The 144179-nt window shown below is 43.9% G+C and overlaps 2 protein-coding genes across 2 annotated transcripts; one reads left to right on the forward strand and one right to left on the reverse strand.

Moving 5' to 3' along the window:
* Nucleotides 1–24880: 24880 nt before the first annotated feature.
* On the reverse strand, nucleotides 24881–36146 carry HINT3 (histidine triad nucleotide binding protein 3). The gene is made up of 5 exons (XM_073676029.1): nucleotides 35948–36146; nucleotides 33286–33400; nucleotides 32328–32397; nucleotides 27391–27517; nucleotides 24881–26455 (listed from the first exon to the last, which is right to left on the reverse strand). The coding sequence occupies exons 1-5, from the start codon at nucleotides 36107–36109 to the stop codon at nucleotides 26408–26410; spliced, it is 522 nt and encodes a 173-aa protein (XP_073532130.1). The 5' UTR covers nucleotides 36110–36146; the 3' UTR covers nucleotides 24881–26407.
* TRMT11 (tRNA methyltransferase 11 homolog) lies at nucleotides 36093–107025 on the forward strand. The gene is made up of 13 exons (XM_073676028.1): nucleotides 36093–36240; nucleotides 37952–38017; nucleotides 39295–39368; nucleotides 42023–42104; nucleotides 42607–42699; nucleotides 43384–43518; nucleotides 45898–46054; nucleotides 58366–58446; nucleotides 60080–60244; nucleotides 62126–62195; nucleotides 62816–62947; nucleotides 84115–84235; nucleotides 103847–107025. The coding sequence occupies exons 1-13, from the start codon at nucleotides 36157–36159 to the stop codon at nucleotides 104024–104026; spliced, it is 1440 nt and encodes a 479-aa protein (XP_073532129.1). The 5' UTR covers nucleotides 36093–36156; the 3' UTR covers nucleotides 104027–107025.
* The last annotated feature ends 37154 nt before the right edge of the window (nucleotides 107026–144179 follow it).

The following is a 144179-nucleotide window of genomic DNA, read 5'->3' on the forward strand; positions in this document are numbered from 1 at the left end:
ATGAGCCCTATATAGTGCTCTATACAGTATAATGGGCCCGACATATTGCTCCATACAGTATAATAGGCCCCATATATTGCTTCATACAGAATAAAGGGCCTCACATAGTGCTCCATACAGTATAATAGGCCCCATATATTGCTCCATACAGTATAATAAGCCTGACATAGTGTTCCATACAGTATAATAGGCCACATATATTGCTCCATACAGTATCATGGGCCCCATGTAGTGCTCCATACAGTATAATAGGCCCCAAATATTGTTTCATTCAGTATAATGGGCCCTATAAAGTGATCCATACAGTATAATAGGCCCTATATATTGCTCCATACAGTATAATGGGTCCGACATAGTGCTCCATACAGTATAATAGGCCACATATATTGCTCCATACAGTATACTGGGTCCCATATAGTGCTCCATACAGAATAATGGGCCTCACATAGTGCTCCATACAGTATAATGGCCCCATATATTGCTTCATACAGTATAATGGGCCCCATATAGTGCTCCATACAGAATAATGGGCCTCACATAGTGCTCCATACAGTATAATGGGCCCCAAATATTGTTTCACTCATTATAATGGGCCCGACATAGTGCTCCATACAGTATAATAGGCCCCATATATTGCGCCATACAGTATAATGGGCCTCACATAGTGCTCCATACAGTATAATAGGCCCCATATATTGCTCCATTTAGTATAATGGGCCCTATATAGTGCTCTATACAGTATAATGGGCCCGACATAGTGCTCCATACAGTATAACAGGCCCCATATATTGCACCATACAGTATACTGGGCCCCATATAGTGCTCCATACAGAATAATGGGCCTCACATAGTGCTCCATACAGTATAATGGCCCCATATATTGCTCCATACAGTATAATAGGCCCAAAATAGTGCTCCATACAGTATAATGGGCCCCATGTAGTGCTCCATACAGTATAATAAGCCTTAAATATTGTTTCATTCATTATAATGGGCCTGACATAGTGCTCCATACAGTATAATAGGCCCCATATATTGCGCCATACAGTATAATGGGCCTCACATAGTGCTCCATACAGTATAATAGGCCCCATAAATTGTTCCATTCAGTATAATGGGCCCTATATAGTGCTCTATACAGTATAATGGGCCCGACATATTGCTCCATACAGTATAATAGGCCCCCTATATTGTTCCATTCAGTATAGAGGGCCCTATATAGTGCTCTATACAGTATAATGGACCCGACATATTGCTCCATACAGTATAATAGGCCCCATATATTGCTTTATACAGAATAATGGGCCTCATATAGTGCTCCATACAGTATAATAGGCCCCATATATTGCTCCATACAGTATAATAGGTCCCATGCAGTGCTCCATACAGTATAATAGGCCCCAAATAGTTGCATTCAGTATAATGGGCCCTATAAAGTGATCCATACAGTATAATAGGCCCTATATATTGTTCCATACAGTATAATGGGTCCGACATAGTGCTCCATACAGTATAATAGGCCACATATATTGCTCCATACAGTATAATGGGCCCCATGTAGTGCTCCATACAGTATAATAGGCCCCAAGTATTGTTTTATTCAGTATAATGGGCCCTATAAAGTGATCCATACAGTATAATAGGCCCTATATATTGCTCCATACAGTATAATGGGTGCGACATAGTGCTTCATACAGTATAATAGGCCACATACATTGCTCCATACAGTATAATGGGCCCCATGTAGTGCTCCATACAGTATAATAGGCCCCAAATATTGTTTTATTCAGTATAATGGGCCCTATAAAGTGATCCATACAGTATAATAGGCCCTATATATTGCTCTATATAGTATAATGGGTCCGACATAGTGCTTTATACAGTATAATAGGCCCCAAATATTGTTTCATTCAGTATAATGGGCCCTATATAGTGTTCCACACATAAACAAATACCTCTCCCTGTTCTCTTGCTGCTCTGGTGTCCTCAGAGTCTTCTGACCCTCTACACTGCTGGGCACAGAGGGTGTGCTGTAGTGATGTCATTGGAGCTTGGATTCAGAGGGGGAATTATGGAAGAGGGAGCGTCAGCTGACGGCTTCCTCTCCCATACTTGTTTTCAACTGCCAAAACAGTTAAAAGTACGATGCGGGGGAGGGGGGTGGTGCTGGCACTGATCCTCCCTCCCCCCCCCCCCGACTCATGGGTTCCACAGCGGTTGCGTGGTCTGCTGCCATTGGCATGACTAAATCATGCAGTGCTGCCATAGATCACAAGCATCCAGTATTGACCTTCAGCCTTGTCCCTTGTGCACATTTATTTCTCAAGAATCTCTGAATCTTTTGATAATATTATGTACTGTAGATAGTGAGATATTCAAAGCATTTACAATTTTACATTGGGGAACATTTTTGAGAAAGTGTTCCATAACTTTTAGATGCAGTTGTTGACTTATTGGTGAACCTCTGACCATCTTTGCTTCTCAGAGACTCTGCCTCTCTAGCAAGCTCCTTTTATACACAATCATATGACTGAATTGAAAATTTACCCTCCAGGTGTTTTTCATTAGTATCACTTACTTTTCCAGCTTTTTGTTAACCCTGTCCTAACTTTTATGAGATGTGTTGCTGCAATCAATTTTTCCAAATGCAATGGAAAAATGTCTAAATTTCACCTTCTGATTTATGTTCTATGCTCTGTTGTGAATATGCCTATAAGAGATTTCCAAGTCATTGCATTCTTGTTGTCATTACATTTTACAGAGTAAAAGTATAATAATAAAGTGGGTAACATTTTGGACAAATTCACCTGTCAGGAACTAACTCTTATTATTAAAATATAGGTAGTCACAACAGACAACTCCCAGCAAGGCTGGAGTGCATAGCTGAACAACAATAGTTTTCTAGGTTGGTCCTAAGAACATGCAATCTTTTCCAATCTCAACATGCTGAAGGTAATATGCCTAATTTTCTGCTTCTTATCGTATTTATAGAAATCTTTGAGGAAATGCTTACCAACATCTGAATGTAAACTTTCTACAAATAAGGGTCAGGTAAAAAAAACACTTCAGATGGATGAGCAGTCTGAACCACGATATCTTCCAAAACCACTCAGAAGCAAGGAATTGCAACCTACCAGTATTTTGCATCCGATAGGTAATGGACAGTCCTTTGGCAGTGGATATGATGTCAATGGTATTTTTCCTCAATTGTTAAAGGGTATGTTGCGCCCCTGAGGGTTCAGTCGCCGCAGAGGTACAGCACCTCACCCAGAGGTGTGGTGTCTCCTTCTCTCAGGTAAGGAGGGAGTGCTGCCCGGAACCCCAACACCCACATTCAACACTACACTGCTCCAGGCCGGCTGGAGGGGCAACATGCATGTGCGCTGCTGCTGAGCCCTGTCCCTGGCTGGAGTGGGGGGAACCCAGAGGTAGGGGGAACCAGTAGTGGGTGTGGGTGGAAGAAGCAGTTTAGGGGAGCACTATAGAGTGAGGTATATAAAGGGAAGCCATCTTAGGATGGCAGAACATATCAGTCAGATCAGTGTGTGAGGACAGTCAGGGAGCAGAGTCTCTCTAGGAGCTCTGCTCCACAAGTAGTGCCCAGTCCTAGAGGCCCAGGTGGGGAGCAGAGGAGTAGGCTCCGATCTACATAAGGGATCCTTGGGGGTACGGTGCAGGATGGCACCCGTATGCCCCAAATCTGTCAGAAGACAGAGGGATCGTAGGCCGCAAGAAGGGGACCGGCCCCTGGTCCAGCCGTGTAACTCCAAGTCCCGGCTGGGAAAATCGGAGGCTTCTGGCTTATATAGTCAGTTGCAGAAGCCTCATTCTAATCCCCGTGAGGGTCAAGCAGGTCCAGGAACTCCAACGAGACAGGAGGGACTTCAGAGCACCCGAGCGGGATTGAGAGTGGGAAGAACAGGGCAGGAGGGAGAAAGACCCAGCGTGAAGACAGTCTAGCTAGGAACACAAGAAAGTGGGGTTCTGTCAGGTACTCCTAATCTGCCTGAGGAAGTGCTGAACCCCTGCCTGGTGAACGCAGCGCGACGTGGGAGGCTGGCACCCGTACAGTGCACCAGTGGAACTGTCATAAGAACTGTGAGTAAAAACTCGGATGACTGCACCGTACTGCCTCCGTCCATTCTTTCATCTGCGCCATCTTTCCCTCCCTGCCCTACAACGCCCAGTGCACCTTACAAATCCTACACTGCCCTGGAGCTAGCTCTACCTGTGGAGAGCCACACCCTCCCTGCTGCCGTAATACCAGCTCCAGAGGACTGCTCCGCAGTGGCGGCTCCCTTTAGCCGCAATCCACAGGTGGCGTCACAAACTTTCCAAATCCCCTATAAATATAATCCCCTTTTTACTGACCGCCCTGGGTCACGGACCGGGCAAGCCACCGTGATATTCCCCACCGGCATCCACAAGAGGCCCGGCTGCCGAGTACCCCACAGCCCTGGGGGCGCGTCAGGTACCTGTCACAAGAAAAAAAATTAACGCTGTGGGAGAAAAGGAACTTTATTCCTCCCAGCAGTGTTCAGGTTTCAATCACGGTGGTGGTGCCGGTGCCGGTGCCTTGAAATGAGGTTTATTGTACTAACAGAAAATGTGCAATCTGCATTCAAACAAAATTTGACAGGTGCATAAGTATGGGCACCTCACCAGAAAAAGTGACATTAATATTTAGTAGATCCTCCTTTTGCAAAAATAACAGCCTCTAGTCGCTTCCTGTAGCTTTTAATGATTTCCTGGATCCTGGATGAAGGTATTTTTGACCATTCCTCTTTACAAAACAATTCCAGTTCAGTTAAGTTTGATGGTCGCCGAGCATGGACAGCCCTCTTCAAATGATCCCACAGATGTTCAATGATATTCAGGTCTGGGGACTGGGATGGCCATTCCAGAACATTGTAATTGTTCCTCTGCATGAATGCCTGAGTAGATTTGGAGCGGTGTTTTGGATCATTGTCTTGCTGAATGTTCCATCCCCTGCGTAACTTAAACTTTGTCACTGATTCTTGAACATTATTGTCAAGAATCTGCTGATACTGAGTGGAATCCATGCGTCCCTCAACTTTAACAAGATTCCCGGTGCCGGCATTGGCCACACAGCCCCAAAGCATGATGGAACCTCCACCAAATTTTACTGTGGGTAGCAAGTGTTTTTCTTGGAATGCTGTGTTTTTTTTGCCGCCATGCATAACGCCTTTTTGTATGACCAAACAACTCAATCTTGGTTTCATCAGTCCACAGGACCTTCTTCCAAAAAGAAATTGCCTTCTCCAAAGGTGCTTTTGCATACCTCAGCCGACTCTGTTTGTGGCGTGCTTGCAGAAACGGCTTCTTTCGCATCACTCTCCCATACAGCTTCTCCTTGTGCAAAGTGAGTTGTATAGTTGACCGATGCACAGTGACACCATCTGCAGCAAGTTGATGCTGCAGCTCTCTGGAGGTGGTCTGAGGATTGTCCTTGACTGATCTCACCATTCTTCTTCTCTGCCTTTCTGATGTTTTTCTTGGCCTGCCACTTCTGGCCTTAACAAGAACTGTACCTGTGTTCTTCCATTTCCTTACTATGTTCCTCACAGTGGAAACTGACAGGTTAAATCTCTGAGACAGCTTTTTGTATCCTTCCCCTGAACAACTATGTTGAATAATCTTTGTTTTCAGATCATTTGACAGTTGTTTTGAGGAGCCCATGATGCCACTCTTCAGAGGATATTCAAACAGGAGAACAACTTGCAAGTGGCCACTTTAAGTAGCTTTTCTCATGATTGCATACACCTGGCTATGAAGTTCAAAGCTCAATGAGGTTACAAAACCAAAAAAAGTGCTTTAGTAAGTCAGTAAAAAGTAGGTAGGAGTATTTAAAACAAGAAAATGATAAGGGTGCCCATACTTATGCACCTGTCAAATTTTGTTTGAATGCAGATTGCACATTTTCTGTTAGTACAATAAACCTCATTTCAAGGCAGAAACATTACTGTGTCCAACAGTTATTACATATATCAAACTGAAATAGCTGTTGCAAAAACACCAATTTTTATAAAACATTAAGCTTAAGATTAATAGGGGTGCCCAAACTTTTTCATATAACTGTATATATATATATATATATATATATATATATATATATATATATATATATATATATATATATATATATATATATATATATATATATATATATATATATATATAGGAGTACAGTGCTTAGAATGTTACGAACAGTATACAATAAAAAGGAATAAATGAGGAAAGCGCTTACAATTAGATCAGAGTTGGGAGAACTCTAAGGGTATGTGCACACGATGCAGAAATGAAGCAGAAAATTTCTGCATCATTTCTGCATCTCCCTGGCAGAAAAAACGCATGCAGATTGTGCATGCGTTTTTCCTGCAGAATACATGCGGATCCACATGCGGATTCACATGTGTTTCCGCATGCAGATTGACAAGCGCTTTCCAGGCGATTTTAGCATCACCTGGAAAGTGCTTGACAACTAGGTCACACTATATAAATCCATGCAAACAGCATGGATTTATATAGTGTGACCCGAGAGAGTGTATATACTTACCTCCGATGGCCCGCGCTGTCCTGCTTTACACTCCGTTCTCCCGGCTGCCGGCAACTTTGAATTGAAAGACCTGCCGATGTCAGCGTCACGTGACCCGTCACATGACTCTGACGTCAGCGCAGGTCCTTCAACTCACTGCAAGTGCCGGGAACCAAGCAGGAGCGCTGCGCGGGCCGACAGATGGTAAGTATATATATATTTTTTATTTTATTCTTGTTTTACAGCTTTTTTAATGGTACCTGGGTGTGGAGGAGACTCTCCTCTTCTCCACACCCGGGTACCATCCGCACATTAGAACGCGCCAATAACGCAAGTACAGATGCAGTCTTGCGGAATTGGCGCGTTCTAATGCAAGTCAATGGTGGCGAAAACGCCGCGTTTACGCAAAATTAATTGACATGCTGCGAATTTTTGAGCGCAGCGTTTACGCTGCGGAAAAATCCGCATCATGGGCACAGCACATGCGGATTTCAATTGGGGAATATTGCTGCCCTTCTACCATGCGTTTTTCATGCATTTCCGCGGCGTTTACGCAACTGCAAAAACGCCGCGGAAACGCATTAAATACGCATCGTGTGAACTCAGCCTTAGCAACATTCTGGGATACCAATCATCTCAGGTCAGCACCTGTTAAGACACTGGTGGAAATGTTCCGAAACTCCCTCCCCCCAATTCCTTTAATCACCTCCTGGACCCCCTTCAGGGTTGACTTCTCCAATTCTGGTGACATGTCCCACTTTGTGGCACACAAAACATCTGCTGGAATGAATGCAGGCCTGATGGTAAGAGATGAGCTGGATCCCTGGAGGGCGGCAGACAGAGTAAGGATGCTGGGAATCGGCTTACCCCTATGTCAGCTGGTGACTGCAGGCTTCCACATCTCATGAGTACAATTGGCAACATAGGCATCTGCATTCCCGTGTTGCCTGGTCTGTATCCTTGGGCTACTGGTCCATCACAAATTGTCAATTTTCCATTGGGCAAATGTGCAAAAATTGATCTCTAAGCGTTTGGTCCTTACGGTCCTCAAAGGTGGAAAAGAATGACATCAGAGTAGCTGATGTCAATTCCATGTTGGAATATACAGAATATTTTGTGGTATACTTACGGAATAAGACGAAAACTTCCGTATCAAGGGCTGTTTAATTGCCTCAAAATCTCCATCCTTGTATCGGACAAGACCTGCAAATACTTCCAGCACTTCGCCACGATCTGTCTCAACGATATAAAAAACTTTTAGTATGTTATATGGGCTGGAAATTACTGCAGATCCTTGGGGTCTTGGTCATGAGATTCCCATCGATTGCTCAAAACACCGCTGTGAAGTGCACAGCTCCTGTAGGAACGTGATGTAAAGCTTTTTTTCCCCATACACCTCTCTCACCTATGAGGACCCTACAGGCAGTGTACACTTCCGAGAGGTGATTTTATCAACTGTTTAGGGTCTCAGGACAAAGTTTATACCCACACTTTGCAGAACATATGAACAACTGCCCTTCATCGCATGTGACTCAGATGTGACTGACAAGGGGGGACCTCATTTCTCACACTCACTCATCCACTCACCTATCGCAGTAGGCTGACAATGAGCTAAGTGCACCACACAGTAAGTTCTCACATCCACACCACACTTCTTGCTGCCACCACCCGCTTTGATAGACCAGCGAGACGCCTGCACTAGCACACAGGCAACCCAACTTTCCCAAGAGCCTGGCAGGTACACTTCTTCCTCTCTGGCATATACAGGGTGAGTATGTTTATAGCAGCAAGGAATAAACTTATTACATTGTAGATATAATATACAAAAAGAGTGCAGTGCTTCCAATGTTACAGAAAGATGAAATAACAAAACAAGGCATAAAAAAACAAAACAGTATGAAATAGAAAGGAATAAAGAAAACGTTACATTAAATACGGGAGCAATTATCTAAAGTAATCTATAAAACCGTTTATTTTAGAGTACGGTATCTTTATAAGAGGTTTAATGATGCAGCGTTTTGACAGTCCAACCTAATCTGCTCCTCAGACACATAATCCGCTCCTTCTTTACGGATCTGTTTCCCTGCACACACCCCATAGTTTCCTTTCTATTTCCTGCAGCACTGCAGAGCTGAACTCTCCCTGGTGTACATCAAGATAAGCACAGCTATGTGGAAGGAAGGAAGCACAGCTCTCCCAACCCAAGTGACTCTATATATAGTAATGTCATCTGGGGATGGAATAAAGCAGTGATTGGCCATGCTGAGGACACATGGCAGGTAAAGTCAGGTGGGCTGGGATAACAGGAGATCCTGGGGGGCAGCAGAATAGCTTTCTGGTATGTTCGGTCACTCTGCTTGGTGTGCTGTGATTGTTGAGTGACTCTGGTATGTTCCCCTAAGCTTACCAAGGGCACGGTACACCGTTTGCAAGGCCTTTGTAGGATCTTACAGTGATTGCGATGTATCTGGCAATAAAAGCCTGAACGCAGGTACATTTGCTTACCTACGCCTTATATACATAGATGTAGCAGAATGGAACAATGGATTAACTGTTTAGGACTTTGTGCATTATGAATTGTAAATATTGTTAAAGTAATGTAGTAGTTTTACTTGCAGTCCTATGTAAAAACATATAGCATATCCATATCACGATCTGCATATATTTGTGCTAAGAAATCGGTATTCTTCCCAGAGGTCTGCACTGACATGACAGAATAATACGTGTTCAGCTCTGCATCATACTCTACTACAGAGTTACTGGGATTTTGCGGAGGGCAAGATGGTAGCAACGTACAAGAGTTGTGCTCTTCTTGCTTTGTTTGTGCCTGATTCATCGTTGCATTTGCCCCTTTATTTTGGTCTAGTTTTGGTGTGGTTTGCCTGTTTATTTTTTCGGTTGCAGCTAATTCTTCTTTTAATTTGTGCCTTTTAAAAAGTCTATCTTGTGTCCGTCTCTTTTTTTGTGTTTGTCATTTTTTTGTGTGCAAATGCTGTGAAAATTTTAGCAGAATATGCGACTCTGATCTAAAAGGGAAAAACAAACTAAAATGAAGAGCATTTTGTGACTTTGCACAAAATTCGTGAACTTCATACATCATTTTGAAGAATTTGGTGCAAAAAAACAACAACGAATACCACAAAACAAAACAAAAAAATGAAAACTGACAAACAGCCTTCCACAAAGGATGAATTGGGCCCTATATTTTTTGATGGTTCCGACAAAGTAAATCCTAACAATTATATAATGTACAATATTCTATGTGAAATCTTCATGGGTCTTTTATTGTTAGAAAACTTTCTAAAAAGTGTGAATTTTGGCCAAATGCTTTTTGAATGTTTTTTTGCTTCCTAATTGATGGCTTAGGTCTTGTTGTATTACACGTAGCTAATTTTAGAATGGTTAGCACACAGTCACTGTCACCCATGTTATTGAATAGGGATGTTCAGATGACAGTTACAGAGTATCCATCTGAAAATGTATTTCGGATGAAACTCACATTTTCAAGTCAATTAGTGCACAAAAAAAATCTGAACCCATGCGACTCATCCGTATTGTATGTGAATTTTGTGGATACATTGCAATTCTTAAAGGGGACTTGTCAGAAATGTGAGCTGCCCCAAAACATCTATCTGTCTGTGTAACCCTCTGAAAGACAAGTCAGCTGGTCCCTTTATTCCCTTTATGAATCCAAATGACTTCTCAAGCAGCAAAATAGTCAAATTTTGTTTTGAATTTTTGTTTGGAAATACACTGGGGTGTGAGGATGCACTTACAGCTTCTCAGCCTCACGCTGTATTTTCTACATAGGAGCACCCTCCCCGGGCTGACTTACAGGTCATTGGATGTGTTCCAGAGCAAACGACCTGTCAATCCGTCAGAGGAGGGTGCTGATAGTGAACACAGTGGGAGGCTGAGAAGTTGTAAGCGCATCGTCACACCCCAATGCATTTCCAGACACAACTTCAAAGCACGATGTTTTGCTGCGGTCGTAAAGGGATCCAACTGGCTTATATTTTAAAGGGCTAAGCAATCATATTAATGGTTTGGGGTAAAAGTTTCTGACAGATTCCCTTTAACATACAAAACTGTATTTAATCTTGTCAGTTTTATTTACTACGGATGTAAAAAGAGACATATGAATGGATGAAAATTGTCGTTTTTTTTCTGGCTGAAAGATCCTAGTTACTTACCGGTAACGGGATTTTACAGAGCCCATGACAGCACCACCTGAGAGAGAGGGTATCCGCCCACCAAGGACAGGAACCTACTGAATAAAAAGGCGGTACCTCTCCTCCGCATCAGTTTTTTGTTTCAGAGCATGAGAGGGCCTCCGAAGACAGGTTAATACATAACCACCACCTCAACATATGTACTAAACACCTTAAAAAAAGTGCACACCACAGTGATAAAGGGGAGGGAATTAATAGGGTGCTGTCATGGGCTCTGTAAAATCCCGTTACCGGTAAGTAACTAGGATCTTTTCCCCTTCTCCCATGACAGCACCACCTGAGAGATTTATAGAGATCAAATACCAGAGGGAGGGATCACCGCTTGCAACACCCTTCTACCAAAGGACAGATCAGTAGAAGAGGAAAGGTCAAGACGGTAATGTTTGTAAAATGTAGCAGGGGATGACCAAGTTGCCGCCTTACATATAATGTCGATGGGCACATCCGCCTTCTCAGCCCAGGAAGCAGCTACCGCTCTGGTGGAATGGGCCTTCAGGTTCTCAGGAACCGGCAGATTGCTTAGAAGAGTAGGCTAAGGTAATAGTATCCCTGACCCATCTAGCTATGGTCCCCCTTGTAACCTTAAGTCCTTTCCTAGCCCCCTGAAAGGATATAAATAAAGCGTCACTCTTTCTCCAGGCTTTTGTCACTTCCAAATACTGGACTAACACCCTCTTAACATCTAAGGTGTGAAGCTTATGTTCCTCAGAATCCCTAGGATTAGGATAGAAGGAAGGGAGAGTGATTACTTGCGTCCTATGGAACTTGGAGGCTACCTTTGGAAGATAGGCCGGGTCTGGTCTTAAGATTACTCTATCCATACATACTTGAGTGAATGGATGGTTAACGGATAGTGCGTGTAAGTCACTGACTCTACGAGCTGATGTCAGGACCACCAATAGCGCAGTCTTTAAAGTTAAGATTTTTTCTGAAACCTTCTCTAAGGGCTCGAAGGGAGGTTTGGTTAATGCTTCCAGAACTAAATTAAGGTCCCAAGGAGGCATTCTTGGAACAGGAATAGGTCTGGATCTATGACAGGCTTTAATAAATCTAATGATCCATCTATTTGCTGCCAAGTCATAATTATACAGTGCCCCCCTTTGCGTCAATAGCGACCTCTCAAAATCCAAGCCGTCAAATGCAGGCCCGCTCTTTGGGGATGACAGACTGGGCCCTGCCTGAGGAGATCCGGGATGTCCGGAAGAACCCATGGATCTGCTTGGGACATTCTCTTCATCCAAGTGAACCATGGTCTCTTGGGCCAGAACGGGGCGATCAATATAACCCTCGCCCGTTCCTCTCGGATCTTCCTCAGGATAGTAGGGATCAGTACTAAAGGGGGAAAGGCATAAGCTAGAGTGAAATCCCACTGAATCTGCAGCGCGTCCACCGCAAACGCCCCCTCTTTTGGATTCAGGGAGCAAAAGGTTTCGGTCTTCCGATTGTGTCTGTTTGCAAACAGATCTATCTGGGGCTGTCCCCACCGATCCACAATCTGCTGAAAAACGGCTGGATTCAACTCCCACTCTCCTTGTTTCAAGATGTGACGACTCAAGAAATCGGCCTTTATGTTCTCTTCCCCTTTTATATGCAGTGCCGAGAGCGTAACCAGCCGACTCTCGGCAAACCTGAAGATCTGATCCGCTATTAACATCAGAGGGAGAGATCTGGTACCCCCCTGATGATTGATGTAGGCGACTGTTGATCTGTTGTCTGACATTATCCTGACGTGAGGACCCTGAAGAACAGAACTGAATTCTTTTAGCGCGTTTCTGGCTGCCAACAGCTCTTTCATGTTGGAAGAGAGACTGGTCTCGCTGTCCGACCAGAGGCCTTGTACAGAACGATCCCTTAGGTGAGCTCCCCAACCTTCCGCACTTGCGTCTGTTGTAATTGTATCCGACACCTGGAAGGTCCAAGGAACCCCCAAAGATAGGTTGACCGGAGATGTCCACCAGTCCAGGGAGTTGATCACAACATCTGGAAGAGATATTTTCCCATTCAGGCGACCTTTGAGCCGCCTGTCCGCTGCCAGAATCTCCTGTTGAAGACATCTGGAATGGTGCTGGGCCCACTGAACCGCCGGGATGCAAGACGTCATTGTACCCAACAGAGACATTGCACTCCTCAGGGTCATGGTCGGATTGCTGACAACCTGAGATGTTAGGGATCTGATCTTCAGTTTCTTTTCCTCTGGCAGAAGACAGGTTTGGTTTTCTGAGTCCAGAATGAGACCCAGGAAAGACTGAACCCTCTTTGGTTCCAGCCTTGACTTCTCCAGATTTAACAGCCAACCTAGGCGTCTTAGACTGGCCATGACGTCCGCCAGGGCTAGAGCACAGAGTTGACCTGATCTGCCCACTACTAAGAAGTCGTCCAGATAAGGGATGACCAAAATGTCTCTTTCCCTCAAGTGCGCTGTGACCTCCAGAATGATTTTTGTGAAGACTCTCGGCGCCATGGAAATGCCAAAGGGAAGAGCTGCGAACTGAAAATGCCTTACGTGCCTGCCGAATTGTACAGCTACTCTTAGAAACTGTTGATGATCTGGCAAAATCGGGACGTGGTAGTAGGCGTCCTTCAGATCGAGGACGCACATAAAACAGTCCGGAAATAACATCTTTATGGCTGATTTTATTGTTTCCATCTTGAAAGGCCTGTAGATTAAATGGTCGTTCAGTCTCTTTAAGTTCGCAATGGTCCTGAAGGAGCCGTCCGGCTTCTTTATTAGGAAGAGAGTCGAATAGAATCCTCTTCCTTGCTCGGGTGCAGGTGTTTCCACCAGAACTCCTTTCATGAGCAGAGAGAGAACTTCCTGCTGTAAGGCTATCTGTTCCGCTAAACCTCTGGGGCTGATATTTTGACAGTGTTCTTGGGCCTGCTTTTGAACTCTAATGTGAGCCCCCTCCTGATTATCCCTAAGATCCAAGAATTGGATGAAATTTCCTTCCAGGCAGGCAGGAAGTGGGACAATCTTCCTCCCACCCGGGGGGAACTGTCACTTAGGGGCTTTCTTATTCTCGGAGGAGGGACCCCCAAACATGAAGCCTCTGCTATACGGCTTTCGGTCTTTCCAGCTACCTTGGTCTCTGGGAGCTTTACTGCGGCTGTATTTTCTCTTCCGAAAGAAACTGTTAAATCGGGAACCAGACACCGTGGGAAATCCATGTTTTTTGCCTGCGGCTTTATCTAGGATGTCATCTAGACCTTTGCCGAACAAGAAGTCCCCCTCACAAGGGATTGAGCACAGTTTAGACTTTGACTGCACATCTTCTGGCCAGCTCTTGAGCCATAGCGCCCTACGGGCTGCATTAGAGAGGTTTGCAGACCGGGCAGCCAGCCTAACTGAATCTGCCGATGCATCTGCCAGGAATGCAGCCGCTCCCTGCACAAGAGGAAGGTCTGATAGAATTTTCTCCCTGGACACATTCCGCCTGATCTGGTCTTCCAATTGTTGAAGCCAGATCATCATAGATCTAGCAGTGCAGGTCGCTGCTACTGCCGGTTTAAGGGCCCCTGCTGACGACTCCCAGGTTTGCTTAAGGAAGGACTCCGCTTTTTTATCCAGCGGGTCTTTTAAGGCTCCTAAATCCTCAAAGGGCAGAGTGGATTTTTTTTTTTTTTTTGAAGATTTTGAAATGGCCACGTCAATCTTAGGGGTTTTGTCCCATTTAGCCGCATCCTCATCCTCAAAGGGGTACCTCCGCTTGGAGGATGACGGCAGCTGACCCTTCCTCTCCGGTTTCTTCCATTCCCTTTCTATCAGAGATTTAATCCTGTCATTGACCGGGAATGAGCGTCTCCTCCTTTGGTCTAAGCCCCTGAACATAACATCCTGGACTGTTCTGGGCACTTTGGTATCGGTAATACCCATAGTCCCTCTGACGGCTTTAACTAGTCTCTCAGTATTCTCAACCGAAAAACAAGGTCTGCCCCCCCATCATCATCCGAAGACTCCGATGACGATGAGGAGTGATTAGAGGAGGAAGGCAGTTCTCTCGTAAAACGGGACTCCACTGATTCCTCTGATTCTGAAGAAACTAGTTTTCGCTTCTTCTTTTTGAGTGAGGCTAAGCCTCTTAAGGACTCTCTGACCTCTGTCTGGATTAGATCCTTTAATTCTAAAGAAAACCTGGGGGACTCCTCTGCAATGGTTTTCTGAATACAGTCCGAGCATAGGTTTTTGGCATAGGAGGTGGGAAGACCGATTTTGCATAAAGCACACTCCCTGTTTTTACTTTTAGCACTACACTTCTTCACCTCCTGCCCCAAGAAATAAAAGGAGAAGAAGGAGGAAAAGAGAGAGAGAGAAGAGCACATTATTCAAGGTGAGACTTTCACGAAGATCACTCACCACACTGCCGTTCAGACTAGGGTACCGGAGGCGGTGGTTGCCGTTCACATGAGGGCTCCCATCTGGCGGAGGTGGACTGACGAAGTCTTTTCTGACCAGTCTTGTCGGAACTCGTACGCCCCTCACTGCTGTGACTTTGTCGATGGGAAGATTCCCGTTCCATTTGTTTGAGCTGCTTGCGCTGCTTTGATGGCTGTGGCTGCTGCTGTACTTCCTGTGGCGGTGACAGCTGCTGCCCAGGTGACTGCGGTTCCTCATCCATCATGGCGGGGATGCAGACACCGCCATCCTGATTGCTCCCCATCCTTAAAAGCAGTAGGGCTCCACCTCCTTTAGGCTCCTCCCTTTCCGGCAGTGTGCTCATCTCTCTTTTTTTTTTTTTTTTTTAATTTTAGCCAGCTGGCGCGCTACCCGCAGATCCACCTGCCTCTGCGCGTGCGCAGCCCAGCGGCACCCGGCGCGCTTGCAGCGGGATGACAGCTTCCCACCCGCGCATGCGCAGACCCGGTTTCCGGCGCACTCCGTGATAGGGCGCATCAGCACCCCGCGCGTGCGCAGCCCGGACTTCCGGCGCGCTCCGCCACAGGGTGCGACGCGACCCCCACGTGCGCAGCCCGGAAGACCTGCCGGCCGGCGCGCTCAGTTCATCTTTGCGAGGCGCAGACCCGGCCGCAGGCCCCGGCGCACGCGGGGAGGAATCCAGAAACAGCACCTCCTCCCCACACGCAGACCCGGGCAGCAGCCAGACGGGCTGGGAACAGGGACCATCTGCTGCTTCCACGGCCTCCAGGCCGCACCGTCCATAATCCAGGTACGTGAGGTACCACCTGGTGAGGCTCCCATCAGGGACAGGAACCAAAACTGATGCGGAGGAGAGGTACCGCCTTTTTATTCAGTAGGTTCCTGTCCTTGGTGGGCGGATACCCTCTCTCTCAGGTGGTGCTGTCATGGGAGAAGGGGAAAAATTGAACGATATTTCATAAACGAATCTGTTTCGGGCCTAAACGTGACATAATGAACTTCTTACGTTTGCACATTACAGCCCTAGGACACTTAACAAATCATTTAGTGGTCCACATGGCGGTACCCTCATTAATTATACAATGATGGCCTATCATAAATGCCCATTTTGATGACTTGATAAGTCATATTATCAATTCTGGTATAGACCCGGGCCATCTGAGCGGCTGTGCTGGAGCAGCGGGGGATTCTAAGAATAAGTAATGCTTTAATTTCATTATTTTCTAACTTTCATTACTGTTTTCCCAATTTTTAAATATCCTGGGTAATCGCTTTAATGTAATAGCGTTAAGCATGTTGATGCCTTCACAGTGACCTTTTCCCAGATTAGAGCACGAGCAGTAACTACTTCTGTATCAATCTATTAGGACAGTCTGCTGCTGCTTATATCCAAGAGACTGCTGAAAAGAACAGGACATAAAAGCCTAATATTACCTCCAGTATATAATTGCAAGATTTCAGATTTTTTTCAACCACTTCTCGACATCCGCCGTACCAAACCAACCGGACATATACGGCATGATGATTTTGGTGGCTCACAAGCAGAGCTGGTAAAATAATCAGCGGGTGTCAGCTGGAAATCACAACTGACACCCTGCTGTCACGGTTGCGATCAGTGCCAACATTGATCGTCATTGTTTAACCTTTCAGTTGCTGCTTCAATACTGACTGCAGCATCTTTCTGCATATTTGGGGAAGGGAACTCCTTTTCAACTCCCATTGACACCCCTGCGATTATGCGGTGCCAATGGTAGCCATGATTACCCCAGGCCAAGTAATGGCCGTGGCGTCACCCAGCTATGGTGGCCTGTAAGGTCCTACCATAAGCAGGACCTAACACGCCTACTGTCAATGTAAGACTGATGGCTCTAATACCCTGTCATGCATAATCATTGCAGAATATTAGACCAGCGATCAAACAAATGAAAGTTGATATCTAGTGATGAGCGAGCATACTCGCAAGTACTCGGTACTCGCCCGAGCATCTCAGTACTCGAGATGCTCGGAGCTCGCCGAGTACTTGCGAGATGCTCTTTAGAGCGCCAATCAACATGCAGGGATTGCCTGCCACTCACTGTAATGCCGCAGCCATGTTGGGTGTGGCATTACAGTTATTGGCTGGCCGCACAGCGTCATCAGGTCTATATCACACCTGGCACCGCCATGCTCGTCACAGTCACTCCGGATCAGACAGAGTAGGGAGACGTGCTGCTGAGCTAGGGAGAGATTTGCTTGTGTATTAGGTAGTGTAGGGAGAAAACAAGTACATTACACATATCCATCTCAACAAACAGTCCTTCTGAGGACTAATCCATCTGCAGAGATATCAGGCAAGCAGTGTATATAGGCAGGCAGTGTATATAGCAGACTGCAGTGCATATAGCACAAGACGCTCCATTTCAGTTCTGCCTTCTGCTGCTGTTAGATATTTCTATAAATAGGCCCAGGTCTCAGGGGCCAGGAATAATTTTTTTGGGATCTTAATACTCATTATTTGCTTAGAAAGCAATCCAGAGAACACCATTTTTCTGCGCCATTTCCTTGTTGGCACTGCAGAATACAGCCAGGTCCTTTCCATATTACAGCGCTAAAAATCCAGCTATTTAAAACGGTAGTTTGTCCGTCACACGGATCACATATATGTTTTCTGAAAATTCTGCCATTTCAGGCCTCCATTCTAATTTTTTTTCAGTGTGCCAGCAAAGTTTTTGACACCGGTTTGCTGTTCAAAATAGTTACCTACAGGCCAGGTATTTAAAACTGTGGTTTCTCCGTCACACAGATTACATATAACTTCGCTCCAAATTCAGCCATTTGTAGTGAGCATGGAAGATATCGTCCTCCATTTAAAATGGGCAAGGCGCGTGGCAAGGGACGGGGAACTGGGCCGTGGGCAAGCTGAAATTGTGCCACAACAAACACCCACATCTTCTCACCCGACCCTCCTGTCCCAATTCCTAGGGGATCGCAGCACACCACTGTTGAACCCAGAGCAGTGTCAAAAGGTTGTTGGTTAGATAGCGGATAATGCTTCCAGTCACTTTGCCACCACCACCACCCTGTATTCCACACGGTCAAGTCTCAGTAGCTGTGAGTCTGGACTGCATATTCCTAACCCTGATCCTCCTTCCTTCCACCATGCAGAGTGCCCGGAGACAACTGATCCCACATTTGGACACTCCGAAGAGCTGTTCACTTTTCCATTTATAGATTCGGGCCTCTCGCCTGGTCCACTTGAAGCGGGGCAAGAGGAGATCGCATGTAGCGATGCCCAAATATTTGAGCAGCCACGGTCACACGAAGGCGACGGTGGGAAAGTGTCCCAAGAGGTGGACGATGATGAGACACAATTGACAGAAAGTCAGGAGGAGGACCAGGGTGCGGAAGTGGAAGACGAGGTGGTGGATGATATAGTAACTGACCCAACCTGGCAGGAGGACATGCAGAGCGAGGACAGCAGCACACAGGGGGAGGGAGGCAGAGCACCCCAACAGGCAGGAAGAAGCAGTGTGGTGGCCGCAGACAGAAGGCAGGCAACCATTCCCCGTAACACCAACACGAAGGAAGTTGCCAGTACAACTGTTAGGTCTTACTGAGTCTGGTTGTTTTTAAAGACTCTGCCGATAACCCCCAAAAGGCCATTTGCACCACCTGCCTGGCCAGCATCAGCAGGGGTGGCAAAACTAGCAGCCTGACCACCACCAGCATGATCAGGCACATGGCAGCAAAGCACCAGACTTTGTGGGCCGAACCCCAGGGTCCAGGAACTGTGTCTACAGGTGGCACCACTGCTTCTTCCCCTGTTGTGCATGCAAGCCAATCCCCTGTCCATGGTGCATGCGAAGATGCCTCCTGCCCTGCACCTGTCATTGCACACTCTCAAGTAGCAGCATCAGGAAGCACGTCCACATTCTTGTACCAGTGCAGTGATCAGTTGTCCATACCCCAGTCCTTGGAACACAAGCGCAAATATGTAGCCAACGCCCCACAGGCCACACTACTAAATTCCCACATTTCACGACTGCTTGCGCTCGAAATTTTGCCTTTTAGGCTCGTGGAGACGGAAGCATTCCACAACCTGATGGCGGCAGCCGTCCCTCGGTACTCGGTCCACAGCCGCCACTATTTCTCCCAGTGTGCCATCCCCGCATTACACAAGCACGTGTCCAAAAACATTAGCCGTACCCTCAACAACGCAGTTACCCGGGATAGTTCAAACATAAATTTAGTAGAAAAAAAAACAATTTTTCAATTTCACATCCCGATGTTATAAGCCTTCGTGAAGCACCTGTGCTCCAAAAAAGATCAGTACAAACCTAAAATTCCTTGAGAGGTGTAGTTTCCAAAGTGGGGTCTCTTGGGGCTTTCTGCTGCAACATGACATCTGCAATTCCAGCCAAAATTGAACTCCAAAAGCCTATTAGCTCTTCTTCTCTTCTGTGCCACGCCATGTGCCCAAACATTAGATTCTGACCACATATGGAGTACTGGCTTGTTCAGTTCAAACTGCTTAACAATTTTTTTTGAGCATTTTCTCTCATGACAGCTTGTGAAAATGTGACATTTAAGTCAAAAGCAACATTTTAGTTGAAACAGTGTAATTTTCCATTTTTTCATCCCATGTTGCATTAATTCCTACGAAGCATCTGATGGATTAACAAGCTTTCCAAAGGTGGTTTTGAATACTTTGAGGCGTGCAATTTTTAAAATAGTATCACATTTGGGGGTTTACGTACATATAAGCCCCCTCAAAGTCACTTCAAAACTGAATAGGTCAGTAAAAAAAGTAAAATAAAAAAAATAGATTTTGTAAGTTTTCTTGAAAAAGTTAAAATTGTTGGCAAACTTTTAACTAGAGTTGGGTGAATTTAATTTGGAATTGAATTCTACTTACATTTTACAAAAATCCGTATTCTCCAGAATGCATATTTTTTTTAATTTGCTCCGCAAACCACAGCAGGCTGTCAATAGGTTAAAAAATAAACACACCTCACTGCTCTCTGTACCCCACAGAGTCCTCTACACATCTTCTTACAGGGGACCAAACTGCATCTTTGCGCTAGCCTGTGACTTCCGGCCCCAACTATGCCCGGGTCATCTTGGGCCTAATCGCAGCCATAAGTCCAAAATGTAACACACTGTAATAGTAACAAGATTCGCCAAGGACTGCACGTGGTACAGTTAATTTTTCGATTGTTTATTCCCTCTTAGTCAGTGTCCAGCTTTCTGCAGCAGAGCAAATTTGAAAAGGCCACAGTGCCCTCTAGTGGCAATATGTTTTGACACATTTTGTTGTGTTTTACACCATTTTACTTTTTCCAGTTCTGTAAATTAAGCTTAAAATTCTCAAAAAAAACAGGTTATGCCATATCCATTGTTAATTCCAGAAGTCCCATAGATCATGAATGGAGTGGAGACTAAGCAAGCACAAGCTCCATTCAAAATAAGTCTCAGCTATCAGAAAGTCATTCCCTAACTTGGCTTCGAGAAGAAACCCTTTAATCTTTGCATTATGAAAATATATACAATCCTACTTACCGCTTATTTATCACAGCTATGTCATTTATGAGTTTTCTTCTCTTTAAAGGGAATATGGCACCAGGTTTTTCTTACCCCATCTGAGAACAGCATTATGTAAGGGCAGAGCCCCAGATTCCAGTGATGTATCACTTACTAGGCGGCTTGCTGCAGTTTTGATAAAGTTCTCTGAGCTCTGTATAACCCCAGCCACACCACTGAGTGGCAGCTTTCTGTGCATAGGCAGAAAGCCACCAATTAGTGGTGGAGGCGCGGTTATACAGAGCTCATAAATATGATTGACTTCCTCGCAGCAGGTTTACTAGTCTAATGATAATCTCCTGCTGATAAAACTTTGATTTTAATAAAACTACAGGAAGAAGCCCAGTAAGTGACACATTGCTGAAATCATGGTCTCTGTTCCTCCATTATGCTGCTCTCAGATAGGGCAGCAAAAACTTGGTGACAGATTCCCTTTAAAGTCTGTCAAGTAGTAAACGATCAGGTCAGGCGAGAATCTCTGGTTTCTATTCAATGGCCGCAAACACCAGGTATACTAGAATTTGTATAAATTTCATTACACAATGACTAAGCTTCATTAAGCAATAGAAAATCCAAGTAGAGAAAGGCAAAAAAAAAATTGCTTTAGTAAGTTTCTCAGCTTTCTGCCAATACTACAACATACATTATACATAATATACACACACACACATATACACATTATATAAAATATATATATATATATATACACACAAACATATATATATATATATATATATATATATATATATATATATACATATATATATATATATATATAACATGGATCAAATGACCCAAGGGAGTGGTGCCTACCCCCCTTTTGATATTATATATACCTTCAGACGGTGTGCCCACTCACGTCATTAGGTTCTCCTTCCTCCTGTTTATAACCACCTACCATCTCTTTGTTGTCATTTCCACAGCAAAATTAATGATGGGCGAATATGGACAGAAAAGCAAAGTAGAAGAGAGTCAAGTGAACAGCTCAGTAAGTGATCTAAAGAAGACATGGCAAAACTGGGCAAATCAGCATGTGGATTATCAGAAACAAAACCCTTTCAGCAATACCATACAGCCTGGCACTGTCCGCGCTGACACTCAGGATCCGGAGTATGGCAAGCCCAAAGATGGCACCCTGACAGCACAAAGAGGTAAAGATGCCCACAAGCACCTTGGAAAGGAAGTGGAAGAACTGTGTCTGGTCATAAGAAGCACTGGGGTAACTGCTGCTGATGGTCTAACTAGAGTCACATTTGGGAAGTTGTTTGATTCCTACGTGACTATTTCTAATAAACTAGTAGGGGTTTTGTTGAGAGCCAGAAAACATGGGCTTCTGCACTTTGAAGGAGAGATGCTTTGGCAAGGCAGAGATGACCATGTTGTTATTACACTGCTAGAATAAAATGAGTACATTATATTACAGACTATAATGTAATGATATTCGTTACCTGATAGGGCCGGTATGCTGTGTGGAGGGATGCAGCAATTGGTTTACAACATGAATGAATGGTAAGGAATTATTACTACCGTTTCCCTCATTTTGTCCAGGTGTCCATTATTTTAACGCAGTATGCAATTCTAATTTACTAAAATGAAAGTGTTCATACAGATGTGAACAAAACCCAAAAGTGATATTGAAATGCTCCTTTAGGGAATATGAACACCATAGAGAGCCTACATCTCCGATCAGAGCTTACTCCATATACTACTTGTATAACTTTAATACTTCTCTGGGGAAAATCAGCTGTTTGCTTGGTGTGGGTGTAAGAGGGTGTTAAAGAGATATGTGTGTTGGTGATGACTGTGAGTGGAGGCCACACCTGTAACGATGACATCTGACCACTAGATGTCAGTGACACTCACTGTTGATCTAAATTTTATTAAGTGTTAACAAAACAATACTTGAATAATTTTATGAATGCTGCGATGCAAATAATAGACGAACTGTGCAGTGAAAATGCAATTTTGCTGCTTGAGTTATAAAATACTTTCATTGCATCATTGCTCTGCCACTCAAGCTGAGGATGGATAAAGTTTGTTTGGTGGAGAGGGGTTGGGTTGCCACGGAGACGGAGCTGGGACGTGACACGTGTGGTCTGGGAGCTCCTGGTGGATGAGAAAAAAAGGAAGGTCTGGAGTAGGCGAACCTGGTTCCCCCTTGGAGTGCAGCGCTTTCATGCTCCTGTGATTGGTGACATCTGGGACAATAATCCTCTATTTCTGTTCAGTGAAGAGCGCGGGGAAGTGCAACAGTGGGATAACATTGAAAAGAGCCGGCCATCTTGTGAAGTGTGACACGGCGCCCGCGGAGGGTAAAGCACCCTATGTTTTAAACAAGGATGAGGTTCCTCATGTTCTTCTTATTTTAAATTCTCCCTGACCGATCCAGCGAGTTAGTTAGGGTCAGCTAGGTGTTGAGACCAATCTAAATGACTAGTCTCTATGGGACGGTGTCAGTAAGGCACGAACTGTGTTCATCTCGTCAACGACTGCTGATAGCGCGGTGCGAAGTTCAGAAAGCCACAGTCAGTGGTGAAGCTCCCGAGGCATCCACCTGTCTGGATTGAATCTCCCGCAGAGCATGCTAATCAAATGAATTGGCTATCATCTGTGTTCTTGTAAATGGGAATTGAATATGGTTGCTTATTTTATATGTTATTCTTGTTAGGTGAACTTGGCCTGTAATCCGCCTAGCTGTACAGCTGAGTTTGGTCATATTGGGATCCCAGAAAGTTTATTGATTGGGAATAGTATTAAGATTGTGAACCAGGAAAAAAGACACATATTACGGCTTCCCCTTAGGAACTAGCCCTGTTTAAGTCCGGACACATTTAGGGGAGAGGGGTGGCATTATTGGCCCAAGGGAAGACATCCCCTTACTGGGACCAGGGATATGTGGCTGTTCTCCTGGTAAGAAAAATAAAACACAATTCTTTTGTACGAGTTGTTGGATTAAACATTTTACTGTTTATTTTATTCACTTTTCTTCCCCATACAAACAGGGGTGAGTTTTGTTACAATAAATCTTGTTATTGTTTTACCACCGTTTTTCTTTTGAAGCTCATCTGTCGTGTCAGTGGCATCACTGTATCAAAACAGAATCTTACCCCCGTCGTTAGTAGTCGGGGCCTTTTACATGGGCACAGCACTGGCTTCAATCTGTAAAAGACACGTCTTGTGACACAACCACTTTAAGGGGTTTTCCAGCACTATGATATCAAAGACCTATACTTGGCCATTAAACCGTGTATGGAGCAGTTGTGTTCCGTTCTGTACACTGCCGAAGCTGATTGGTAGGGGCGGTGAGTGTCGGACTCCTTGTGACCTGATATTGACGACAACCAATAGGTCATCATCACAACCATCCTGTTATGTGCTACCCCCATCCTGTTATGTGCTCCCCCATCCTAGTATATGATCCACCATCTTGCACCCCCATCCTGTTTTGTGCTCCCCCACCCTGTGATATGCTCCCCCCATCCTGTTATGTGCGCCCCCATCATGTATTGTGCTCCCCCATCCTGCACCCCCATCCTTCCATCAATGAAATAATATAAAAAAAACCCACTCCTACTCACCTTTCCATCGCTCCCCTGCAGCGCATCGCCTGTGTTGTTTAACTAAAATGGTGCCGGAATCAGCCCCTGCATAGCGCGCTATCTGGCGCCATTTTAGTGAAGACGCAGTTGTAGAGTGTCTTCAACAAAATGTCGCCGGATAGCGCGCTATACGCATGTGCCAATTCCGAGGCCACACTCCTCCACCGGCCTCCGGGCCGAACAGAGTCGTTGCGGCAACACTCCTCCCGGGCAGGTATGTGCTTATGGTGCCGGAGATCGCGGGATGCGTTCAGTGCCTAAGCATACCGCGATCTCCGGCACCACACTCCTCATCCCTGTCTGGGATGTGGATGTGTTCCTTCGGTCTAGGGCCAGACTGCGTAGGCGCGGTCTATAGAGGCTTCGGACAGACGGACACATCCCTGATTATATTATAGATATCTTGGTGTTTTTTTGTTTGTTTTTTTTTTTAAACTAATTCACTAAACCATACAGGTAAATGAAGCATGTTTGAGGGAAAATGGACAAAAAAAAAAATCAGCAATTCATGGTAATGTCATCTGGAAGACTCAGAAGAATAAGAATGACAGCCACTGAGTTTTGCAGCCTGAAATATTCCCGTTATTTATTATTATGCTTGCTTATATGGAGCCAACCTATTCCACAGAGATTTACAGACTTTATTTTTCCCATCACTGACCTCACTGGGGTTCACAATCTAAATCTCTATCAGTCTGTATTTGTAGTGTACAAAGAAACCAAAGAGGAAACCCAGGCAAACAAGGGAAAGACATACAGACTCCTTGCAGATATTGTCCTTGGTGGGATTTGAAACCAGGACTCCAGCACTGCAAGGCTGCAGTGCTAACCACTGAGCCACCGTGCCTTCAATTTCAAAACCATTGATTGTTATACCTGTCAATCACAGATAGACACAGATCTGCCCACTGGACAGAAAATCCCAGAAATGGCAGAGGTGTCAATGAATAAATCACAGGTTATACTGAGTTTTTTCTCAAAAAACTATGTATCAATCTGCTCATGACCACTGTGTTTAAAAATGCTGTTGAACTGTGCAATTTTTCCTTATGGTTTTCTAAACTAAGCCTAAAAAAATGAAAGTAAAAAAAGCACAAGCCTGCAGATAGGACAGCATTATTTGATGGTGTCACGTTCCCTTTAAATCGTGCTGAACAAACACTTCACTTCTTAATAAATGTCGCATACATCTAGGCCATGTCCCCATGTAGCATAAATGCTCGGTTTATTCCGCAGTGTTTTTTTCATGCAAAATCTGCTGAATTTAACAGTTCAAGCAAATTGGAAGTGATTTCATGAACTGTGTTTAAAAATGCTGTTGAACTGTGCAATTTTTCTTATGGTTTTCTAAAAAGAGCCTAAAAAAAAATGCAAGAAAAAAACACATATGCAAAAGCTGCATCAAATCTGCACCAAAAGAGGAGAAAACGCATCAAAATGCAATAATCAGAGCAGATTGTGATTATGTATTTTGGTGAGGACACCTGTGGAAAAATGCAGAATTGATTGCAAATGGGAACGTGGTCCTAAAATAAATGGTTACTTTTTTTTTTTGTTGCCGTCTTTTTCCTTCCTGGTCTCACGCCATTTTGGATGCACCTCTCTTACATTCATACACCATTACAGGGCATATGAACAAGGGATGGAGGCAAACAACACCTTTAACTATAGTTTAAACCTATATATATATATATATATATATATATATATATATATATATATATATATATATATATATATATATATATATATATATATATATATATATATATATATCTCCTAAATTTGAAAAATCTATTATATTAGTACAATAATCACACTGTCCGGAAGCTCACATGCTCCATGCCACATTGCAGTCGATTGGCAGTCCAGATTTCTTAAATCGCTTCCTAATAACTTAGGAGTATATTATCAGACGCAAACATTACCTTCTGTCACTTCTCAACCTGAATTTCAATCTAACAATAAATATTCCGCATTCATTAATAATAATATTATATCATACAACTCCTCCATTTGTATGGACCAGTACCCCCTGGTCCAGTCAATCGGAATGATACTGGACAACAACAAAATGCTTCAAATTTCAACTCGCAGGCACGTTTGCTTGAAGGCGCTCAATAAGTTGATCAGCCTGAAAAGAAAAAGGAATGACATTTTATAGGGAGATTGTTACATGTCATTCTGTGGTATTTTGCTTTTAAAATAGTACCAGCCATACATTTTACATGCTAAACAGGCCACATCGTGATGAAGTGGCTAAAAATCTGAATAAAATGTATTTTTTTTTGTTATTTCTCATCTAGGTTGTGGAGATATTAGCTTGTAAAGTTCATATGCTAACTTCTACTATAACCAAACAGGGGGGTTAGCAGATATTCATCTCTGGTGGCTTGTACTTTTTCCCCTGTATGACGTTGACCAATTATAAGAAGGAGGTGTCATGCAGGTGAAAAAAATGCCCCCAGAGATGCATAGAACTAGCTTTCTGTTGGCATATGGTAAGTCATGTCTAACCAGATCACACAGATCTAACTGTTGGTGGCTATTTTGCAGTTGGAGGGGAGCAGACAGGTGTGTCATTACATACACCGCTCTGCATCTATCCCAGGTATTGGGAAATAATGTGCCAGTACCTTGGATAGGTACAGAGCGCTGTATGTGACCAGCTGTAGTGTGTGAACTATTCTTGTCACACACAACGCCTAGCATATATCCAAGAGGAATAATGGGCAGGTAAATGGGATAAATGCATTGTTGTGTTTGTAATAACACACACAGCTCTACTCTCCTCCGTCTGCACAGTCATCACCGGCAGTTGGATCTGTGTGACCTGGTTAGACATGAGTTTTACCAATCCACACAGACAGCCATTTCTGACCTTCCCTGGGGGAGATTTTTTTTTCTTCCTGTATGATTTCTCTTGCTTATGATTGGACAATGTCATACAGGTGAAAAAGTACACAAGAAGTGCACAACTTTTATGCACACCTCGAAGAGTGAATATAAGTACACACATATCAGAAGTAGATACTTTATTCCAGACCCGGATTATCCCAAAATATTTACCGTGATAAACCAGTAAGAATTCAGTCTATAAATCATTCGAGAGAGAAATCCCAGCTGGCTGGCTGGAGCCAGAACATGAAGATGTAGATGGGATATTGAGCAGAAAGGAGGCCAATGGAAACCCAACCTGACAGTAAAAGGAAAAAAAATCAATATGCATTTAAAAACAACAAACAATATGAAGAATGGCACTTTAAAGAGAATGCAGGGAACAACATAAGATAATGCAGGGAACAAAATAAGATGATGTTCAGAGCAACTTCAATTAACCCTTCTGTAGAAAAGTAGTACAAAAGAAAACATGTCTATATCTGTGAGCTGCCAATGCAGAAAGAAGGTTGTGTTTGCTGAATAGGAAATGATCATGACTTTTTAGACACTATAATATTGGAGATGGGACTAAGCAGATATTTTACAGATGACCAAGCAATGTAGTATTAGTGCAGTTTATGAAAAATATTCATAAATCAACATTTGACAGATATGTTTGGGTATCCACCTGACAAATGAGATGAATCTAGATGCATGTAAAGATATGCAGTTTGCACCATAATCTGTATGTTCTACTAGGAGTAAAACTAGGAGAGTCACTTGTAGAGAAGGATCTGGGTATAATATTTGTGGATCATAGACTAAACAACAGCATTCAATGTCAATCAGCGGCTTCTAAGGCCAGTGGGATATTTGTCATGTAATAAAAGAGACATTTACTCATGGGACATAATGCTACATTTGTGCGACCTCATTTGGAGTATGCAGTTCTGGGCATCACTTCACAGAAAGAATCCCCTGGAATTAATGCCCTTGTACACATTAGAGGAAACCCATCTGAACCCGAAAATCTGATGTGCTTGGGAGGCTCCAGTATCTGGGAGTTGGACATTTCAATACTTGATCCTTTTGTTTTCAGGGAAAGATAGGCGCTAGCCCACTGGCAGCAGCTTTCTCCTCTCTTCCCGGTGAATACACATGGATACCCAAATTGCTAAAGCCAATCGCTCATGTGCATGGTGGAGTTGGGAGAGATACTGTCTGCTGGACCAATGTTCTGTCAAAAGCGATCTCATGTGCATGTGTATGCCAGCTTTAGAAAGAAGAGCATCTAAAGTAATAAAGGGCATGGAGGATCTTAAGAAATATTAAAAGAATTTATTTAGCCCAGAAGAGACATCTAAGGACATTTTTATAAGAATGGCAAAAAACTGTTCCATTTTAAAACCCTCTCAAAAGACAAGAGAACGTTTCTTCCATCTGAAGAAGACAAAATTCAATCTTAAGATGTGAAATTGAATTTTTACCATGAGATCTTTGGGGGAACCGTCAATTTTAAAACAATAGAACATTAACATTTATGTCACAATTCGTGCTTAAATGTAAATCCAGGCTGACAGACACTTAGGATGAGGATGGAAATGTTTCATTTTTTAGGGGACAAACATAAAGGATGAGGATAGCTGCTTTGCACAGCAATCTCTTTCTCCATTGACTTCAATAGTAAAAATAACATAAACTTTCTATTTTAGTAAGTGAAAAAAAATGTCATTACACAACAAAGGTGAACATGTCTAGCCAATGTATTAAGATGTTGAACTGCTTAATACAGTTAGTATCACTTGGCTATATAATGCATAGCATGTGGACTCCGGGAATGTAGAAATTATTCTGGATCTCAGGGTATGACAACCTTTTCCGGGGCAAGAATGTTTCTTTTTCACGTCAAGGAAACTTCCTTCATCTCTGTTACTTGAAAAAAAGACATTATTGCCCCAAAAGGTGTCATACTCTGAGAATCCTAAAAAAGATCAACACTAATTACTACATTCATGGAGTTGAAGACAGATTGTGCCACCGTCTGTGTCTGGATGTGTAGTTTCCGGAATCCACACTGTATGCTAACTAATGTACCTTCATGAAGTCCTCAGTAACTTCAGAGGGATTTCAAAACATGGTGTAAAATCTACCAGCACTACGTTTGATGCTATACAATAGTGTTGTGCCAAATGTAGCACGAGACTAAGGTGAGCCTCTTCATACCACTCTCCACTGGATTTCTGCACATGCACTAATGTCCTAATCCTAAGCAGAGCCTTGGTTCTCTCCTCTTAGGCCACGTTCACACGTTCAGTATTTGGTCAGTTTTTTACATCAGTATCTGTAAGCCAAAACCAGGAATGGGTGATAAATGCAGAAGAGGTGACGTATTTCTGTTATACTTTTCCTCTGATTGTTCCATATTGCTGTAAAGCCAATGCTACTACTTATCTGTATTGTGGAAACAGTTTCAATAAACCCCAATGGAAAGCTCATAACCTTCAACAACAAATAGGGAATTTAGGCAATTCTCTGTAGGCCTTATTAGCCTAAGTACTTTACTACAACATCTAATATATATAATAGTCTTATCTCGTCTGTCTGTCCTTCTGTCCAGGAAATCCCACATCGCTGATTGGTCCGGCCGCGGCCAATCAGCGACGTGGGATTTCAGAAAAAGATGGCGGCCGTTAGCGCCTCATCTGCCGCACGGAGGTCAGCGCCGATGCAGCCGGGAGATGACAGGCGCTAGCCAGTCATCTCCCGGCTGCTCGCAGTAGAACTACCCCGACCGGCGGCGCCGCTGACCTCCATGCTAGGGCCGCTGATCTCCCGACGGCAAGTGTGAAGGGAGGACCGGGGAGCGGCGGCGCCGCCGGTCGGGATGTTTCTGCTGCGAGCAGCAACTCATCTCCCGGCTGCTCGCAGCGGAAGTACCCGCACAGGCAGCGCCGCTCCCCGGACCTCACTAATACGAGTCGCTTATCGGTCGCGACCAATCAGCGATTTTGGCACCAAATTTAAACACGCTCTCCGGTCCTCAGTAACAGGGCTCGCTGACTGGTCGTGGCCGCCAGGCGCGACCAATCAGCATTATTGGTGCCAAATTTAAACACCGCTCTGCACAGAGGTCAGCGGCGATGCAGATGGGAGCTGACCGGCACTAGGCGGTCATCTCCCGGCTGCTCGCAGCACAAGTACCCCGACCGGCGTCGTCGCTGACCTCCATGCGGCTACCGTCGGGAGATCAGCAGCTAAGGCCGCTGATCTCCCGATGGCAAGTGTGAAGGGAGGACTGGGGAGCGGCGCCGCCGGTCGGGATACTTCTGCTGCGAGCAGCCGGTCATCTCCCGGCTGCTCGCAGCGGAAGTACCCACACAGGCAGCGCCGCTCCCCGGTCCTCACTAATACGATACGGTGGCCGCGACCAGTCAGCGATATTGGCGCCAAATTTAAACACCACTTTGCTGATTGGTCGCGGTCGCCGGCCGCGACCAATCAGCAATTTTGGCGCCAAATTTAAACACCGCTCTGCTGATTGCGCCCGGTCGGCCGCATACATATTCTAGAATACCCGATGCGTTTGAATCGGGCCACCATCTAGTGAAGAAATAACCTTCCTATGGTAACTCTTAACATAGTATAATTTTCTATCAAATGTAATCCTTACCTGGAAGTGTATCTTGGTCATTCCATTTACCTATTGTTAAGAAACATTGTAACCTTCCATGTTGTACGCACTCTTTCTTATACTAAACCTGCTGTCATTTTGGCAACACAGGCAATGGTTCAATACATTCTATATGCTATCTTATGTCCACGCCCCCTGAGGAAGCAGGGTGAAACATGCGTCGGGGCTTAGGACACCATTAATAAGCTAACTCTCTATAGGTATGTAACAAATAGGTATTGTTACATGATTATTGATAGCCTTCCACTGTAATTTAGTTACTTAGCCCTTCCATTTATCACTATATGGTTATTATGCATAGGGACTTGGGATGATAGATTGAATGCCAACTATGCTTGATTTTATGTTATTACTGCAATTCTGACTACTTGAATATTATATATTACTGACTAAATTGTATTGATCTATTTTTTCTACTAATTTCCCATGCTCCCTATTTTTACAATGCTAGTTGTATATTCTTACAGCTATGGACTACTGTCCTTAATGTTATAGTACATTTTTATTGTGAGCTAGTCCTATATGCTCTAGATAAATTTATACTGTGCCTGATTAATTTGTATATTTTGAGGATACCTTGCCTTTTAATTGTTTTTTAATGTGTTTTAAAATATGTTTAAATAAATAATTGTATTGTATTAATGGAGCGTCATTGCACTTGTTTAAATCCTTCTAGGTCACCCCTGTGGGATTATGTACTGCTCAATCCATAGGATGCATCCCTACTTTCTTTATAGGTCGGCATAAGGATTCTGGCTAGTACCTTATGTCTTCATTAGGATTGTTTTCAGGTATAATAGAAGTAACCAGACTTAAAAAATCCCTTATTCACCTAACCCCATGCGTCTGTAGGCAATTACATGATAATTACAATGGTGTTTGTAGCTAAACTATATGTTGTGTTGTTTTGATAAAGTTATAAATGCCTTCATGTGTGTAAAACCAATACCACAAATCTTCTGAAAAAAATGCCATTCCATTTGGTGGATCGCGCAAATCTGGTGACGACAGCGCAGACATCTTTGAAATCCAGCGCATTCTCTTGTAGGGTCCGAGATCACAATGCCTCTGTCATGCACAGCAAGCTTGGTGAGGCTGGAGTGCATACACCTCGGAATACAGCTCTGACTCGGGGTAACGGGTTTACACACATCGACTCAAGTTTTGAATTTATAACTATATCGGAACTACAAAAGATATAGCTACAAACACCATTGGAATTATCTTGGAATTGCCTGCAAGCGCATAGAGTTATTTGACAAGGGGATTTTCTGATGTCAGGTTCCCTTTAATGCCATGTCCAATCTACAACAGAGTGAAACAGATCTTGGTCTGAAACCATTATGTTTCCTTATGTTAAATATTAAAACGCAGTAAAAAAAAATTAAGGAATAAGAAGAATTTATGCAAAGAACTAAACCTCATACGAAGTTACCTTGTATCCTCCAGATCTGTGACATTGTTTTTCTGGAGCACATTCTTTCCTACTTCCACCATATTTTGAACTGCACGAAAAAGATAAAGAGAAGCAGCTAAATCTCAGAAAGGGAAACACATCACACACAGCTTCTGTGGACTGAGCTCTACCGCCTCTCTGTGATGATGGTGGGTGCCAAATCTATTCTTCCCTACAGACAATGAAAATGGAGGCATACAGTGACTCAGGTAATGCACCAGAACGGGATCCCTATTAAAGTCCTACCGGGAGGAGATAACTTTGGAGCATAATTCACTGGTTTCTTTAGCTCATTATCCAGACTAACTACAATATTATAGCATATATGTAAAAGATTTAAATGTGTGGGACAATTGTCATCACAGACTGGAATTGTCCTTTAAGGAGAATCTGTCAGCAGGATTTCACCCTCCAAACTACTTATATGCGCATGTAGCTCTTTCAAAACAAGCCCAACAAGACCTGTACATGGCCAGTCCTTTATTTTTTTTTACTGAGAAATCTGTGTTTGAATCGATATACAAATGAGGCTGAAGAAATATGGTAGATCTGAAGCCGCTGTCACTCCAGCTCTATTCGCCACCCAATGTCGCCTTCTTCTGCTTCACTGTTGTCTCCTTTGCCTCAAATTCACACAGCATATAGGCTCAGTCAAGCAAGAGGAGGTGGTGCTGGGCGGGGAATAGAGCTGGTGTGACAGAGGTTTCAGTTCTACAAATAGCTCTTCAGCCTCATTTGCAGATGCCGATTTCTCAGTGATGGAGTAACAGACTGGCCATGTAAAGGTATTGCTGCATTTGTCTTTATAAAAGGCTACATTAACATATAAATAGTTTGGGGAATGAAATTCTGCTGACAGAGTCCCTTTAACTACTAATGTCACCTGGAATCGAAGGCACACATACAATAAAGAGTTGTATCTGCCCATTCATCTTACCTAATTGCACATGATCATTTGTTAAGGTTTTACAGTTTCCTACATGCTTTTTGGGTACAACCAGATAGTGATAAGGTGCTCCAGGTCGTATGTCTCTGAAGCAGGCCAGCTCCTCCTGAGAAAAGAAACAATGTGTTAGAATATTCAGTATCAGTACTACATCACTCAGTTGAGATCCTAACCATTTATTACATGTGCTTGTACCACATTAGGAAGAAAAGGGTCTAATATCAGCTCCAGAAAGAATGCCTATGTTGTGTAGGGTCGGTGTGAGGAATTGCAGCTCAGTCCAATTCCAGACACAACATATGGGCAAGTGTGAACTGTTTCTGTGAGTAAAGAGGAATAAAAGCATGAAGTGGACAGGAAATATAAAGAAATTGTGTAGATAAAATAATGTGTCACAAGTGTGAATCTGCCCGTGATGTGAGAAATGTGCAGTACACTTTTTGTTGTGTCAAAAAGTAACAAAAACACAACATTGGGAGTGAATATTAATATCAGTAGACGGACAGTCTGTGGCAGGCACAGCTTTCATTGTGATTAGGGCACAGTGAACCTTCACCTCTGTCACATTGCTGCAGACATGTGTAAGGACAGGGTTATACTGTTAGCAATGATGTCACAAAAATAACAGATCCCAGCTAAATACCGCAACCCACAAGTCTGATAGTAATGGCGATTAACATTTAATGTGACCCTAACATTACCGTAAAGAACAAACGTGCTGCATCCTGCAGTATCAGGACTGTTCAATGAATATAAAGGGCTGATGTGCAATTACCACATCAGTATGGAGAACACACCAAATTAATGTAAATGAGCTGGACGCATGTTCCTGTTAGCAAGTATTAGCAATCCCCATATTTCAGAGGAAAGTAATAGGATTGAAGTGATAATGTAGCACCCTGAGGGCTCGGCTGCTACAGGGGTATTGCACCTCAAGCCAGAGGTGTGGTATTCCACTCCCGGGTAAGGATGGAGTGTGGAACTGAGCTCAGTACGCTGCATGCACTACATACATCCCATTTCCGGGGGACAGAACTACGGTACTCCCACCAAGTAACTGTGCAGGTACGACAGCGTCTGTCCCTGGCTGGAGTGGGAAGGGGGGTGGAACATCCCAGTAGTGTAGGGGCAGATAGGGGGAGTACTCTGGGTAAAGTTAGGAGCCCATTGGGTGCTGGTCACCTGGGCTCACACATAGAGGGAGTATATATGGTGGGCACCATCTTGGAATAGGGTCGAGTTCAGCCTGAGGAGAAGCAGAGCAGAGGAGCTCAGCCAGGAGGGCTGACTGGAGCTGTGGCTCCGGCTGGGCCCAGCTCCAGGACCAGGCTTGCAGAGGAGAGGAAGAAAGGCCCAGAGAAGCAGAGTCAGAGGGAACCCTGAGATCCCAGAATTAAGCCAAAAGGGTGAAGGGTTGGCAGAAGAGGGCACCGGATCCCAAACTGACGGAGGCAAAACATCCTTAATCAGGAACCGGAGGTCGTGGTCAAGTTTTGCCACGACCCTCACCATATCCACCAGGAAGACAAACCACGAGTAGGGTCAGGGAAGCCCGAGAAGGTTTTACCACCAAGAGGCCCGAGGGAGCCGGACTAAGGTGGATCCCTGGTGGGGACGGCCAGCAGAAAGAGAGAGAGAGGGGAGCGCAGGACCACGCTCCGGAACTGCCTGGGGGTTAGCCGAGCCCCGCACCTGGTGGACGCAGCACGGCTCGGGTGGTCACTCAAGGCCAGAGTGACTAAAGCAACATCAGTGAGTAAAAACCCTGAAACTGCATCTCACGTCTCTGACTCTCCTTTCTGCACTAACACTACCCCCATCATCCGCACCAGCTGCCCTGAGGCCATACCCCTCCCGTTGGGGGTTATACCATCATCGCTGCACCCATACTACCGGCCTCAGCGGACTGTTCTGCAGCGGCGGCCTTGTGACCGCAAATCAACGGGTGGCGTAGTCGACACAGAAACAACATCTACCAAGACTGCCACACACTTAGTTTGACACCCTGGGCACGGACCGGGTCACCGCCACGAGGACTACTACCCCTATCCAGATCCGGCTCCGGGTATCCCTTGAACATGGCCCAGGGGGCGCGTCAATAACATACAGTGAGAAGGAAACTCTGCACCCAACACACACCATACTCTACATACAGGATGGGGGGTATGCAGGGTGAGGATATAGGGTTAAACCCTGCCCCCACACAGGGACAGCGGCCAGGACCAGACTAATGCCATTACAGCTTAGGCATAGGCAAGGAGTGTGGCATCACAGCCATGGCACATAGACTGTGGATCAGGGGCGGACATAGTATTAGTGTAACCTACAGGGGCCCAAGAGGTAAAAGGGCCACTACTACCTCCAAAGCAGGTGGAACTGTGCATTATGAGGAAGTATTGGGCTGCACAGGGCCCATATATTGTTGTTCTTTCCCAGGGCCCTCCTCTGTCTGTGGCTGATACTGGGGTAGTGTTACTGCTGCTGGTAAATAATGGCAGGTCCCCCATTATCTTACATAAAGTGGGCACAGGTGCAGGGAGCTCCTAGCTGGGCATGGTGCCCACTGACTGGCACTGTGTGCGTGTATCAGCACAGCACATTCAGCAATGATGCAGTCCTCTTTGTGTCTCCTGCCCCACATGACGTCACTTACGTCATTGTGCAGCAGCTCAGCAGCGTCGCCCTCCTGGTTGTTGGAGATCCTGCAGAAGATGCACTTGCTGTCATAGCTGTCCTCGCCGTGCTCGTCAGCCTCCATCTCTGCCTCCTCCACAATGACAGCCGCCGCCGCCGCCACCGCAGCAGCTCCACCCATCCCCAGTCCCGCACTTCCTGCGCCGCCGTGTGACGTCACCATGAAAGATGGCGCTGTCCTGCAGGAGCGGTGCTGCTCTGAAGAAGTACCTGCTGCTCCTGGCCCAGGAGAACTGCGAGTTCAGGCTGCCGGTGAGAGGGGTCGCAGTCCTGTGTGTCCCAGCATGGTGCTGATGCTGTGTGCCCGCAGGAGGGTGCAGCCTGGGGTGATGGCAGAGCATCCTGCAGGTCCAGCTGCCTTGTGCTCAGTCCCTCACCATTATCACATCTCTGCTTTCTGGCAGTACATAGCACGTGTATTGTTACCTGATGGAGCAGAAAGATCCCAGACCCAGGGGCAGACATACCATTGGGGTAACCAGGGGCCACGACCACCTTTGTAGTAAATTGTGCATTATGATGAACTATAGGGCCCATGTATTGCTGTTACACAGGGTCCCTCTGTCTGTGCCCGCTCCTGCATTAACCTGACAGCTGAGAGTTTGCTACAAGTTCCCCCATTATGTCATCCTCTGTGGTAGTGATTAGTGGGGTCTCAGTGGTGATCCCCCTCACTGACCACCATACCCGGGGGGGGCAGAAATGTTTAGTTGATTTGTTATTATCAGCGGATCACTTCCAGGACTGTGCTTTAGCCTATGGCCACACGGCAACCATGCAATCATACCGACACATTGCAGTATTGGATATGGTGATTTCTTCTAGTGGTTTCCTAATGTTTCACACAACTATAATGCAACTCACATGCGGCTTATTTGCAAATTGTCTGTTTTATTTACAGCAAAATTGCAGCTTTAAAATATTTGCGCAAATGTTTTTGGTCACCCGGCACTTGTCACCATGTAGCTGCAGCGCATGAGATGTTTGGGGCTGCAGTAAGACATCAAAAGAATGCCCTATGCCCATACACATGATCCACACTGACCACGGAGCATGTAGAGGTGTCCCCAGGATCCAGTTCCCCTTACTACTATATTTCAGCGCACACAGGACAGACTTGCCTGCTGGTATACTAGCTCACACAGCACTGGCTCCATTTGTATTTACCTCTCTGCTGTACAAGCAATTACTTCTCTGTTGGTTTTTCAGCCTCTGGATGTAAGAATGTCTCTGTTCCTTGCCAACAAGAAGAGCTCTTATGTTATAGGGAATTAATGAATCCTCCACTATATTACATAAGAAGCGATTAACTTTCTTAGCAGCTCCCATAAACTTCAATGAGGAGGGCTGCTCCCTAGCACAGCTACCTCTCCATTGTAGTATATGGATAGTGCAGCGACTGGAAATCAGAAACCTTCATTCTCCTAATTAACAGTTCCCTGATTCCAGTCCTCAAAAGTCACCAACAGATCATGTTTTTAGGATTTCCTTAGTATTGCTCAGGTGATGGAATTATTACCTGAGGAAATCCTGAAATCATGAATCTGTTGGTGGCTTTGGAGGACTGGAATCGGGGAACCCTGGGAATGAATGTCCCTCACCGATCAGCCATTTATGGGGCTATGCCAGAAATGCCTAATGTGGCTACCCCATAATACATATGTTACACTTAGTTCTGCCATTCTCCATGCCCTTTTTTAGACATATTTGTAGCACTTTTTTGTTCCAATGCGATGAAAACCTTTTGTATTTGCGTGGTTTTTATAGCGTGGCAGTAGTATAGCCTTGTGCCATACCATGCCTGCCCTTTGTGTGGGTACAAGGTTGTTTTATGTTAAAATGTTTTAATCTAACCACTGGTAAGAACAAAAACCAAACAAAAATGCAAAAGTTTTTTTATTACCATCCCCACACACTTTTGATTTATTGATATTAACATTGTTCTTTGTTTTCTACTTTGCAGGAAATTCGGTCTCTTCTTTCACTTTATGGCGGAAATATCAATAATATTCAAGAAGACCATGAAACGGTTTGTAGCTGTGTATACGTATAGATGTCTGCATAGATTGATGCAGTCTTATGATTAAGAGATAATTCCCCTTTTCATTTGCTTCTTGTGTATACAGGGGTTTTCCTATGATGTTGATTAGCTGGCACAATGTCACGTGTGTGTAACGCTGCGATGATGACATAATGCCATGCTTGTTAATATCGGGCAGTGGATGCCATCAGGTAAAAGGCGATTCTCAGCACTCTAGCCCAGCAGCCACAGATCACTGATGTGGCCTATGGGCCGGGTTCTGCAAATCGATTTGTACCAACTCTATTCCTATTTGTTTCCCTTTCATCGATAAAGACCCTGATCTTGGACCCCATGCCGATGATAATCTGATGGCATATCATACTGATATGTTACATAACTTCAAGATGGGAAAACCACTTTAACTTTAAAGCTGTGTGCACACATTCAGGATTTTCAGCAGAAAATGTGCTGGCAGGAAAAATGCTGCATAGAATACATGTATTTTGCATGTGGTTTTGGTGCATGCTTTTTTTCTATTTCATTAAAGTGGTGAAAATGCTGAAAGAATTGACATGCTGCAGATTAGAAACTGCTCAAATAAGCAAAATGTGCATGCGATTTCAGACATCTCATCCACTTTGCTTGGACAGTTGGAAAAACCCAACGTGTGGACATAGAATACAATCTTAAGTCTATTGATGTCATTTTTCATGCCAACAACTATCTGTGAATTCATAGAAAATAAAAAGTTGCACCAAGTTTCAGGTTACAGCTTTTATATTTATTAATTTTCAGACCCCTGATATCCAGTTTCCAACCTGGCTTCTAGCTTCAGACCATTGATACATTATGGATAGGAGTTGTATGTGTCCAGGATGCTGCTGCCTGCAGAAGCTTCCTACTTCAATCATGCGCTACCATGAGTGTGTGATCTTACCCCCTTTCCTGCAGGTCATGTGGGAAGGTCTCTCTTTTGTCTTTGCACACCCTATGAGTCCCCTTTCCTTTTTTCTAGTAGCTTGCTCTGCCACTTACAAACTCTGAGTTGGGACAGCACTTTTAAGCTATGAAATTGTACAATCACAAAAGAACTTAGCACTTTGGGTATTAGGATCAGCCAAATGCACTGGTCTTTGAACCAACATAGTTGGTTAATAAAACCATACTTCTAGATCAATGCAGGCAATCTGAAGCTACTTTGTGAATGTTGCCTGTTTGGTGTTTTTCACCCACTACTTTTTGTATTGTATTTTAATATTGTTTTCTCATTTTTTGGTTCACAGTCTCCTTTCTGTGTTCTTAATATTCCTTATGAGGATCTGACAAGGAAAATAATGCACCGGACTGTATGTGCAAAGTAAGGCTTGGTAAATAACTATTTCTGTCTTGTGGAATTCGATTAGATCCTATTGTGGACATTTTATTCTTGGTACATACAGTATTTTGGCACATGAGGTGATACATAGGCATGCAAAGATGATTGTTTCCAGGTATGGGTAACCCTTTATAGTCTTGCAAATACCCTAATAATAAAAGTTACAATCCAGACTCAATAATAACAATACAATGAATTAAGTTGTGATGAACCATAAGTAAGGATGCACCCAGATGGCTTTTGGTTGGCATGACATGCAGTAGTTGTTAACCACAGAGTAGAAACCCTCATAAATCTAGTTTTCTGGAATATGCAGTGGAAAAATACTTGTAAGAATCCCATGCACTAACACTTCTGCATTTCGATGGATAACCTTAATAAAAAAAACAAGCCACTTGCTGTGCTCTGCTTTTTTGTTACAGATAATTTCCGAAATGTCTCTGTATTTGCTAGAACAATGGGGTCCAAACACTTTGGTGAGTGCTGTTCCTCCCCCAGCCCCTGGGTGTATGGAAAACATACAGCCCTTAAGTAACTCACAGAAGCTCTCCCACAAAACCTTTTATTACCTCAACCTGTGTAGCTATGTATGTAATGTAGTGTAAGTGTGGTACTATACCAGTACTTACCGATCGGTGAGTATATTTCTCCTCTGGCCATCTTTTTGGTGACATGACTACTATCCCGATACGCCGAATTACACTGGAGTTTACGTGTGAACCTTAAGTTGCCTTTTTAATGTAAGTCTATGGAGCGTCAGAACGAGACTCCATAGGTTTGCTTTGTAAAAGTGACTTTAGGCTCACACATAAACTCCAGTGTGGTCTGGCGAGTCTGAAGAGAATCGGAGCAGTACTGAAAACTGGAGAAAACTGCGATCGGTGAGTATATTAATACACCTACTTTACTCTTTATATACATTCACAAAAGTTTATATTAGAGATGAGCAAATTGATTCGTGGGACTCTTGTCTAGTGTCCAGGTTAGTGGTACTTGGCTGCAAGACAGGAGGCCCGCGAATCCCTTACCTTCCGGCGTTCCTACCTGGCTTTTGATCAGCCATGGCTGGTGCGATGTCATCTGTGTTTCACGTCGCACAAATGACGTTGCACCAGCCTTGACAAATCAAATGCTGCTCCGAGTACCCCAGAAGGTAAGAGATTCGCGGGCCTCCTGTCTTGCAGCCAAGTACCACTAACCTGAACACTAGACAAGAGTTCCATGAATCAATCCACTCATCTCTAAGGTAATAACATTTTTTGTGGGAGTGCTTCTTTAAGGGAGCTATAAAAAAGTTAAGCACCTAATGAGTAGATTACTAGGAAAACTGCTTAACACTTCACGACATCCGCCGTACATGTATGGCTCAAGAGGGAAGTGATAGATGAAGCGAGCCCACCCCATAAAGGGAAGCTAATGGCTGGGGGTGCATCATTCTAAGCACCCCATGATGTGATGGCAGGTCGCCGATGGGTTTCTATGACAGCAGGTGGTCTGTTGAAGACCTCTGTGCTTGTTCTTACGGCGTTCCCTTGAAATCTTGGCTGTGGCATCAAAGGAGACCATGATTTTTGCAATACATGATCGCCGCTTCAAGTCCTCTAAGGAGACTAATAAGAACAGTGAAAAAAAAAACAAGTTCAGTTCACCTTCCTTTTCCCCTGTTAAAAATAAAAAAATACTCCTATTTGGTATCGCTACATTCAGAAAAGTCAGATCAATCAAAAAATAATTAACCAGATCGTGAACACCGTAAATGCAAGGAATTCAAAAATGTCAAAATTACCTTTTTTTTTGCTTGCTGCAATACCACAAAAAATGCTGTAACACGCAATGAAAGCACCATATCTTTCCCAAAATGGTATCAATAAAAATGTCGTCTCGCCCGTCAATAAATAAGCTGTCACACATCTCCATCGGCCGAAAAGTCAAAACTTTACAAGTTTCAGAAAATGGCGACAATCCTCACCCTCCATTTTTTCTTTTTTCTTTTCACTGTTCACCGTAATTAAAAAAACTGGACATGTTTGGTATCACCGTATTCGTACTGATGAGGAAAATCATATTTCGAGGTCATTTTTACAGCAAAACTTACACCGTAAAAATAATTCCCCCCAAAAATTGACATTGAATTGTAGGTTTGTTTCACAATTTCTCCCCAGGTGGAATTTTTTCTCTGTTTTCCAGTACACTGTGTGGTAAAATCAATAGTGTCATTCAAAAGTACAACTCATCCCTATGACAAATCAGGAGTTTCCATGGAACATTTGCCAAATCTTGTGTGTATAAAGGACAACAGTAATGGTGATGTGTCTGTCTTATTTTTGTCCTCTAATTCCCGAATAGAATTAGAACTTGTGAAGTTTTATATGAATAATAATTACTCTTAAAAGGTTTATTTTGAACTTTTTTCACAATACAAGATAAGGGGCAATAATGCACCACTGTGTACCACAGTAAGCGACTTTGCAGATGTTGCACAAGAATCCAAGTCTCATGTACGATACATAGGATTCATTCATAAACTCCATGTAGGCTCTGTTCATGGATCTGAGATACGTGCACCTTTGGAGCATGGTGGTTATATGGAGATATGATACTTGCTAATTGCAGTCATTTGTTCTTTTATTCTGCAGATCGCTCTTTGAGTTGTGGGGTCATGGAAAATGCCTGGACGAGCTGAAGCAGTCAATCCAGAGCTATCCTTTGGAAAGGATGGTATGAGCAATCACAAGACTATTACTGTAAAGTGTCCTACGTTAATAACTGCATTGACAGTATGAAAGCACAAGCTGTAATGCAATGCATTAGTTATGTAGAACTACCTAAAGGGGTATTCCCATCTCCAAGATCCTATCAGTATGTAGTGGGTGTAATAATAATATTAGCAAATACCTCCAATTAGAAATGTAGTATAGTTCTTCTGATTTGCTATGTCACTTATCCCATTTGTAGGGAATTACAGTAGATTAGGTATCTATGGTTACGATCAATAGTTAATGAACTGTCACTATATGAGTGGCTGTAACCATGGATACCTAAGCTACTGCAATTCCCTGCACATGGGATAAACTACATAGCAAATCAGAAAAACTATACTATTTGCTAATATCATTATTATTACACCTACATATTGAGCTAGGATCTTGCAGATGGGAATACACCTTTTAAACACCCACATGTCCTTATGTCTTACTAGCCATCCTTTTTTTTTTCTTAGATCCCCTATCTTCAGCCCAATTCTACATACAAGATATGCATTCACAGCTTCAATAAAACCTTGACGCAGAAAGAAAAGATTGTGAAGATAGACGTGAGTAGTCATTGCTGTTTTCACCTGCTGAAAGATGAATGTCTGGCCAGTATTATGTGTCCCATAAGATAAAGGAAGGTAGTGTGATCTACAGGTGATGGTGGGCACTTGGGGTCCAGCTCCTGGGAGCCTTCTTGAACAGCTGTTCTCTCTGGGGGGGGAGATGGAAATCCATGGAAATACTTATGGAGCACAGAAAACCATGCATTGCAGTGCAACCTCCTAAATCAGTGGTTATGCATTTTCTTCAAAGGATATCTGTAGTTCTCCAAAGCAGTGTTTCTCAATGTTCCTTAGCTAAGTACTCCATACATCAAAGGCTAAAGACGATCATCGTCCAGTGGAGGCCCTTTATGGCTCATGTGCACGAGTGTATTGCGTCACACATAGAACTCTATGGGGATTTGTATATTTCAGTATGCCTTCAATTACACACAGACATATATTGTGTTTTATTCAGATTAACATGGTATTTAGCATAAAAAAAATTGCTTCCTATTCCTTGTGGTTGAGAAGATTTATCCATTACCGACCACCTTTAAACCTGTTGGCTTAGATAAAATATAGAAAGTGTCCATTCTAACGTTTTTCTAGCTGACGTTTTTGATTCTCTGTTTTTTGCATTTTTTAATCCCTACATTTTGTGTGTGTTGTAACACTAATAAAGACTGTTTGCAAATACAGGCAATGGAGTTTATGCCATTTAAAGGGAAAGTCAGTTTGCAAAATGCAGAACACATATTCTACTTACTAGAGGATTATGGACCTGACCCAAATTCTGCCCCCAAAGATCCTTTGCAGATCTACTTTGGCCGGTGGGTGAGTACTGGAGAGCTCTGAATAACCAATTACATCCTTGTGTAAGGCTTGTAATTTTTTCTTTGTGTGGTTTGACACAGTCAAATTTCTTTTATTTAAAGGGGTTATCTCATCTGGTATATTAATAAATAGTTGGAAACGTGCACCCACCTCTTCATCCAAGGAGCGCATGCTGAGATCTGTTTTTGAGAATGATGCGGGACGTGCACCTATCAGACATTTTTGACATGTCCTATCAACATGCTTTAAAGGGGTTGTCCAGCCTTGGGGTACTAGTCTACAGTCACTCTATGTGACTGCAGACTTGTGAATCCTCACATTGTGCGCACTACACGCTGAGGATTCTCCGCCACCAGATGGGAGTAACTTTTCTGAAAGGTGGACAACCCCTTTAACTAGTGCAGAACGCTTGATTTACTACTATTTTCTGACCCGTGTCGTCTTTGAAAACGTTGAAACCTGTCATTGTTTCTAAGCCTTTCTTAGATTAATAAACTGGGCACAATTCACAGGTAGAGTTATTGGCATAGAGTGTGCTAGTAATAATTAAAGATGATGTAAGTGCTGCCTACTTAAATCTAAGTGGTGGCGGCAATTTAAAAAGCTCAAACTATCTGAGTAATATATAAATGGGTCAATAATGGTTGTTACATAAGAAAAACAGCACTCTCGCCTATCACTACTCTGTCCTATGTCACCGGTCAGGAAACTAGTGGGCGAATCGCCACACAACGTATAAAGGAGTGGCACTGGTCTGATAGGAGAGTGTGGTTTTTTTTATTTGTTACCATCACCACCATGGCACATAATAATTAATAATAATTATTATGTAACCAAAATGTAATAAGCCTCCCTGTAACATGTAATGCTGAGGTCCTTGCTTTAAGGAAGTACTTATGGCACATACATAGGGAGATTTACGGATGTCCCATAGCTTGAATCTCCCATTTGTTGGGAAATAAAGGTGCTCCCTGTTTTTCTTGTAAACCCATAAGGAGTAAAGGACTGCTTCTTCTGCACAACAGTCTGCAATTTAAGTCTATGAGGAGAGGTAGAAACTTCCAAATAAGCGATCACTCCCTATAGATTTCAATGGACCTTTATTACAAAATAATCACTGACTGTTAAGTCTAGGATACCAAAGAGTATTCTTACCTAAATAATCTGTATTAAATATCTTGGTTAAAATTACAACATTTATACAAAAACATAGAGTGCAAGTATGAAACGTGAGGATTTAAGCGTACAGAATAAGCTAATTAATTATAGACCAGGATTCATCATAGTAATCAGTTAGGATAAATAATTGCATCTGCTAATCTATGTTCAACTGAAGGTACATATATACATAGGCAGAAATACACTGTACAAAAAATACTATCAATAAATTTACCTGTGTAGTAAATCTATATATTAGTGCTGACTGAGTTTCACCACTAGATTGAAGTAAAGTGCTATGTGCCAAGCATATGCATAATATTTATAGAACTCCTATCCAAGCGCCCAAGTGTTTTAACAAATAACTACTTACTGGTAACGTGTCTGTGCTGGTCTGTTGTCTACCTCGCTACCCCAACGCGCGTTTTGCCCATTATCCTCATCAGGTGGTGTGATGGACATGCGTGGCAGAATACTAACTCCCTTTCTCCTATTTACCCTGTGGCAAAAGAAGAGTAATGGGTAACACAAGACCCATGTTCTCCTAATCAATGAGCATCACAATGATGGGACTTCTCATCAATCAAGCATTTATGGCATACCTTAAAAAGGAACCGTTGTTTTAATTTACATTTTTTTTTTTCTACAAGTCATTAGTACATGTGAATATAAGTAAGTTTATAATATGTTTTATTAGATAAATCCGCTTCTTTCTCCTCTTGGACTGATAATTCAATTCAAAATTCTTAATTCACTGGTAGAATTTGCCTTTAGTGAATTCAGAGATTCCCATTAAAGAGACAGGAGATGACAGTTGGTGCTTCTAAAGTTCTATGGAAAACTTTAACTGCTGTTTTGGGAGAACTTGCAGCAGAAAGGCTGTCTGCCCCTAATTCCTCCCTCCTTTCTCTCAGAATTTTACAATCACTAGCCATCATCTTGTATCTTAGTAATGGGAAAATCTGTCTTAACTGAAGACAGATTTTACCCATAAATTGAAAGATCATTTCGGGAGGAGAAAGAAGCCGATTCCTCTGCTGATATATATTACAAAGTTTTCTACTTTTTTTATGTACTATTGATTTATGGCATCAAAATTAAAACGGCGGTTTCTCTTTAAGGGTATACTAGAAACATCGGTTATTCGTATACCATTTTAATTGATTCGACACGGAATTATTTAGTGAAAATTAGTTGATGAATTAACTTTTTTTTCTTCAGATTGCAGATGGACAAAGAGAGCTAATCAATTCATACAGTGTGAAAAAGAGGCATTTTATTGGGAACACCAGCATGGACGCTGGGCTTTCCTTCATCATGGCAAACCAAGCAAGGGTTAAACCCAATGATGTGGTGTTCGATCCTTTTGTAGGCACTGGTAAGGCCCACTTGCACTTTTTAAACATTTTCTGAACTATTGAATTTTGTACTATAGATTTACAGCATTGAAGTGCCTTTTCTGTGTTTGTGTACATAGGTCCTCAAGTATGAGGCAGTTATTTCAAGTATTATTTTTTTTGCCCTTTTATAACTTACGACTCGTGGGGAGTGAAAATGGACACGTATGTTTCTGCAGAGATTGGCAATGTGAAATTATAATTTGGAAATCACAAGTGCACTTTTTACTTCAAGAAATGCAACATTGATGTATCAGCAGTAATGAGACTAAACAGATGGCTGTTTCTTCCAAGAACAACTATAAATATCGGCTTTATCCTTTTAAAAATAGTTTTGTGTAATAGGAAGAAAACAGGAATAGAACATATTTCTTCTACATTTAAGCAGGTTAGGGATTGTCATCTATCAAAGGAAGAATGTAAATGGTTCTCAGACATGTAGCTTTTAAAAAAAAAAATGTGCCTTTAATAAGGTATGTGCATAGATCACGTCCACCGAACAATTACCCGGTCATTTGATCTGATATCAAACGTGTTTTCCCACCCAGAACATGCCATACCTTTGGCCGTGGTGGCTCTAGTGATTTCCTTGCTTATGTTAACTAACATTTCCTATAGCCATCTCATCCCTCAGCCTTAGGGTGGCCATACACATTAGATAATTGTCTACTGATAGATGTCTCTCCGAACCCCTCACCACCACATACACTTACATGCTTGACTTGATGGGGAGAAGGGAGTAAGTTGCTGTTGGACACCCCTGTCGTTGTGTAAGAAGTAAAGGATTAGGCATGTTGAACTCTTACCTGCACACTCCCTCTGTGCCCTGACATCTGGTGTCAGAGATGTGTCCGAAGGGTCTCCTAACACTAGATCATTGGCCTATCAGCTGACTTTGGTCTAATGAGTCTTTAGGCTTTCTTGCTATGAGACTATGAGATAAACATATTGTACTGCACAAAACTGCTAGTTTTCAATTACCACACTAGTGATTGTCACTTTGCGTCAGTCTTTTGTTTATTTAGGCACATCCACTACAAAAAAATAGGTGTGAACAGGTGCTTACTAGGTGCAGCTACCTCCATATATAATGAACAAATAAAGTAGCACACTGTAACACTGAGTATATAGATATGAAATATGAATAGCATAACTGCTGTAGAAAATAGAAATAAATAATAAAAAAAAAAAGTTGAAAAATTTTTTTTTTAGCGCATGTAAATATGAAGTATGGAAAATGAATAGCATTACTGCTGTAAATAAATGAGAAATCTTAGCGCATAAATTGGCCAATTCATATGTACCTGACAGCCGCGGTAAGGCGTTTCTCGATGTCAGGACCTACCAATGTGAATACCTCTCTAAGGGACATCCGTCTGCTTATGTGTGGGAAAGACAGATCCTGATGCATTTAAAACCACCTGCGGAATGGGGGTGGGGGTGGAGTGCTCAGTCAACGCTAAATCTAGTAATGAAGAGAATGACGGCACTTCCACTACAAAAACTAGGTGTGAACTCCACCCCCACCCCCATGCCGCAGGTGGTTTTAAATGCATCAGGATCTGTCTTTCCCACACATAAGCAGACGGATGTCCCTTAGAGAGGTATTCACATTGGTAGGTCCTGACATCGAGAAACGCCTTACCGCGGCTGTCAGGTACATATGAATTGGCCAATTTATGCGCTAAGATTTCTCATTTATTTACAGCAGTAATGCTATTCATTTTCCATACTTCATATTTACATGCGCTAAAAAAAATTTTTTCAACATTTTTTTTTTTTATTTCTATTTTCTACAGTAGTTATGCTATTCATATTTCATATCTATATACTCAAGTGTTAGTGTGCTACTTTATTTGTTCATTTTGTTTATTTAGGGTCAAACTTTGTTCACATCATGTTTATGGTATACGTTGAGATTATTCCCAAATGTATGTGTCCTAAGAAAAATGCTGCAAAATAACTAGGTATGCTTTCAAAAATAAAAGTGTGTTTTTTTTATCAGTTAGCCAAAATGCACAAAAGAGAAATATAAATCTTGAATATTTCGTGTGACCCACCCCCTTTGCATTTAAAAAGGCATTAAAGCATCAGTTCCTCTAGATACACATGCACTCAATTTTTAAAGGGAACCCATCACCAGGTTTCTCCCATATAACATAAAGCCACCATCTTTCAGTCCCATGTGACAGCATTCTAAAATGCTGTGTATATGACTCCAATTTGCCCTGTAAGGCAAAAAAAAAAGGCCACCCTTTATTATACTCACCTACAAGGCGGTCCGGTCTAATGGGCGTCGCTGGTCTTCATTCTGCGCCTCCTCTCTTCTTGAGATGCCGTCCTCCTCTGCTTTGTTTGGATGATGCGTCCTACGTCATCCACACAGTGTTCCCCTTCGCACTTCTGCTCAGGTGTACTTCTCTTTGCCAAAGTACTGTAATGCGCCAGTGCTCCTTGGCCTTTCCCCGCGCATTCGCAGAACAGCACTTTACCCTCGGCAGGGCAGAAAGAAGTACGCCTGTGCAGGAGCCTAAAAGGGGAACCCCTCTGTCGATGACGAAGGATGCATCATCTACACGAAGCAGAGAAAGAGGACGGTGATCGCAAGAAGAGAGGAGGCACCGGACTAAGACCAGCGATGGTCATCAGACTGCACTGGCCCATGTGTAAAGTATATTAAAAAGTGTGGGGTTTTTTTGCCTTACAGGACGAATTGGAGTCATATATACAGCATTTTAGAATGGGGCTGCAAGGTGGTGGCCATAGGTTATATGGGTAATACCTGGTTCCCTTTAAAGAAACTCAGCAGGGAGATTTGTTCCAAATATCTTGGAGAACTAACCACAGATCTTCTGTAGATGTAGGTGTGCACAAATCCATCTTTCTCTTCATGTAATCATAGACAGACTCGATATTGAGATCAGGGCTCTGTGGGGGCCATGTCATCAGTTTCTTGGCTCTTTGTTCTTTATGCTGAAGATAGTTCTTAATGACATTGGCTTTGTGTTTGGGGTCATTATTCTGTTGCAGTATAAATTTGGAGCCAATCAGATGTCTCCCTGATGTTACTACATAATGGATAAGTATCTGCCTGTATATACTAGCATTGACGACATCAAGAAATGAGCAATGTTAAGGACCATAGGTGCAGTGGTCGGGATGTAAATTTAGTGCAGCAGATGAAAGACACATCATGCTTACTTGCCTTTGAAATCAGATGTCCAGCAATGCCATCGACTCAGAATTGGCAGCAACCAGTGGGACCCAACTACACCCATCTGCTGTTAAAAGAAGTCTGGCCAGAAGTGGTCTTCATGGAAGAATTGTGGCCAAAAACATACCTTCGACATGGTCAAGTGACTCAACATAGGAACTAGGTTGCAGGAAAATGGCAGCAAGTGCCCTGGACCGCTGAGTCAAAATATGTAATATTTGGCTGAAACAGAAGGCAGTTTGTTCACCAAAAGGCTGGAGAGCGGTACAATAATGAGTGTCTGCAGATAACAGTGAAGCTTCGTGGAGGTTCCTTTCACGTTTGGGGCTGCAGAGAGGGGTGGGGGGTTTGGTCTGGATTAATGAGTTGTAATGCTGAGAAATGCAGGCAGATACTTATCTATAATGCAATAACATCATGGAGACATTTGGCTCCAAATTTATTCTGCAGCACAGCAACAACCCAAAACATACAGCCTATTTCATTAAGAACTATGAGTCTTGAAAGTGATGATATGGCCCCCGTTGGGTTGTGATATCAACATCATCGAGTCTGGCTGGGATTACATGAAGAGAAAAAAAATAGCCTTAATAGTTTATGTGCCCACAATGCAGAAATGCTCCGGATTTTTCCTAAGCGTTTCTGCATCTCCCTGGAAGAAAAAACGCATGCGGATTGTACATGCGGATTGTACATGCGTTTTTCCTGCCAGGGACATGCGGATGTGAAGCGTTCTTCACATGCATTTCCGCATGCGGGTTGACAAGCGCTTTCCAAGCGATTTTAGCATCATTTGGAAAGTTCTTGACAACTTGGTCACACTATATAAAGCCATGCAACCGGCATGGATTTATATTGTGTGACCATCTGCTGCTTAATATTGTGTGACCATCGATAGTAAAAAAAAAAAAAATAATTTAAAATGTTAAAAGTAAAAAAACATACTTACCTTCCGGTGGCCCCTGGTCTCCTCAGCGATGTGTCCTGGCTCCCTGGCGGCTCGCGATGGTGTAAAAGGACCTGCCGTGACGTCATTTAGTCATGTGACGGGTAACGCGACCGCCAACGTCAGCGATCTTGTGACCAGCACATGACTAAATGACGTCATGGAAGGTCCTTTTACACCATCGCGAACCGCCGGGGAGTCAGGACACATTGCTGAGGAGATCGAGGGCCATCAGAAGGAGAGTATAATGTTTTTTATTTTTTTTAATTTTAATTCTTTAACTACAGGTACTATGGTACCTGGGTCTGGAGGAGAGCCTCCTCTTCTCCAGACTCATGTACCATCCGCTTATTAAATCACAAAATATCTGCATGTGCACATGTAGTCATGCGGATGTTCAATGCAAGTTAATGGCGGCTAAAACACCGCGATTCTGCAAAATTAATTGACATGCTGCTGACTTTTCCGCAGCGGAAATTTCCGCAGCGTGTGCACTGCACATGCGGATTATCATTGGGAAACATGGCAGACAGCTTAACATGCATTTTTAATGCGTTTTCGCGGCGGAAATGCAGCCGCGGAAATGCATTAAATCCGCATCGTGGGAACGCTGCTTAACACTTCTATTTTTTTTTAAAGCAATCTTACTTTGCAACATTTTTTCTATACCTTCCTAAAGCTTTTGCACAGTACTGTATGTAATTGCAGAGCCAGTGACCTACAACAGCTGGTCTCCACAATGTTGAAAAAAACCTTATACACTACATGAGGTCCAAAAGATACTTTCTTGCCCACCAGAGCTTTCCCTGCATATACGCTGAAGGTGTTCACATACCATATATAACCTGCCCACAGAGCAAAGACGCAACTCCTTTTTGTTGGTATAGATGTAAGAAAAATAAATGACTCTCTACAATGGCCCTATTAATATACAGTTCTGGAAAATGTAGGAATTGGTGGCCATTTTGTAGGTCACATTTACTATGGAGATCTAAAATATGATGCTTGGAAAAGAAAATGTAGCAACCATCATACTTCCACAAGAGGGCAGCCTTGCATAGGATTGCAAAGGTTAGCAGTCACTCTGTATAGTAGGCTACATAAAAGTGCAGTGTGAGGCTGTGTGCCCACGTAGCATTTTTCAAGCGTATATGCTGCGGAATTTCCGCAGCGTAAGCGCTTGAAAAACGCATGTATATCCGCACCCCATGGTCCCCAATGGGATTCCGCAAGTTCTATGCACATGCTGCGGATTTTTCCGCAGCGTTTATGCCGCGTTCAAAAATCCGCAGCATGTCATTTAATTTTGCGTTTCCGCAAGCGGAATTGCCTTTGTCCAATGCATAAAAAACGCAAGGCAATTCCGCATGTGGAAAACGCGTGATAAACGCGCAAAACATGCGCGATAAACGCGCAAAAGATGCGCGATAAACGCGTGCGGAATTCCGCATGCGTTTTTCCGGGAGAGGACTTGCATTTATGCAGCAGAAATTTTCTGCTTCATAAATGCAACGTGGGCACATAGCCTGAGAAGTTCATGATGTATATATGACTATTACTGCCCTCTTCACCATAAATAAAATCTGATATTTCTAGATTGTTCTAATGGTGAATATTTGCTCTAAGCTACCCCAGTATCTTATGTGATTCTATTGTCATATGCATTCTTTTGTGTTTTGCGCTTCCTTAAGTCTGTGAATATTTTCTTATATAAGAAAGATGAATTTAAAGAAGTTGTCCATCACATAGTTTTTAGGCCTATAGTAAAAAAAAAACAAAGCAGGCAAGTAGTTGCTAACAGAGGAACTACCTGCCTGTTGTAACTGTCGCTGGCTCAGAGTGGTCGACCGCTCCTGTCGGTGATTCAGCTCCTCGACATCAGCAGAGTAGCTCTTCTTCTTCTGGGCAACTCTGCTGATGTCATGGTGATTGACAGCCAGCTCCCCGCAGTTAGGCAGCGGGGATCCAGCTGTCAATCAGCATGAAGTCGGCAGTCACGCCCTGTCAACAGAGCAAAGCGGAAGAGAAGCCGCTACCCTGTCGATGTGATGTCAGTGGAAGCCACTGAACCGCCGTCAGGTGCGGTCTGTGCTGGCAGAGATCGGCACCAGGCAGGTAGGCAGGCACGTAGGTAGTAATTACCTGCCTGTAACTTGGGCCCATTCTAAATAAATAGTAATATATATCTACCATACATTGAACATTGGCTATAGAAAAATCATGACTTTTTTTCTAAGGACATTTCCAATTTGCATATTTATTAAAAGGCCAGGAGAATATCAGCCTTGTAACTTTGGTAACTTTAATTTTGATGCGTTCGGCCTCTTCGCATTAACACTTATAGGTCTGTGTGGGTGAAGGAAAGAGTAATCTTGGGAAGTTTATACTTCGCCTGCCTGTCTTTCAAGCGCTGTTCTCATCAGCTCATTATGTCGTTTTATTGCCTTCCATAACCAGTTCTTAGAAACTGATCAGTCAGCACCTCTGTTGTTGTGTATTAATCACATACACAGTGTATCTGGGTGGGCTTCTATTTTCTTTTACACTGTCAAATTGAAGGATGATATTTGTAATAATAGTAATATAGGCCTCAAAGCGGTCTGTTGCCTATAACAACCAATAATGCCTTTTATCTTTTAAACCGCTCTGGTAAAATGAAAGCTGAGCTGTGATTGGTTGCTATGGGCAACAGACAGACAGCTTTTCTTTTAGACAGTTTTCAGAAATCTGCCCCACTTTACAGACATTATGGGCACTGTCCCCATTGGGGCTCACAATCTAAATTCACTATCAATATGTCTTTTGGAGTGTGGGAGGAAACCGGAGAACCCAGAGGAAACCCACGCAAACACGGGGAGAACATACAAACTCCTTGCAGATGTTGTCCTTGGTGGGATTTGAACCCAGGACCCCAGTGCTAACCACTGAGCTACCGTGCTGCCCATATTTGACGTTTTTATACAGTTTTGTGCTCTTCAAGTTGCAGTAGGCTTTGTTGTTATTCACTTAGCCTCCCATACTGTTTTATCGGCAAAACTCCTCAATTCCTGAGTCCCATTAGAACCATCTAGCCATTTTATTATGGAAGACAAATGATTAGGGAGGTGAAAAGGCATTTTTCAAAAACATTTAAAAAGAACCCCCCCCTCCCCCCCCAAAAAAAGGGTTATTTCTGAATAAGAAATCTAGCCACCATTGCTGCACTAAGTTTGTATTTGAGCCACATGCTCCTTCCCAGGGTTGCATTTCCGGGATTATTCTTTGTTCAGCGGCTTCCTGGTTGTCGGGGGGGCAATGTGCTCCTGATGAGTAACACCTCAGACCAGCGGCATATTTGCATTACTGGCCTGAGCTGTCTGCGCTTTTTCTCCAGGAAACTGCCCACTTTTCATACAATATAGAGGTGGCTTGTAACCTGAACTATAACATTTAACCGGTTCAGGACCGCCCACTGTACATAAACGTCGGCGCTGCCCGGGCTCTGTGCAGCGCCGACGTTTAAAAACGGTGGGTGGTCCCGCAGCGCTCAGGACCCCCAGGGTCCTGCTAGCGCTGCGGTACCGGTTCAGAGCGATAGCTCTGACATGTGGCATCATGGGGACCTGAATGGATCAGGTCCCCATGATGTTAACCTGTTCCTATCTTCTAGATGCCGCGATCCATAGCGATCGCGGCATTTAAAAGATAGTGACAGCTGGTGGTCGGCGATCGGGACCCCCCACATACCTCAGGAGTGGCGGGGATCCCGGTGCTGTGACCTCTGACATCATCGAGACCTGATTGGCTCAGGTCTCGATGATGTCAGCGTCACACCAGCCAATCAGAGAGATCACCAGGGAAGTTTGTTTTAGCAACAAACTTTCCCGGGCGATCTGCCTGATAAATACACTGTTTCTCCTCCGATCTCAGTGAGAGAGCAGAGGAGAAACAGTGTGACAAGAGCGGTGTCAGCCTTGCCACTGTGAAAGTAAAAAAAAAAAATAAAAAAGAAAGTAAGAGTTAGGGTTAGTCAGTCCTGTCAGATCTATCAGTCAGTCAGTCCTGTCAGATCTATCAGTCAGTCAGTCCTGTCAGATCTATCAGTCAGTCCCGTCCTGTCAGGACAGTCCCGTCCTGTCAGTCCCGTCCGTTCAGTCCAGTCAAAAAATCTAAAAATAAAATGGCCCGTCAGACTTATACCGCAGAAGAGGTGTATGCCCTGCTGTGTTCTGACACTGATGACAGTGCAATCTCAGATGGAGATATGGATTTTGAGGGCTTTAGTAGTGGCGACACTGAGAGCTCAGAGCAGTGATTCTGTTCCATCCTCAAGCCCAAGGACCAGTACAGCAATAGGTGCAAATAGCGTTACTGGAGAAACGTCTCCAAATCAGGGAACACTGCCCAGTACAAGCGCTGTCCCTGCTACTAGTGAATTGGCGCACCCCAAGGGGCGTTGCCACATGATCTAGCATTTCCCAGATGGGAGGCTTCGGATTCGGCTGCTCCATTCAGCCCTGATTTCAACGCCACTCCTGGTATAAATGTGGAGGGAAGATTTTGGACCAATTCATTTTTTTAATTTGTTTTTTACAGACAGCTTGCTAGAGCATATTGTCGTGCAAACAAATTTATATGCATCCCAATTCATAAGCCAGAATCCCCGATCTTACTATGCTAGGGCAAATTTATGGACACCAACTAATGTCCCGGAAATAAAAAATTTTTTAGGACTTACATTTGCCATGGGGCTTGTTAAAAAACCGAGCATTCGATCCTACTGGTCCAACCACCCTGTTCAAGCCACCCCTATGTTTTCAGTCATTCTTCCTAGGACCCGTTATGAAATGCTCATGCGGTTTTGGCATTTTAACGACAATAGTCAATGCCTGCCCAGAAATGCCCCAGAACATGACAGGTTATATAAAATTAGACCCATCATTGAAAATTTGTCAGAAAAATTCTTAAGCCTCTACACCCCAACACAAAATATTTCTATAGATGAGTCCCTTGTAAAATTCAAAGGAAGACTGCACCTCAAGCAATTTATCCCATCTAAAAGGGCAAGGTTTGGAATAAAGCTCTATAAAATGTGCGAAAGTTCAACCGGATACACATCCGCTTTTCGCATATATGAGGGGAAAAACAGCCAACTAAACCCACCAGGATGCCCTACTTATCTGGGGACATCTGGAAAATTTGTTTGGGAGCTGATAAGTCCATTTTTTCAAAAAGGCTACAATCTATATGTGGACAATTATTACACCAGCATACCCCTATTTAAAAGTCTGGTTGAACACAACATCGGGGCTTGTGGGACCATCCGTAAAAACCGTCAGGGGTTTCCACAACCATTGGTCAACCAAAAGTTTCAAAAGGGGCAGTCAGGGGCTGTACGCAATGGAGAGCTGCTTGCCCTGAAATATAGGGATAAGAGGGATATTTTTGTCCTCAGCTCGATCCACACAGATGCCACAAGGGCCACTGTAGAACTAGGATCCACCACTCCTAAGCAAAAACCTGTGTCAGTCATTGACTACAACAAACACATGGGGGGTGTGGACCTTGCAGACCAGGTTCTACAGCCATACCAGGTATCAAGAAAGTCCTATACCTGGTATAAAAAGTTGGTTATTTATTTGTTTCAGGTGGCCACATACAATTCTTTTGTGTTGTACAAAAAAGCAGGAAATTCAGATCCTTTTCTTGATTATCAAGAAAAGGTAATTGAAAATCTTGTCTTTCAAAGTGTTAGCCCCGCTCATCCATTAGAATCTGAGGATGTGAAAAGACTCACTGAGCGACATTTTATTGCACTTATTCCAGCAACGGAAACAAGAAGGAACCCCCAGAAAAGATGTCGTGTATGTACTAAGAGAGGAATGAGGCGTGATACCCGCTACTATTGCCCACAATGCCCATCATTGCCAGCCTTATGCGTCACTGACTGCTTTAAAATCTTCCACACAGAACCACGTTTTTAAACTGTAAAAATGTATCCCAATTTGTCATTCAAACATTTGGTTCATTTAGTGAATGACATATTCAAGTAGAGCTCACTTAATTTCCAGGGGGGGTTCTCCAGAATCTAAACCTTCCATTGCGTGCTTGTTTCTGGAAATCATCCATCGAGTTAAAATGGTCACTAAACCCATAGATGAATTCCCAGAGGGGTGTCATTTCCAAAATGGGGTCACTTCAGGGGGGATTCTTTAGCTCTGGTACTCTGAAAAGTGCCAGAACAGCATAATCCCCCCTGAAGTGACCCCATTATGGAAATGACACCTCTGTGGGAATTCATCTATGGGTTTAGTGACCATTTACCTATCTACTTATTTTCCCACCTCTAGATTAATTTATACAGAGGAGTAGATTGTAAAATTCGGTCACTTGTTGTGGGTTTCCTCTGTTTAGGCACCTCAGGGGCTCTCCAAATGCAAGATGGCGTCCGCTATCCATTCCAGTCAAATTTCCATTCCAAAAGTCAAATGGCGCTCCTTACCTTCCGAGCCATGCCATGCGCCCAAACAGTGGCTTTGCACCACATATGGGGTATCAGCGTGCTCAGGAGAAATTGCACAACACATTTTGGGGTCCATTTTTTCTGGCTGCCCTTGTGAAAATTAAAAATTTGAGGCTAAAGTAGCAGTTTTGTGTTAAAAATGTGTTTTTTTATTTTCACCCTTCAACATTATAAAATTCTGTGAAGCCCCTGGGGGTTCAAGGTGCTCACCACACAGCTAGATAAGTTCCTTGAGGGGTCTAGTTTCCAAAATGGGGTGACTTGTTGGGGGTTTCCTCTGTTTAGGCACCTCAGGGGCTCTCCAAATGCAACATGGCGTCCACTATCTATTCCAGTCAAATTTCCATTCCAAAAGTCAAATGGCGCTCCTTACCTTCCGAGCTATGCCGTGCGCCCAAACAGTGGCTTTGCACCACATATGGGGTATCAGCGTGCTCAGGAGAAATTGCACAACACATTTTGGGGTCCATTTTTTCTGGCTGCCCTTGTGAAAATTAAAAATTTGAGGCTAAAGTAGCAGTTTTGTGAAAAAAAGTTAAATGTTCATTGTTTTCTTCCACATTCCAAAAATTCCTGTGAAGCACCTGAAGGGTTAATAAACTTCTTGAATGTGGTTTTGAGCACCTTGAGGGGTGCAGTTTTTAGAATGGTATCACTTTTGGGTATTTTCTGTCATAAAGGCTCCTCAAAGTCACTTCAAATAAGATGTGGTCCCTAAAAAAAATGTTTTTGTAAATTTTGTTGTAAAAATGAGAAATTGCTGGTCAACTTTTAACCCTTATAGCTTCCTAATAGAAAAAAATTTTGGTTCCAAAATTGTGCTGATGTGAAGTAGACATGTGGGAAATGTTATTCATTAACAATTTTGTGTGACATATCTCTCTGATTAAAGGGCATGAAAATTCAAAGTTTGAAAATTGCAAAATTTTCAAAATTTTTGCCAAATTTCCGATTTTTTCACAAATAAACGCAAGTGATATCGAAGAAATTTTACCACTATCATGAAGTACAATATGTCACAAATAAACACTCTCAGAATCAGGGGGATCCGTTGAAGCGTTCCAGAGTAATTACCTCATAAAGTGACAGTGGTCAGAATTGAAAAAATTTGCCTGGTCACGAAGGCAAAAACAGGCTCTGGCGCGAAGTGGTTAAAATCCCTCCTTGACAGTGTGAGAAGTATATTACAAAATTGCTTGTTTTTACAAGCACTTTAAATTTTACCCATGTTAAAGGCTGCTGCGCTCTCACCTCCTTTGTCCAAACCTTGAAGTTGCAGAAGTAGCGCAATCATAGCAGCTGAATAGCGGCCATTAATTGGCTTTACGGCTTACAGGATATAACCTTGTCACGGGAGACCCGGCACCAACATTCCTGAGATGACGGCAGTACGGGATTTGAGTATAGGGTATTTTTGTTTTTTAAGGGCGACTACTTTATTGTTATCCACGCAGTGGACCACCCCTTTACTGTTGAATGGGGTGTTCTTTACGCTCACTTACACCTATTTGTTGCACCCTTTCTTGTTACAATTGATGAATTAGACTTGTCTATCTTCATGATTACCATTTTAGAAAGTGTTAGGGCTTCCACCAACCTGTCAATGACTGTGGCCCGATTCCTCCAACAGGGGGCCTTTTGGTACCATGTGCACACTTTGGGGCTTACGTGTGTGGCACGGAGATTGATTACAACACAGTCCATGGACGGGGTGAGTAAACCTTCTATTTTTATATGCACCTCATAGCATTCCCACAGATGAAGTCAGTGGACTGGTATAGCTGTATGTCACACTGCGCTGAATTTCTGAAGAATGCAGTAAACTGTGATTATTTCAGTAAATTGCCACGTCTAACCGTTTGTAAGAAATCTGTGCTCCTTCGTCTTAATAGGCTCCAAATATGAAGCTAAAAGAAACTATTGGGTTTATGATCCCTTATGAGGCCAACAGTTAAATAATCACTTACTGTTTGCATGGAAAAACTTCTATACTGGGCAATTTTCAGTCCCGAGTGTTTGTCGTGAACCATTCACAGTAATTATTGCCAGAACCGCAGAGCTGTTTGCTGGAAACATTTATTACATTAAGGCTTTGAAGAGCTGGGTGAATGTTTCATGCTAAACTAGTATTAACAGAACATAGCTAATTTGGTACAACTGGTCCTGGAAAACAGGTTGTTCCATGGGAGGCTGTAGCTGCGGAGCACATTGCCTCTGATGCCGTGATTCCTTAAAGCGAAGCGATGTCCTTCACTATCTTTGTGCTATATCTTCATCTTTGCCTTAATTATGTCAAAAAAATTGTCTTCCAGTCTGGAAACCATCAACAAGCTGTCTTAGACTGATCTTCTGGGACTGATTTTTCTCATTGAAACCATAATACTTGCAGTTTTTACTTCTTTGCAAAGGATTACACAATACGGGTATTTAATGGGTTGTCCGTGTTCAGGCCAAATTGGACCACTGATTGTGCTTTCTAAAGATCTTTGACAGGGCTGTGGTGGTGACTTTCTATCTACAACACTTGACTGCTGCAGCTAGTCACTGGCCTCTGCAGTCTCATGCCACCCATTACTGCTGAAGCTAGTGATTGGCTGCAGCGATCACATGCTATAGTTGGGATGTCACTGCTGCAGCCTGTCAAATAAGACTGGTTGTGGGGGGCAGTAAAGAGGCAGCTACTCATGCTTAGTTTACTACTTAAAAGCATTATCTACCCATTTAGCTAGAAGACAGTTGATCCCTATGTGTGTTATTAAAAACAGGTATTTATAATTTCTTGGTATAGTCACAGGGTAGAAAAGCCATATTAGAATTCACCAAGATTAAATGGCCTGATGGTTTTTAGATGACAGAGGATATACTTTGTCTTTATAGTATTGAAAAGAATCTGTCGCACTGTTTTTGCTACCCGATATGAGAGCAGCATAGTGTAGGGAAAAGACCCAGATTCCAGCGATGTATCACTTACTAGCTTTGATAAAATCACTGTTTTCTCTACTACAGATCTCTGTATGCTGAGCTGTGTATAACCCCACTGATTGGCAGCTTTGTGTACACTCTGCATAGGCAGAAAACTGCCAGTCAATGGCGGTGGTGTGGTTGGACTACATGGCAGCAGGTTTACTAGTCCTCTAGTGAGATCCTCCTTTTGATATAACTGTGATTTATATAGAAACGACACTAAGCAGCTCAGCAAGTGACACATCACTGGTATCTGGGTCTCAGCCTCTACATTATTCTGCTCTCAGATTATGTGGTGATATTACAGCCAATGATAATTGAAATTGAGCTGAATGTTTTACAATTTGTTTTATACTTTTACTACCTTAACTTCCTGCCAGGTAAAGCAACAAGAATGAACCAGAAGTGGAGAGGGCCAGATGAAAATATAAGGGCCAACTTACGCCAGTACGGGTTAGAGAAACACTATCTTGATGTTCTTGTGTCCGATGCATCCAAACCTATCTGGAGGAAAGGGCCATTATTTGATGCAATCATTACAGACCGTAAGTTACCATCATCAAGCTAAGGACCGATATTGTGGTGGAATTGGTGGCAACACAGGCTGACCATTCAAATGTCTTCACATCCTTTTGGTTTCAGCTCTTGAACAGAAAATGGTCTCATTCTTTTATTTTGGGTGCTAATATAGAAAACAGTTAAAGGTGCGTGTAATAACATTATGATAATTCCAAGAAGACCTGTCCCAGGATTTTGGACTTTTAAGGGGTTGTCCGAAACTTAAAGTGAATTTCATACTATGGCCCTGCTTCATTAAGACTGGTGATTTTTCTCATGAATTGCGACTTGTATGTCTAACTATGTAATTCTATAAAGTAGGTCTTTGCCTGCCTGGGTATTATCCACAACCCTTCCTGCCTCTGGTCTATGACTGACAGGTCACCACTCTTTCGTGACCTGCCTCCTCTGGCCGAAATCTCACTCAGCTGCCATTATTGCCGGGGGCCTGTGTGAGAATTCAGAGGAGGCAAGTCAAGAAAAAGCAGTGATAGACCAGAGGCAGATGGGGATGTGGATAATCAGGCCGAAGACCAAGTGCAAAGTCCAGCCCCTCTGCACTTGTGCCTCATTAGCGTACAACTATGATGGCTGATTAATGAAGAATGACAAAACGGATTTCTTAAAAAAAGGTATCATTTTAGTCAGCTTCAAAGTGCCATTACCGATAAGTCTTTAGTTAAGAGTCCAAAATCCTGTTGACAAGTCCTCTTTAAGGAAATAGACTTTACAGTACATGGATGCTCCAGCTCTTAAAATATTAAGTAGCCTGTTTGTTAAATTTTAAATTTGAAGAATTATGCCTTGTCGATTGGTGGGGGTCCATCTATTAGAAAGCAGTATTAGTGCTAATGGTCGACCTGCACTACATTCATTCCCTATGGGACTGGTGAAAGCATCGAGAATGAATATAGCTGTGGTCAGGAGTCCCTCCTGCTGCACCACTTTACATCGATATGGGTCTCAGCGGTAGGAGACCCCCTATTCAGCACGTTATCACCTATCCTATGGATAGGTATAGGCTTAGTTTAAAGGACAACCCCTTCCAGTTTGCAGTTCTTAGCCTTGAATTGAAAGTGTAGGCTCTTTGAATCTTAAGGTGACCATACACTTGTCTCATTCTCCCCATAGATGTGCACGCACGGCTCAGACTGAGCAATGATAAGAAGTGAATGAGCGCTTACCAGGCTCTTCTGGCAGCATCAGGTCTCCCCTGAGAACAAAGGATCTGGCACAATGAAATCCAGCATATCTGCTGCTTCTTCTCCCTGACTCCTGTAGTGTGGGGAGAGTCAGGACACACCAAATGCATTAAGTTATCAAACTTGGAAGATTTGGCCATCATTAATCTAACTTGTATGGCCCTGATTGTTATGGCAGAATAAATAGTTGCTCATACCTCAGTCTTAGCATAGTGTGTGTTGGGGATGATGAACATGTAAGGCAGGTCCTGGCTGACAGGTAAAAGGAGACACAGAGAAGCATCGGACACCGTATTCTTTTCCAGCTGTACAGATACGTTTCGTGCACACCTTCTATGAGCCAAACTTTGTTTTTAGTGTCTGACGTATTTTTTTGATTGAATCATCTATTAAATGGTGCAATTGGGAGATACAATAAAGATAAGTCTGCATAACAGCTGGAGCTGTGTTTGATATCTTGCGTCTGGTCGGGGGGAGGCTGTTCTTTGGCCCATCCATGACTTTGTCTTCACACGCTGACACAAAATCAAAAGCATTAAATGCATTCCAATAATGGAAGAAAAGGAAATCCAAGTGACAGGATTCAGCAGAAATCAAGCTTTTGCAGATAAGCAGTTTACATATTATTGGCTCCGTGTGTGACCATAACCCGTTCTCCTTCTTTAGCCCCATATGGCATTCGGGAGTCAACTAGGAAGACCGGCTCACAGAAAGAGATCCTAAAGACGGAGCAATTGTGAGTGCTCCCTCAATGTACATGTCTGTGGTAACTTATGATGTTAGTGGTGGACAATTGTAGAGGAAAGAAACTTACTCAGTAGGGTACTGTAAGATGCTGAGGGTTGTGTGTCCCAGAGAGCTCTACTTCTGCCAAAATGATAAAATTGACATTTATCCTCTTGGATTAGCAGTACATTTCTTATAGGCTTTTTCTTCCAGCTTTTATAGACTCCCCGCCCCCCAGATTGACAAGTTTGTCTAGTTCTGAATTGATATATCCCTGACCCTGTATGTCTGTGTAAGCAGACATGTGCTCTTCAGGAGTGCGTGAAAGCTCTCTTTGGGGCATTGTAATGGAGACCATATAAGTTGCCACTCAACTTTCAGGGAAAGTAATAAAACAAAGAAATGTTTTACCTATGCAAGTTTATATGGTAACCAGTGTAAAGTGAAATGCTTCACTTCAGCTTCCAGATCTGCAGATTGGCCTGTAATACACAGTACTTATTAAAAGGAGACATGCAGTATTTTTGGGGGTTTTGCTAAATTTGCTCCCCATTAGGATTTTTAGGACTCATTATATTATGGTATTTTGGTCAGGAATATGCATGAACTAATATTTTTCTTTTCTTTTAGTCCCGAAAATCATGTACCCGTCCAGCTAACATATCATTTAAGTGATATCTTTCTGGACTTGTTGAACTTTGCAGCGGAGTTTCTAGTTGTAGGCGGGAGGCTGGTCTATTGGTTACCAGTGTACAAACCAGAGTAAGTTGTTGTTTTGTTTTTTTTTATTAATTATTTTGTCTGATCAATTGATATTCGTATTGATGTAACTTACTGATGGTATACTTGCGTGTAGAATATCTTTCACCGTCTATGCATTTGCTTATTACTTGCTGCCAGATATGGCATTCAACATTCATAGTACTTATTTCTGGTCCTCAACACTTTGAGGAAGGCTGCCTGCTAGCAGTGGATAGAAATAGTCTTGTATCCAGTCTAAGCAATCCTCTGTGAGCTAAGCCGCCTGGACTTTGTTACCTAAATAAGGATAGGTCATCAATATCAGATCAGTAGTGATGAACACACAGCACTGATCAGCTGTTATAAGCTCTGTCAATTCATGAGAATAGGAGCTGATGTGCAGTTCCCAGTGGTGGCCGCTACATATTAAACAGTGCTGCGCTGTTCAGCTTAGTTCATTCGGCTTCCGCTGGAGTTAATCGCAGCTGATCAGTGGGGGTAGCGGGTATCAGACCCCCATCAATCCAATATTGATGACCTATCTTAAGGATGCGTGATTAATATTAAATGCCCAAACAAACTCCAAGAGACATTTGTGCTAGGTTTAGCTGTTTTTGGTTGCCTACAATGGCTACAGTTGTAGGTCTCTTTAGCTTTTTCAGCCTCAGGTGGTAAGCAGATCCTGAAAATCACAAGAAATTAAAACTTAAATTATAATAGAATGTTGCAGAAAAATTTGCCATACTGTGATTAATGGAAATCTGCCAGTAGGATCAATCCTCCTAAGCAGTCTATATGGGTATGTAGGTTATAGAAAACTAAATAAAGGGATACCTTGTGATCTGATGTCTTATTAAGAAAAATATGGACTTCTCTGCAGTATGTAAATGATCTGTTAATATCTAAGAGAATCTGCCTCCATGCAGTCTGCTCTCCTGATTCTCATGTCTCACACTGGTAATTTCCCCCCTTTCACTTAAAATAGTATGTGGAGGCAGATTCTCAGGGAGATCTATGTCCAGCACATAGATCTTAACAGCTCATTTACATATTAAGAAAAACGAGGATTTTTTCTGGAACAAGACATTGGATCACAGATATCAAGGTATAATCGTAATCCACTTTCTATGACCTACTTGCCCATGTAGTAGGTTTACAAGAGTTGATCCTGCTAACAGATTCCCTTGAGGGTATGTGCCCACGATGAGGAGCCGCTTCGGCCCCAGCACTGCAGAATAGCCGCACCACTTCCGCCCTCATGAGTGGCCGCCATTTTTTTTTTCACATGTGGACTTTCCTCATTCATGGGTAAGTCGATTGGAAAAGTCCACATGCGGACCCGCAAGAGAAATTGACATGCTGACATGAAAGACACTGCATGTCAGTTTCCGCGGGTGATCCACTGATGTACAGAGACGCATAGTGGACATGGGATTTCTAGAAATCCCATCCACTATGCTGTAACATCTGGCCGCTGAGGGTTTGACCCTGCATAAACTCGCAGCTGCTCCTGTTCGTGGGCACATACCGTTAAGGTTTACATGAAACTGGAAAATCCCTTTTAAAATACTCTGTCATTTTAATTGAAACTTGGCTTAAACCTTTCCTAATGAAATAGGGTGGGAGAATAGATTAGCAGTGGTCACAAATGGGCCGGAAATCACATTAAACTCTTTCTCTGTCTCTCTTCTTTTCTCTCTCTCCTTCTTTTCTCTTTTTCTTTTTGCTCTCTCCTTTTTTTCTCCTTTTTGTCTCTTTTCTCTCTTCCTTTTCTCTCTTCCTCTTTTCTCCTTTTTGTCTCTCTCCTATCTCTTCCTCTTTCCTCTCCTCTCTCTTCCTCTCCTCTCTCTTCCTCTCTCCTCTCCTCTCTCTTCCTCTTTCCTCTCCTCTCCTCTCTCTTCCTCTTTCCTCTCCTCTCTCTTCCTCTTTCCTCTCCTCTCTCTTCCTCTTTCCTCTCCTCTCTCTTCCTCTTTCCTCTCCTCTCTCTTCCTCTTTCCTCTCCTCTCTCTTCCTCTTTCCTCTCCTCTCTCTTCCTCTTTCCTCTCCTCTCTCTTCCTCTTTCCTCTCCTCTCTCTTCCCTCTTTCCTCTCCTCTCTCTTCCGTCTTTCCTCTCCTCTCTCTTCCGTCTTTCCTCTCCTCTCTCTTCCGTCTTTCCTCTCCTCTCTCTTCCGTCTTTCCTCTCCTCTCTCTTCCGTCTTTCCTCTCCTCTCTCTTCCGTCTCTTTCTAAGATACTGTAATCATGGTGTAAAATGATGATCCAGAGATCCAGTTGTTTGTAATGGTATGGTGTTATCATTGCATCTTCTAGTATGAGTTTTACAAATATATAAAACACTAAAATTGACACAGTAAAGTTATTCTTAAAGCACCTGCCATTTTCTTTCCTTTTAATCTTTTTAACCCCATTTCCTAAATTTCTTTCTGTCCAAGCAAACCTCATTACTGTACTTGTAGAGAATAATATACACAGTGGCGGTGAGTGACAGGCAATGTTTTAACAAGAAGCAATAACCATTTCTGTATGAAAGATAACATCAAGCTAGAAAGCCGATTATTTGTGTAATCTCACATGGACATCGTTGTTGTGTCTGAATTTTTCACATTCTTCTAGTTGTAACCCTTGTGCAGTGTGTGCGGCCGTAACTACTGAGCTCACACACCGACACAATCCTCGTGTTGTGTGCAGTACCTTGTGGTTTATGTTTTGTCTACAGCGTGGAAAGTGTTCTGCCAGTAATAAAACCACTCATTAAACCTTTACTAAACCCATTATTCTTCAGACTTTACCAGTATAGTTAACGCCACTAACTTAAAGGGGAAATCCAGTGATCATGATAAACAAATATTTCTTAGATTCATTCATTGAACAAAATCCTGTTCTTGTAGCTCGTGATCTCTGACAAGCACTGAGTTCTAGTGTAAAAGGTCTCTATACAAAACTCAAGCATTGAACCCTTCATATAAACATTCAAGCTAATAAACAATGATTAAAAGAGGACTAGTCAGCCCTGGAACATGTCTGTTTCAGTAAAATAATTCTATTTTCCATGATACTAATTCTATTCCGCACCGTAATTCTGGATCATCTTCTCTCTGGACACTTCATTATGCCGATCTAAAAATGTGTGACAACTGGGTGGAACCAGTTGGGGGTGTGTCCTTACAAGCTCTAACAACATCCAATCAGTGCTGCTCGTCTCAGACTGTGTGGAGACACGGCCCTTTTGGTAAGGGAAATGCTATACCCAGTTTTAAATGTGCTCCAACCTTTCTAGGAAGAATAACAGGAACATTACAATAGACTAAAGGATTATCCAGAGTTATCATTTCATAGGAAAGACTAATATTTAGACTAGTAACTCCTTCACGACATCCACTGTACATGTACTTCATAAGTTGGGAACGGGTGTATGAGTGGGCTAACGAGGTGAGCCCGCTCCATACCCGGGAGGTGATGGCTGTGCATTACAGTCACAACCTGCCTTTAACAACCTGTTTAATGCTGCTGTCCATCTCTGACAGCGACATTTAACGAGCGCCGGCATGGGGGCGTGTCATTCAATGCGCCCATCGGGGGGCTTGTGATTTAATCGAGGGTCGCCAGTGGGTTGCTATGACAGCCGGGGATCTATTGAAGACCTCCATGCTTGTTATTACAGAAACTCTGCCTATGGCTGGACTTCAAAGGAGACCGTGATTTCTGCTATATACAACAATACTGTAGCATTGTTGTATATAGCACAAGCGATCAGACAATATTAGCTTCAAGTCCCCTTAGGGGACTATTAAGAACAGTCAAGAGTAAAAATACATGAAAAATAATAAAAAACTATAAAAGTTCAAATCAACCTCATTTTCCCCCCATTAAAAATAGATATAAAAAAATACACGCGTGGTATCACTGCGTTCAGAAAAGTCTGATCTATCAAAATATAAAAATAATTAACCTGATCGGTAAACACCGTAAACTAAAAAAATTCAAGAACACCAAAATTACGTTTTTTTTTATTTCTGCAGTTCCACACAAAATGCTGTAACAAGAAATCAACATGTCACATCCATCCCATCAACCGAAAAATGAAAACGTTACGAGTCTCAGAAATGGCAACATAACCCAAAACTTTTTTTTTCGCAATTATCTAATTTTTTTCACCGCTAAAATAATAAAGAAAATTGGACATGTTTGGTATCTCCATAATTGGACTGATGAGCAGAATCACATTACAAGGTCTCTTTTACCACAAAATGTTCACCTTAAAAACAATTCCCAAAAAACAGATTTTTTTTTTCCCCCCTTTTTTCTGGTAAAATGAATGGTGTCATTCAAAAGTAAAACTCATCCCGCAAAAAAACCCAAGCCCTTATATGTCTATGTGGAGAGCAAAATAAGCGTTATGGTTCTAGGAAGGAGAGGAAAAAACAACTGTAAAAACTGAAAATTGGCCCCGTCATGAAGGAGTTAAAAAAGCTGACAGATTCTGTTTTCAGCATACATACTCTATGGAGCTCTTTTGTACTGGAAGTCAGTGGTGGTCCATAATCAGGGTTCTCCACTGTGATATTTGTGTTGTCCTCCTCTGTCAGGTGGGAAATATTTTGTTTGGGTATGAACGTTTTTGCCGCGTTTTTTTTTCTGCTAAAGTTTGCGGGGAAAAAACGCAGCATTTTACGGTCCCAGCAACGTGACTGAGATTTCTGAAGCCTCATGCGCACGTTGCTTATTTTTTCTTAGCTTAATTTTTCATGAAGCAGTTTCAAATCTGTGGCTTATGAATTCTTTCTGCGTTTTGCAAGTGTTTTTCATCCATTGTAATGAAGGTCGAAAAAAAGCGGCAAAAACATTTATTTAGCATTTTTCCTGCCTAGAGACACGTTTTTGATGCAAAAATGTTTGCAGCCAATACTTAACGTGTGTACGTGCCCTACAAAGGCATCTTGGTTCCATCTTTTTCTGTGAAAACCGAGTAACCAATATTTCTGCCATTAACGCCACAGAGTGAATTGCCTAAACCAGGTAGATTTGATGTGGTAGGTAACCTGTGGTAGAAGAAGTCCAGCTTAAAGGGTTTGTCCACTACTAGGACATCCCATTCTTCATTTAAATGTTTGGCGCCGATGAAATAAAAAAAGCTTATACTCGCCTCCCGTGCCGGCGCCGTTCCAGCAGTGCCGACACTCGCGTTCCTGGGGCTCTCGTGTGGTTGTTATGACACGTGTCTCCATCTTGGGACAAATTGAACATTAAGAGGAAGTGAGAGAGCAGCCGCTACCCTGACTTCCTTTTGATGTTCGATTTGTCCGAAGGCAGGGCCAGTGACACCAGCACTGATTGGACGCCAGGATCATGTGTTACAACAAGCTCCCGAGAGCCCCGGGACTGCTGGAACGGTGCCGGCAATAAGTAACCGGCATGGATTTATATAGTGTGACCAAGTTATAATAAAAGAATGGTAAAAAATAAACCTTATGCTCCCCTTTCGATGGCCCCCCCGGTCTCCTTGTCCGGTGTGTTGGGTGGCTCGCGGTGGTCTAAAAGGACCTTCCATGATGTCATGTGACAGGCCACGTGACCGCCGACGTCAGCGGTCGCGTCATGGAAGGTCCTTTTAGACCATCGCGAGCCGCCAGGAAGCCAGGACGCATCACTATGGAGACCGGGGGCCATCAGAAGGTGAGTATAATGTATTTATTTATTTTAAATTCTTTTTTTTTTAACAGGTACTATGGTTCCCCGTTCTGGAGGAGAGTCTCCTCTTCTCCAGACCTGAGTACCATCTGCACATTGAATCGCTTAATATCCGCATGTGAACATGTAGTCATGCGGATATTAAGCGATTCAATGCAAGTCAATGGCAGCGAAAACGCAGCGATTACGCGAAATAATTGGTAGTGCTGCAGATTTTTCCGCAATGATAATCCGCAGCGGAAATTTCCGCAGCATGTGTGTAACATGGGTACTTTAGATGCAGTGACACAGTAACACAGAGCAGCCAATGCGGGGTTAAAAAACAGGTTTATGATAACAGGGTCAATCTCCACGCAGGGAGTAACAGGGCAAAATATGGGGGAAAAACAAGGGAAGTAGCAGGTAAAAGTCTATCACTGACAGTTCACAGTTAAACTAGATGTAGCAGAGTCGAACCAGTTGTAATCAACAGTTTTTTCACGTAGCTGACTCTTGCTCCTCACAAGGCAGTTGCCAGCTGATGCCGGTGTTGAATTCTTTCAGGATTCCCCGCCCAAACAATACTCCGTCTTCTGGCGGCAGCGGGTGGTCTCCGGTTTTACCCGCTGAGCCCCTAGTCCATAACACGACACCTCACGTGCTCGACTCCACGGACCCTGCGTCTCTTCTCCCTCTAGTCGGCTTGACTCCTCCGGTCCACTGCACTCAGATCTTGTTCCAAGTACTGTAGCCATGAGCCTGGACCCTCTCCCACTGCTCTGCTGAGCAGGACCCAACTCCCCTTTCCCGCGCAAACGTCCTTGTCTCTTCCTCTCTCTAGCCACGCCACCAGTTCCCTGGTGACCTGACATCCCAGCTCTCACTCTGGACATGCCCCCAGCTTCCCAGTCACCTGACTCCTGTGCTCGGAGTCTGTCTTCCCCCTGCAACCAGAGGCACGGCCCCGGCAGTTCCGGATCTCTTGCTCTGTAAGTACTTACACCCCGGTCTTCCCCCTTACATGTGCACAGCACATGCGGATTATCATTGGGGAACATAGCAGACCTTCTACCAAGCGTTTCTTAAGTGTTTCTGCAGCGGAATTGACGCTGTGGAAACGCTTAAAAAATGCATAGTGGGCACACAGCCTAATAGTATAAAATCTTAAACTTTATTTGTATATGATTAAAACATCTCCACATGCATCATTAATCCATAGATAGGTATTTCTATGTGGCTCCTGGCGGACTCGGCACCCTTGCTCATGCCCCATCACAGGTTGTGACATTTTAAGGGGGAGTAAAAGCACAGCAGCATGTTATTTCTCCACTAAAATGATGGACAACCTAGCGGAAAGCTAATAGATCCTATAGTCAGTGGTCCTTTGGGCTCAATAGTGTTCATCATGTGATGGATTTATTTACTGCATAAAAAGGAAATTGGACCTCTGAACACTAGTGTGAACCTGGCCTTAGTCATCCACCGTACTGACGGGATTCCATAAAAGATGTATTATATACATTAGAATTATAATGGCAGCTATATTGTAAGCTTTGGAACTTGCCCAAAAACGAACACAACCAAGAAATATATAGATGATTTTGACGAATGGAGACATCTCACAGAACTAGTTATCTTTCCATGTATCACTAGGATCACAACTGCGAGGCTGCTCTCTTGAGCATCTTCTCAGTGTTGAAATTAACTGTTGTAGTCGTGTCAACACCAGGTTTTCCTTTTATCCTAAATCTTTGATCACCTTAAATGTACCATTATCCGTTTACATCGTAATGAGGCTACACAAACAAATCCTGCAGTATGAGCTGACAAACACACGTTCTCTCCAGAAAATAAATAAAAGATCATCTTCCTGTGTGAAGAATAAATAGAACATGAAGTAAAGTTATGGGCAAACACCCAGTGTTTTACGTCTAAACTCTTTCCATCGTTGACAAATACATTCTTTTACTTGGGGTCATTATAAATAATCTATTAAAACTATGTAAGGGCAAGTCCTGAACACATTATTTTGATTTCTACCATTTATCATGTACTGTTAAGATAAGAGAAGGCAAGGAAATGATGGCAGAAGAGCTGCACCCATATGCCATCAGATCAGACTTCTCTGATTCGAGTCATTTAAGCAATTAGATGCTCTGGTCAATAGTGATCATGGCATCTAAGTGGTTTACAGAAGCAGGGTACTCCATATGTCAATCTATTGGCCCCAGAGCCCCTTTATTTTGGAAACCATTTTGGATTAGTTCATAGGCGCTACATTACATTTATTTGACATTAGATGTCAAAGACCACTTCTCCACCACTGTAGTTCCCCCACGTAAAATAATAACAGGTAAGCGCCGTTCATGTAATGTTAGCGCTTGCACTCCCGGGGTTTGTGTGACATTATGTCACGTGAGCCCTGCAGCCAATCAGCGGCTGCTTCCCTCTCACTTACTGTGAACAAAACTAACAGCTGGAAAAAGGGGAGAGCATTTTGCTTTTATCCGTCTTCCGGATGTCAGTTATGTCCGAAGTAAGTGAGAGGGAAGCCGCCGCTGATTGGCTGCAGTGCTTGCAGGACGCAACAATGTCACACAAGTCCCAGGACAGCAGGCACCGACATTTGCTGGAACGGCACGTTCATGACAGGTTATGATAGCTGTTGATGTTTTCCATGGGCGAACTATGATAATTGAGAAGGCGTTATCCGAGTAGTGGACAACTCCTTTGAAGTAACTATAATGACATAGCAGCTGATATTTAAAGTGGATCTGAAATTATAATTGATTTTAACCCATAGCTTATGTCATTTATAAAGAAATTATCAGCCAGATCTGCTGGCATGTCATGATGTACTGTTGAGGAACTATTTCCAATACCGGTTTAATGTACCTTTCTATAAAGCCCCCATACACACACAACTAAAATCAGCTGACAGGGTGATCGGCTGACACTCTAAAGTGTATGGATGTCTCCCGATTCTTCCCTGACAGATGGTCTTAGGGGAGAAAAGGATCTGGCACATTGGATTTCCGAGAGTCGACCCATTTGTTCTATGTGAGATAAGCCGCTGCCAGAGCTATCTAATGTGCATTTCAGATTAGATATCTGTTGGCAGCAAAGACTTCCAGATACTTGACTGTTTTTCAGAGATACCGGATTTTTCGAACTATAAGACGCACCTAGGGTTTAGAGGAGGAAAATAGAAAAAAAAATTTAAGCAAAAAATGTGGTCCTGATGCACTGTAAAGGGGGGAGGGACTCTGCTGCTGACACTTTTATAGGGGTAATGTCCCCCAATTCTGTTAATATCCCCCTTCCTGGTATATATGGCCCCCTCCTTCCTGTTATACATGGCCCTCATCCCCATCCTGGTATGTATGGCACCCCAATCCCCCTTCCTGGCATCCTGGTATGCATGGCATCCTGGTATGCATGGCACCCCTCATCCCTCTTCCTGGTATGTATGACACCCTTAATCCTGTTATGTATGGCCCCTGTCACACCCATCCTGGTATGTATGGCACCTTCATCCCTCTTCCTGGTATGTATGGCACTCTTCATCCCTGTGTGTATGGCCCCCCTGGGGAGCAGTGACCGTTCATTCTCCCTAATAGCACGCACACTGTATCTGCAGTGTGGCTCCTGCTTCGCTCGCGGTCAGCTTGCCCGCTATTAAAGGCCATGAATATTCACCATACCAGCGCGGCTCCTGGTATGTATGGCACCCTTCATCCCTGTATGTATGGCCCCCTCATCCTGGTAAGCTTGGCACCCCCTCATCCTGTATGTATGGCACCCTTCACTCAGCCGCTGTCGCTTCCCCCACATCCCCCACCACCCACAGCCCCAATATTTATGTACATCGGACTATAAGACGCACCCCCCACTTTCCTCCAAAATTTTGGAGGAAAAAAAGTGCGTCTTATATTCCGAAAAAATATGGTCATTAGGTTGATTTTATGTCATTAATTATGTCATGATTTTATGTCATTAATTATCAAACTGTTTCCCCTGAAGATAAGTAGGTCCAGAACCAACAGGCAAAACATTCAGGTGTTTGGCATATATATATATATTTTTTTAAATACTGACATATGTCATTACTATCTGGATCATGAATCAATATTTCTTCTTTTAGTGTTGATTGGTTCATGCATTTTGGTTTTACCTATACCCCTTCCCTATATTCTTCCATCCCAGTAAAATTTCCAATATTAAATGTGTATAGCTTCTTTGTATTTAAGTGGTGCAAAAAAAAAAAATCTGAAATTTGTTAAAAAAAACCCCATACTTTCATTTTGTTAATTTTTTTTAATATTTTTGAAAACTTTTATTTTGGTACTACCATTATGCCCTTTTTTGCCATGTTAATTCTTGAATTTTTGGTGGATTTCTTATTCTTCTTTTTGTGGCTTTTGCTTTTAATTTTAGTGTAAGGACAAGTGTGAGGACCATTGACGCAGGTTGTGAGCTTGCATATCTTGGCCAAAAGATCAACCAGTACCTTATATATTTTATATGTATTTTTTGCACGTTATCTATATTCAGGGTGCAGCCATGCCCATAAATGTTAGTTATGTAAACTAGGGTGTCTGTCCTCTTGGGGTGCACTTAGATAGTGCTGGGCAGCCCGCCTAATCTAATAGTATGGGCGTAACTAATAGGCTGTATGCCAGACACTGTGCGTTACCTGTGTGTGACCAGCTCCCTATACAAGCTTTTTTTTTGTGCAATTCTAATGCTAAGCAATCACCCCCTCCATGAACTGGTAGGTTGTGAGTGATTGTCTCATCAGTATTTTGCACCTGTGTTGCCGCCATATTTATTATTATTATTATTATTATTATTATATGGGTTTTCTGCAGCCTGATTAATTCATAGACGTATTCAGGTAAATACTGCTGCCTTTTTTTGCTGTGTTATTTCTTGAATTTTGGGGGATTTTTTATTCCTCTCTTTGTGCCTTTTGCTTTTAATTTCAGTTGTACTAGCACTAAAGTATTAAAGTTTATAGTAAAAATCATGGTCCCCTATGAAAGCTGATCTTCACTGGAGGTCTGTCATGGCAGGCATGGGGGTCTTCAGCAGGCCTCCACTGCTTTAACCATCCATCGGCACCCTGCGATTACATCACGGGTGAGGCAATGGCGCATGGAACGGCGCACTCCTGGACTGTGTGCTTTAAATGCTGCTATTAAAGGGTGATAGTTGATCTAAGAGGTTAATATCAGCGGGAAGAGCTCACCTGTGCTTACTGCTGTTAGTGGCAGATGCTAGCCATGTAACAGTCCTCATTTGCTGGGTTTGATGCTGGCTCAGCTCCTGAGCCCGCATCATGCACGGGGACCCAACATAGGATGTACCACTGCTGACTTTAGCCCATTTAGGGATTTACCATTTACAACGACTTTTCCTGTCCCTTAACCAGTTTTTTTTACCCATGTGCATACATTGTCCCTTAGTCTATGCTTTTGAAGATTCAATACAAGGCTGTGGTATGGCTCTGAAATGCCTTTGGAAAGTCCAGATATATCTGTCTTTCCGCCCTGGGACCAACATCCAGATTGGCACTTACATCCTCATAGTAAGTTCATTAGGCTTTTTTTAATTAAAAAAAGTCAGTGAATTATTATTATTATTTGACAACTGCATTTAAACCTTGCCGGTTGGGGGGAAGCACCATTCCACATACCCATTGGTGAACCAATGGGTTGCCTTAACAGTGGAGAGTCTGCTGAAGACCCCTATGCCTGTCATGTTTGGGCAACTAAGGAAGACCAGTTTATATAATCTAATATAATCTAGTACTGCAGTATATAGTGTAAGCGATCAGACAATCTCAGGTTAAAGACCTATATACACGGTGCGTCAGCACACTGCGATTAATGAATACTCGAACTCCAATATTGCTATAAATGTTAAAAACTTAAAGTTGTACCCTTTTAAAGCACTACTCCAGCGTTTCTTTTTTTATTTCACCACTTGATTGGAGCTTAAAATCCATGTCCCCTGCCCCCTGTCTGATACTCCCCTTCCTGCGTTTTCATCTGTTTTCGCCGCCGCTCCGGTCCATCTTCTGCAGTTTATGACCTGCCGGCTGCTACAGTATTTTGTGGAGCGAGCCAGAGGTCACTAATCAATGTAAATCGGTTAGAGACTCGTCCTGGCTCTCATAGACTTGCATTGACAGCTTGTGACGTTGCTTGAGTTCCGGCCAGTGACAATATGGCGCCACGAGACCGGACTGGCGCCAAAATACGGTGAAGACGCCAGAGGGGACTTACCTTTTAAAGCACCACTGCAGCGCTGAAAAATGAAACGCTGTAGTGGTGATTTAATATGAATGGTCCCTAAACACTATTGTCCTACCTCTCCATATGCCAAACCAGGCCTCATCAGAATGATGAGTGAACTGAGAACCAAGTGTAACTCACAATCAAAACCTTGTGTGGGAAAGATGGGGGGATAAGGGTGCTGAGCTCTGGATGGGACAACACCCCCCCCCCCCCCATTATGTATTACAACAAAGAAAAACTATAGGGCCCGCACACCTTTTTAGTATTGAATTAAGGTACAGGTTAACGAATACCCTTTGTCGCCAAAATACAAACATATATGCATCAGCAGACTGCGATAAATGAATATATGAACTTCAATATTGCTATAAACGTTAAAAACGTAAGGTACTTAGTTAGCGGTTTTTGATCAAAGAGCGAAAAGGCCATCCAAGCACATCAATGAGTATCTTTTAATATGGATGGTACCTAACCACTAAATGTCCCACTTTTCCATGTGCCAAACCAGCCTCATGTGAATGGGGAGGGAAAAGGAAATCAGGCATAACTCGCAATTAAAACTTGATATCTCCATAATTTGGGTTGATATTAAATTTTTGTGGTTTCCCAAGGCCAAAAATCCTGGCGCATGAACCCACAGAAGCAAGTATGTCCATTGATCACAGATATATCGGAGGATGGTGTTGATATCAGATTATTGTAGATATGGCATAGAAGTATTTCATTTCCATTGTGCAATGTGATGTTCCAGGTATGCTAGCGACGTACCATCTTCCTTAAGGGCCATCATCTTCTCCCGCATATTTTACTTCATTATTTACTCACAGGGGATACAACCAGGTATCCAACGATATTAGATTTTTGTTCATCTAATCCATAACCTCTCCATAACAGCTGTAAATGAGGCAGTGGAAGCTCTCTGGGCAGGACAGAGCACTTCTACTGCTTCAGCTTTAAGCTCGGTTTTGCCCTATGGGAGCAGTCAGACGGCCGTATAAATCGGACTGCTGTGCACGGACTGGCGGGTGACTCTCCCGACCCGAGCGTGACGGCTTCATATCTTTCTATCTTTCTATGCAGCTGTCACGCTCTGGTCAGGATTGCCACCGGCTAGACCGTGCATTGTGGTTCGATCTTGGTCCAGTTTATGCTTCCTGACTCTGCTTTTCACTGGGTGACGGTCAATTAGTTAACACCTCTGCAGCATGTCAATCATCTAGTGAGGGTGTGGTTAGGCTGAGACAAGAGCTGGAAGCACTTTCGTCCTCATTTATGTAGCCCTTCTAAAATGGATCTCTCTGCAATACAGCATGTACTGTACTAAATTACTTATGTTCTCATTTCCTACTTGGTCATCTAATCGGTCTGGGTGGGCATGAATAGATTCCCTTTAAATAAAAGAAGAGGTTCATTTAATTGCTCCGGGAAAGCGGTTTTATGGATAACGCCCAGCTGGTGCTTATAATGTGTCATCTACAGGTTCTCTGCAGATCTACATCATTTTTCATAAGATCTCTATATATTCAATAACCTTTTTACTGGAGAATTCTTCAGCAGTGCTACATTTATTAAGCACGCCCACGGATGCGGATGCCATACATAGCATTTGAAATTGTTAAAGGGGTTGTCCAGTCTTAAATTACCAGTCTGCAGTCGCTCTATGTGGCTGCAGACTTGTGAATCCTCACATCTAGCGCGCTGCACTCTGTGAGGATTCTCTGGTGCCGGCGCAGGAGCGGGTGGTCATGTAACCGCAAGTATGCAATGTGCACACTCCCGGACACATTCCCACTAGATCAGGCCTGGGCAAACTGCGGCCCGCGGGCCACTTCCGGCCCTCTGACTGTTTTTCTATCCGGCCCTCTGATCGGCACAGCCAGAGGGGAGGAGAGAGACTGATGTACGATTCTGATTTTTCTCTCAATTGTCACTCTGACTGTAGCCCCGCCCCCTGTGAGTGGTGCCTTCTCATTGGTGGAGGCTGCTGAGTTCCTTGTCTGCACAGCTGGTCAGACTTCTGTGCAGGAGCGTTCAGGAGTCAGGTGTTGCAGTCCCAGCGCTCCTCCTATCTGCTGCACATATAATGGGCAAGTAGCTTCAAAGTGGAGCCTGTTAGTGTATTAAATGCCAACTCCTAGCTGTTATTCAGTACACCGTGTGTCTGCTGTGCTGATTAGCCCACAGCACCAGTGCTACATCCAGACTGCAGCTTACACTGAGAGCAGCTAAGTATCAGCATCTCCAACAGTGAAGTGCCCCCTCACCTCCTCTTGATGCCGCCTTCTGAGGGGATATTCTATGTGCTCCCCAAACTGCTCTTCTACTGCCCCACCACATACTCTGCTGCCTTCTCATCTATTTGTGAAGGTTAACCCTTGCCTCCCCCTTTGCACTGAGCTTAAGTGTTATTCTGCTGTATTGATGTAAATACTTTTATGCCTAAAAATGACACAAGTATTCTCGGAGTGATGCCTTTATTGGCTAACCAGAACATTTTTTTTTCTGGTTGGCCAATAAAGGGATCACTCCGAGAATACTTGTGTCATTTTTAGGCATAAAAGTATTTACACCGATTTTTCTGGCTAACACGGTCCCACAATATAACTTTGTATTGTACATCATTCTGCTGTATTGTATTTCCTGAGCAGGAGAGGTAACCCCCAGTCCCCCACAGTGCTCCCTGCTGTGATCTGTAGTTTATCACATCCACTCCATAGACTGCAATATGGAGCCTGTCTCCTCCTGCCCCACATGTGATGTGGATCTATGCCTGTGGAACAGCAGTGGGCAAACAACTTTTTTTCCAGTGCTCCTAATTTATTTATTGCTTGATCAACTGCTAATGCTTGTTACGATATACTTTATATCGTATTATCAGGCTACGTTCACACAACTGTATTTTCGGTCCAAGTGCTGTCCTTGAAGGAAAATAAACCTGACCTCACATAGACAGCGCTAGGAACAATGTTCTGCAATTGAGCTATTCAGATTACAGCTTAATACAGACCAAGTATCTGTATGAAAAAGATCGCAGCATGTACTGGTCCCATCTGTATGTCGTATAACACTCGTCTATTGAAGTCTATGGATGCGCAAAAGAAAAAAGAATCATCTGTATAGCATCCGATTATTACTGATACATTTCCATTACTAGCATAGGAAACTATTTGATTTCAATCTGTGAATTGTAAAGCGCTGCGGAATATGTTGGTGCTATATAAATAAAGATTATTATTATCATTTTCCCTCAAACTTCATGTCTGCTTGTTTTTTTTTTCTCCATTTTTTGTTTTACCTCCAATGACAGTTCATTCAGAATTCCAGTTCATTTTGGGATACTCACACTGGACGTCATCTGGGGGCAAAGGCTGGGGTCACTGCCACAGCTGCTTTCCCCACCTTTTTAAACGAAGCCTCATCAGTGACCTCTATTTCAAGGACTGGACTAGTCCCTGCTCGCAGCGCTGTCTCCTTACAATTTCCACTGACAGTGCACTCTCTTGCTGGCTCATCACTTTTCTTTAAAGCCAGCAAGGGAGCACACTGTCACTGTGCATTCAAAGGAATACAGCACAGGGAGCTCATACTGAGTATGTGTCAGAATTTACAACAGAAAGACAAAAAAAGGGGGTGGGGTGGAAAAGCGCAGTGCTTGTCTGAACCTGTATGGAAATAGAATATACGTGCAGATACAGTGGTCTGCTCATCTGAGTGGGTTGTGCTGACCGCACAACCCAGGTTAAACAGCTACTGGCGCTGATAGCGCTGCCACAATGTCTTCAGTGTCTCCTCTGGATTAGTAGATGGAGCTTCCAATCATGTGATTCTGGGTGGGGTCACATGGGTGATGACATCATCGCAGGTCCTACAGGTCCTGCAGCTGAAATTGTATCCAGTTCTCTGCAGCCTCCAGCCACAACTCCCAAGGGAAAAGTGAACAGTGTGCAAATTGAAGTGGTCAGTGGGGCGCTAGAAACTGGATAAGGTGCTGGAAAAGGATAAAACAAACCTCTTTATTGAAGTATTAATGCCCACAACAGACACATTATCAGTAAAGCTGGGGCTAGCACAGCCCCTGAAACAGATGTCACTGATGACGCTTTGTTTCAGGGAGGGTGCAGAGGCTGTGGCAGTGGCCGCAGTCTCTGCCCCCTGATGACTTCCTGTGTGTGTTTTCTAAAATGCATTAGAAAAAAATGCCATTGGAGGTTAAAAAAAAAAAAAAAAAAAAAAATCAGACTGGAGAGGGTACATTAGGAATTTTTTAATTGACGTATATTACAAAAGGAGATTAGATTATTACATCAATTAGATAGACATTTAGTATGAAGTTCACCTTTGGTTTTGGACCGCCCCTTTAAGTTCAGCCGACTGGTTCAGCCCTCCACAGCAGTTGCAGTTTTTCATGTGGCCCCTTGGGAAAATTAATTGCCCACCCCTGCACTAGATGGTGCGGCATCACTCAATGCAAGTGTATTGAGCAAGGCCGGAAACAGACTCTACTCGGAATGTGGGCGGGAGTATGCATATCGCATACTTGCAGTCACATGACTGCTGTTCCAGGCACCAGCACCAGAGAATCCTCACAGTGCGCGATGTGAGGATTCACAAGTATGCAGTCACATAGTGACTGCAAACTTGTAGTTTAAGACCGGACAAACCCTTTAAAGCAGGGGTCTCAAACACGAGGGCCGCATGAGACCCCTGAGGCTGCTTAATGCGGCCCGCAGGCACTGGAGCCCCCGTAATGATTGCGGCCTGGTCCTGAGGGCTGACAAAGTCAGTGATTCTTTTCAGTTGAATGTTCTAGAATTGGGGACCAGCATGGGCCATTACTACAAGATGGGGACTTGGATGGGGACAAGAATAGGGACATTACTATAAGAAGTTGGTCAGAATTACTATATGGTGTTAATTGTCAGAAACAAAATCACAGTATGTGGCCAATGAAAAGACACCAAAAGGAAATAATTGTAAAAACTGTACCATAGCCCATAAAATGAATGCCATTTAAAAGAATAAAATAAAAAAAAAAAAAAATGTTCAAAAAATGATCCAAAAGGTGTATAGAAAAAAACAATAAGGTATCATTACATTTTTTTTATCATCCTGCAGAGAATGCGGCCCTTGAAATTCACATTTTTTCTATGTGTGGTCCATACACTTAGCAGAGTTTGAGACCCCTGCTTTAAAGGGATTATCCGATTATACCATATTTATAAGCTATTCTTTTGAATAGAAGCTGTTCTGCAGTACCCAGCAGCTGTATTCAAGCTATACTCTGCAGCTTCATTCCTTGTATTTACATCTGGCCGATGCCGGAGCTGGTTCTAGCTGATTGGTAGTGGTGCCTGGTGTTGGACTCTCAATGGTCTCCTAGTGATGACCTATCTTTTGGTGTGACCAGACAACACCTTTAAGTTGTTGCCAGATTAAGACCATTCCTGTTCTTCTTGCAGGTTCCATGTACTGCTGACCTCACTGGTAACAGCTAATCATAGGGAAACCAGTGCTGAAGCCATGTTTCATGAAATTGCCAAAGTACACTTTATTTAAGACCTGCTTGTGGATGGACTGTTGATTTATACAAGGCATTTTGAGCTGCCGTACCAGGGCTGTGGAGTCGGTAAGCCAAACCTTTGACTTCGACTCCTCAATTTCCATGACACCAACTCCAACTCCACGACTCTGACTTCCTCATACATGGCTCATGTTTAAGTGATAAATTTACAGTAGGACTCATTTTTCTCAGCTAAAAGTCTAGACCTTTAGATCAGGATTAGGATAGACATTTATAGGACATTTCATATCTTTCCCAAATTGTTATGAAAAACTATTCCTCCCAAACTGCTTTTAACTAATGTACCCAATTTATTATATATTGTCGGAGTCGGTCAGTTTTATACCGACTCCAACTCCGACTCCGCCAAAATGGGCACCGACTCCAGAGCCCTGCGTACCACAATGATGCTTTTAAAGCTTACTTGAAATTGTAAATACATGTATTGAATACATATAACCTACCACCTATTAGGGTCATTGTTTTCTTTTTTTGTGTACTAAAGATCATACATAGGACAGGGATCGCAAGCCACTATTCAGGAGACATGTAAAGGACTTGTCTTTGCTATATTAATTATACACTTGGCAGTAGTTTTATTTTTTTCCATGAAGTTCTCCCCATATTTTGAACCTAAACACTCATTTGCAACAGCTTTTCAAAGTTAATATTGTTTGACAGACCTGGATAAAGAGATTAGGTTCTTGTTCTGGTTTATTGCTGAGAGTCAGGAATCAGCATGGATTAGGGATACTCAGATCATGCAGTGAACAAGTCCGAGGAGCAGACAGGAATGGCCACAGACATGGCAGCTTCTGACGTATCTTACAAACAGAATATCTCACTTCTTGAGAAGAAAAAAAATCCAAAGCATTTCTGTGTGTTTAGACTCAAAAGAAATGAATTGGTCTATTGGGATCATTCTTAGAAAAATCTTAAAGTTAACACAAAAAGGATAGTGAAAATATCACCATGTCTGCTCCTGAATAGTTTCCATGTTATATTGCATGTATGACAAATCCTTATGACCCTTCGTGGCTACTAATACATATGTTTAGTTACTGTTACTCTGGCACTTTTTTGACAATTTTTAATGATTTGCTACAAGACATATCTACAGATGCTTCTGATGAACCCAAAATTGTCTCAATTGAAAGGAATTTTATACATTCTAATATTTCTTACACCCTGTTACAAATTGAAGAAAATCTATATATAATAATTTTACTTTTTATACCCACTTGAAACTTGATGCTTATATACCTATTATTACTATGCATATACACATACTATGCTTATATATAAAATATTGTGTTGTTATCCTAACTTCTCCCTATAAAAGTGGAAGGACTTCTTTCTTCTGGAGCCACTTCTGGCTTCAGCCCAAAAATTGTATCAAAAATTGTCTTTGTTTAAAGAGAACCTGCCAGGTCCGATAACGCCTATGAACTTGCAGATATAAGGTTAATTTTTAGGTCTGCGAAACACGGATGCGTGGAATTGGCCTTTTACTGATGTGTACCATTTTTCCTTTTTTTTTTTTCAAAACAAGAACAGTGAGATGTGTTATGGTGGTGTTTTCTTGTGGTTGCCTAAATTCATATTAAACTGTGTGTAAACCTATACTAAAGGTTGGTTAAATGCCTGTTTACACAAGCAGACCAAAGTAAACGATGCATTGGAGTGATCCAATATACAGTGGGTATGGAAAGTATTCAGACCCCTTTAAATTTGTCACTCTTTGTTTCATTGCAGCCATTTAGTAAGTAATAAAAAGTTCATTTTTTTTCTCATTAATGTACACTCTGCACCTCATCTTGACTGAAAAATACAGAAATGTAGAAATTTTTGCAAATTTATTAAAAAAGAAAAACTGAAATATCACATGGTCATAAGTATTCAGATCCTTTGCTTAGACACTCATATTTAAGTCACATGCTGTCCATTTCCTTGTGATCCTCCTTGAGATGGTTCTACTCCTTCATTGGAGTCTAGCTGTGTTTAATTAATCTGATAGGACTTGATTTGGAAAGGCACACACCTGTCTATATAAGACCTCACAGCTCACACTGCATGTCAGACCAAATGAGAATCATGAGCTCAAAGGAACTGCCCAAGGAGCGCAGAGACAGAATTGTGGCAAGGCACAGATCTGGCCAAGGTTACAAAAGAATTTCTGCAGTACTCAAGGTTCCTAAGAGCACAGTGGCCCCCATAATCCTTAAATGGAAGAAGTTTGGGAACACCAAAAATCTTCGTAAACCTGGCCGTCCAGCCAAACTGAGCAATTGTGGGAGAAAAGCCTTGGTGAGAGAGGTAAAGAAGAACCCCAAGATCACTGTGGCTGATAACCAGAGTTGCAGTAGTGGCACTTTATGGCAGAGTGGCCCGACGGAAGCCTTTCCTTAGTGCAAGACATATGAAAGCCCACATAGAGTTTGCTCAAAAACACATGAAGGACTCCCAGACTATGAGAAATAGGATTCTCTGGTCTGATGAGACGAAGATAGAACTTTTTGGTGATAATTCTAAGCGGTATGTGTGGAGAAAAACAGGTTCTGCCCATCACCTGCCCAATACAATCCCAACAGTGAAACATGGTGGTGGCAGCGTCATGCTATGGGGGTGTTTTTCAGCTGCAGGGACAGGACAACTGGTTGCAATTGAAGGAAACTTGATTGCGGCCAAGTTCAGAGAGATCCTGGATGAAAACCTGTTCCAGAGTGCTCTGGACCTCAGACTTGGCCGAAGGTTCCCCTTCCAACAAGACAATGACCCTAAGCACAGAGCTAAAATAACAAAGGAGTGGCTTCAGAGCAACTCTGTGACCATTCTTGACTGGCCCAGCCAGAGCCCTGACCTAAATCCAATTGAGCATCTCTGGAGAGACCTCAAAATGGCTGTCCACCAACGTTCACCATCCAACCTGACGGAGCTGGAGATGATCTGCAAGGAAGAATGGCAGAGGATCCCCAAATCCAGGCGTGAAAAAATTGTTGCATCATTCCCAAGAAGACTCATGGCTGTACTATCTCAAAAGGGTGCTTCTACTCAATACTGAGCAAAGGGTCTGAATACTTATGACCATGTGATATTTCAGTTTTTCTTTTTTAATAAATTTGCAAAAATGTCTACATTTTGTTTTTTTTCAGTCCAGATGGGGTGCAGAGTGTACTTTAATGAGAAAAAAATGAACTTTTCAAAATGTTACCAAATGGCTGCAATGAAACAAAGAGTGAAAAATTTAAAGGGGTCTGAATACTTTCCGTACCCACTGTAGATCGCTGAGTGTTCATAGGCTGCCATTGTTTTTGGCAGTGCCAGTCCTGTTTACGGAGGATGATGCACCGCTAAGAACGTTGATCTTTTGTGCTGCGCATAGGGTGATCATCAGCTTGTTTACACGGCATTGTGAAATGAGCCTTTTTAACACACATTCACGATTACCTTGCAGTGCAAATGTAGTTACACTCTGCAACCGAAAGACCTGCAATCTGTGTTTTTGTCTTTTAGAGTTCTCTTTGGCTAAATAGTAGTAACTCTTCCTAATTGTTAACAATGCACAATTGAACATTCGTTATTTGAATGTGAAATGCTCTTGAAAAGCAAATTTTTTATGGTTCGTTGCTGAAGCTCCCAGCTCTGCTTTCTTTCTTTTAGATATACAGACGAGGTTGTACCCCGGCACCCGTGCCTGAAACTTATTAGTAACTGTGAACAGATGCTTTCCAGCCACACGTCTCGCCGCTTGATAACAATGGAAAAGGTGAAGGAGTTTGAGGTGAGAGAGCTTAGAAGGCTACAAGTTGGGCAGGGGACATTTTCTTTTAATAGTATTGTTTTTTGGCTGCAAGTGTTCAGACTGTGTTTTACATTTCTTCATGAGTAGTGTATTATGCTTAACATTCACATTATTCATTCTGACCCTACCAACTTTTCTAAATTTGACCTGTCTGAATTTACATTATATGATTGCACTGAAAATTCAATTTAATAATTCTAAATGCTAAATTATTTAGATCTCCATTTTTTTTTCTTTTACGGTTTTTCACGGACCGAACATTTCTCCATTTTAGTCTATGGGACTGTTCATATCTTTGTGTATTTTTTGCAGACCAACTAGCTGTGAAATATGAAAACTAACAAAAAAGAAAGACCTAGATATGCTTTTCACCTGAATCGTGGATCAAATTCACAAATACAAGTCAAAGAGGTCCATGAGAAAAAAAAAAGCACAGTGAGACCTTCTGTGTTCTACTGTTAGGTCCAGAAATATTTGGACAGCGTCATAAATCTTGGCATTTTAACTGTTTACCAAAATATATTAAAGATATAGTTAGTTATATAATCAATTTGGACTTAAATTGTAGACTCTCAGCTTTAATTTATCCCCTTTACCCCCCAAGGTGGTTTGCACGTTAATGACCAGGCCAATTTTTACAATTCTGACCACCAGAGTGACCTGCTCGAGTCCCCGCCCACATGTTTTACGGTTATTAGACACCCAAAAAAAAATATGCGGGGATCGCTCGTGCATGGCAGGCAATCCCCACAAGGTTTTTTTGGCTGTGAAGCATATGGGGCGGAGACTCGAGCTGGTCACTTGAGCACCCGCGATACATGGTGCATACCTGAGTACCCGATGCAAACTCAAGTAGCGAACACTTGCACTCAACACTAGTCGCCATATCGTCATCTTTTTTCTTTTTTTTTACTTTTGAAAAGTAGCCCAACCGTAACCCTAGCCCAACCCTAACCCAAACCCTAGAGTTTATTTTTTACGCCGTTCCTCGTGCGGTATAAGTGATTAGATGACTTTATTCTTCGGGTCGGTGCGATTACAGCGATACCAGAATCATATCGGGTTTTTATGATTGACAGCTGTCACACACTACAAGATGCATTTTTTTGTAAAATCTAGTTTTTGCATCGCCATATTTTGAGAGCTATAATTTTTCTATATTTTGGCCAACAGTCATGTAATGGCTTGGTTTTTTCAAGATGAGTTGACGTTTTTATTGGTGCCATTTTCAGTCACGTGGCATTTTTTGATCGCTTTCTATTCCGATTTTTGGGAGGCAGAATAAACAAAAACCAACAATTCAGGAATTGTTTTTTTTTTTAAATTATTTTATTCTGTTCCGCGTGTGGTAAAATTGATAAGGTAGCTTTAGTATTCAAGTCAGTATGTTTACAGCAGTACCACACTTATATAGTTTTTCTATGTTTTGCCACCTTTACACAATAAAAGCTGTTTTATAGAAAAAATTATTTTTTTGCATCGCTTTATTCTGAGAGCTATTACTTTTTTATTTTTCGGCTGATGGAGCTGTATGGCTGCTTGTTTTTTGCGGGACAAGATGACGTTTTCAGCGGTACCATTTTTATTTATATTCGTCTTTTTGATCGTGTGTTTTTCCATTTTTTGTTTGGTGGTATGATGATAAAGCATTGTTTTTTGCTTTGTTTTTTTTACTTATTTTTTTTTACCGTGTTCACTAAAGGGGTTAAGTAGTGGGACAGTTTTATAGGTCAGGTCGTTCCGGATGCTGCGATACCAAATATGTGTACTTTTATTGTTTTTTTTTTTTTTGGAGAGGTGAGTATCACGATCACCTCCCCTTGCCATCGCTCCCAGCACATAGCACCAGGTGTCAGCTGTGACAATCAGGCGCAAGTATGTATTAGTACTTCTTGGGCTTTAAAGGGGTTAAAAGAATTCACATCTTAATTGGAGTAAGGGTTTAGGAATTACAACTCTTTAAAATGTAGCTGTCTCTTTTTAAAAGGACCAAAATTAATTATCTTAAAAGCTCTCTAATGGGCTATTTTCTCATTAAGCCATCATCAATTATGCAGGTAAAAGGTCTGGAGCTGATTCCAAGTGTGGCATCTGCATTTGGAAGCTGTTCCTGTGAACCCATAACATGCCATAGATGCTCTCAATGGAAGAAAAAGAGACCATCATTAGGCTGAAAAAAAAAAAAGAAATCCATCAGAGCTAGCAAAAAAGCAAAAATGGAATTTGGCCAAATCATCAGTTTGGTACAATCTGAAAAAAAAAAAAAAAAAGCGCACTGGTGAGCTTGAGAACTCAAAAAGGCCTGGACGTCCACGGAAGACAAAAGTGGTGGATGATTGCCGAATCCTTTCCATGGTGAAGAAAAACCCCTTCGCAACATCCACCCAAGTGAAGCACACTCTCCCGGAAGCAGGTGTTTTAGTATCTGAGTCTACCATAAAGAGAAGACTTCATGAAATCAAATACAGAGGGTTCACCACAAGTTGCAGACCATTAATTGGCTTTAAAAATAGAAAGGCCAGATTTAGACTTTGCCAATAAAACATCTCGATAAGCAGCCTACTTCTGGAACAGCATTCTTTGGACAGAGGAAGCTAAGATCAACCTTTACTAGAATGATGGGAAGAAGAAAGTATGGAGAAGGCTTGCAACAGCTCATGATCCAAAGCACACCAGATCCTCTGTAAAATATGGTGGAGGCATTGTAATGAAATGGGCTTGCGTGGCTTCCAGTGGCATGGGGTCACTAGTTTTTATTGATGATGTGACTGAAGATAGAAGCAGCTGGATGAATTCTGAAGTGTACAGGGCTATACTTTCTGCTCAGATTCAACCAAATGTAGCAAGGTTGATTGGGCGGCACTTAACAGTACAGTTGGACCTTGATCCAAAACATACTACGAAAGCAACCTAGGAGTTTTTTAAGGCAAAGAAATGGAACATTCTTCATTGGCCAATTCAGTCACCCGATCTCAACCACATTAAGCAGCATTTCACATGCTTAAGACAAAACTTAAGGCTGAAAACCCCCCAACAAGCAACAACTGAAGTCAGCTGCAGTAAAGGTCTAGCAAAGTATCACAAAGGAGGAAACCCAGCGTTTGATGACATCCATGGCTTCCAAACTTCAGGCAGTGATTGCCTGCAAAGGATTCTCCACAAAGTATTGAACATTTTATTTATAGTAAAGTTAATTTGTCCAATTACTGTTGAGCCACCAAATTGAAGAGGGTTTGTAGAAAAATGGTTGCAATTCCTACAGGAATGGATACATAGTCGAAACGTCTTCCACCCCTTGCAGGCCAATTGCTGCATGATTGTGAAACAAAAATTGTGTGACAATTGGCTGATATTTTGGTTGCATGTTGCTTGCCGCCACTTGTGACCTCACCTCACCCTGCAGATGAATATATGAAAAATTGTCTGAGTTTCATCCTGAAAACTCGGATGATTTTCATTCATGTGCCATCTGTGTGTCCATTTTTACACCTCATGTGACATCCATTTGCGATCCATACAACTGCATTAGAAAGTTTACGTGATCAAATAGTTTCCTAGGTTTATAATAAATGTATCGGTAAAAATCAGATGCCACTCGGATGTTCTGTGTGGGATCTGATTATTATTATTATTATTATTATTATTTTTTTTTTAATGCACCCACAGACTTGAATGGGTGACTCTCATCCAAGACTCGGAAGAAAGTAGTGCATTTTTTTCTCTCACAGTCAGTCAGACTGGTAGAAAAATTGTTCAACTCTACAGTCCTATTGAATAACATTGCTCAGTGTGCTGTTTGTGTGCGGTCCGAATAAAAATCGGATATCACTTATCCAATTTATACTTTCTTCTGCATGAGTCCTAAGACTGAGTGCACACGACACTCACTTGGAAGCTGCCTGAAAAGTGCCACAAAATTGAACATGATGCACAGCAATGTAAAAACGACAGATGTTCAGTCCTTTTTTACTTTTTACTGCTTCATGATTCAGAAACTGTGCAGTGGTTAAAATAAGCAGCATATTCAGTTTACAGGGTGGCTTCCGCTCGCTATAATAAGGGGAGCTGTCCCGAAACCTTAATAAAAGAAAAAAATAATACGAGCACATGCAGTGTTTTTATTTGTAATTGGAAGATAAAATAATACTTGAGCAAAACCTGAACTGTTGGAGTACAAGTATTCCGTTATATGCACATTTTACACTTCCCGGAATACAAATCACTTCTGAGCCGTCAGCCTGCAGGGATTACGGAGTTTAGCTCTGCAGAATTCTGATTGCAGCTCTGGGGCATAATACATTCTGTAACTCTATAACATTAAATAATTGGTTTTGCCATCACCTAACAGTTCCAGTGAAGTATATTCAAAGCTAGCAATTGGATAGTTAAGCTTCTGGAATATTTTTACCTTGTCCAGCACCTGCTACTTTCTGCAGCTTGCTTGATTTTATTTCTGCACATTTTGTTATTGAGCTAAGCCAAGTGACGGCTTCTTGAGAGATCCAATTATGAGCTGCTGACAAGTGGAGGTGGAAGTGATATGATGATGGCTGCGCAGTGCACCAGCAAGGAACCTACTCTGCTTCATCTCTGACACGGCTGCGCTCTTAACCTGTTCACCATGCAAGGAGTTGACCATCTGCAGTTTATACTTCATTTGTCAAAACATCACAGATTGAGGGAACCCACTGCAAGGTCACTCAACAAGCGACATCTCCGCCGGTATGAGGATAAAACGAGAAGGAATGATAAACAGCCCCAGCATTAACATAACAAATTGTGCATGTTACTCCTCAGATCAACAGTGTTGACTTTGGCACAAACAAAAAAGTTTGCCATGTTTCCCTCCTCTTTAAATCCTTGGCAATTGTTTATTTTCCTTCTCCTTTTTGTTTGTAATCCGCGGGCAGGTCTTAAATCAAGGCTCTTTTTCTTTCCCCCCAAACCGCAACATTCAGTAGTTTATTTCTTGTTAACCCATTCTGGACCACGCGTGGTTAGCGTGCTTTGGTCCTCTCTAATATTCTGTGTCGACATTTGTTTTTATTGTTTTTTTGTTATTTTATTATTGGCTATTTAGCTGAGCAAGTCTTTGTGGTTTTATGTGTTTGTATTACAGCACCTGATTGTAGCTCCGAGACAAATGACTTACTGCTCTTTGGCAGGCGAACAGGCAGGTGCTTCTAATTCACAGACCAGATGGTTTGCAGATACTTTGCACATTGACACCAGGACTTTACATTGCACGCTCTGCTCTAGGGTACTCGGAGCTATGAATGACTTCCTCTTCATCATGAATATCTTCTGTTGCACTCGGATGAGGCTTTGTTCTGGAGTATTTCAGCACTGGATTTTTTCCTATGCAGAGACGGGTCATGTTCTGTTGGAAACACTCACCCACCTTTTTAGAAAAGTTTTTTTTTTTGTTGCTCAGAACAGGGGTAATGCTGATCATAGTGTATATGTACTAATCAACAATCAGATTAAAACCATTGACAGGTGAAGTGAATTACATTTATTGTGTCTTGATAACAGATGTTATTCACATATGACATTTATTAGTTGGAAGCTAGACAAAATGGCAAGACATAAGGATCTGAGCAACTTTGACAAGAACCAAATTGTGGTAGCTAGACAAAGATTTCAGAGTAGCTCCAAAATGTCAAGTTTTGTGGGGTATTCCAGTATAAAGTGGTTACAAACAAAAAGGGTCCAAGAAAGGACAACCTGTAAGCTAGTAACAGAGTTATGGGACCAAAGCACAGTGATGTAGGTAGGAAGACGTATCGGGGACACAATATGATTTCTGATTGGTAAACTTTTACAGATAGGCGATAGGTTCACCATTATCTTGCATTTCAAATGCCCCTTAACTCCTTTACCCCCGAGGGTGGTTTGCACGTTAATGACCAAGCCAATTTTTACAATTCTGGCCACTGTCACTTTCTGAGGTAATAACTGTAACATTTCAACGGATCCCACTAATTCTGAGATTATTTTTTCGTGACATATTATGCTTCATGATAGTGGTAAAATTTATTTGAAATGACTGGCGTTTTTTGGGGAGGGGAAAAAATCAGATATTTGGTGAAAATTTTGCAATTTTCAAACTTTGAATTTTCATGCCCTGTTTGGGCGCACGGCAGGGCTTGGAAGGGAAGGAGCGCCATTTGACTATTTGAATGTAAAATTTGCTTGAATAATTAGCGTACGCCATGTCACTTTTGGGAAGCACCTGGTGTGCCTAAACTGTGAAAAAACCCCACAAATGACCCCATTTTGGAAATTAGACCTCTTAAGGAACTTATCTAGATGTGAGGTGAACACTTTGATCCCCCAAGTGTTTCACAAAAGTTTATAACGTAGAGCCATGAAAATAGAAAAATCACTTTTCTCCATAAAAATGATCTATTAGCCCCAATTTTTTTATTTTCACAAGGGTAGCAGGAGAAATTGGACGCCAAAAGTTGTTGTGCAATTCCTCCTGAGCACGCAGATGCCCCATATGTGGTCAAAAACTTATTTTGAGGCACAGTGCAAAGCTCAGACGGGAAGAAGTGCCATATTGGAGTTCATATTTTGCTGGGCTAGTTTGACGGTGCCATGTCACATTGGCTGAGCCCATAAGGTGCCAGAACTGCAGAACCCCCCTCCCCCCAAAAAAGACCCCATTTTACAAACTATACCTCTCAATGAATTCATCTAGGGGAGCAGTGAGCATGTTGACGCCACATATGCCTCACAGAACTTTACACAATCGGGCGGTGAAGAAAGAATAATTACATTTTTACCACCAAAGTTTTGTTTTAGCCTCAGATTTTACATTTTCACGCAGGGAAATGGGTAAAGATGGCACCAAAATTTGTCACACAATTTTTGCTGAATGTAGAAATACCCCATATGTGGCTGTACAGTACTGCTTAGCCAGACTCCGAAGGGACGGAGTGCTATCTGCCTCCTGGAGTGCTGATTTTCCTTGAATAATATGCTGACTCCATATACACAGCTCCTACTTAATTCAGATTAACCCCTGAGGGATCCATTCACTATAATGAGGCAGCAGAGTTAGGCCTCTGTCACATGTCAGTGTGTCCGGTATGTATGGTGACAGTTTCTACACGTTCTGGAGGCACACACGCAGACCCATTCAAATGAATGGGTCTGTGCACATGTCAGTGTGTTTACACGAACCGTGTGTCCATGGGCAAAATACGTTGACATGTTCAATTTTCGCGCTGCACTGGCCACAAAACGCCCCACACTCACATTGGATGACATCCACCTACATCAATGTGCAGTTAGTGCTGTTCCCAAGCGCCAGGTGCGGAACGCTCCCCTCATCATGGTCCCCTGCTCTGTCCTAGTGTAAAAATAAAATAAAAAAATCCTTATACTTACCTGTCCGAAGATGTCCCCCGCTGTAATCCACCTGACCGCTCACGCAGAGGAGCCGGGGAGAATGACTCACTGCAGCGAGCAAGCCACAGAGCTGCGCTGAGCTCAGTGAGTGACAGGACACCGCTTGCTGAGCGCAGCTCCGGGGCCTGCTTGCTGGAGCGAGTCATGCTCCTCTGCGTGAGCAGTCAGGTGGGTTACAGCAGGGGACATCTTCGAACTGGTAAGTATAGGGATTTTTTTTATTTTATTTTTATTTTTACACCAGGACACAGCAGGAGCAGAATACTACTCTCAACATTGTCCCTTGCTCGCTTTGATCGCAGGGGACAATGATGAAGGCAGCATTCAGCACCCTTCGCTTGGGAACAGCGCTAACTGTACCAGGCGCCGGTATGTATGCTCCTGATGCAGCTCAAGTATGCCACACAGGTGCACACGGATATCTCCGGTACTGTTTTTTCCGGTACCGGAAATATCAGGACGTGTAAAACCGGCCTTACTCTGGACTCCATCTGGCCTCTGTTTAGCTGTGTTCTTTTTTTCAGAGGATCACAAAACTGTGGCCGATGGCACTTTGATGCATGCCTAATAAAAAGACAGACACTGTGGGATCACAGGTCAGACGCCGTCCACGGTGCCTCCATCTGCCTCATTACAGGGAGTATTCCGCCGGGAGTTCCGTCTGAATCACCTATTTCAGAGATTTACACGGAAACCCTGATGTAAGCGCTCAGCGCAGAGCGCAGGATAAATGTGAGCTGAGCCTTGCTGCAATCTTTGGGAAGCAGAATGAACAGATCAGCAGCAGGTGAAGAATTGGTTTTATTTATTTTTTACGCCGTTCCTCATGGGGTATAAGTGATTAGACGACTTTATTCTTCAGGTCGGTGCGATTACAGCGATACCAGATTTATATTGGGGTTTTTGTGTTTGGCATCTAAACACACTAAAATACATGTTTTTTTTTTGTTGCAAAGACTAGTTTTTACATCGCCATATTTTGAGAGCTATAATTTTTCCATATTTCAGCCCACAGAGACATATAAGGGCTTGTTTTTTGCGGGACAAGTTGACATTTTTATTGGAACCATTTTCAGGTGCGTGATATTTTTTAATCGTTTTCTATTCTGATTTTTGGGAGGCAGAATAAACAAAAACCCAACAATTTAGGAATTGTTGTTTTTTTTGTGCCGTTCCATGTGTGGTAAAATTGATAAGGCGACTTTATTTTTCTGGTCAGTACGTTTACAGTTATACTACATTTATATCTCTTTTTTAATGTTTTGACGCTTTTACACAATAAAAACTATTTTCTAGAAAAAATAAAAATTTTTTGCATCGTTTTATTCTGAGAGCTATAACTTTTTTTATTTTTCAGCTTATGGAGCTGTATGGCGGCTTGTTTTTTGCGGGACAAGATGACGTTTTCAGTGGTACCATATTAATTTACTAGTCTTTTTGATCGCGTTTTATTCCACTTTTTGTTCAGCAGTATGATGATAAAGGACTGTTTTTTGCTTTTTTTACGGTGTTCTCTAAAAGGGTTAACTAGTGGGACAGCTTATAGGTCAGGTCATTCCGGACACGGCGATACCAAATATGTGAACTTTTATTGTTTTTGTTTTTTTTCACTATATATACAGTGGGTACGGAAAGTATTCAGACCCCTTTAAATTTTTTACTCTTTGTTTCATTGCAGTCATTTGATAAATTCTAAAAAGTTTTTCTCATTGAATCCCTCGCCAAAGCTGCGCGGCACCGCTCATTGGCTCATCTCCCGCGTGGCTTTGAGCGACGCGGGATTAAAATTCCCCACCAAAGCCGCGCGGCACCTCTCATTGGCTGAGCCGCCCGCCAGTTGAGCCAATGAGCGGTGCCGCGCGGGATTCAAATCCTCCGCCAATGCGCGCGGCACCACTCATTGGCTCATCTCCCGCCGTAGGGAGATTGGCTGCATGTGTAATTATATACTTAACAAAAAAGTGTGAAACAACTGAAAATATGTCTTATATTCTAGGTTCTTCAAAGTAGCCACCTTTTGCTTTGATGACTGCTTTGCACACTCTTGGCATTCTCTTGATTAAAGGGGCCTTGTGACTGTAACGGCATGTGTGCGGGCGCGATCGCCGCGTCGTAATATGTACCTGATCCATGAGGCCCAGGGCACAGGGATGTATTATTACACACAATGTCAGAAAGGGGTTAAAGGGTTTTTTGTGCTAAGATAATCTTAAAAATGTGCTCCTGCTGTGTACTGTGTAATGGCTGTGTCTGATCATACCACAAATTTAAACACATTCAGTTGTGGAACTTTATTATTATTCCAAGATCTGTTGTAAAAATCAACATTAAAATTAACTTTGTTCGTGGGAAAACCCCTGTAAGCCTGTCTGCTCACATTCAACAAAATTGCTAAAAAAGTTAATGTTTACTATGCTAGAAAGATATCAGAAACCACAGTGGATCACCACTCGCTACGTAGCTGTAGACCAGTCAGAGTGCCCTTGACAACCCCTGTGCACCATTGAAAGTGCATAAGTCCACTATAATGATGCATAAAGTAGGCATGCGTAATTTGGCACTCAATGTGCCCACTTATGTTTACAGTTAGTCAATGTCTTCAGAGATTGAGACTATATAATGTATGTTGGGAAAACGGAGAAAACTACAACAAAGAAAAATTGAAGGGTTTGCTCTAATTTTCTCAAGACCTTTATGCAAAAAAAAAGAAAAGTAGTAACTTACACTTTCCCTTTTTTTGTGTTGATAAATCTATTACATATTGCACGTCCGTGTGGTAGCTCCTATGGTCACTATGTACCACACTGCATATATTCGTGTCTTCTGTCAGCTAGACGTATGCTACACAGAAAACTTTACCAGCCTTCTATTATCTGTGATGTTACCTGTAGTCCCATGTAGCTCCACTGAGAACACACAATAACTCTTTTTTTTTAAATCAGATATTTTTTATTAAAAAACTTTTTATAACATTATACATAAACAACAGTGAGGCATCACTAAACTAGCAGTGCCTCTCAAGACCCACCCGTTCCCCTTCCCCCCACCCATAACAGCCCCAAGAACCATATGGCAAAAGCAAATTTTTGTTACAAACCGTATACCATCATATAGCTTATCCGACTGTTAAAGCATTAATAATTTGATCCATGGGTACAGAGCTTAATATCTGATAATCAGTAATTAGTTATACAGAACATGAGAGACCACAACATTTCAAACTCAAGTGATATTTAAAATAGACATAATATGATAACCATGAAACATATTCCATTTACCCCAGATTTTATCAAATTTACGTATAGCCTTCCGCTTTTTGTACACTCCCTCTTCTAATCTCAATAAAAGACGCATTCTATCCAAAAATTCCTGGAGCCTGAGAGGGGAGGGATCCAACCAATGTGCAGCTATAAGCTTTCTGACCTGGTATAGAGTCCTCTTAACAGCTATTATTTCATCCTCTTCACATCCTATTATTTCTACAAGGCCTAATACACACACTTTAGGATATAGGGGTAAATTACACTCAAACACATCATTAATGTATTGCACACACTCATTCCAGAATACAGCGACCCTCCTACACGTCCACATCATATGCATAAGATCTGCTCCTTCCTCTCCACATTTCGGACACATACTGTCATTCCTTACCCCAATGCGCTGTAGAAATTTGGGGGTTCTATATACCCTATGTAATAAGTACAACTGTGAAAGTCTATGTGCCTCACATGTAGATAGTATCGGAACGCTCCCCACCACATCTTCCCATTCTTCCGAGGTTATAGTACCAATGTCGCGTTCCCACCTCTCCTTAACATTTAAGGGTCTGTCCCACTGAAATTGCTGCATAAGTATCCCTTAAATTCTGGAAATCAATCCCTTCCCACCTCTATGGCATAATAATGTGTTAAACAGTAGATGATGTTGGATTTTACTTTGCATATGTCGCGGTTGTACAAACCATGCATGCCTCAATTGGAGATAAAAGTAAAAACTAGTTTGTGGAATACAATATTCTTCTTTTTTCTGTTGGAACGATTTAAATATTTCCCCTTCTAATATTTGCGCCACATTAGTTATTCCCAATTTTTCCCATATTCCGAATCCTTTCAATTTATGGATCTCTGGAAGGCCCACATTATGCCACAACGGGGTAAACTGGGTAAAGCCTTTTATTCCCAACAACAATTTGATTTTCTGCCACGTTTTCCCCATAAGTGTTAGGGTCGGGAGGTGTCGCCTAGCATCCCACCCCGAGGTTCCTGTTTCTAGAAAGGAGGTAATTGGCAGATTGTGTGAGAGTAGACGTATCAGTTTATCTAGGTTCCCCTGGATTAACCAGAGCTGTTGCATTTGAGAAGCTAGAAAATATATCCATGGATTAGGTGCGGCTAGTCCCCTCTGATCTTTGGGCCTTTGAAGTGTATCCAAACTGATTCTGGCCACCCCTTTTTTCCAGATCAATTCCCGAAACAGTGCCTGAAATTTATAAAATATTCTCATGGGGATCCAAACCGGTGAATTATGAAGGATATATAATAATTGGGGCATTAACACCATTTTAATTAAGTTAGTTCGACCTACCATTAATAGGGGAAGTTTGCTCCAAGTATTGGCCTTTTGTTGAAATTTAGTAAGCAGTTCAAGTAAATTTAAAGGAATATAATCTCCGATAGATGTGGTCACTCTAACTCCGAGATATTTAAATTCTCGCACCACCTTCAAGCAAGTACTCCCTACCCTAGTATTCTGAGACAAACCATCAACCGGCATAAGAACTGATTTGTCCCAATTAATCCGTAAGCCAGAATGATCTCCAAACTCCCTTATTAAATTCATAGCTGTCATCAGAGATTGCTCCGTGTCACCCAAAAACAACAGAAGGTCGTCAGCGTATAGGGCCACCCGCTCCTCCAGTGTTTTGTAGCGGAAACCCTGAATTTCACTGCTGGAACGAAGCTTAACAGCCAATGGCTCCATAGCCAGGGCGAACAGTAGGGGAGACAACGGGCAGCCCTGACGCGTGCCCCTGCCCATTTCAATGCTACCAGAAAGATTACCATTAATTCTAATCCGAGCTACCGGATTGTTATATAGAAGCCTTACCCAGGCCCGAAATCCAGTACCGAACCCCATTTTTCGCAAAACAGCCCATAAATACTCCCATTCGACACTATCAAAAGCCTTAGCGGCATCAAGTGATAGTACTGCCCTACCACCTGCATTTTGTGACTGCATTTGTAGATTAAGAAAAAGCCGACGCAAGTTAATTGCCGTCGACTTGGCCGTATAAACCCAGTCTGGTCTTCTGCAACCAGATGTGTAATAACCACCACCAATCTGGTAGCCAAGACCTTAGCTAAAATTTTTACATCTACCGAGAGTAAGGATATTGGCCTATATGATTCGGGGTTTAGTGTATCCTTTCCAGGTTTTGGCAAAAGAACTATGTTAGCCTCCCTCATTGAAGCCGGCAAGGCCCCCCCCCTCCCTCGCTTCTTTAAACACTTCCAGTAACCTGGGAAGTAAAACCCCCCCAGCCTCCTTATAAATTTCCGCGGGGATCCCGTCAGCACCAGGGGCTTTGTTATTTTGAAAATCTTTTAAAGCTTCCTGCATCTCCTCCAGGGTGATTGGTGCATCTAGTTGCTCTCTCTGGCTATCTGTTAGGCATGGTATTTGCATATCATGAAGGTATAGATCTATGTCCCTTTGCGCCTTAGTCAGTTTGGAAGCATATAATTGTCTGTAGAACTGAAAAAATTCTTCCATTATAGCCTTTGAATCAGTAATTACCGCACCCCTAGTATCCATGATAGCTGCAATCATAGGAGCCCCAGTCTGGGCCTTTGCTATAGTGGCCAGCAAGTGCCCTGCACTCTCTCCCTCCACATAAAATTGCTGTTTAAGAAAAAAATGTTTATGTTCTGGAGACCCAGCATACCTCTGTTCCAATATGTCTACTTCCCTCCGCAACTCCTGAGTACGAGCCCTATTTTTGGATTTGATCATGGAAATTTCCTTAATCAGTATCCGCCTTAAGAACGCCTTCATGGCTTCCCATACCGTATTTAAAGGAGCAGAGCGTATATTGTCTTTAAAGAAATGCTCCAATTTACCTGCTAAATCTAACTGTTCCCCGAATACGTCCAGCCAGTAGGGATTAAACCTCCACAGTGCCCTTATGTTTATGGTGCCAGGATCGACCCCCAGAACAACCAATAATGGAGAATGATCAGATAACAATCTTGTGCAGTATTCTACTTTAGTGACTAGAGGGACTAGATGACTATTTCCCAGAGCCAGGTCAATTCTGGACAGAGAGGAATAGGATGCTGAATAACACGAATACTGCTTAACATTTGGGAAACGAACCCGCCACACATCTACCAGACTGATTTCCTGCAGGACCCTTGCCAACGATGTCTCTTGAGCAGCCCCTCCCCCCACATTACCCCTATACTTATCAAGCTCAGCATGTAGATACATATTAAAATCACCGATAACTAACAGGGGTATGGTAGCAAATTCCGTTATCCACGGGAATAGTTGGCGCAAAGTCTGTATAGAGAAAGGTGGAGGAATATATAGAGCAATTAGGCAAATTCTAAGCCCAGCCACTCTGCACACTAGACATACATACCTACCCTCCCTGTCACAAATACTTCTCTCACATTCAAAGGGTAAATTAGGATGAATCAATATACTAACCCCCCTAGAGTAAGTACTATTTGTAGAATGATAGGCCGGCCCCCTCCAAAGCTTGCTCAGTGCCGCAGCGGCCTCCGTATTGCAATGCATCTCCTGCAGACAGATTATCGACTCCCGATATTCCTTAAGATATTTAAGTGCCGCAAATCTTTTGTTGTGATCTCCCATACCTCTAATATTCCAGGATACTACATTAATCTGCTTAACAATGTTTTAACGATTGAAAATGAACTGTCACATGCCCCCCTCTGTACACACTCGTGTGTCTGATCATCAAGATTATGGTATTGTAATAATACACAGTCTGCACCAATCAAAGTAAGTTCTGTTCTTTTACCCCCCATCGCTACCTCATTTAACATCCCCCCCTCTTAATCAAATGAATACCAACAGCCGTACTATGTAGAGTCTGGTGTTTAGCCTCATGCAGCCTAGTAGGCCTTAAGCACACGAGGCGCCGCAGCATGAGTTGCATCACAGACTCCCTCATTTCCCCCCTTACACAACGTTCCCAGAACATTCAAACGGCAGAATGTCTTAACCCTGCCTATACATTGTAGGTGAAACCAGCACCTCAACAACCATAAAAGTATATTGGCCTGCCCGAGGTATATATGAGAGCCAGGTTATGAACAGTATATAATAACTGTAAAATAATAATCATAACATTTATAAACAGAGATTCATTAGCCAACAGCGGAGTATTATCCACTAGAATTCAAATTTCTTGAATTATTATATTATATTCTGTCAAGAATCTTCTCAAAATTGGCGTCAGCCCGTCCGGATTTGTCTCTCTTTTAAGTCCAGCCACTTTGCAGCCTCCTTTGGTGAATCAAAGAAATGAGTTTCACCCAGTGCTGTGACCCGCAGCCGTGCAGGATATAGCATTGCATAGGGTACTTGAAGTGCTCTCAATCTGTGCTTGATATCTTGAAATTGGGCGCGTCTCCTTTGAACCTCCACCGAAAAATCAGGATAGAAGGACACTCTCGCCCCCTCTATACATAAGTCATTAGCCGACCGCGCCAATTGTAGGATTTTATCTCTGTCACGAAAATGCAGCATTTTGATTAGAACTGTACGCGGCAGTGCCCCAGGCGGTGGAGGTCTGGTGGGGACCCTGTGTGCCCTCTCAATAACGAACATTTTAGAGAATTTATCTTTTCCAAAGGATTGCAGCAGCCATTTCTCAAAAAAGTCCACCACCTCTCTGCCCTCTGCTTTCTCAGGCACACCCACAATACGCACGTTATTTCTTCTTAGGCGATTTTCAAAATCATCCGCTTTGTTGAGTAAATAGTTAATAGAGTCAGTAGCTGTTTTAAGTGTTTTAGTCATAGGAGACACAGTATCCTCCAAATCCCCCACTCTGCCTTCTGTTGCAGTGAGGCGCTCCCTCATTTTCTGCATGTCATGGCGTATATGAGATATGTCCACTTTCACAGACCCTATGTGTTCAGTGAGATCTGCTTTACTATGTGAAATGGCCAGCAGCACATCCTTTAAAGTAGGCTCATCATCCTCTGCCAGTGAGTCAGCACCACTGGTAACCTGAGCCTCTCTGCTGGGGGAGTTGTTGTTTTAGCAGCCTGCACATTCCTCTCATGTGCCTCCCCTGCTGCCCTCTCCACATCCCCCTCAGTTACCGTGCTTTTTAATGACTGCACATTCCGGTCGGGTGTAAGCTCCTCAGCTCCTCCGCCATGCGCATATTTGGAGAGCCTGTTCACCACCTCCATGCGCTTCTCCCGCTGCCTTGGAGTTTCAGTTCCCTCCTCAGAGGCCACGGCACCATTTTGGCCCTCATGCTGTGATGAGCCAGCCGCCTGCCTCTGCTTGCTATCTCGCCGGGTCATCTCGTTCTGCACCACCGACTGCTCCCCCGCACTCCTGAGACCCCAGGCCACCTGGTGAGATCTTTTAGAAGCAATGATTCCCCCGGGCAGGAAGGATTACAGGACAGGGTTATAGGAGCTCTTCTGCCTCACTTCTACTCACATGCCCGGCCAGGCCACACCCCCCACACAATAACTCTTAGTACAGATAATGTAGTGGATGTTACCTGGATTACAATCATCACTATTGTGGAGTTGGTCTGCCGTTGAGCTTTTCAGTGCAAGCAATAGTCGTCAGAAACCCTGCAGAGATTGTGCACGGCGTCCACTCCAGTTGTGACGTTTCGGGGACCTCTGCTGCTTGATAAAGGCTGCACTGAGCCAGCTGGAACATTGCACCTCAGTGAATAATATACTTCACTTTCAACCATTGGAGAGCTGCCCCTGTTTAATACATAAACCATAAATATCCCAAAGTTTTGTTGCGTACTTTGAAGTATTGCAATCTGACATTGCGGTCCTTGGATCAGAAAGCTGTTAGGAGTACACCGCTTAATAAATATGGTGCCTCTTTTTCTCCCTGTGTATCAAAAACTTTAATTTGACATAAATTATCCCACAAAGGTAAAGCTGCATACCATGTATTATAGTTCTAGATGCTGCACAGCCATAATGTACTACTCATTGAAGTCTATGGAGCCTTGCTAATTAGATGTCCTGTTTCAAAGGTAATAGGACAGCACGGTGGCTCCAGTGGTTAGGACTGTAGCCTTGCAGCGCTGGGGTCCTGGGCTCAAATCCCACTAAGGACAACAAGGAGTTTGTATGTTATCTCCGTGTTTGTGTGGGTTTCCTCTGGGTTCTCCGGTTTCCTCCCACACTCCAAAGACATACTGATAGGGAATGTAGATTGTGAACCCCGATGGGGACAGTGCCGATAATGTCTGTAAAGCGCTGCGGAATATTATGGTGCTGTATAAGCAAGTAAATAAAGGTACTCCTTTTGGAAGCATAGCTTCTGCAGTAACATATGGGAGCATCATAGGAAGGAAAACTCTTTAGACGTGAACAGGAGGCCATCTTTGTGCCGCCATATAGGCTTTGTTCATGCGGCATTGATATAGGTATACTATTTCTGTCTCCTTATTTATGCACAGCCTGCCTATGTTTTACGTGTGTAAACTTTGTGCATCTTATAATTCACAACAGTTAATGGGGTCATTTTTATCTTGTGTTTGCTCCTTGTGATTCCGTCTTAATGAACTGTCTATTACAGGGGTGATGAAGATTAAAGCAGTAGATTAGGTAAAGGCATTCTTTTCTAAGAAGTCAACCTTGAGCCATTGTATATACCATAATCTTGCTTCTAGAGTTCTTTGGCACTGCGGATATAAGTTTGTGGGGCCAGTATGCTTGGAGGCATTAACCCTCTATACATTGCCAGAGCCTAATTTGGCTGTGAAAGGAGTGAGATTTATACGACCCTCTTGGTAATTGACTGCACTACTTAACTGCAGTAGATTTAAGCATTTGTTTGCACCACATTGTTTGGAAACCATTCACTTAGTATAGAAACCTTCTCTTCTGCCTTATGTCAAGATCGGAATCTTCAGACACACTTTGGATTTGGCTCCCAGCAGCGATCCTCCCTCACACTCTCTAATTTCACAGTTTAGATTTGACTGCAGGATAAAGCTGTTATTCAGGACTTCATTTCCAGCTCTCCTCCTAATCCACTAAGCAGGGAATTATGTCAGAGGCTCTTTTCAATCTAAAGCAATGAAAATCTGTTTTTTGTGAATGCATTTGTTTTGGACCATTCGGCGAGTGTTTGCTCCCAATTATACCAAGTTTAAACAAGGGATCTTGTATATTTCTGTCTGCTTTAGATTGTTAGCCGAAACGGTTCCTGTCTCCTCACACCTGGTACTTATTTTCTATCCACAAGACCTAGATTATTATCTTTCTTACTAAGCACCAAATGTACAGTTGGTAGATTGATCATTAAAGGCCTCCATAACAAAAATTAAGAAACTCAAATTATTTAACATACTAATAGCAATTAGATGCTGACCCCACATAACTCTTCCTTCCACTTTAACAAAATCTTTGCCACCCACGTGCAGCCACTATATTCCACTTGTCCTGCATCTGAATTCATTTTTTCTTGCATGCAAAGAACAACCTGTTCATTCTGAACTTTCCAGTTTATATATCATAATATGTTCTATACCGGTAAGTTGTTTTTTTTTTTTTTTAGCATTAATCTTTTTTCAGTCAATGCTGATTCTCTCACATCTGTATTTTAAATATTTATCGTTTTCTTATTTTAATTTTACTGGTCTTCGAAGCCAAAATGTGTAATTTCCTATGTTCACCCATCTTTTCCGCAGTATTTGTCTTAGCATTCGACCTATTAATCTTCAATATTGAAGAAAATAAAGATGAAAACTCTGTAATGGTAATATAATAAAGACTCCAAGATTAACAGAAACACAATTTAGGCATACATACAGATAAAAAAGATCCGTGTTTTGTCACTTGTTTTCTTATGTAATATATAGTGTGAAAAAATTGATTTATAGTTACATTTGTATTTTAATAAAAGCCTTACAACTGTGCTTCCCAATTAGTTGCTTAGAAGCCAAGTGTTGGGTTCAGTCCCCCTTCATGTGGCTCCACAGCTGTTGACACCTGTAGATTTTATTGTGCTTTCGTGGTACCAGTAAGGTCATAGCATTACAAAAACCTAGTACCCGGATCAGGTTAGGGAGTAAATCTGGTTAACCAGGTAGATATATATGCTCTGCTCTGTGGAAAGCTGAATGACAATTATTGTGGCTTATGTAATGGCAGACTTTGTTGGTTGTCATTCAGCATCTATTAGCACTGAACTAAGTTTAATGTAGCCATGCACCTTAAATCCCTATATTTCCCCCCAATAAAATAATCAAACTTATACTCCCCTCTAGTGTCTTCACTGTTCTAGCGGTGTCAGCACTGGCTCACATGACATGATCCCTATGGTGAATCAGTGCTGTCTTCACTCTTCAATCCTTTGGACAAATTAAGACATCCGGAGGAAGTTAGAGCTGCAGATGCTCTCTCACTTCCTGTGGATGTCTTGATTTGTCCAAAAGATGGGAGAGTGAAACAAGTGCTGATTGGCTGCAGTGATTGCGTGACTTAATGTCATGAGAGCCCCGGGAGAGCCAGTGCCTAAATCGCTGCAACGGCACCCACAATGAAGGTGAGTATGTGTTATTATTTTACTGGGGGAAAACATAAAGATTCAGACAACCCCTTTAAATAGCTTCCCCAACGTTCCTAATAATTTTTTTCCCAGACATCTGCCGTCTGAGAAAAATTGGATCATCCTGGTACATAGATGATCAACCAGTTCCTCTGAAATCAGTGGGTTTGGCCCTTGTTAATCCAATGTGTATGGTCAGCTTAACTCAGAAACGACTGAATGAAAAATTTAAAAAAAACATCATGCAGTAAGCAAACTTTGGGGTGAAACGCGTTTGAGTGGATGAATATAAGTCATATCATGCTTTATTTCTTGTATTTACAGACATGACATAACGTGATGATTTTTTGTGCACTCTCTTAACAGGACAAAGACCAGTATGCACATTTGGAGGATGCGCAGTATTTACTTTATCAAGGTCACAACTCCTTCCGTGAGAAGTATTTTAGTGGCCTAACAAAAAGAATTGCGAGAGAAGAGCGAGCCCGAAATGAAGAACAGAACTGCAGTGATTTCGGTTCTACACAAAAGCAGCAGGGTGTCTGATGTTAAGTATTTCATGTTTTTTAAAGGGGTTTTCCGGTTTAAGGCCGGAATCCCATTAGCGAATCACATCCGATGCGAGAACAACGGATGCGATATGCTAATGACACTCCGCTCCTCCTCTGCTGCGAGCGTGAGCCGAGTGTCTGTGCTCTGATCCTCTCGCATGAGAGGATCGCAGCAAAGCTGCGGAGGAGACATAGAAATTAATTTCTCCATCTCCTGTTTGCTGGCATCCCCAGGAATCGCACTGCCATTGGGTGATATGAGTGCAGTGCGATGTTTCACACGCACCCATAGACTTATATGGATGCGTGCGATCCGAATTCCACATGCAATCGCAGCATGCTGCTTTTTTTTTCAAGCCGATCGCGATCCGATCGGAGCAGGAAAAGAAGATGCTATTGAGAATGCAAGCATAGGATTAAATTGGTACGAATGCAATCCGATTTTAAATGGATTGCATTTGCCCGATTTAATTGCAAGTGGGAGTGAGCCCTAAGAAGAAAAGTCTGCAGTCCCTTTATGTGATTGCAGACTCCCAAATAGTGACCGTATGCAATGTGCACAGTCTCACAATTCTGGTGTATACCCCATGTGACTGAGCAGTCATGTGACCACACTTATGCAACTTCCGTACTAGTGGTAATATGACATCTAGCTTCATTCGGCTTCTTTCAATTCACTTCTATTGAGAGAAGCCAGCGGAGACTGGACTGCACTTAATCGCAAGTGTGCTAACCATGTGGACAACCCACTCGCAGAGGGAATACATGGGAATTGTGATGCTCACATTGTCACGATTTGGCAGTCTGCAGTTGCCTAGAATGACTGCAGACTTTTCTCCTTAGGCTATGTTCACATGTCCAGTAGTCAACCGTTAGAACGGATCCAGCAGCAAAATAGTTGTGCAGACACAACTGTCCGTTTTTAAAAAACTTGATTTCTGCTGGATCCGTTGTTTTTTTTTTTTTAACATTGAAGTCTATGGAAAAAGGATCCATTAATCAGCAATCCGTTTTTCTTTTATTTAAAAAGGATCCGTTTGAAATGGAAGAAAACGGATGGCTATTTAACAAAACCATTTTCCCTAGACTTCACTGTTAAAACAGATCGAGCCGAAATCTGTTTTTTTTTTGTGCAGTCCCAACGTTTTTGTCTGACGGATTGATCCTGCATCTGTTCTAACGGATGACGACTGGACATGTGAACATAGCCTTAGACTGGAAAACCTCTTTAAGTATAGTGCATCTCATAGACTCAGTCTTTCGAATGATTATGAAGAACTGTGTACACTTTCAAGGTGTGATAAACCTTCTTCATTGAAACGTTTCCTTAACCGGTCTCAGGCAATGTCTGTTATCAGTAATTCACAGCTTTGTAGGCACCACACTGCCAACTCAATCACTCCACTCCATACTAATGGAGGTTGATCCTCAATATTGGTGGAAATAAGTGCATTCACTTGTGTATGTTATTCTGTGGAAAGAATGGAACAACGTGGCTGACGACGTTCGCCAAGTTCTCCAAACCACACAACTATTTGTCACCTGCCTTTGACCTTGTGGCTTGTGCCCACCACCATGAAAGGTTATGAAGGGGTTAAGCTAACACTGAATGGTTTCATATTCATATGGAGGACTGCAAGGTCCCTGGTTTACATTCTGGTATTTTATTGTGTATAAACCTGCACTCTGTATTTATAGTCTTTTTAATGGGAATTAGCACCGCTAAGTGGCCACAGAGCTGGAGCTCACTGGCTGCTGCGTCTGTCTTTCACAGAAGGAAGTTGCACTGTTTGCTTTTCAGTCTCCAACCTCTGGAATTTGTTCTTAACATGTAAAGGTGATGAAGTGTCCCTCATTAGGGAGATTGCTTTCATTTGTTATTGTTTGTAATTGATACACATTAAACACACACAATCTTGCTTTTGTCTCGTTACAACAGTGTTGCATGCAAAGGTCCTTTGTGGTTTGTTATTGGTCTGACCCTGGCCGGTTATGTTAAGCCCAGAGGACTTGACTGAGGCTTTGGAAGGCGATGGCATTTTGTTGAGCCTGTCCACATCTGAAGCTCATCTGTTCTTTTTCATTTGTTTTTACATTCCTACAATCCGGCTTTCTCTTAAGACAACTGACTTTATGTTGTTTTTTTTCTTTTCTTTTATTACTCACAACCTAAAAGACTTTCTTTTGTGGAGCCATAACAAATAGGTGTGCAACGACTCTAGTGTCTCCACCGAGATTATTCTCTTTTGAAATTGAGTCTGTGTTTAGACTTTTATGTTTCTTTATTTTTATTCAGTGCGAACATTTTGCAGTTATTCTTACCAAAGGTGACGAGGTAAAATCAGCAAAGATGAATCACTAATAAATGTGGTCAGCAAGACGCATTTAGCCCAGCATACTGGACGTGAAAAGGACATGAAGGATTCGAGCACAAACTATTATATAGAGGAATGGGAAAAAGGGAAAGAAAAAACACAACTATTGATGTATTCCTGGCAACTAAGACCATTCATCGAGTGGCCAATATTTTCTGTGTGATATGTTTGTTTAGATTTATAGACTGCTTTGTAAGGATTTTTACATGGTACTGTCATGTATTCCTCTCTGTCTATTCAGTGATTAATTTTTAAACAAGGACTAATCTTAATGCTCGTTGTAAATAAAGAAAATTGCTGATTTAGTTGATCTTTCAGTTCTTTTGTGGTTATCATAATTACAAAGTAACAGCTCGCATACATTGAAAAATATTCTGGGTGTTTTTTATTAATTTGATTGAAACCACAAAGTAGTTGATGTCCTAGAGGTGAAAAGAGCATTTTTTGGTTATGGAGTCCATAAGAAATTAAGTTGTACATCATTGGATGCTCTATTAGAGCAGTGCTCTACTCTAGATATATTATATATGTGTACTCTCGTATTGAATATTTGTCTAATATTTGAAAAGTCTGTGGACCTCTTTCTAAATGTCAAAATAAATTATGGGCCCTTCAGCCCAATCCTCAACCAGTCTTTAGAATGAAAAGGCCTCTAAAGATTATACAGGTTACCTGTGAGATTTTGCAACTCCAAATTAAAAGGATCCTGATATCTTGCAGTTTCCACTCTGGTCTCTAAGCCTCATTAGAAGCTGATACTTCCTGTTCTGTGAAGATCACTTTTCAGTAGTTATCTCATTATCATCACAGGCAGGATTACAGTAAAAGATAACCACATTTTCCAGAGTAGGTGATGGTCACAGCACACTTCCTCTCCCTCCCTGCAAACTGTCTTCTGCACAGTTCATAGAGCGTGCCCAGGAAACTTTCGTACACGAGTCATCTCTAATGTTGTCCATGTAGATAGTGTAAAGCATATAGCATGATGCTTAGTGCTGAGGGAACATGACTGTTTTCATTTTCTGTACATGCTTATGATTACAATCAGGAAAAAAAGTCAGAAAAAAAATGATTACAACAAACGCATTTAATTTGAGGCACGCAGTGAAGTATTTTAGTCCTTTTCTAGTTATAAGGTTCTGTCAGTAAACCAAATGTATTGCATATCAGCAGACTGTGGAGTGATCAAAGACATTAAAATATTCTTTTCATTCTTCTCTTGTGGTATTTGTTGCCGTTTTTTACAACAAATGCTTCAAAACTGTTTTTTGAGGTACATGAGCTTTGTGCAAGATAGAAAAAATGACTATTTTTGTCATTTAAACTTTTTTTTTTTTGCAACTTTTTAGTGTAATAAGTTGTACATACTGCAAAATGGTGCAAAAAAATGTGCCAAAATTCCTTTTATTAATAAAAACACTTTGTGGGGGTGGGGCTGGAACTGTAATACATTTGTGACATTATTTGTGACTTTCATAAAAGTTGCAAATGATGGATCCAGCGAATCCATCTGGAAACCCTAAATTAAGCCCACAATGGTGAACAAAGAATAACAAACAGTCAAGGACATACAATAGACTTAAAAAAGGTGCAAAACACTATTAGATCACTCAGTGCGCATAGGCTGCTATTGTTCTCGGCAGTGTGAATCCCGCTTACACAGAACGATGCACCGCCAAGAGCGATTATATTTTATGCTACATAAAAGATAATTTCACCCGATGAGTGAGGATCTTGTGTGTTTATTGAGGGATCAGCAGCCTGTTTACTCGGCAAGATGATGTCAAATGAGTGTTTTTATCAATGCGCGTTCACAACTATCTTGTAATGTAAATGACGTGGGAGGAAAGGGAGCAGAACCCCAATGCGCTTTTCGCATTGGCTTCTTCATGGGGGGTGTATGGCTGGGGTGAACTGATGGTCCTTTTACATGGTACCCCTTCTAATGAGCAAAGGAGCTTTTGGGAGCAGCCAACGCTCATATCGACTTAGCCGTGAACAGGAAGCAGTGGGTTCAGCGTCCGACAACATAAGTTGCCACTCACCCCTGAGGCTATCAGAGTTGTAGACTAGGATAACCACTATGACTTATTTGAGCTTGGTTCAAAGAATATCCAAATACCTAGGTGCATCAGTTATTTCTAAACTGCTGTTTTCTCCTGCATTTCATATCTTTCCAGAACTCAGTCACTAAATATAAAATCATTAGATCACATACTGACTTCAACTGTTAACTTGTGAGCGTTGGATCACTCTATTAAACCTAAACAGCAGGGAAACTCACCCTGAACCTGACACATTGTTTCTATTGCTCCGTAGAAGTCACCTGCCAAAAATTCAGTTTGACATCCATGATCAAAGGTTTCCTTCCAAGGGAATAATGGCCTTATTTGACCAGTTGCAAACAAGCAATCTCTTGGATGACTGAAAAGCTATACATACATTATATCTCATGAATGTAAAACAACCAACAACATAGTATGAAGTCACTACAAATAAGATTTTCATCTGTATCCATTTTTTTTTCACGTCCATGTGCGATCCGTTTTCATACATCTACACTAAAAAAAATGTACATGATCAAACTCAGTTTCCTAGGTTTATAATAGAAATGTATTCATAACATCTGGGATCAGATTTTTTTCTTTTTTACGCACCTGTAGAATTGAATAGGTGAGTGCGATTTTTCTTTTTTCTCTGTCAGACCGAGAAAAAAAAATCATTAATCTGAACAGCTGTATTGAATAACATGGACAGCACATCCAATTTATACGCTTGTCTGCATGAGCCCTTAATCTTGGGACAATATTCCTCAAGCTTGGGTCTAAAATACTGCAAAAAAGGCAATGTATAGGTAAAGAAAAGATAAGCATAGGTTCACCTTTGATATACCTGTACTATATTAGAGAACTGCACAAAAAGTTTTTTGTCTAATACACTTATTAGTAAAGGTAATTTTTTATGTTAAAGGAGTTGTCCAATATGTAAAAAAAAATTTCTGGCATTGATGCACTTAAAAACAAAACTGCATACTCCCCTTCCAGCATCGCTGGAGATGGATTCCTGTACAGACCTGCCTGCTCCATTTGGAAGTCAAAGGATCGATGCAGTGGTCAGGTGTCCAAAACAGCATGTCATGTACAGAATTATATGATGACGTCCTCTTCTACCGAATCAAAGGTGCAGTAGTCCTCTGACTTCCAAATGGAGCAGACATCGTTACCCGAGCTGACACAGACCTTTGTTGCCGTCTGCAATGGATCTGCTGGGGTGGTGGAAGGTGAATTCTGTTTATAAGATACATTATCATTACAGGTAGATCAACCGTGACAGATCGCACATATACATACAGTGAATAAAATAATATCCACTGTACACAATAGGTGATGCTCACAGCTCACCTCTCTTCCTGGACAAATGACCTCTGCGCAGGCACAGAGCATTTCTAGAAAAGTCTGCATAGAAGTCATGTGGCTGCTGCAAAGCATTGGTTTTAACAGAAGCTTTGGCAAGATGGATGCCCTCACCATAATCATGCATCTCCCATAAAAGATGCTACAATCAGAAAATAAAAATGTATATATACAGTCATGGCTGAAAGTGTTGGCACCCTTGAAATTGTTCCAAGTATTTCTCCCAGAAAATTATTGCAATTACACATGTTTTGTTATACACATGTTTATTTCTTTGGGTGTATTGGAACAACACAAAAAACAGAAAAAAAGGCAAATTGAACATAATTTCACAGAAAACCCTAAAAATGAGCCGGCCAAAAATTTTGGCACCTTTCCAAAATTGTGGGTGAACAACTTTGTTTCAAGCATGTTCAAACTCACCTGTGGCAAGTAACAGATGTGGGGAATATGAAAATCACACCTGAAGCCAGATAAAAAAGGGAGAAGTTGACTCAATATTTGCATTTTGTGTCTGTGTGTGTCACACTAAGCATGGAGAACAGAAGGAGAAGAGAACTGTCTGAGGACTTGAGAACCAAAATTGTTGAAAAATATCAACAATCTCAAGGTTACAAGTCCAACTCCAGAGATCTTGATGTTCCTTTGACTACGGTTTGCAACATAATCAAGAAGTTTACAACGCATGGCACTGTACTTAATCTACCTGGATGTGGACGGTAGAGAAAAATTGATGAAAGGTTGCAACGCAGGATAGTCTGGATGATGGATAAGCCGCCCAAACAAGTTCTAAAGAAATTCAAGCTGTCCTGCAGGCTCAGGGTGCATCCGTGTCGGCGCAAACTATCCGTCAACATTTGAATGAAATGAAATTGTATAGCATGAGATCCAGGAGGACCCAAGATAAAGCTTTTTGGTAAAGCTCATAATTCTACTGTTTACCGAAAATGGAATGAGGCCTACAAATAAAAAAACACAACCTACTGTCAAATATGAGGGAAGTTTTAAAGATGTTTTGGCTTTGTTTTGCTGCCTCTGGCACTTGGTGCCTTGACTGTACAAGGCATCATCAAATCTGAAGATCACCAAATAATTTTGGGTCGCAATATATTGCCCAGTGTCAGAAAGCTGAGTTTGCGTCATATGTCATTCATATACATATATAATTCATTTCTGAAGCGCCATTAATTCAACAGCGCTTTACAGACATTAACAGCACTGTTGCCAGTGGGGCTCACAATATATACAGTGAGGAAAATAAGTATTTATTACAATACCAGTTTTGCAAGTTTTCCCACCTACAAAGAATGGAGAGGTCTGTAATTTTTATCGTAGGTACACTTCAACTGTGAGAGACAATCTAAAAAAAAAAACAAGAAAATCACATTGTGTGATTTTTAAATAATTTAATTGAATTTTATTGCATGAAATAAGTAATCGATCACCTACCTACCAGCAAGAATTCTGGCTCTCACAGACCTGTTTTTCTTTAAAAAGCCCTTCTACTCTGCTCTCATTACCTGAATTAATTGCACCTGTTTGAACTAGTTACCTGTATAAAAGACACCTGTCAACACATTCAATCACACTCCAACCTCTCCACCATGGCCAAGACCAAAGAGCTGTCTAAGGACACCAGGGACAAAATTGTAGATCTGCAAAAGGCTGGGATGGGCTACTGGACAATAGGAAAGCCGCTTGTTGAGAAGGCAACTGTTGGAGCAATTATTAGAAAACGGAAGAAACACAAGATGACTGTCAGTCTTCCTCGGTCTGGGGCTCCATGCAAGATCTCGCCTCGTGGGGTAAGGATGATTATGAGAAAGGTCAGGAATCAGCCCAGAACTACATGGAAAGACTTGGTCAATGACCTGAAGAGTGCTGGGACCACAGTCTCAAACATTATGGTAAGTAACCTGCTACGCTGTCATGAATTAAAATAAAAGGGGACAGGACGACTACACCGTATTGAAGGGAAGATGGATGGAATCATGTATCGCAAAATTTTGGCCAACAACCTCCTTCCCTCAGTAAGAGCATTGAAGATGGGTTGTTGCTGGGTCTTTCAGCATGACAATGACCCGAAACACACAGCCGGGGCAACTAAGGCGTGACTCTGTAAGAAACATGGCAAGGTCCTGGAGTGGCCTAGGCAGTCTCCAGACTTGAACCCAATAGAAAACCTTTGGAGGGAGCTGACACTCAATGTTGCCCAGCGACAGCCCCGAAACCTGAAAGATCTGGAGAAGATCTGTATGGAGGAGCTGGCCAAAATCCCTGCAGTGTGTGCAAACTTGGTCAAGAATTACAGGAAACATCTGACCTCTGTAATTGCAAACAAAGGTTTCTGTGCCAAATATTAAGTTCTATTTCTTTATCGCTTCATTGGGGGACACAGGACCATGGGTGTATGCTGCTGTCGCTAGGAGGTTGACACTATGCCAAAAAAGGAAAATAGCTCCTCCTCTGCAGTATGCACCCGCCTACAGGCACCAAGCTCACCAGTTTAAGCTTAGTGTCTGTAGGAGGTAGACCTGGATCTTTACAGATCCAACCCTGTTGTGTTTATTAACCTTTCTTTTTTCTTTTTCAGATACAGCTCTTCAGACTAACAGGGCACATTGCGTCCTCTGTTAACCCACTAGCGACCGAGAGAGCAATGTGGCTACCCCCACATCGCCCACTCTCGGACCCGCTGGGCAGGACGTATCCCCTGTCACCTTAGGGTGTCTCAGGGTGATCTCGGTGGCCAGTCCTAGCCTGTTCCCCACCCCAGCCCCCTCCTCGGAGCGGCCTGGGAGGGAGACGGTAGTCCCTGCGGGTGACCTTCCCCAAGTTTTCTGGGGTTGACACCGTATCCTGCACTGTCCAGGACCGGATAGTGCGGGAAGGAAGAAAAGCCAGGATCCCCCCCTATCCAGGAAGGCATCCTCAGAAGGAGAAAGGAAGGGACGGTTCCCTGACCCGCTAATATAGGTACTTCCCTGCCTTCTAGCTGCAGGTCCCACTCCCGAGGCGTTACCTGCCTCCCTCCCCCCTCCCCCTCTCACCAAACATGGCGCTTAATAGCGCTTCCCTGGGCCACTTCCTCCTCCCTCATAATGCGTGGCAAATCTGCTGCGCTTTCTCCGTCGGGGGGGGCATGTCCGGTGGGCGGTCCTGCTCCTACGGCTATACGCCCCCTCCTTTTTGACCAACCAGGGCCGAGAAGCATAGTGACGCTTCCGTCACGCCCTCGTGCCTTCTGTAGACCTATTACTGCGGGCCTCTCATGCCCGCCCCCCTTCCCATCTACTTATCGGAGCCTCGTCGCGCTCCGTCATCAACTCTGCATCCTCTGCACCGACGCCATCTCTCTGCCGCACGCAGCTCTCCGCTCCGTCGGCACCTATCGACCCGCTCCAGCCTCACCTTCGGAGCCTTCAGGGGGACACGGGACCGCTTCTCTACAGGATCGGGTAGGCTCTGCCCTGACACCGACCCCCCTGCTCACAGCGCTCCCCTCTGCAGTATCCCTGGTCAGGCACATATGCCCAAACCCAGGGAGCCCTCAGTCCGCCCCTCTCACATCGTCACATACTACGTCTGTACTCTTTGCGGTACTAAGTGGCCCGCGGGTCTCACTACGGCCTTCTGCTCGACCTGCAAACCTCCCACCATGCTGGCACCCCAAGATCCCCCCGCTGCTCAGGACGTGGTAACGCCCTCCCCTCCGAGTGGGCTGTTGCTATGTCACAGTCTGTCTCTGACCTCACCAAGGTTTCTCAATCTCTGGTGCAGGTCTTAGAACGCTTGCCAGAACGTTTGCCTATGCTGTCCACGGCCACCAGCGCTCCGAACGTCCCCACAGACGATTCGCAGGCACCCCTGCCCCCTCCTCACAGGGGCAGACTGACGGCACGTTCTCAGAAACGGACCCACGCAAGCTCATCCTCCAGCTCTCCAGACTCCAAGATGCTCACTGCGTCTCACACCTCTTCCCCGGAGGTCGCCCAGGGATCTAACTCTGCTTCAGATTCAGACTCTGGTTCTGACTCAGACCAGTATTCCAAGGTCCAGGACATGATAGACAGCCTTATAACGGCTGTCAATCAGATTCTGCATGTTACAGAAGACGAGAGCCCTTCCCGGGACTACTCAGTTTCCTTCAAAAAGATTAAGTGTCCTGCACGCACTTTTTCTAACCATGCGGAATTTGACAGCGTTTTTCAAAAGCAGTGGGAGCATCCAGAAAAGTGCTTTACAGGAAAGAAACAGTTAAACATCCTATACCCCTTTAACCATGACCTTGTCAGCAAATGGACGGAGTCCCTATCTGTGGATCCTCCCGTCTCTCGCCTTTCCGCCAAGACGGTACTGTCTCTTCCGGATGGTTCCTCCCTTAAGGATACCACGGATAGACAGGTTGAGGCCCTCACCAAGTCAGCCTTTGAGGCTGCGGGCACCTCCCTCTGCCCTTCCTTCGCCTCAACTTGGGTATCAAAAGCGGTTTCCCCCTGGGCCAAACAGCGCAGACAGGGCATCCTAGCAGGTGCCTCCCCGGACGATCTGGCCGACTTAGCTGATCAGATCGGCCATGCCGGAAAATATCTACTTACGGCATCCCTCGACTCCGCTGCATGCTCAGCCCGGGTTTCCAGTAATCTCGTTGCCTTACGTAGAATTCTTTGGCTTAAAGCCTGGAACGCCGACCCGGCTTCCAAAAGATCTCTAACTAATCTTCCTTTTCAAGGTTCCAGGCTGTTTGGATCCAAGCTAGATCAGATCATTTCCGATGCTACTGGGGGTAAGAGCACCTCTCTCCCCCAGCCCAGACCCAAACGCCCTTTTCCTAGGAGACGCCCCCTTCAATTCCGGTCCTTTCGTCAGTTCGCTCAACCGAACCCCTCCTCTCAACAGGACCGTACTCCAGCACAGCGGGACAGTCGTAGACCTTCCTTTAGGCCCACGCCTAACTGGCGCCCAAAGAGTCGCTCCTCCAAGTCCTCTGGATCACGATCACGATCCAACAGGTTTTCCTCAACATGACGGGTCACTCCCACCTGGGACTTCTCCCAGGGTGGGCGGCCGTCTCCTTCTGTTCACAGATTCTTGGCTCCCGGCAATAGAAGATGCCTGGGTAAAAGAAATTGTGACTTCCGGCTACAAAATCGAGTTCGATTCCAGCCCACTATCACGCTTTCTCAGGTCCCGCCCCCCACAACCATCTCTGCTTCCCGGTTTCCTCCAAGCCATCACCTCTCTTCTGCGCTCAGGAGTCATAGTCCCGGTTCCCGTTCAGGAAAGGTTTTCCGGTTTTTACTCAAATCTCTTCGTCGTCCCAAAAAAGGACGGCTCACTACGTCCGATTCTGGACCTCAAACAGCTAAACCGACATGTACGCATCCGACAGTTCAGAATGGAGTCCCTCAGGTCGGTTATCGCCTCGATGGAGGCCGGGGAATATCTATGTTCAGTGGACATTCAGGATGCATACCTTCACATCCCAATCTGCGCGTCACATCAGAAGTTCCTACGCTTTTCCTTCAAGAACATGCATTACCAGTTCACTGCCCTCCCCTTCGGCCTCGCCACAGCCCCGAGGGTTTTCACGAAGGTGATGGCGACAGTTATGGCCATTCTTCGAACAAGAGGAATTGTAATCATCCCCTACCTCGACGACCTGTTAATCAAAGGCCCCACGTTCAAGGACTGTCTCCACAGCCTACAGATCACCTTGAACACTCTCTCCCGGTTAGGCTGGCTGATCAACACGGACAAATCCTCCCTGGTCCCATGCCAACGCCTAACTTTCTTAGGGATGCAGTTCGACACGACCCGTGCCCGGGTCCTCCTTCCGAGGGAAAAGATAAACTCCCTACGACAAGCAATCCACATCCTCTCCGACCCAGGTCCACACTCCCTTCGCCTATGCATGAGTGTCCTGGGAAAGATGGTAGCGGCCACGGAGGCAGTTCCGTTTGCCCAGTTTCGTTTACCCGGTCCCTTCAACTAGCCCTTCTCTCAGCTTGGGACAAGAATCCGTCATCTCTAGATCGACGCTAAGGTTACCTGCTCAAGTAAGACGGTCGCTAACCTGGTGGTCTCGCCCTTCTTCCTTCAGACCCGGGAGATCATTCCTTCCGCTTCGCTGGCAGGTGGTCACGACCGATGCCAGCCTCATCGGTTGGGGGGCAGTTTTCCTAGAACACACGGTCCAGGGCCGGTGGAGTCCCCACGAAGTCTCCCTTCCCATCAACATTCTGGAGATAAGGGCGATTTACCTGGCGTTGCGTCACTGGCAGAAGATCCTGGCAGGGTCCCCAGTCCGGGTACAATCGGACAATGCCACGGCTGTGGCATACATAAACCATCAGGGAGGAACGCACAGCAAGCCCGTTTTAAAAGAGGTAGCAAGAGTGCTACTTTGGGCCGAGAAAACGGTCCCAGCAATCTCAGCAGTCCACATTCCAGGGGTCGACAATTGGGCGGCCGACTTGCTCAGTCGGCAGGGCCTCGCCTCAGGAGAATGGTCTCTCCATCCCGAGGTGTTTCACCAAATCTGCTTGCGGTGGGGTACGCCGGACGTCGACCTCATGGCGTCCCGGTTAAACCACAAGGTCCCATCCTTTGTAGCTCGGTCCCGCGATCCACTAGCAGTCGCTCAGGATGCGCTAGTCATTTCATGGTCACAGTTCCAACTGCCCTATCTCTTTCCACCTCTACCTTTGATCCCTCGAGTCATCAAAAAGTCAAAGACAGAGGGAGTACCAGTTCTCCTAGTAGCCCCAGATTGGCCCAGACGCGTCTGGTACGCAGATCTGGTAAATCTGCTTGTCGACTCCCCCTGGAGACTACCAGACCGTCCGGACCTCCTCTCTCAGGGTCCTATTCTTCATCAGAGTTCTCGTTCTCTGAATTTAATGGTATGGCCGTTGAGGCCGCGGTGTTGAAGATGGCAGGCTTTACTGACAATGTCTTTCAGACCCTAATTAACGCCAGAAAACCCGCTACCTCGCGCATATACCACAGAACTTGGAGAGCCTTTTTTCGTTACTTTGAACAAGATCAACTGACTCCTATGTCCTTTTCTTTGCCAGTCATTTTGGTTTTTCTTCAGTCTGGCCTAGAGGCGGGACTATCTCTCAGCACTCTCAAGGGCCAAGTTTCGGCCTTGTCCATTCTATTCCAACGTAGCTTAGCCAGCCGTCCTCAGGTCGGGACCTTTCTACAAGGGGTGGCCCACCTGGCGCCCCCCTATCGCCCTCCAGTGGAACCATGGGACCTTAATATGGTCCTAAGCGTCCTACAACAGCCGCCTTTTGAACCCATTCAGGACATTCCAGCCTCTCTCCTTTCCTGGAAGGTGGCTTTTCTGGTGGCTGTTACCTCTATTAGAAGGGTTGCAGAACTCGCAGCCCTCTCTTGTCGGTCGCCTTTTCTGGTATTCCATCAAGACAAGGTAGTGCTCAGGCCGGTGCCTTCCTTTTTGCCAAAAGTGGTTTCCGCTTTTCACATTAATGAGGACATCGCTTTGCCTTCCTTTTGCCCTGCTCCAGTGCATCCACGGGAGAAGTCTCTGCACAAACTGGACCTGGTCAGAGCTCTACGTGTGTACCTTTCCAGAACGGCCTCCCTTCGGCGCTCGGATGCCCTTTTTGTCATCCCTGAGGGGCATCGCAAGGGTCTCCCTGCTTCCAAGTCAACCATCGCCCGTTGGATACGTTCGACCATCTTGGAAGCACATCGCATCTCGGGCAAACCTCCCCCTCCCGGAGTAAGGGCTCACTCCACCAGGGCGGTGGGGGCCTCTTGGGCGGTTCGCCATCAGGCTTCGGCCTCTCAAATCTGCAAGGCCGCAACGTGGTCTTCTCTTCACACCTTTTCAAGGTTTTACAAGGTCCACACTTATTCTTCAGCTGATGCCAGTCTTGGACGGAAGGTCCTGCAGGCGGCAGTTGCCGAAGTCTGACCTAGTCTGTGACTATCTTCTGTTCTCCCACCCAAGGGACTGCTTTGGGACGTCCCATGGTCCTGTGTCCCCCAATGAAGCGATAAAGAAAGAGGGATTTTTGGGTACTCACAGTAAAATCTCTTTCTTGGAGCCTTCATTGGGGGACACAGCACCCTCCCTGTGTTTGGACCTATGTCTTGTTGGCCCTGTTGGGCATCTCATTTAGTTTTTCACGGTTGTGCCCCGTTGGGCATTACATAGTTCATTTTATTGTGCTTCTCCTACTGCTATAGCCACTAACTGGTGAGCTTGGTGCCTGTAGGCGGGTGCATACTGCGGAGGAGGAGCTATTTTCCTTTTTTTGCATAGTGTCAACCTCCTAGCGACAGCAGCATACACCCATGGTCCTGTGTCCCCCAATGAAGGCTCCAAGAAAGAGATTTTTCGGTGAGTACCCAAAAATCCCTCTTTTTCTATTATATCAAATACTTATTTCATGCAATAAAATGCTAATTAATTATGTAAAAATCATGCAATGTGATTTTCTGGATTTTTTTTTAGATTCTATCACAGTTGAAGTGTACCTACAATAAAAATTACAGACCTCTCCATTCATTGTAGGTGGGAAAACTTGCAAAATCGTCAGTTTATTAAGTGCTTATTTTCCCCACAGTGTTTGGGTATATATATATATACAATAAAGACCAAAAGGTTGGACACACCTTCTCATTTAAAGATTTTTCTGTATTTTCATGACTATGAAAATTGTACGTTCACACTGAAGGCATCAAAACTATGAATTAACACATGTGGAATCATATACTTAACAAAAAAAGTGTGAAACAACTGAAAATATGTGTTATATTCTAGGTTCTTCAAAGTAGCCATCTTTTGCTTTGACGACTGCTTTGCACACTCTTGGCATTCTTTTGATGAGCTTCAAGAGGTAGTCACCGGAAATAGTTTTCACTTCACAGGTGTGTCCTGTCAGGTTTAATAAGTGGGATTTCTTGCCTTATAAATGAGGTTGGGACCATCAGTTGTGTTGTGCAGAAGTCAGGTGGATACACAGCTGATAGTTCTACTGAATAGACTGTTAGCTGCTTTTTTCTTGCCATAATACAAATTCTAAGTAAAGAAAAACGAGTGGCCATCATTACTTTAAGAAATGAAGGTCAGTCAGTCCGAAAAATTGGGAAAACTTTGAAAGTGTCCACAAGTGCAGTTGCAAAAACCATCAAGCGCTACAAAGAAACTGGCTCAAATGAGGACCGCCCCAGGAAAGGAAGACCAAGAGTCACCTCTGCTTCTGAGGATAGCTTTATCCGAGTCACCAGCCTCAGAAATCACAGGTTAACAGCAGCTCAGATTAGAGACCAGGTCAATGCCACACATAGTTCTAGCAGCAGACACATCTCTTCAACAACTGTTAAGAGGAGACTTTGTGCAGCAGGCCTTCATGGTAAAATAGCTGCTAGGAAACCACTGCTAAGGACAGGCAACAAGCAGAAGAGACTTGTTTGGGCTAAAGAACACAAGGAATGGACATTAGACCAGTGGAAATCTGTGCTTTGGTCTGATGAGTCCAAATTTGAGATCTTTGGTTCCAACCACTGTGTCTTTGTGCGACGCAGAAAAGGTGAACGGATCGATTCTACATGCCTGGTTCCCACCGTGAAGCATGGAGGAGGAGGTGTGATGGTGTGGGGGTGCTTTGCTGGTGACACTGTTGGGGATTTATTCAAATTTGAAGGCATACTGAACCAGCATGGCTACCACAGCATCTTGCAGCGGCATGCTATTCCATCCGGTTTGCCTTTAGTTGGACCATCATTTATTTTTCAACAGGACAATCACCCCAAACACACCTCCAGGCTGTGTAAGGGTGATTTGACCAAGAAGGAGAGTGATGGGGTGTTACGCCAGATGACCTGGCCTCCACAGTCACCAGACCTGAACCCAATCGAGATGGTTTGGGGTGAGCTGGACCGCAGAGTGAAGGCAAATGGGCCAACAAGTGCTAAGCATCTCTAGGAACTCCTTCAAGATTGTTGGAAGACCATTTCCGGTGATTACCTCTTGATGCTCATCAAGAGAATGACAAGAGTGTGCAAAGCAGTCATCAAAGCAAAAGGTGGCTACTTTGAAGAACCTAGAATATAAGTATATAATTCCACATGTGTTAATTCATAGTTTTGATGCCTTCAGTGTGAATGTACAATTTTCATAGTCATGAAAATACAGAAAAATCTTTAAATGAGGTGTGTCCAAACTTTTGGTCTGTACTGTATATCACTGTCTGATTAAAAACTGTTTATGATGTATACAATTGCAAACTGCTCATAAAAACAGTCAACTATGCAATTTACCATACTTGTTATTATAATTCCTTTCCATTCTTAAGAATAGAGGGATTGTAGTTTATTGCCTATGGCATGTTGCCTCCACAATTGGCCACCACTGCAGTTCTGTAATTTATCAGCGGTGATCAGACAAGCTTAGCATTTACAAGCTTTTTCCAATACAGCTTGAGAGGGTATAATGATCTCGGTCACAGAGGGTGTGACTGTGACCGGGCCTGAGGAACTACGGTGCTTGCTGACGCCAGTCCTTTTTCATATGAATGTATGTCCTAATGGGGGCCATTATCAAAGGATGGGGGACATTATTACAGGATGAGGAAAAATAATACAGGAAATTGGCCAGGATGGAGGACATTTTTACATGGGCCCATAGATCTGACCAACATGCAATTGGGGGCTCTAGTCCAAATTTTGCACTGGGGCCAATAAGACTCTAGTTACACCTCTGAGAGCTTGTAAGCACTGCACTGAACTTGGCCAGGATGGCTGAAACACAGTATTTGCTCCCAGTCCCAGCCAGTTTCACTGGTATTGCACTTTTCTGATGCTGCAGAGGCAAAGATGCCTTGTATAGCATCATCGAAAGTGCAAGTTCAAACCAGTGATGCAATAATGCCGAGGGTCTGAACTGCAATTAAGGAAGATTGGTCACCAGCAAGCAGAAAGCCAAGAGGCTGGGGAGCGGTCCACTTCTGAAAACATATCATGGAACAAACCCTTTAATTATACAATAGATGATACATTTCTCTTAGAATCACTGTCTTTCCAATGGAGGTAATGTGTTAGATCAGGTGTCATGGCAGTCTGTTTTGTCTGCTAGTCACGCATTGAATACTGGCTACCATACTGTGAACAGGACAAGCTCTCTTGGTACCCTTGTAGGGTTTCAAAATGTGCCATACTGCTCTCATCATTGAAGTTCAGAGAGATGACTCTCAGATGGACAATAACTGAGCTCATTGATTTTAGTCAAGATTAAACCAATAACGTGCATGTTTGGCTCTGCTGAAATTTTATGTAATGTGATGTCAAAATACTGGATGTACATATGGTTGTCATACGAAATTACAATAATAATGTGTATTTTTTACCCATAACTTCCCCCTCAATGGCACCTAAGGCAGCCACATACTCTGCTTACTCCTCCTCCCACCCTCTATGTAAATGGAGATTTGTTTTCTACGGATATTGTGAATGCACCACAAGCCTTCTATCTACTATCTAGGTATCATCAACATTTATCACTAATGCCTAGTAAAGATTTTTTGTTTTGCAGCTATGTAGAAGCAATGCACATTGTGAGATGTGAATAGTATAAAATTGTCCCTATGGGGATGTCTCTAATGGAGGTTTCTGGGAAAAATCAAATTGTGTTCTATGGCTGCAAAAAGTATACAGTCCGAAATGTAGGGCAGGGTAACTGTCTAAGGCAGCCACACCAGCAATGATAGTCAAGGAGGGAACATTACAAATAAGTTTACTCACGGTGTTCCACACTGCTAAATGCACTTGTCTCCAGTGTCCCTGACCCAAGTAGCTACTAGTCTGTTCTAACTGTAGCTGACAGGTTTCCTGCCATGCACTGACCTCTGACAAGCTGTCAGAGTGTCAGAGTTCAATATAAAACAGAAAAAATAAGCAAAACGGGTAGATTGCCAGCATTTGTAAGCAGCTACCAGCAGGAGAAAGTGGTTACAATCCATCGCCTACTTCTGGACTGGCAGATTTATCCTAACCCTTTAAGTGTATGATTAAATAGCGTTTTTAAAAGCCCTTGAGCTGTCAAATTGGTAAACATCCAGTTCAGCCATTTAGTTTCAGTCTTTTTGTTAGGCTGCAAATATGCAAGTATATGGGGATTTCCTCTTATTTAAAGGAAGAGAGATATCCTTTTTCAATTCCAACATACAGAGGTCGCCAATAAAAAAAAAAAAGGAATGCAACCTGCTGATCTCAAAAAAGAAATTGAACTCGGGGAACTGAGATCAGTTTGTGCTTTATTTTCTTAAAGGAGTTATCCAGCCGTTCATGATTAATTGCCTATTCTTATGATAGGCCATTAATAAAAAAGCTCATTCAGACGTCCGTCCAAATTGGTCCGAGATTGGACCGCAATTCATGGATTGGCCATGGCCCTACCAACCCGAACGTGACATCCTCATAGAAATACATGAAGGTGGAAAGAGTAGTGTAACACCTCTCTGGAGACCCCTATTGTTTTAAATGTATGAAAATGTACTGTATTGTATGTGTTATCCTCCTGGAGGCTGCAGTGCCTGTTAGTCAGGGATGATGGGGTTAACTGTAGTGCCAACCCATAGTTGCCAGGAGTAATAGGGGCCTGCTTGTTAGTTCCTGGTTTTGTAGTGAGTTGAAAAAGAGAAGAAAGGACACTCTCAGAGGAAAGTGTGTGTGTGTGTGTGTGTCCCAGAGCAAGGGCTCTTCAGTGGTGGCAGTGTTCTTCCTTTGGCAGGTAAGTCAGGGCACATAACAGAAATAGACTTTTTAGGAACTTTGTTCCTAAAAGTTGTTGCTAGTCAGACCTGGGGATCAGTAATGAAGTTGTTAGCCAGACCTGGGGATCTATAATGAAGTAAGGCAGAGTCATCTATGCTGCGGACATGTTTAGTAAGGTGGCAGCCAGTGGAGCTCCCTTACATTGTTCTCAGGAAGTGCAGATAGTGTGCAGTGGTCACAGTGAAACACATCGACCTGTGTAGCCCTTTACCAGGAAGATGGAGTAAGGCTGTGTGCCCACGTAGCATTTTTCAAGCGTATATGCTGCGGAATTTCCGCAGCGTAAACGCTTGAAAAACGCATGTATATCCGCACCCCATGGTCCCCAATGGGATTCCGCAAGTTCTATGCACATGCTGCGGATTTTTCCGCAGCGTTTATGCCACGTTCAAAAATCCGCAGCATGTCATTTAATTTTGCGTTTCCGCAAGCGGAATTGCCTTTGTCCAATGCATAAAAAACGCAAGGCAATTCCGCATGTGGAAAACGCGTGATAAACGCGCGAAAAATGCGCGATAAACGCGTGCGGAATTCCGCATGCGTTTTTCCGGGAGAGGACTTGCATTTATGCAGCAGAAATTTTCTGCTTCATAAATGCAACGTGGGCACATAGCCTTACCCACTTTGTTCTGCTGCTCATCTGTAACGTTCACCACAATTAATGTGCCGCCATCCAGAACTAATAAGAATGTGACTGCATTGTGCAGAAAAACACAACAAGCTTATTTCCTGCTACCCTCTGTATATAAGTTTTAAGATTTCCTCATTGTGCATTTAAAGGGGTCCAGCGCTGCACAAATCGTGGGAGAACTGAACCTGAAGGTGTCCGCAACAGCAACTCAACCACACATACACACCCAGTCACAGGACCCCGTTTTTATATGCCGGGGTTGTAAGATGAGTACCTCACCTGTGGCTGCCGCCTTGCGCTGGATTACACTGTCACGCTTGGATCAGAAGACCCGCTGCCAGTCCATGCATCAGGAGTCCGTTCTCAGACACATTTGCTCAGACGTCGGCTTGAGCCCTTAGATTGCTGGGTGTCTACTCTCGGGACACACCTGTTGATGAACTATTTAACGACCGCCGATATATATTAAATTGGCGGCCACTAAGGGGCCTTATTCCCTCATTGCCGATTTAAAACGGCGATCAGGAATAAGGATATAACAACCCCCAGACTTGGAAAATCTGCAGGGGCGAGCTGAGACCCTGGAGAACATGATCAGAAGCAGATTTTTTCCAGTCTCCGATCATGTAAAAAAAAAAGTGTGCCCGCTATTGAAATCATTTCTCTCTCTTCTGACATGATATACATGTCAGAAGAGAGAGAAATGATGTCCTCAAATCCCCCAGTACCTCCGCTATCCCCAGCTCTGTCTCCTGTTCTTTCTCTTTCTGAAAAAGAATGGAGGGCACATGCGCAGTGTGCCCGTCAAGATCTGCCGGGAGGCTACAGCAGAGGTTTTCCCTATTGGTTGCTTTTGATCACTGTGATCTGGTCTATCACAGTGATCAAAAGTAGTGTTGGTACTCGCCCGAGCATCACGCTACTCGGGATGTTCGGCGAGCACCGAGCATTTCCGGGTTACTCGGGCGGGAGCTCGGGTCTCCACCCTGCATGTTTGGCGCTCTTTACAGAGCCAATGAACATGCAGGGATTGCCAGGCAGTCACTGTAATGCCGCAGCCATGTTGTTTGTGGGCATTACAGTGATTGGCTGGCCGCACAGCGTCACCTCGAGTATTTAAAACCGGGCGCCGCCATCTTGGACACAATCGCTCCGGATCAGACAGTGTAGGGACAGCGCTGCTGATTTAGGGAGAGATATATTCTGCGAAATAGTTAGTGTAGGGTCTGTAAAGGCTGCAAGATCAAGCAAACAGTCCTTCTAAGGACTAGTATCCATCCCAGATATCAGGCAGGCAGGCAGGCTGTATAGGAGACGCAGTGGTTATACCAGCAAACGCTGCATTACAGTCCTGTGTGCTCCTGTTGCTGAAATTGCTGGACTTAGCTTCAGGTCTCGGGGGCCAGGAAAAATCCTTTTTTTTTTCATCTAAATCCTCTTTTTTTTTTCCTCCTTCACACTGTACAAATACCCGTCTTATTAACCTTTTGGGGTCCCCCCCCCCCAAAAAAAAAATTGTGTCTCTGATTTTTCAGACACAAATATATCTGTTGAAAATAGTCTGGTATACACCAGTAAATTATAACTGTGGTTTTGCTGTTCCACGGTAAAAAATCTCTACTATCCTGCTTTTGGCATTTTTTGCCATAAAAAAAAAACTAATAGTGTCTCCCTGATTTTTCAGACACATATATCTGTTGAAAATAGTCTGGTGTAGGCCTGGGAAATAGAAGTGTGGTTTTGCAGTTCCACAGTAAAAAATCTCTATTATCCTGCTTTTGGCATTTTTTACCGTAAAGAAAAACAGTAGTAGTGTCTCCTGATTGTTCAGACACAAATATATCTGTTGAAAATAGTCTGCTATACGCTAGTAAATTATAACTGTGGTTTTGCTGTTCCACGGTAAAAAATCTCTATTATCCTGCTTTTGGCATTTTTTGCCATAAAGAAAAACAGTAGTAGTGTCTCCTGATTGTTCAGACACAAATATATCTGTTGAAAATAGTCTGGTATACACCGGTAAATTCTAACTTTGGTTTTGCTGTTCCACAGTAAAAAATCTCTATTATCCTGCTTTTGGCATTTTTTGCCGTAAAGAAAAACAGTAGTAGTGTATCCTGATTGTTCAGACACAAATATATCTGTTGAAAATAGTCTGCTATACACCAGTAAATTATAACTGTGGTTTTGCTGTTCCACGGTAAAAAATCTCTATTATCCTGCTTTTGGCATTTTTTGCCGTAAAGAAAAACAGTAGTAGTGTCTCCTGATTGTTCAGACACAAATATATCTGTTGAAAATAGTCTGGTACACACCAGTAAATTATAAGTGTGGTTTTGCTGTTCCACGGTAAAAAATCTCTATTATCCTGCTTTTGGCATTTTTTGCCGTAAAGAAAAACAGTAGTAGAGTCTCCTGATTGTTCAGGCACAAATATATCTGTTGAAAATAGTCTGGTATACACCAGTAAATTATAACTGTGGTTTTGCTGTTCCACGGTAAAAAATCTCTATTATCCTGCTTTTGGCATTTTTTGCCGTAAAGAAAAACAGTAGTAGTGTCTCCTGATTGTTCAGACACAAATATATCTGTTGAAAATAGTCTGGTATACACCAGTAAATTCTAACTGTGGTTTTGCTGTTCCACGGTAAAAAATCTCTGTATTATCCTGCTTTTGGCATTTTTTGCTGTAAAGAAAAACAGTAGTAGTGGCTCCTGATTGTTCAGACACAAATATATCTGTTGAAAATAGTCTGGTATACACCAGTAAATTATAACTGTGGTTTTGCTGTTCCACAGTAAAAAATCTCTATTATCCTGCTTTTGGCATTTTTTGCCGTAAAAAAAAAACTAATAGTGTCTCCCTGATTTGTCAGACACAAATATATCTGTTGAAAATAGTCTGGTGTAGGCCCGAGAAATACAAGTGTGGTTTTGCAGTTCCACGGGTCAAATCTCTGTATTATCCTGCTTTTTTTGCATTTTTTGCTGTAAAGAAAAACAGTAGTGTCTCCTGATTGTTCAGACACAAATATATATGTTGAAAATAGTCTGGTGTAGGCCCGAGAAATACAAGTGTGGTTTTGCAGTTCCACGGGTTAAATCTCTGTATTATCCTGCTTTTTGCATTTTTTGCTGTAAAGAAAAACAGTAGTGTCTCCTGATTGTTCAGACACAAATATATCTGTTGAAAATAGTCTGGTATAGGCCCGAGAAATACAAGTGTGGTTTTGCAGTTCCACGGGTCAAATCTCTGTATTATCCTGTTTTTTTGCATTTTTTGCCGTAAAGAAAAACAGTAGTGTCTCCTGATTGTTCAGACACAAATATATCTGTTGAAAATAGTGTGCTGTAGGCCCGAGAAATACAAGTGTGGTTTTGCAGTTCCATGGATCAAATCTCTGTATTATCCTGCTTTTCACATTTTTTCCCGTAAAAAATAAATAATAGTGTCTCCTGATTTTCAGGCACAAATATATCTGTTGAAAATAGTCTGGTGTAGGCCCGAGAAATACAAGTGTGGTTTTGGAGTTCCACGGTTCAAACCTCTTTATTATCCACTTTTGGGCCATTTTTACCTAAAAAAAACAGTTTAAGTGTGTCGCTCACTGTTCAGGCGCAAATATATCTATTTACATTTTTCTGGTATACCCTAGTAAACAATAACTGTGGTTTTGCCATTCCACGGTAAAAAAATCTCTATTATTCAGCTTTTGGTATTTTTTCTGTAAAGAAAAACAGTAATAGTTTCTCCCCGATTGTTCAGATTGTTTAAGAGTCGGGTGTAGGCCAGAGAAATAGAACTGTGGTTTTCCTCTTCCATGGTTCTCATCTACTTTTTATTACCCTTTTTCCATTGATAGTGCGAGTGTAAGCTATTTTACTTCCTTTACAATGGGCAAGGCGCGTGGCAAGGGACGTGGAAGTGGACGTTCTGGTTATGGTGTGTGCAGAGGAAGGGGCCGTGGCCAAGGTGAAAATGTGCCACAACCAACAGCCACATCTTCTCGCTCCCACTTCTTGACCGAATTACTAAGGAAGCACAGAACAACACCAGTATTGCGAACTGATCAGTGTGAACAGGTTATTAATTGGATAGCCGATAATACTTCCAGTTACCTGGGCACCACCACCTCCGGTCTGTCTTCCACGCGGTCAACTCTTAGTAGCCGTGAGTCTCGACCGCATACTCCTCCTCACCCTGATGCTCCTTCCTCCCACCATGCCGAGTGTCGTCAGACAGCAACTGATCCCACACTTGGACACTCTGAAGAGCTGTTCACTGGTCCATTTCCATATTTGTGCCCCTCGCCTGCTCCGCTTGAAGTGGTGGTAGAGGAGATCCCATGTAGCGATGCCCAAATATTTGAACAGCCACGGCCACAGGAAGTCGACGCTGGCAATTTGTCACAAGAGGTGAACGATGACGAGACACAATTGCCAGGAAGTGAGGAGGAGGATCGTGGTGCGCAAGTGGAAGAGGAGGAGGTGGATGATCTAGTAACTGACCCAACGTGGCAGGAGGACATGCTGAGTGAGGCCAGCAGCACACAGGGGGAGGGAGGCAGAGTACCCCAACAGGCAGGAAGAAGCAGTGTGGAGGCCGCAGACAGAAGGCGGGCAACCGTTCCCTGTAACACCAACACGAGGGACGTTGCCAGTACAAGCGGTAGGTCTTCCAGAGTCTGGAATTTTTTTAAAGACTCTGCCGATAACCCCAAAAAGGCCATTTGTACCACCTGCCATGCCAGCATCAGCAGGGGTGACAAAACTACCAGCCTGACCACCAACAGCATGATCAGGCACATGGCAGCAAAGCACCCGACTTTGTGGGGCGAACCCCAGGGTCCACGACCAGTGTCAGCGGGTGTCACAATTGCTTCTTCCGCTGTTGTGCGTGCAATAGGACCCCCTGTTGTGTGTGCAAGGCAATCCCCTGTCCATACTGCATGCAAAGATGCCCCCTCCTCTCAGTCTTCACTTGTTATGGCAGTTTCTCAAGAAACAGCATTAACGTCCACGTCCCACCGCAGCGTTCAATTGTCCATATCCCAGAAATTCGCAGCTAACGCCTCACAGGCCACAGTCCTAAATTCACACTTTTCATGACTGCTTGCGTTGGAAATGCTGCCTTTTAGGCTGGTGGAGACGGAATCCTTCCGCAACCTTATGGCGGTGGCCGTCCCTTGGTACTCGGTCCCCAGCCGACACTATTTTGCCCGGTGTGCCATCCCCGCACTACACAAGCACGTGTCCCAAAACATCTGCCGTGCCCTCAACAACGCAGTTACTGGGAGAGTCCACCTGACAATGGACACGTGGACAAGTGCTTGTGGCCCGGGACGGTACATCTCCCTGACGGTACACTGGGTAAACATAGTTGAAGCCGGGACCCAGTCGGACCTTGGGACGGAACACATCCTCCCCACACCGAGGATTGTGGGCACCTATGTCAGTCAGAGTTGCCCCCACAGTGTACAGTTCCTGCGCATCATCCTCCTCCTCCTCCTCCTCATGTTCAGCCTGCATCTCAGATATCACCACATCAGTTACAAGCTGGAAGCACTGCACTACTGCCTCCGCCAAGCGGCAACAGGCTGTGCTGAAACTCATAAGCTTAGGTGAGAAACCTCACACTGCTTGTGAGTTGTGGACAGCTGTGAAAGAGCAGGCAGATCTGTGGCTGAGACCGCTGAATCTACATCCAGGCATGGTCGTGTGTGACAATGGCCGTAACCTGGTGGCGGCTCTGAGGCGAGGCGAGATCACACACGTACCATGCCTCGCTCATGTGCTTAACCTCGCGGTTCAGCGGTTTCTTAAATCGTACCCCTAGTTGCCAGATCTGCTCGTCAAAGTACGCCGCCTGTCAGCTCATTTTCGCAAGTCGGCTACAGCTTCCGCCGCCCTTGCTGTGTTGCAGCAGCGTTTGCAGCTTCCGTCACACCGACTGGTGTGTGATGTCCCCACACATTGGAACTCTACCCTCCACATGTTGCAAAGGATTTGTGAGCAGAAGAGAGCAGTTGTGGAGTACCAACTGCAACAAGGCCGTCGATATTCAGGTCAGACTCCACACATAAGACCTCAGGAGTGGACCTGGATGTCTGACATATGTACCATCTTGGCAAACTTTGAGGAGTCCACCCAAATGGTGAGTGGCGATGACGCCATCATTAGCATCAGCATTCCACTTGTCTGTCTTTTGCAACGCTCTCTGCAAAGAATTAAAGAGGAGGCATTGCAGCCAGAGTATGATGACATGGATCAAGAAGCCGTAGCGGTCGATTACACACAGCCCAGCCTCATCTCATCCCAACGTGCATTGGGGGACAATGAGGGAGAGGAGGAGGAGGAGGAAGAACAGGAGCTTGTATCATGCGCTGTAGATGGTAGTACCTGTACAACTGTCATACCGTCGGTTCAGCGTGGGTGGCCTGAGGACAGGGGGGAGGAGGAGGAGAGCATGGTCAGTCGTCATCTTCGTGAGGACACTTAACTCTTGCCCGTTACCAGTCTGGCACGCATGGCTGATTTTATGTTATGCTGCCTTAACCGTGACCCTCGCGTTGTCAAAATGTTGGGTGACAGTCATTACTGGTTGGTGACACTTTTAGACCCCTGCTACAAGGAGAACTTTCTCTCTCTTATTCCTGAGGTGGAGAGGTCTACAAAAATGGGGCAGTACCAGAAGGCCCTTGCTGCAGAACTGTTAAAAAAATTCCCATCTGAACACGCTAGCGGCAGAGGTCACAGTTCGTTGACCAACCAAGGCGTACAAGCGAGAGAGAGGCAACTCCAATCCAACAGAGGGAGGGGAACACTGTCAACATTCTGGGACAGTTTTCTGAGACCCGCCCAGCTTACAGGCCCCAAGGCGCGGGGTACTCTCACAAGGAGTGGAAAATTTGAAAAGATGGTGAGTGTAACGGGTCTGGGAGGCGGAACTTCTGAGCAACTATGCAAGGGGGCGGTCCTTGTAAGGAAGCGGGTGGCTCCCAGGGAAGACGGGCAGGTAGATACGGCAAGTGACAGGGACAGTCTCTGGGTAGAAGGGCAGGTAGTCACGGCAAGTGACAGGGACAGTCTCTGGGTAGAAGGGCAAGTAGTCACGGCAAGTGACAGGGACAGTCTCTGAGTAGAAGGACGGGTACTCACGGCAAGTGACAGGGACAGTCTCTGGGTAGAAGGACAGCAGGCAGGTGGCTGGTGAGCGCTCCCAGGTGAGCGGGCGAGAGTCTTTGGACAGGCAGGTGGTCACGGCAAGTGACGACAGAGCCTCCAGGTAGGCTAGCAGGCAGGTAGCAGGTGAGCGCTCCCAGGTGAGCAGGCAAGAGTCTCTGGACAGGCAGGTGGTCACGGCAAGTGACGGCAGAGCCTCCAGGTAGGCTAGCAGGCAGGTAGCAGGTGAGCGCTCCCAGGTGAGCGGGCAAGAGTCTCTGGACGAGCAGGTGGTCACGGCAAGTGACGGCGGAGCCTCCAGGTAGGCTAGCAGACAGGTAGCAGGTGAGCGCTCCCAGGTGAGCAGGCAGGCTGGTCCATAGACAGACTGACAGGTGTCGGAAGGCAGACCGTCGGACCGCAGGCTTGCAAGCAGGTAAACGGATATCAGGCAGGTATCAAGCAGGAATCTGGCAGGTGACTGGCAGGTAACTGGTAACGGGACCTGAGGGCTGAAGCAGAGTGAAGGCTTTGCAACAACATTGTTCGGGCACCTCCATTTTGGAGGAGGTGCCTTATATATGGTGAGGTCCTCCGGCCATTGGCCGGGGACTCCTTAGGACGGCGCGCGCGGCCCCTTTAAGAGAGGGGGAGCGCGCGCGCGACCGCCCTAAGCACAGTGGCCGGGAAGCAGCGCGCGCTGCCAGCAGAGCGGGAGGAGGACACCGGGCACGGAGTGGAGAGGTGAGGGGAACAGCGTCCCTGCCTAGCAGGAGGCAGGGACGCCGACGCTACAGTACCCCCCCTTTAGGCCCCCCCTTTTTTAGGCCAGACAGAAATTTATCAAGGATGAGAGGGGCATGGATGTTCTCCCGGGGCTCCCAAGTTCTCTCCTCAGGACCAAACCCCTTCCAATCTACCAGAAAAAAGGTTTTTCCTCTTACCCTTTTGGTGGCCAGAATGTTCTCTACCTCAAACTCGTTTTCAGCGGAAACCGGAGCAGGAGGCGTACCTGTAGACTTGGAAAAAGAGTTAAGTACCACGGGTTTGAGGAGAGATACATGGAAGGAGTTAGGGATCCGCAAGTTGGCCGGGAGTTTCAATTTATAGGCCACTGGGTTGATTTGTTTGATAACTTCCAGTGGGCCGATGAACCGAGGCCCTAACTTGTAGGAAGGAATCTTGAGCCGGACATACTTGGACGAGAGCCAGACTTTATCTCCAGGACGGAATTGTGGAGGATCCAGGCGTTTTTTGTCAGCGTGTTTTTTCATCCGCTCGGACGACTGAAGGAGTGCGGATCGGGTACTCTCCCAAATGGAGATAAATTTGCTAACGAGAGATTCCGCAACCGGATTGTCCACCGAGGTGGAGACGGGAAATGGGATCCGAGGATGCTGACCGAAGACTACAAAAAACGGGGATTTGGAGGAAGATTCGCTCTCGTGATTATTGTAAGAGAATTCGGCCCATGGCAGGAGATCCACCCAGTCTGAATGGTGGGCATTAACGTAGTGCCGGAGGTAACTGGTCAGGATCTGATTGATCCGCTCCACTTGACCATTGGACTGTGGGTGGTATGCGGAGTAGAAGTCCAGGGTGACGTCTAGCAGCTTGCATGTGGCTCTCCGGAAGCGTGAGGTGAACTTGACCCCACGATCCGACACGATGTGGAGGGGCAGGCCATGGAGACGGAAGATGTGGCGGATAAAGTCTTTAGCCAGCTCGGGTGCAGACGGGAGGCCTGGCAGGGGAATGAAATGAGCCATTTTGGAAAAGCAGTCAGCGACCACCCAAATGACCGTACAACCGGCAGAGACAGGGAGATCTGTTATGAAGTCCATAGCTATATGCTGCCAGGGGGCAGCAGGTACTGGAAGAGGAAGGAGGCAACCGGCTGGCAGGTGTCTCGGAACTTTGTTGCGGGCGCAGGACACACAGGCAGAAACAAAGTCTATTACGTCCTTGTGCAGGGTAGGCCACCAGTAGTGCCGGGTGATAAGCTGGAGGGTCTTTTTCTGACCGGCGTGGCCAGCAAGCTTAGACGAGTGACCCCAGTGTAGGATCTTCTCCCGATCAGGTACCGTTACGAACGTCTTACCGGGAGGGAGACGATTTAGACTCACGGGGGCCACCTGCATTACTCTGGCGGGATCGATGATGTGTTTAGGTTCCTCCTCAAGATCAGACACCAGGAAGGATCAGGACAAGGCATCAGCTTTGATGTTTTTGTCAGCCGGGCGAAAATGAAGAACAAAATCAAAGCGAGCAAAAAACAAGGACCACCGGGCTTGGCACGGGTTAAGTCTCTGGGCACTCTGGAGGTAAGCCAAGTTCTTGTGGTCCGTGTAAGTTATTACCGGGTGAAGAGCCCCCTCGAGCAGGTAGCGCCACTCCTCCAATGCCAGCTTAATGGCCAATAACTCTCGGTCTCCTATAGAATAGTTGCGCTCGGAAGAGGAGAAGAGTTTGGAGAAGAAGCCGCAAGTTACCATTCTCCCGGAACACGATTTTTGAGTAAGTACCGCTCCGGCTCCAGAGGAGGAGGCGTCAACTTCCAGGAAGAATTGCTTGTTGCCATCCGGGCGATGCAGCACCGGGGCGGAAGAGAAAGCCTGTTTTAAGGAATGAAAGGCTTCCTCTGCTTCGGGCGACCATTCTCTGGGATTAGTGCCCTTACGGGTGAGCGCAGAGATAGGTGCAGTCTCAGAAGAGAAGTGCGGTATGAAGAGGCGGTAGTAGTTGGCGAAGCCCAGGAACCGCTGAATAGCCTTCAGCCCCTCTGGTCGAGGCCACTTCTCGATGGCAGACAGTTTCTCAGGATCCATTCGTAGGCCGGTCTGAGAAATTATGTAGCCCAAAAACGGAAGCGAGGTCTGCTCAAAGAGGCACTTCTCATATTTAGCGTAGAGGTGGTTCTGCCTGAGCCTGAGCATAACCTGACGAACATCCCTCCGGTGTGTGGGGAGATCCGGAGAGAAGACCAAGATGTCGTCCAGGTACACCACTACGCAGGAGTAGAGAAGGTCCCCAAAGATGTCATTGACCAACTCTTGAAAGACGGCAGGAGCGTTACAGAGACCAAAGGGCATTACCAGGTATTCATAGTGGCCGTCCCGGGTGTTGAATACCATCTTCCATTCATCCCCCTGACGGATACGGACCAGGTTATACGCCCCACGGAGGTCCAGCTTGGTGAAGATTCTAGCCCCCCTCAGACGGTCAAATAATTCCGGAATGAGCGGAAGGGGGTATTTATTCTTCACCGTGATCTGGTTAAGGCCTCTATAGTCTATACAGGGACGGAGTGAGCCATCCTTCTTTTTGACGAAGAAGAAGCCTGCTCCCGCCGGGGAAGTAGATTTCCGGATGAACCCCCGGGCCTGATTCTCCTTAATATATTCTGACATGGATCGGGTCTCAGCAGCGGACAAAGGGTAAATGCGCCCACGGGGAGGAGTAGCGCCGGGCATCAGGTCGATTGGGCAGTCGTATGGTCTATGAGGGAGTAATGTCTCTGCCTCCTTTTTATTAAAGACGTCCGCATACGACCAATAAGGAGCCGGAAGACCAGGTAGATTGGCTGGAGTAGGAGAAGGACGGACAGGATGGACGGGAACTAAACAAGTCTTATGGCAGTCCTGTCCCCAGCGAAGGACCTCTCCGGTCTGCCAATCAAGCACGGGTGCATGTCTCTGAAGCCAAGGTAGGCCTAGTAAGAGGGTGTGAGAGAGTCCAGGCAGAACATGAAAGAAGATGCTCTCAGAGTGCAGCATTCCCACCTGCAGGGTTATGGATTCGGTGATGAGTTGGATGGGATGTGGTAAGAGGCCCCCATCCACGGCAGCGACAGATAAGGGTACAGCTAGAGGTTTGGTGGGAATGCGGTATTTCTCTACCAGAGACTGAGAAATGAGATTTCCGGCAGCTCCAGAGTCAAGTTGGGCTAGTTCAAAATAACTGTTCTCCCCGCAGATGATAGAGACCGACAGCAACAGAGATGGAAAGGGTTTACTCTTGTCTAGGACGACCTCTCTGAGCGATCCTAGACACAGGCGTTTCCCGACCTCTCCGGGCAGGAACGGATCCAGTGCTCCTTACTGCCACAGTAGAAGCAGCTCCCCTCGGCACGGCGTAACTCTTGACGGGTTTTGACCATCTTGGTCTGGTCGACCTGCATAGGCTCGGGTGAGTGCGCCTGGGGAGTAGCGGGAGAAGTGACAGGTTTCTGAAAGGTAGGGGCTAGACGTGGAAACCTCCTCTCACGGGTGACCTCTTTGGCACGTTCCTGGAACCGGATGTGAATCCGGGTGGCAAGAGTTATTAAGTCGTCGAGAGTGGTAGGTATGTCCCGACCGGCGAGTTCATCTTTAATACGGCCGGACAGACCCTCCCAAAAGACAGACACCAGGGCGTCGTTATCCCAGGCCAGCTCCGATGCAAGGGTACGGAACCGTATGGCATATTGGCCCACGGTGAGATTTCCTTGATGGAGGCGTAGCAGAGATGATGCGGATGAGGTCTTCCGTCCGGGTTCGTCGAAGACTTTCCGGAAAGCCGTGAGAAAGGCTGGCAGGTTGGACACCAGGGGGTCTCCTCCCTCCCATAGAGGATTTAGCCAAGCCAGTGCCTCCCCCGTGAGATGGGACATGATGAAGGCTACTTTGGCCCGGTCGGAGATAAACTGGTGGGACAGGAGTTCAAAGTGCAGGGTGCACTGGTTTATGAAGCCCCGAGCTTGAGCGTGGTCGCCTCCGAAGCGAGGAGGTGCAGAAAGCCGGGGTCTGGGGCAGGATACCATGGTATTGGTGGGCAGCGGCGCTGCCGGGCTGCAAGTCATGACACTAGCGGTGGTTGCTGGTGGAGCAGTCAGAGTGTCCAGGCTAGAGTTGACATTCCGCAGATGACTCAGGATGGACTCCTGTTGGGACCTCTGACGGGACAGTTCATGACATAGGTCCGAGAGCGAGGGAGCTTGGGTGCCACCGGGTTCCATGGCCCTAGCAAACTGTAACGGGTCTGGGAGGCGGAACCTCTGAGCAACTATACAAGGGGGCGGTCCTTGTAAGGAAGCGGGTGGCTCCCAGGGAAGACGGGCAGGTAGACACGGCAAGTGACAGGGACATTCTCTGGGTAGAAGGGCAGGTAGTCACGGCAAGTGACAGGGACAGTCTCTGGGTAGAAGGGCAGGTAGTCACGGCAAGTGACAGGGACAGTCTCTGAGTAGAAGGACGGGTACTCACGGCAAGTGACAGGGACAGTCTCTGGGTAGAAGCACAGCAGGCAGGTGGCTGGTGAGCGCTCCCAGGTGAGCGGGCGAGAGTCTTTGGACAGGCAGGTGGTCACGGCAAGTGACGACAGAGCCTCCAGGTAGGCTAGCAGGCAGGTAGCAGGTGAGCGCTCCCAGGTGAGCGGGCAAGAGTCTCTGGACGGGCAGGTGGTCACGGCAAGTGACCGCTGAGCCTCCAGGTAGGCTAGCAGACAGGTAGCAGCTGAGCGCTCCCAGGTGAGCAGGCAAGAGTCTCTGGACAGGCAGGTGGTCACGGCAAGTGACGGCAGAGCCTCCAGGTAGGCTAGCAGGCAGGTAGCAGGTGAGCGCTCCCAGGTGAGCGGGCAAGAGTCTCTGGGTGGGCAGGTGGTCACGGCAAGTGACGGCGGAGCCTCCAGGTAGGCTAGCAAACAGGTAGCAGGTGAGCGCTCCCAGGTGAGCAGGCAGGCTGGTCCATAGACAGACTGACAGGTGTCGGAAGGCAGACCGTCGGACCGCAGGCTTGCAAGCAGGTAAACGGATATCAGGCAGGTATCAAGCAGGAATCTGGCAGGTGACTGGCAGGTAACTGGTAACGGGACCTGAGGGCTGAAGCAGAGTGAAGGCTTTGCAACAACATTGCTCGGGCACCTCCATTTTGGAGGAGGTGCCTTATATATGGTGAGGTCCTCCGGCCATTGGCCGGGGACTCCTTAGGACGGCGCACGCGGCCCCTCTAAGAGAGGGGGAGCGCGCGCGCGCGCCCTAAGCACAGTGGCCGGGAAGCAGCGCGCGCTGCCAGCAGAGCGGGAGGAGGACGCCGGGCACGGAGTGGAGAGGTGAGGGGAACAGCGTCCCTGCCTAGCAGGAAGCAGGGACGCCGACGCTACAGTGAGGGAGTAACTTGCCGACTGTACCGGCGTCCTCCCTGATTCTTCTGTGCCTTTTAATTATTGGGTATCCAAGCTGGACACTTGGAATGAACTCGCTCTGTACGCCTTGGAGGTCCTGGCCTGCCCTGCCGCTAGCGTGTTATTGGAGCGTGTTTTTAGTGCCGCTGGGGGAATTATAACTGATAAGCGCACTCGCCTGTCAACTGACAATGCTGACAAGCTGACCCTTATCAAAATGAACAAGGGCTGGATTGGGCCAGACTTCTCATCACCACTAAATGACAGCAGAGTAACATAAAGTCAAATCCACTGTGTTATTTCGGGAGGTGTATTCACATGCACCGCTTCATACCCACACATGGGTATACGCTTACTCATTTCGGCTGTTTTATGTTCTTCTCCTTATCCTCAGCCTCCACCACCACTATACCACCAGGGTGACCGTGGTCCGTGTTGCCATTATTGAAAGTTCCTCCGTCCTTATTTTTGTCAGCTTTTGCTTGGAAGGCATAAGCAAAGACTGTGGGAGACCCACTCCCCAATAATGGGAATAATATTTTTAAGATGCTGTACTGTATGGCTCTTGTAAGGGGCATTAAAAGCATCTTGTTAAGCTACTGTGACCTCCACCACTTTTCCGAAGGGCATTAAAACCGTCTTCTTAAGCTACTGTGACCTCCACCACTTTTCCGAGGGGCATTAAAAGCGTCTTGATAAGCTACTGGGACCTCCACCACTTTTCTGAGGGGCATTAAAAGCATCTTGTTAAGCTACTGGGACCTCCACCACTTTTCCGAGGGGCATTAAAAGCGTCTTGTTAAGCTACTGGGACCTCCACCACTTTTCCGACGGGCATTAAAACCGTCTTGTTAAGCTACTGGGACCTCCACGTCTCTTCTGAGGGGCATTAAAAGCGTCTTGTTAAGCTACTGGGACCTCCACCACTTTTCCGAGGGGCATTAAAACCGTCTTGTTAAGCTACTGTGACCTCCACCACTTTTCCGAGGGGCATTAAAAGTGTCTTGTTAAGCTACTGGGACCTCCACCACTTTTCCGAGGGGCATTAAAAATGTCTTGTTAAGCTACTGGGAACGCCACCACTTTTCCGAGGGGCATTAAATCCGTCTTGCTAAGCTACTGTGACCTCCACCACTTTTCCGAGGGACATTAAAAGCGTCTTGTTAAGCTACTGGGACCTCCATCACTTTTCCGAGGGGCATTAAAACCATCTTGTTAAGCTACTGTGACCTCCACCACTTTTCCGAGGGGCATTAAAAGCGTCTTGTTAAGCTATTGGGACCTCCACCACTTTTCCGACGGGCATTAAAACCGTCTTGTTTAGCTACTGTGACCTCCACCACTTTTCCGAGGGGCAATAAAAGCATCTTGTTAAGCTACTGGGACCTCCACCACTTTTCCGAGGGGCATTAAAACCGTCTTGTTAAGCTACTGGGACCTCCACGTCTCTTCTGAGGGGCATTAAAAGCGTCTTGTTAAACCACTCTGAACTCCACAGCTCTTCCAAGGGGCATTGAAATGTTGTTTTTAATTAACTCTAACCTCCACGACTCTTCGAACGGGCATTGCATTTCCTCCTAATTTTTGGCAGCTTTTGCTTGGAAGGCATAAGCAAATTCTATGGGAGACCCACTCCCCAATAATGGGAATAATGTTTGTAATATGCTGTACTGCATGTCTCTTGTAAGGGGCATTGCAAGTTCCTCCATTCTAATTTTTGGCAGCTTTTGCTTGGAAGGCATAAGCAAATACTATGGGAAACCCACTCCCCAATAATGGAAATAATGTTTGTAATATGCTTTACTGCATGGCTCTTGTAAGGGGCATTGCAAGTTCCTCCATCCTAATTTTTGGCAGCTTTTGCTTGGAAGGCATAAGCAAATACTATGGGAGACCCACTCCCCAATAATGGGAATAATGTTTGGAATATGCTGTACTGCATGGCTCTTGTAAGGGGCATTGCAAGTTCCTCCGTTCTAATTTGTGGCAGCTTTTGCTTGACAGCCATAAGCAAAGACTATGGGAGACCCACTCCCCAATAATGGGAATAATGTTTGTAATATGCTGTACTGCATGGCTCTTGTATGAGGCATTGCAAGTTCCTCCGTCCTAATTTTTGGCAGCTTTTGCTTGGAAGGCATAAGCAAAGACTATGGGAGACACACTCCCCAATAATGGGAATAATGTTTTTAAGATGCTGTACTGTATGGCTCTTGTAAGGGGCATTAAAACCGTCTTGTTAAGCTACTGCGACCTCCACCACTTTTCCGAGGGGCATTAAAACCGTCTTGTTAAGCTACTGTGACCTCCACGTCTCTTCAAAGGGGCATTAAAAGCATCTTCTTAAGCCACTCTGAACTCCACAGCTCTTCCAAGGGGCATTGAAATGTTGTTTTTAATTACCTCTAACCTCCACGACTCTTCCAACGGGCATTGCATTTCCTCCTAATTTTAGTCAGCTTTTGCTTTTCAATGCAAAGGCGAAAACTAAGGGAGACCCACTCCCCAATAATGGGTAGAAGGTTTTTAGTACGCTGTAATCCACGTCTGTTTCAAGGGGCATTGCAGTTCCTCATAATTTTTGGAAAGCCTTCCATTCACTGCTTAGGCCAACAGTGCACAGGAGACCCAGTTGCTATAAATGGAAAAAAAGGTTTAGTTAAGGCCCTCTGACCTCCATGTCATTTCCAAGGGGCATTGGAGTGCCTCAAAATTTTTGGTAGGCATTGCACTCACTGTATGCCCTATAACTGTGTAGCCGAACCGCTCCTTTTGTTACAGAAACATATCCTACAAGACATATGTCGTTGACTGGCCTGATATTGATGTGAATGGTCCCTGTTCTTCCTGCTCTTTCTCCTTTGCCACTACCTCATCCATCATTTATCACCTGAAGCTTTGTTTTAACGGGAGTCATAGAACTGGGATAGTAGCAGGAAAACATCCAGCAATCCTCGGAGGAGGTAGGATATGCGCCAAAACGCTGACCACCTCAGGCCTAGCCGCTACTACATACATGCGCTTGCATTCCAAGAAAACAAAGCAGATGCTAACTTCTATCATCATCATCATGCTCCTCACCTTGGCACTCTCAACTCCCCTGATGGAGAAGCCAGGGCCCACAGGAGGAGTCTGGTTCTCTGGTGGGCTCGTCCATTGCTGCCCTAAAGCAGGCCGGGCTAAGAAAAGTGTGTGGGGGGAAGTTGACAGGAGAAATAGGGGCGGCTGGGGACCGTTTATGGACACCCGGCCGCCCCCAGGCGGCTGGGGACCGTGTGTGGACACCCGGCCGCGGGGTGGCTGGGGACCGAGTATGGACACCTGGCCGCCCCCTGGCGGCTGGGGACCGAGTGTGGACACCCGGCCGCCGGGCGGCTGGGGACTGAGTATGGATAGCAGGCAGCCAACGCAGCCATGACGTGGTGGCCAGATTCCGCCTCCACATGCCTAAAAGGCCCAATTTCAAGTGCAAGCAAGCAAGCAGTATGGTATTGCAGCCTGGGGGTGGGTGGGTGGCAGACTGCATACTTGCGCTTGCATTGCAAGGAATGGGGGAGGTACAATTGAACACTGCCATGGGACAAGGACTTGAACTGGGATAGTTGCAAGTCTGCATTTTCTGATGCGGCAAGGATCACTTCTGATGGGCACACTTTTAGGCAGTGGCCTGGGTGTCAGAGATGCTACCAGGGGTCTTCCCCATGCTGTTCCCATGTCTTTTCAGCACTGTATGCATGTGTCACACAGCACATGGCCAGATAAGGTTGTAAAATGTTAAAATGACATTTCCCGGTGAATGCATTTGTCACGGTTGAAAGCAATACAAAAGTACAAAAACGCATAAAAATGCTACTTGTGAACATAGCCCAAGGTGTGGAGGAGTATTTTTTTTTTTGTTATTTATTTTACCTTATACACAAGTCTTTACCCTGGAAAGGAACTTCCTTAACATATTTCACAGGAAAGCAGTTTCAGTTTTGTTTTTGAACGTTTTATTGTGAGCCCTTAAAAGTGGCTTAATACCTCTGACCAAGTTGTTGACAGCAGTGACCTGGGGGTCAGAAATGCTTCCTGGGGCGATCCCCATGCTGTCCCCATGTCATTTGAGCACTGTCACTATTGTTTTGGGCACTTGTAAGGCTTTTAAAAGAATGCCGGGGGTGCCACCGCAAAAATGCTCTGGTCTCCCATAGACTAACATTGGGCTCGTTGCTCGGGTCGAGCACCCGAGTATCACGGCGAGCTCGGCCTGAGTTTCGAGCACCCGGGCATTTTAGTGCTCGCTCAACACTAATCAAAAGCCATTAATTAGTATGTCACCCCCCACGTTTCATCCGCTTACTCAGATTATTATTTATTTTATTAGTTTTATTTCTTTCATTCTTTGCCATTAGAACAAGGGTTAAAGTTGGGCATAGGGTTAGGGTCAGAGTGAGGGCTAGGTTTTGGCTAAGGGTTAGTATTGAGCTTGGGGTTAGGGTTTTCAAAAGTAAAAACAAATGACGATATGACGACTGGTGTTGAGCGCAAGTGCTCGCTGCTCGAGTTTGCATTGGGGTACTTAGGTATGCACCAAGTATCACAGGTGCTCGAGTGACATGCTCGAGTCTCCGCTCCACATGTTTTGTGGCCGTTAGACAGCGAAAAGACATGCCGGGATTGCCTGTCATACACGAGCAGTCCACGCATGTTTTTTTGGGGTTTCTAACAGCCGTGTAAGAAATAGACATTCCTCACATGTAATAAAGCTGTCAAACAGTTGCAAATCATGCACACGGGAGCGATGTAACCTTATCACCGAGCAGCTGTAAATACTCAGAGCTCGGCCCGAGCATACTCGGCGAAAGGGTTAATAGAACATACTCGCTCAACACTAGTAATTATTCTTTCTTCACCACCCAATGGTATAAATTTCTGTGAGGCACATGTGGTGTCAGCATGCTCACTGCATGCCTAGGTGAATTCATTGAGAGGTGTAGTTTAAAAAATAGCAACACTTATGGGGGGGTGTATGCTGTTCTGGCACCTCATGGGCTCTGCCAATGTGACATGGGACCCTCAAACCTTCCAGCAAATCTGAACTCCAATATGGCGCTTCTTCCCTTCTGAGCCTCAAAGGTCGTTCTTGACCACATATGAAGTATCGGTGTGAGAAATTGCACAACAAATTATATGGTCCATTTTGCTCTGTTACCCTTGTGAAAATGAAAAATTTAGGGCAAAAACCAACACTTTTGAGGGAAAAAATTAGGTTTTCATTTTCACAGTTCAACGTTATAAACTTCTGTGAAACACCTGTGGGTTCAAGGTGCTCACCACACATCTAGACACATTCCTTGAGGGGGTTTAGTTTCCAAAATGGTGTCACTTGTGGGGGCGGGAGTTTCCACTATTTTGGGACATCAGGGGCTCTCCAAACACGACATAGGGTCCACTAATGATTCCAGCAAATATTGCGTTCAAGAAGTGAAATGCCGCTCCTTCCCTTCCAAACCCTGCCGTGCGCCCAAACAGTAATTTTCCCCCACATATGGGGTATCAGCGTATTCAGGAGAAATTGCACAAGAAATTGTATGATTTCTCCTGTTTCCCTCATGAAAATGCAAAATTTGGGGCTAAAAGAACATTTTTTTGTGGGAAAAATATGATTTTTTTATTTTCAAGGCTCTACGTCATAAACTTCCGTGAAGCACCTGGAGGTTCAAGATGCTCACCACACATCTAGATTCATTCCTTGAGAGGTCTAGTTTACAAAATGGGATCACTTGTGGGGGGTTTCACTATTTAACTACATCAGGGGGTCTCCAAACACGGCATGGCTTCCATTCTCTATTCCAGCTATTTTTGAGTTCAAAAAGTCAAAAGGTGCTCCTTCCCTTCTGAGCCCTGCCATGCACCCAAAGAGCCTCCTACTTATGTGGTATCTGTGTAATCAGGAGAAATTGCACAACAAATTTTGGGGTCCATTTTCTCCTGTTACCCTTGCGAAAATAAAAAAATTGGCACTAAAAGAACATTTTTGTGAGAAAAATATGATTTCTTATTTTCATGGATCTATGTTATAAACTTCTGTGAAGCACCTGGGGGTTTTCAAATGTGCTCCCCACACATCTAGATATATTCCTTGAGGGATCTACTTTCCAAAATGGTGTCACTTGTGGGGGTTTCTACTATTTAGGCACATCAGGGGCTCTCGAAACACAATGCAACATGGCATGGAATCACTCTTGATTCCAGACATTTTTGCGTTCAAAAGGTCAAACGGTGCTGCTTCCCTCTGAGCCCTGCCGTGTGCCCAAATAGTAGTTTTTCCCCACATATGGGGTATCGGCATACTCAGGAGAGATTGCACAGCAAATTTTGGGGTTAATTTCTCCTGTTTTTTTCTTGTGAAAGTAAAAAATTTGGGGCTAAAGAAACATTTTTGTGAATAAAAGTAAAATGTAAATGTTTTCCTTCCACATGCCACTAATTCCTGTGAAGCATTTGAAGGGTTAATAAACTTCTTGAATGCAGTTTTGAGGACTTTGAGGGGCGCAGTTTTTAGAATGGTGTCACTTTTGGGTATTTTCTGTCATATAAACCCCAATATCATTTCAGATTTCATGTGATCCTTAAAAAAATGGTTTTGTAAATTTTGTTGGAATGAAATGAGAAATTACTGATCAAGTTTTAACCCTTCGTTCTAACTTCCTAACAAATAAAATTCATGTTTCAAAAATTATGCAGATGGAAAATAGACATATAGGAAATGTTATTTATTAATTATTTTGTGTAGTATAACTATCTAATTTAAGAGCATAAAAATTAAAAATTTGAAAATTGCAAAACTTTCAATTTTTTTGCAAATTTTCGATATTTTCATAAATATACGTAAATTATATCTACCCAAATTTACCACTAACATGAATATTAATATGTCACGAAAAAACAATCTCAGAATCACTGGGATCCGTTGAAGCATTACAGAGTTATTACCACATAAAGTGACACTGGTCCATCACTAAGGGGTTAAGGAGGGTGCCGCATTCGTAGAAATGTCTACTGGTTCATGTAATAATAATCTTTATTTTTATATAGCACCAACATATTCCACAGCGCTTTACATAAATTATCATTGCTCACAATCTAAAGTCCCTATCAGTATGTCTTTGGAGTGTGGGAGAAAACCGGAGAACACCCATGCAAACACAGGGAGAACATACAAACTCCTTGCAGATGTTGTCCTTGGTGGGATTTGAACCCAGGATGTCAGTGCTGCAAGGCTGCAGTGCTAACCACTGAGCCACCATGCTGCCCTATGCATGCACTGTACTTTTCTTGGTATCAGTGCAAGGTATTGAGAAGTATAGTGCAGGCAAGTATGAGCCAACAGGAAACTGATGTAAACAGTGAAGAGGTGCAGCGCTAAACCATGAAATTGAATAGTATTGGACCCTGATTGGGATAATTTTTATAGCCTATCATAACAACAGCCATCAAATTTATAAACTCTTTAAGGAAAACCCAATTATGTTTTTCTTTTCATGAAAAATAAAAAAAATTCTCACAATATTTAACCTGTCGAAAGAGTGCTAGTTAAGAAATTATATTATT

This window comes from Phyllobates terribilis, unplaced genomic scaffold, assembly GCF_046119375.1.
Source record: "Phyllobates terribilis strain yellow unplaced genomic scaffold, ASM4611937v1 Scaffold_3__8_contigs__length_932513732, whole genome shotgun sequence".
Lineage (NCBI taxonomy): Eukaryota > Metazoa > Chordata > Amphibia > Anura > Dendrobatidae > Phyllobates > Phyllobates terribilis.

What these genes read in the sequence shown, in the direction of transcription:
- HINT3 (XM_073676029.1), bottom strand. Translation starts at nt 36,109, where the DNA reads ATGGGTGGAGCTGCTGCGGTGGCGGCGGCGGCGGCTGTCATTGTGGAG. An exon ending in AAATGATCATGTGCAATTAG is followed by an intron (nt 32,398 to 33,285) that starts GTAAGATGAATG and finishes TTTTTCGTGCAG; the next exon opens with TTCAAAATATGGTGGAAGTA. An exon ending in ACAGATCTGGAGGATACAAG is followed by an intron (nt 27,518 to 32,327) that starts GTAACTTCGTAT and finishes TTTTACTGTCAG; the next exon opens with GTTGGGTTTCCATTGGCCTC.
- TRMT11 (XM_073676028.1), top strand. Translation starts at nt 36,157, where the DNA reads ATGGCGCTGTCCTGCAGGAGCGGTGCTGCTCTGAAGAAGTACCTGCTG. An exon ending in AGATCTACTTTGGCCGGTGG is followed by an intron (nt 43,519 to 45,897) that starts GTGAGTACTGGA and finishes TTTTTTCTTCAG; the next exon opens with ATTGCAGATGGACAAAGAGA. An exon ending in TTACCAGTGTACAAACCAGA is followed by an intron (nt 62,948 to 84,114) that starts GTAAGTTGTTGT and finishes TCTTTCTTTTAG; the next exon opens with ATATACAGACGAGGTTGTAC.